This window comes from Tachypleus tridentatus, chromosome 9, assembly GCF_004210375.1.
Source record: "Tachypleus tridentatus isolate NWPU-2018 chromosome 9, ASM421037v1, whole genome shotgun sequence".
NCBI lineage: Eukaryota > Metazoa > Arthropoda > Merostomata > Xiphosura > Limulidae > Tachypleus > Tachypleus tridentatus.
The window spans coordinates 67466343-67591083 of record NC_134833.1 but is presented as its reverse complement, the minus strand read 5'-3'; the positions used below and the strand labels follow the sequence as shown (position 1 = coordinate 67591083).

General features: G+C 32.4%; 5 protein-coding genes across 14 annotated transcripts; 2 read left to right on the top strand and 3 right to left on the bottom strand.

Moving 5' to 3' along the window:
* Nucleotides 1-3785: 3785 nt before the first annotated feature.
* LOC143225392 (uncharacterized) lies at nt 3786-8627 on the top strand. The gene is made up of 3 exons (XM_076454706.1): nt 3786-3921; nt 6246-6418; nt 7174-8627. Exons 2-3 carry the CDS (start codon nt 6253-6255, stop codon nt 7311-7313), a joined length of 306 nt encoding a protein of 101 aa, XP_076310821.1. The 5' UTR covers nt 3786-3921; nt 6246-6252; the 3' UTR covers nt 7314-8627.
* A 138-nt stretch (nt 8628-8765) lies between these two features.
* Nucleotides 8766-19511, bottom strand: LOC143225391 (peflin-like). The gene is made up of 4 exons (XM_076454705.1): nt 19236-19511; nt 17067-17197; nt 13844-14031; nt 8766-12873 (listed from the first exon to the last, which is right to left on the bottom strand). The coding sequence occupies exons 1-4, from the start codon at nt 19270-19272 to the stop codon at nt 12663-12665; spliced, it is 567 nt and encodes a 188-aa protein (XP_076310820.1). The 5' UTR covers nt 19273-19511; the 3' UTR covers nt 8766-12662.
* Nucleotides 19512-24210: 4699 nt separating this feature from the next.
* LOC143225390 (uncharacterized) lies at nt 24211-34703 on the top strand. 6 transcript variants are annotated; one of them, XM_076454700.1, is made up of 7 exons: nt 24211-24568; nt 24835-24975; nt 28377-28469; nt 29517-29683; nt 31312-31357; nt 32188-32468; nt 34254-34703. In XM_076454700.1, the coding sequence occupies exons 1-7, from the start codon at nt 24437-24439 to the stop codon at nt 34432-34434; spliced, it is 1041 nt and encodes a 346-aa protein (XP_076310815.1). In that variant the 5' UTR covers nt 24211-24436; the 3' UTR covers nt 34435-34703. The 6 variants fall into 6 exon arrangements, with proteins under 6 accessions (XP_076310815.1, XP_076310816.1, XP_076310814.1 ...); XM_076454701.1 differs by having other exon boundaries at nt 28377-28478; nt 29517-29671; XM_076454699.1 differs by having other exon boundaries at nt 28377-28478.
* A 2114-nt stretch (nt 34704-36817) lies between these two features.
* Nucleotides 36818-70580, bottom strand: kin17 (kin17 DNA and RNA binding protein). 4 transcript variants are annotated; one of them, XM_076454695.1, is made up of 13 exons: nt 70399-70580; nt 67850-67903; nt 67395-67525; nt 66126-66220; nt 63907-63950; nt 54983-55148; nt 52419-52527; nt 48697-48778; nt 43162-43219; nt 42129-42306; nt 41257-41325; nt 37661-37861; nt 36818-36945 (listed from the first exon to the last, which is right to left on the bottom strand). In XM_076454695.1, exons 3-13 carry the CDS (start codon nt 67506-67508, stop codon nt 36874-36876), a joined length of 1188 nt encoding a protein of 395 aa, XP_076310810.1. In that variant the 5' UTR covers nt 67509-67525; nt 67850-67903; nt 70399-70580; the 3' UTR covers nt 36818-36873. The 4 variants fall into 4 exon arrangements, with proteins under 4 accessions (XP_076310810.1, XP_076310811.1, XP_076310809.1 ...); XM_076454696.1 differs by lacking the exon at nt 70399-70580 and adding an exon at nt 69607-69995; XM_076454694.1 differs by lacking the exon at nt 67850-67903.
* An 8072-nt stretch (nt 70581-78652) lies between these two features.
* Nucleotides 78653-124476, bottom strand: Drp1 (dynamin related protein 1). Of its 2 annotated transcripts, XM_076454692.1 has the most exons (17): nt 124225-124470; nt 122457-122601; nt 119692-119813; nt 114564-114650; nt 104528-104690; nt 103885-104033; nt 101592-101696; nt 97992-98105; nt 96401-96613; nt 95997-96149; nt 94719-94811; nt 87804-88010; nt 83355-83435; nt 82749-82955; nt 81230-81287; nt 80506-80717; nt 78653-79231 (listed from the first exon to the last, which is right to left on the bottom strand). In XM_076454692.1, exons 1-17 carry the CDS (start codon nt 124327-124329, stop codon nt 79175-79177), a joined length of 2271 nt encoding a protein of 756 aa, XP_076310807.1. In that variant the 5' UTR covers nt 124330-124470; the 3' UTR covers nt 78653-79174. The 2 variants fall into 2 exon arrangements, with proteins under 2 accessions (XP_076310807.1, XP_076310808.1); XM_076454693.1 differs by lacking the exon at nt 83355-83435 and having other exon boundaries at nt 124225-124476.
* Nucleotides 124477-124741: the final 265 nt, after the last annotated feature.

Here is a 124741-nt window from a genome sequence, read left to right as displayed (position 1 = left end):
TGTTGGTAACGAACAGATTAGTGTACATATATCTCTTTTGTCAATTGTCCTCTTACTATTATTGTTTGTAATGACCAGATGAGTGTAAAGATATCTCTTGTTTTATCGATTGTCCTCGGACTATTCTTATTGGTAACAACCAAATGAGTGTAAGGATATCTCTTCTATTATCGAGTCTCCTCTGTCTATTTTTGTTCGTAATGTCCAGATGAGTGTAGCAATATATATTGTTTTAACAGTTGTCTCTGACTGTTCTTGTTGGTAAACGCCAGATGAGTGTAAGGATATCTCTTGTTTCATCAACTGTCCTGTTTGTTCTTGTTGGGAACAACTAGATGGGTTTAAGGATATCTCTATTTTTATCGAGGGTCCTCAGATTATTCTTATGGGTAACGACCAGATGGCTGTAAGGATATCTCTTACACCAACCAAAAACTAAAACAGAAAGAGACTGTTTAGAAACTATAGAAATCATTAAAGCAAGTGGTCTCTCACTAAACTATTGTGATGGCACTAGCAATATCAGCTGTACTTGGAAAGGCCAGTCAACTCTTCATACACTTGACCTTTACTTACATCCTGTCACCTGTTGACACTATTTCCATCACTTTTAATCTGCTTGTCTTTTGTCTTTGTAATAATATATAAAGCTTGTATCGTTTAGTACTTGTCATACCCGAAGAACACAAACTAATATTGGGTTAAAACATGTAGTATGTTTTACCTTGAATAGAGCTTTTAAATCATTGTTTGACTAATTATTACTATATTAGCATACTGTGCTTCCATTTTCAAGTATAAAATTTAGTGTATGTTTGTGTGTGTGACGTAACTCTTCCTAAAACGCTGATCACACAGACTAGTAAATGGTATCAAACAAATCCTCTCGACCTTGAAGTTTATACAAAGGTGAAACGTTTCACCCAACCCCTTAAGGAACACGACTATTTTGTGAAAACACTTTTTTGAGGATTCCCCGAAAGTTTACCCCATATTTGACATTGATTTACTTTAGGGTACATAGATAGGTAGGACAACTAATTACAGTTCTTAAATTGGTTAAATACTATAGATTTACCTAAAAGGCAACTATCTTAAAACTGATAAGAACTGAATAGTAGTTAAAGTATTAAATGCACATTATAGGCATCGTAAATGTAGGCCTTAGGCCCACGGGTTCACCAGTATAAGAAATAAAGATGATACTTCAACTTTATACAAGTTACTTATTTTGGAAAAGCCAGCTTCTGTAACATTAACTAGAAGTTTCTTTGACCACGTACTAAACAAAGATTACGACCAATCAGTCACAGAAACTGTAGGCTCATCAGAACAGTTTCGGGTCAGAAATTATCTTTTCAATTTTACCTTTTGAGGAGAAGAAAATAGATCTGTAATACAACCATTAAACAGTTGATTAACTATGATCTGTAATACGAACATTAAACAACTGAACTACTGTGACTTCTAATACAACCATTAAACAGTTTATCTACTATGATCGCTAATACAATCGTTAAACAGTTTATCCGCTATGTAATATCGAATAATTAATAAAGCGTAATTTCATGATAGTATTCACACTTCTAAGTCAATTTAGCTTAATGTGTGGCGAATTAAAAGGTCTCAAAAACTTATCATAATAGACCTAACTGTATTCCTATGATTTGCTAACTCAAGCCTTGAATAGGTGAAATTGTAGGCTTCAGAAGACACAGCCAATAAAAAAAATGCATTAGGCTTATACGTTACATATGATAATTTCAATTTAACGTTTGATAAAAGGAAACGAAATTTGTAAGACACACACGTATTTATAAATAATTATTAAAGGAGGAGTCCCGACAAGATTGGGCTGGTATTAGTAACTGAAGTAATATTGGTTAGAATAGACAGAATTTATAAGAAAACGGTTGTTGTCACAACTTTTCAATTATCTGATCACTGCACTTGAACACAGAGAATGTAAATAAACGGTTCACTTATAGCAGGTGTCATTTACAAAGGCCTGGCATGGCCAAGCGCGTAAGGCGTGCGACTCGTAATCCGAGGGTCGAGGGTTCGCGCCCGCGTCGCTCTAAACATGCTCGCCCTCCCAGCCGTGAGGGTGTATAATGTGACGGTCAATCCCACTATTCGTTGGTAAAAGAGTAGCCCAAGAGTTGGCGGTGGGTGGTGATGACTAGCTGCCTTCCCTCTAGTCTTACACTGCTAAATTAGGGACGGCTAGCACAGATAGCCCTCGAGTAGATTTATGCGAAATTCCAAAAAACAAACAACAAACAAACGTCATTTACAAAAAAAAATAAATAAAATAGCTCAATTAAAAGGAAATTTGAGTTTATGTGATTTGGTCTGATAGAGGGTTTGGAAAAATTTAATCTGATTCACATCTCACGTGATCCTTGATGGCTATCCTCTTCAATGGTAGATCTATATGACGGGTATATAGGTTTAATTAGGTACGGCAGTGCGAGATTCTGTGGTAGAAGAACTGAACACAATTTCGAATACTTTTTACGTAATATACAGGTAGCCAATACATATAGTACAAACCATGTGATTTAGAACAGCTGGCGTTATTGTTTGTATTTTTTTGCTGCTGAATGTTCCTATAATGGTTTACTTGTGAATTAATGGAACTCCGTGTAAAACAAAATTTAAAGAAGTCAGAGTTAAAATAGTGTTACCACTAATGTATATACAATATACAGCCACGCTAACAACCTACTGTTGCATATGCTGTTCGTTTGTTCGTTGAATTTAACTCGACAGCTATCTGACAATCTAATTCTAGAAGAGATATGATTGAAAGATTGTCTGTTGGTTTATTGAAAAGCCTAAAGCTACACAATGAGTTACCTGTGCTGTACCTACCACAGGTATAAAACTTGGTTTTAACATTATAAGCTATTAGGCTAGTTGCTGTGCCACTCAATGGAAACTGCAAGGAAAGCAACTAGTGAACACCACGGACCACGAACGCTTGTGCTACACTTTACCAAAGAATAATGGGATTAACTGTCATATTATAACATCACCACGGCTGAAAGTACTAGTATGTTTAGTGACGAACTTCGAATCTGTGATTCACAGATTGCAAGTTACATATGCTGTGAATATTTACTTGAATATATGCTTGAAGATGCGTTAATTACACTCGACGTTATATAATGCATACAATACAAGAGTGAAACTGATAAATAATATCGCTTAAACAATTTTTAATTTTATCCTTGAATAAACAAATATAATTGACGTAGAAGCTCGTGTGCTTAACGTTTTGCAAAATTAAAATAAAATTTATTATACTTCGTTTCAAGTCATGGTTTGCTGCTTAAATCCGGAATAACAGCATTTAATTAGTACTAGGTTTCGTGAAATATTTCTCATTATCAGAATTACTGTTTTTAGTTAAAAGTGGAAATGTTTGAAAGTGTAAGACTAGTTCTTCCAGCCAGCCACTCAACCAGTTCATAATATAACAAGGAGTTGTCTTATCGTTGCAAACTCGATTTCTCGTTTCTCAAGGTCTCGCCTGGTGCTGGGTGTTAAGTAGGACAAATGTAAGGGATCCTACTAAAATATCAAGATCCATTTAATATACCTTTGTTTTAGAAGTGTTTCGTCACAGCGAAGATGTTTTTACAACAAGATGTAAATTCAGAGGTTCAACATCCGTATTTTCATGCAAAGAAATTTTCGTTATTAAAACTACGAAGATATAAAATAACACCTATATGTTTTAAGAAGGTCCCGGATGAAGTCGGAGCACTAAAGAAATGTTTGGAAGAATGATGAACAAGAAGAGCAAACTGGCCTTTGACATGGCCTTCTTTTCAATCCAGTCCTATATAAATATCTATGACCCGTGAAAATGTATAGTTATTTCGGAACTTCCCACAGGTAATCTAACAGGAGGTAAGTTATAACAGTCATATATATCTATGGTTCCGTTTGGTTCAGTAGCTAATACCTTTCTCTTTTCGAGATGCTAAAAATGTTCGAAAAACTGCCAGAGTATAAAACATTCAGGTACTTGCAAAACAAAACAGAAAATAATCCTAATTCGTGATGACGAGAAACTCACTTGAAGTAACAATGTAACTTTTATTAAAATAGAGTTTTAATACCCATACCAGCCGTCTTGAGATTCGCAATTATCGTAGCTAACCGCCACAGCGTAAAATATTCAGGCATTTGTAAAATGTAACAAAAAAAAAAGCAGCTTAGGTGATGCGGTGTTTTTCTTTGTGCAAAAATATGAAAAATCATGATAAAGTTTCAATACTAAAAGAAATAACAAAAAACTAAATCGTCACTCATTTATGTGGTTAAAAGTCTTTCAAATTTTATTATCTCTACACAAAATGATAGCTGTAATTTTTTTAAAAAGACTGTAACAAGCAGACGACATTAACAGCCTTTCGCAACAAATTCTAGTGATGTCTAGTGTCTTAACACATTTATTCAGTCTAATAATTAGACTCTATTTTCTCACAACCAACCCTAAAATAATAATAGCAGTAAATACAGTTCAACCAACATAGATTACCCGATAATTTAGGCCAAACAAACAACTAAGAATACCCACGAAAAACAACAACAAATTATTGCAGATAAACGTTGCTATTGAATTTCTTGTCGATCTGGTAACTGCCTATTTTGTATTCTAAGCTATTAAAATAAAAATATTTGAATGTAACTTACAAACTTTCTACAATTTGTACCAAAAGATATGCATCTGTACCGTTTAGAATAATACAACACACTGAGGTTAAAATACACAACTAATAAATAAATTTTACATCACTTTCTCAGGCACTAGGTTTAAAAAATCCATAGTTTAATTTATTATGTACACAATAAAGATACGTCTTACTTTGTGCTAACGTGCAATATTTGTCTTCAATTTGTTTTTTAAAAATTGTAATATCTCCAGTAGCTCTCCAATTTCTAACTTTTTTGTTCGACCAAAAAGTTTACAAAGTGGAATTATTATTAATCCTAAATATAAATGGCAGAATTTTTTTAATCGTTGGTTCTTTTAATAGACATATCGCTAACAACAAATTACAAACTGCTTTTTTGAGAATAAGCTCTTTTCTTTAAGGAAATAAGCAACTCAGGAAAGCCTATAAATTTGCACTTTTAATCCGCTAAAAATGGATATCAGAAGCATGGTTAAAGTAAACTTCAATAACTTCAGTTCTACTAAAAAACTAGAGGATGACGAACGTTTCCATCTTAATTACCTTCTTTAAAAACACTTCATGGTAGAGACATCACGACAAGCGCGATACAGTTTATATCCAAATTAGGTTATAAACTCAATTTATTCGTTTGTTCATGATTTGTTGTAAGAGTTCTTTGTTAACCCTTTATTTACAAAAATGTCGATTTTATATCAGTTGTGAGAGTTCTGTATTTCTTGCACATTGATTTTGTACCAGTTTCTTGGATTTCGTGGTATTCTTAAACAAACTGTTTGGATTTCTTTATGTAAAAACTACGAATTATATATTTTGTTAGTTTTTCCAATATTTTATGGACTGGGCACGACTTCGTGATTAGAAGGTCCGCGACATATGTTACAATAAACTACTTAACGTAGGAACGTTATTTCAGTGATGATGGATGACATGACAAGCTTAAATTAAGTGATAACTGATGTTGACTTCTCACTATGAATCAGTATCAGTTCTGACCGAACCTTGAAAGTTAAGAAAATACGAGGTGTTGCTTTATAAAAATATCGATTTTACATCAGTTGTAAAAGCACTGTATTTCTGACACATTGATTTTGTATCAGTTTCTTGGATTTCGTGGTATTTGGATTTCTTTATGTAAAAACTACGAATTATCTATTTTGTAAGGTTTTCAAATATTTTATGGACCAGGCATGACTTAGTGATTAGAAGGCCCGCGACGTGTATTACAATAAACTACTTAACGTGGTTCAGTCGTTAGTTTGAGAAACGTTATTTCAGTGATGATGGATGACGTAACAAGCTTAAATTAAGGTGATAACTGATGCTGACTTCTCACTATGAATCAGTATCAGTTCTGACCGAACCTTAAAAATTAAGATAATATGAAGTGTTGCTTATGCCGTAAATATTATCCGTAATGTTTTATACTAATTTTATACTTCGTAACATTTCCCTGACTGTTAGTCGAAACTTTACACATATTGTTTATTGGTAACCAAAGTTAACACAGAATGATTTTAACTGATATTACAGGTGTAAGATGACACGGCTTGGTTTCAGTGTTGCTCTCATTCTCTGTGTTAACTTCTCGATGCAGATAGAACCAAAACGACTGAGCTTCGAACTCCTGTCAAAGGTGTGTAACGAATGTCAACAACCAAGTGAGCTCTGCTGTAGCTTCGGCAATAAAAAATGTTGTTTTCCAGGTAATTGTTTTGTTGAAAGTGTTACTTAATAAAATATACTTGAGTTCGGTGTGGACAAGTTTTACTCCTCTGTAGATTAAACTCAACATTACTTAATACAGCAGAATATCAACGGTGTGCCGTTGATTTTTAACTACGTAATAGATTCTGGGGAAGCTGAAACTTGTCAGATTACAGATGTAAAAAACAAATTTAACATATTCATCACGTGAAAAACCAAGTAACTTTTACACTGTCTTGGGCCAATTAATTACACCAAACTTACTAATTTTCTGAATACTCAAGACAAAAATTTTCAAAGATATTAAAAGACAAAATTAATGAAAGGTTTGAATGTTTTCACATCTTGCAGTAATAAAGAATTATGTTTTGGTTCGTTCGATCGCAAGAATAATTTTACTTTTGAAAACTAAGTTCTGAAGTTTATTTTATAAATAGCCAACTTAAAAATACAAACAGCACGTGAGCATTTTCTTTATCATAAAATGTTACATAATAAGCTATTTATGCTCTTTCCATCGCATAAAACCGACTCATTTTATCGTACAAGTCCGTGAACCTTCCGCTGATCCACCAGGAAAGAAAGGAATATTGTCTTTAAAATATGATACTTTAGACGTGTGTGTGTGGGTTTAAGTATTTGATACTGCTGCACTGTAATTCATAAAATATACGAAAATATCTCCGGATATTTTGCTTAGAAAACAGATAAAAATTCAAATGTTTTTTATTTCATTCTTTTTTTTTTTTCACAGCTGTTAAACCCGGTTTCTGTAGACTGACTGGAACACCAGGTGGGAACTGTTTCGATACCTGCAAGACAGACCAAGATTGCGAAGGAAGAAAAAAGTGTTGCGGCGGTTGTGGCATGACGTGTATAGACCCAAGAGGCTGAACTTTCGAATCCAAGATATTTTTTTTAATATTTCATCTATTTTAAATTACTTTTAAAATGACCATTCTCTATACGGTATGCTGAAGTGGTAAATAAATTAATAACATATGTAAGCTACTCACTTTCACATTGTCATAAAGCTATAAATTAGGTTATATTTTCAGTTCGTTTTTAGGTAAGGATCGCTTCATCTTTTGTCAATCTTACGAAGAATCCGACAAAAGGACGACAGGTAAATGTTTCACAAATGAAAAATGAATCCTCATTGTGATTGAGTTTCAGGAATGAAAGAGGTTGGATAGAATGTGTAACAAGATGAATTTATCTTTATTCATGAAACATCACATTAAAAACGGATGTATTATTGCACTATGGACTGAAGATCTGAGGACAAATAATCATAGCATGAAACAATAATGCTATTACTTTCAGAATGCGTGCACTACTGATCATTCATATTTAAAAAAATAGGCGAAATCCTTAACACAATGTCAAACCCACCAGTAAAAAAGATTCCTGTTTGGTAATATATAGCATGTTCTACTTTACAGAAACCTCCTCCGTAAGAAGACGCACGTGACACCTTAAGTGTATAACGTAATACAATATATAACTGGAGCTAAAGGAACTTGTTACTCCTTGAACAATGTTTTATGCTAGATTTACGTATTCTATGTTAATTAAGAGGTTAGAAAAATGTCTATGAAGTACTACACCATTTCTTTCTCTTTCATCTTCGAGTCATTCTGACTTCTATTAACTTCACAAAAGATTACAAATCAGAAACTTAAAGTCAATTTTGAGGATAAAATACACAACTCTGACATCAAGTACATGATTAAAAAATAGGGTTACTCACAGTAAATTTTCAACAATTCCATTTGTCGTATGACATTTGTATTAGGCTTATTACATTTTCAAACTATATATTTTTTATCTAATTGTTTAGAAATGTTGAAGATTCAGAAGATTGTATAATAACAGTATTTCAGCCACATTATATTTGTCATATCCTTTGCTGACGACGCGTTTCACATAATTCAGAACTCTTAAGGACAATTTTGAACAACAAATACGGTGATGGTCGAAACACGATTTAAGTCATTTGATACAACAACAGTTATTACGGTGCGGATGCCTTTCACAGGCTGGTGACGAACGATTAGTTATATTTGTAATGAGATGTTAGTATTAGACCTATTACATTTTTGTCTTATTAATTTATAACAAATTGTAATTATTTTTTGCCAGCTTGATAAACGAATACGCACCCTAACATCTTTCAGATTTACCGCCATGTCACCAGTGGCCAAAATAAAAAGCGAAAACATACCAAAATCAAGACGCACAGATAAAACGTTTCACATAAATCCTGTTAAAGTGGAGTATAGTAAATACAAAAATATACTGGCCTTGAATTAAAAAACTTCAAATAGAACATTGACTCAAATATAAAAGTACAAAATAACGTTTAATAATGAATGCAAAACAAAAACATATTCCACAATAGAACATTAATATAAAAAACAAAACATATCAAATTACAAAATAAGACGTTACTCAAAGGACCAAATTACTATAACTTCTTTATGTACATAAAGTTACAAACTGAACAACATACAGTATTAAGAAATCGCCCTAACATTACAAATGTACGTATTTATATGCGTTTGGAACTCGTCGATATGAGTGAACGCACATAATAAACTCAATATTGTGACGAATTAAATATCATATCTACTTTAATATTGATTATTAGCTTAACTTTATATTTAGAAATGTATATAACTTATAGTGTTAAGTCTGTATTGCGAAATTCCCGCCTACTCATTAAAGTTGAATATTCTCGAGTGCAACAATTAAGTGTTATATGCGTGTATGTAAACACTAGCGTATCGCCAGTACGGTTAGACTGAAGTTTCGAGAAACTCGACTCACGCCTGTAAATGTACCCAACGCGATGCGTCAGGAGACACTAAATATTACTGATTTGCTACAGTTAATACACTACAAACCTTTAAGCAATAACTGTGATTAACATTTATTAATTGGGAACTTATGATATATTGACAAGAAATGTTTATAGATTTCGAACATTCCAAACCGTTTAACTTCAATGAATTTACATTGGACATTAGTATTTTTACGAAGACACTATACAACTTCATCGGTGAGAAACTTGGCTTGAAGATGGCTATTTAGCTGTTATATGAACTATACCTCTATCGACTTAGTATTAGTTCGCTCATCGTGAACCTTCGATAAGATATTCGTTCCAGACCAGATAGAAGGCTCAATAATGTAAGTTTATACAACTTTTGTATATAAATTATTTGTAATAATCGTATATTATAAAATTAATTATTCTTTGTATATTAAAATTTATATTAAGAAAGAAAACTGTATCAATCTTGTATGTAAATATCATAAATTTGATACATAAACATTTAATTAACTTCTAAATTTAAATTAACATTTAACCCAGTTTCAGTCCATTTTAAATTGTAATACGTAACAACGTACATAAAATCGTGTTTTAAAACAATGGCAATGTTTAATACATACTCGTGTATCAAATAATTGGGTGTTGAAAAAGAAAACCAGGCGGTTATCAAAATGAAAGGGGAAGTCGCGCATGGTTCACTCACGCACAAAACACATAATAACCATTATGATGAAGGTTAAGATATCTGCAAACATACCATGTACAAAATGAAGTTGCTGAAGATTAAATTTTTACAAAGAGGTAAACATTCATAAAATAAATGAAAAGTTAGCAGAGACCGACAAAAACACTTGCATCCATATTGTAAGAGTACTTCTTTAAATAAACGATATCCCGAATAATACAAAATAATTCTAATTACAGACATCCAAACCTGCAAGTACACTTGACTTACTCCTAAAAGTACTTAAGCCTTTATTAAGTACGGCCTATATTCGATAAAGAAAGGAGTTAACACCGTAGTTTGTGTACGCTTTTGGCTTTAGTTTAGTTGGGGCTAACTTTACCATATTTAATACTATCCATAAATAGACTTGTAATGTTATTCTACAACATAACGTTAGTATTCTTTATAAACGTTCACACGCTGTTAACATGTCGTACAAGATGTATATTAAAGTAGATTAACATTTGCCTTTTATTTACATCCGTTGAAACAAAGTATGCACACTCGTGCATTTAGAAAGTAGGGCAAAATAAATCATTGACTTCTTATTTGTGGCAGTTGCCTGCCATATGATTTCTTTGGTCAGACTCAAGTCAGTTTAATGTCGAAACAGTTGAGGTGATTATTTCACTTCAAAACCTGTCGTCTTCCCTGTAGTATAATACCCAAGTTACCTCTCTCCATTTGTTGGCTTGGACTTAGGTATCGCTTCAGAATCTCTATCTCCTGACGCATACAAGTTCCTAAGTTATGATATCAGTGAGTAATAATGGGATTTTAAAAAACTAGTTGTTACAGTAGAAGTAAGATAAGATAAGATAACTGCCACAGTCTTAGAAAATACTTTGTAGTTAAGTATCACAATTAATCTGTTCATGGAGCTAAAATGTTGACTGTAGTCAATTGTAGGCTAAACAGTGAAATGATCATACAGCTTGTTATCTATTCAGAACACCAAATGGTCATTTGAATAAGACAACACTTTGGTGTTAATGTAATGACAACATGCCTAATAAAACGTGACACAAAAGCTTCCACTCATAACACTTAATCAAGTGTTTATTTCACAGTAAGATATGCGACTTAGTGGTGAACTGTGGCAGGAATAGTTATTTCTCCTGGGTTTTTTTCTGCAATTCCAATTAGTTTATTGTATCTATTATTAAAGTCAGCAGAGCATTTACTTAGGTAAAATCTACTAGCCAAAATGTACACTCCAACACTGGAGTGGCCAATACTGCCTGCATACCAGCAGAGGTGACCAACACTAAATGCACTTCAGACCAATCTTCTGTCAAAAAATGTAGTATGTTCCATGAACAAAAAAACCACTTTATTATGCTGACAAATCAATGTTTACCATTTTATTGCAATATTAACACAATGTTGTTCTATAACTAAACAAAAAGTAATAGGATTGGCTATCACTTTATAAAGCCCCATGGATAAAAGGGTGAGCATGTTTGACACAAGATGAAATCACATGACTCATAGACTACAAACCAATGTTTGTATTAAATTATAATTATTTCCTTTACAGTGTATTATAGAAAATAATAGTTCTAACTGTCAACAATATAAATTTGAATTATAGAATTAAACAGACATGAAATACTTGCTTATAAAGTAATTTAACTGATTTTCAGGTTCTAAATTAATGTTCATTTGTAATCAAGCACAAAGTTACACAACGAGCTATTAAAACCAGTTTTTCAGTATACAAGTCCATAACCTTACCTTGAGCAAAGTCTAGAACCTGGGTCATTAAAACAAGTCAGTCAAATATATTAAAAAGACAGCAATTAAGTCTTGTTTCATTTACTTTCTTAACTAAAACACTCGTATAAGTATAAATGCACATTCATTTTAGCTTCTCCAAATGAAAACTTAACATAGAAAGGAAATCTTATGATACAGTACATGTACAAAAACAGTGGTTAAAAATGTATTTCAGATTTAAATTTCCTACACGAAATGTACCATGCACAAAAACTAAATAAAACAATGTTTTGTTACATGTATTTATTAAAATAATGTATCAAATACAGAAAAGTTATTTTTGAAAAGTCAAATAAGGAACAGCTATCAACTGAAATAACTGGTTTGTCAACAAGAGCTCTAATGGATTAAACACTCAAAACTCTACACTTTAAAATAACTTAGAGAGAGATTCATGTTTCCAGTTTGTTACAAGAACTTAATGATTCAGAGATCTGTACTCCAAGTACATTTAATAGAGGTTGATCAATTTTGTTGTATTAGTATGATTTAAACTATGGTAATTCATGGGTACTATAGTGAAGAAAACATTTCCTTAGAGTTAAAAGATTTTACAGTAAAAGTTAAACATAATAAAAATAAGACAATTACCTCAAAAAGTCTGTAGTTTTAATCACAATGCATAACCCATTGTCACAGTTTCATAATAATCTTTTTTCAGCATTCTTCACCATGCAACAAGTTTATACATTTCTTTGCTTTAAAAATACCATAATGCCTATTTTAAATAGTTAAGAAATTTCTCCAATAAAATGTTTCTTTCAATATTTAAGGTAGAACTGTGCCTAATTGTCATAAGTAAGCAAAATGTATGTTTTGAAGATGGCAAGTACTGTAGAAGTTTTTATATAATGGTGATAAAAATATACATATGTAAAAAATATGGAATGTAACAAGTTTATGACATAACTATGTTATCTATAACTATTTCTAAAAATTCCTCATACTGCAGGTGTATAATACCTGTCTGATCAGTGTCCTTCACACGAAATCTGTCAGTCAAAGATTTCAACATGACACATATTTGAATAAAGTCATCTAAATTGACAGCTTGGCAACTGGTACGGTCAAACTTTGTCATTATTAACTTACAAAAGTTCATGGAAATCCTGGAAAACAAACACCATTTTATTAATATAATTTCCTTCTGAATGCAAAACAAATGAAAAATTAGAATGTTCCTCAACTGAATACTGAAAGCAATTTCCTAGAATAAAAAGTTATATAGTTTAAAAACAAGTGTTTGAAACCAAAACTTGGAATTCAGAAGGAACACAAATGTAAACATAATTAGATAAATACATTATGATACTCTGTTACTTTTTTAATATACTTTTCTGAAGGATGTCATTAAACACTTACTATATGGTTTAAATTATCACACAAACGATTCACATACTAACTAGACTTATTTATACACTTATCATACTACTAGTTGTTTTAATTCCAAATATTAATGATATTAAATACCAAGATAAGAAAATTCACTAAGAAGTGTTTAGGAAGCAAAGAGCTTTTCTAATGAAAAATAAAGAATGGAAAACATCAAGTACTTGTCATATTGTCATAATGATATTGTCTTACTGAAATACCAAACATGTTAAAAGTTATACCAAAAAATACATTCACACTCTATCAATGTTTGAGAAAAATTAGGACAAATCTACGCTTGGGAATTATTTATGAAAAAACCTTTTTTAAAACAGATTGAAGATTTCAGCTATCTATGGAAAAGATAATGTGTAACTAAATAATGTGTACAAAAATTACATTTTAATAGAGAAACTGTTTTAAAAGGTTGCAGGAACTTGTAGTGATACAGGTATACATAATGATGGAAATTTTAATGTGGAATATCATTATACTGGGTGAAACACAAGTAGTAAGCCTCAACTATACGAGAACTATACTAAGCATATTAAACATTTGGATGAACCAGGGAAAGAATAACCTTTGTGAAAAACTTGTACACTCAACAATATTAACATGAAGAGAATAAGATATTACCAAAAGATGCACTAGTGTCCAAATGAAATCATATGTTTTTTAACAATTTAAGAGATTTTAAAGTGAGCTTGCCTGTAACCAAACATATGAAGTGCTTGATACAGTTCTTGTGCATCAATATTTCCCGACTGATCTCTGTCAAAACCGTCAAAACATTGTTTCCACTGCTCGATGTAGTTGCACAAGAATGTAAACTCGTGAATTTCTATTGTACCAGAATGATTTTGATCAAACATTCCCACCATTAAACGACATGTTTCCTAGAAATACATACACTTTCTCTAAAGATTAAAACTACACTTTTCATATCACTTATTTTTACATATACAGTCTTTTACTTTCATACACAAATGTTTTAAAAATATACACATTTTTCAGTTTTAGTGATAAAATCTATAACAACACCTACTATGACATTACACAAGTTTTGATCATTTAAGTAAACAACAAAAATATAAAATTTAAAAAGAAAGATTCAATCAAGAAAGTAGTAGTTACAAAAATAACAAACTTCCCTAGAAGACAATACATTTTTTGAAGAAACCCACAATTATGAATGGCCACAACATAATAAATGAGCCCCACATTCATTAATACTTTTGCCATAAAGAAACCTGTTTGCTGCGGAAATAACTTTCCATGATGTTAATGGGAACAAAATAAATAAAAGTAAATCATAAGGTGTGCTTCCCAGCTTTGGGAATGTAAAAAGATAGATACCTATTAGTAACAAGAGAAACTTGACATAATGAGGAATAACATATAAAACCTTGTTGTTATCACATAATACCACAATAAACCTCCTAGACCCCCCATCAATATAAGCTATTAAAGGCATAAGAAATCTCTTCAGATCTTGAAACTGTGCAACAACACTTCAAAATATGACAAGTATTAAATTAAATCATAATTACCAAATAAATACTTTAGTAGAAAGTAATCATAATTAGGTTATGACCCCATAAAACAGGACAAAAGTTATATCAGTTACCAAATGAATACTTTAGTAGAAAGTAATCACAATTAGGCTATGACCCCATAAAGCAGGACAAAAATTAAATCATAGTTACCAAACAAAGACTTTAGGAGAAAGTAATCACAATTAGGTCACAAGAACCTATACAAGAAAATGAATATTAAAGTCCCAAAAGTTTCTTATGATTCAAATGAATCAGAAACATTGTTTATTACTAACAGTAGCACTGGGATTAGTGAGAGAAATAAGTAACTTTTAATGATCTAAATATCAATATAAACCTTCAAAAGGTAAAATGTTTGAAATGTTGACTGAAAAATACTGAATGTAATGTTTAATTAAATTTAAAAACAGTCTACTGTAACCATCATGATATAGAATGTGGCCAGTATCCAAAGGTGGAAGAACAACAACAACAAAAAACAGAGTTGATGAAGTTTTCCTTACTCTCCAAGCACTCCATTGTACAACAGTTGGGTGACTGTGATAAAACAAACTATGAATTTCTTGTTGTTCCAGGTAACCATACTGAAAATACTTTTCACAGCTTTGGTGATGATTTAATTCAAGCAAAATTACATGAGCAACAGCCAATCATCTATGTAGAGAAAGATGCAAGAAAGATATATAATTACAATAGGTTATTAACATTCGTAGATTCATTTTGAGTTTATTTAATGGTTAATTAGATGTTACAGTAAGGAAGTAAGATTTGTGTTAGAACAGGTACGACAATTTGATCACTTGTGTACCTGAGAATGATCACACCAATGATCAAAATATTGTACCTCTTCTAAAAACTTACCTACTGTGAACTCTGTAACTTGTAATATAATATCTATTCTGGTAATCTGAACTGAAACTGAAACCTAGTAAAGCTATATTCAAAAAGCCAATGACACACTGGAAATCTCCTACAAGGAAAATGTCTTTGGGAAATAAATTTTGTTCTGACTACAGATGAACTCTTTGGCCTCTTGTCCAACCAGACAATTAACAGGGTAACCTCCAGGATAACTCATGGTTCTTCAGTACAGTAGGACATTTGAGAATCCTGCACTTGTGACGCAATATGAGACCCCTATTGACAAGATTCTAAGTACGAAATTTGTAGAAGTAGAAATGTTGAGCAGGATTATTAGTTAGGAGTCTCATGCAAAGACATTCAAATCTAATGGAGTGACTTGAGAAGTCCATTCCAGACAAGATATCCTTCGTGCCCCTTCAGGTAAGTCATTTAATTCTTAAAATACTAGAAGCAGAGTTATGTTTGTTTTTAATAGATCAACAACATTAACGTAAGATGAAACTCCATAAAAAATTAGCGTCACTCTCAGTTGAACCTTCACTGACCAATCAATTGCCAGAAACAGCTGAAAAGGAACTAGACATATTAGCTGTACAAAATTTCAAGAGCATAACCTGATGAGTCACCTTTGAAACCTTATGAATTTCTGTCAATGTCTGGGGTATTAAAAAAAATATATTGGTTTTTCTTCTTCAAAAAGATGGGTTTATGGAAAAACAAAGGAAAAGTAGCTGTGCTTCATTTTTCCTCTTAAAACCAACTGTGGGTGAATCACAAACAAGAGGACCTATGGACTGCCAATGTCAGAGGTTTCTATATTATTACTAGTACAAGAAAGTACCTGTATGAATGTACTAAAAACAACTAGGTCTAACTTGACCAAGAGAAACTTAGTGAACACAACAGAAAAGTTACTTTCCACCCCTGCAGTTTGAAAAAAAGATCTTGAATGAAACATATTCCCATAGGCCTAAACCATTATCTATATCTATTACAATCTAACAAAATGCAGCAGTGAAAATACGAGTCAAGAACAGTAAACCTGGAAAGTTGACACACGTTTGAATGGATATCGTGTAAAGTCCTCGTGGAAAGTTGACACACATTTGAATGGATACCGAGTCAAGAACAGTAAACCGAGAAGATGGAGATTATGAAGGAAACTTTCCAAAAGGCTCCATCTACTGTTATTCTTCTGAACTATTTACTCTCCCCATCATTAGTTGGTTTCTAACAGCTATTATACAATGATTATATTTACACCATTACCACATTGACCAACTTGTACAAAGGGATAACACAATAAACAATCTTGGTAAAACTACAACATTACAAATTATGGTTTATATGTTACTTTAAAATATGGGGCATTTAAACTGTACTGTCAGAATATATGTAATCATTGTTTTACATGTTACTACACATATCTTAATGTTTCATTTTCTGCTACGATTACAAAAACACCCAATTGTTTACTTTACGAACAATGTTTGAGCTACATTTCACAATACCTCATTAAAGGATGACCAGTTACCATTCATAAGTGCTTGCTGAAGTTCTGAAGCTGAAATGCTTCCATTGCCTTCTTGGTCAACAGCTTTAAACCACTCCCAAATATGAAGTGGAACATCAGATGGTGGTCCTAAAAATATACCTCCTCTTAGCTATGGAGCTAATTTTGAAAGAAAAGTTAGAAAAAAATCTGATTGATCTGTTTAAAAGTGAACTAATAGTGCTGAAGTATCAAAGTTTTTTACTTGATGGTGAGAATGGTAGAACAAGGAGACAAATATAAATTTGGGAAGGGTAGGAATCATTATCAGCTAAGATGGTTTAATTTTTTTTAATAAGGTGTTAGCCTCTGGAATGCACTGCCTTTGGCTGTAGTAAATGCAGTGCATTTAAAGGAAAGATAAATAAATATTTAAATAAGAACTGGCTTTGAAGAATCTTTTAAAGTTTTGTTTGTTTATTGAATGTGATTGCCTTGATGGAATAACAGATCACTTGTTCTTGAATGTTTAATTTTTATAATGCAATAATTAACTTAGAAAAGCTTTATTAACTTACTACTTATGTCCTCATTAACATATATAAGAATAAACTAAAGCACTGATACCCGAGCCACATAACTAGTAACTATGGTCCAGATTGACTGTTTTTCTCTCACCCAGCTATATTACAATTAAATTAGCTAGTCTCCCCCTCTCCATACCCCAATAATACAACTTTCTTACCTTATCTTCTATGATACCTTTCAAAAGTCTAAATACACATCTTCTCCATGATCCACATTCACATAATGGTTAAAAGTAAGATAAAAAAATATATATATCAACAGACCAATGAGCCAAGATTTCCCTAAAGTAAATCAATACTGAAACCACCTTTTTATTATTGCATTTCATTAAATACTTTCCAAATATTTTATTTTTAATTCATAAGACTACAATTTTTTCAACTATAGAAGAAAGACTTTCTGATATATAATTTCCATGACAATTCTTATGGCACCCTTTAAAATAGAAGTAAAATTAGCAACTCATGAACATGCAGTTGTCCACTACCCACTGGACCACTGTTCAATACTAAACATAAAAGAGAGAGAGGTCCACATATTTGATTTTTGACCTCTATTTCTAAACACCTCAAATATCTTATCACTGAGAGGCTAATGTCTACAAGACTCAGCTAAATTCCAATTCTTCCTAGGAATTGCTCAGAATCTGGAATATTGATGCTAAAAAGCCAGCTATTTCTCTTAAGCCTTTTTGATTTCCTAAATTCTTTTTACTGAAGAATTATCGTGGTCTTATTGAAATGCATAATGTTATATGGGGAATTAACATGATAAAAAAAAATCTGATTTCTTAATGATATATTCTAAACCTAAGAATGACAGAACACTTTCAAATTTGTAAAAAAAATTAAAGGGTCCAAATGTGTAACAAGCTGTGGAGTTACCACCATACAGAAACATCAGAGGATAAGTTCAAATTTTTACATTTTTATTTGTTGTATGTATGCTGTTTTAAACCTCTAGTTTAATAACCATTTTGTGCTTCTACTGCAATTAAAACTGAAATCAACAAGTTCAACAAAGTTAAATAACTGTATTTTATATTTTTACTGTTGAGGTTTGATTACTGGCAGTGACAGCATTTGAAACTAGCTGTATGAAATTATCGGTTTTAAATTAAGAAAATGTTTTATACATACATTATTGCTCAAAAAATACTTTGTTTGTTTGTTTTGGAATTTCGCACAAAGCTACTCGAGGGCTATCTGTGCTAGCCGTCCCTAATTTAGCAGTGTAAGACTAGAGGGAAGGCAGCTAGTCATCACCACCCACCGCCAACTCTTGGGCTACTCTTTTACCAACGAATAGTGGGATTGACCGTCACATTATACACCCCCACGGCTGGGAGGGCGAGCATGTTTAGCGCGACGCGGGCGCGAACCCGCGACCCTCGGATTACGAGTCGCACGCCTTACGCGCTCGGCCATGCCGGGCCCCAAAAAAATACTTAAATAATCTTTTTCACAAATCAAAGTTTTTACACATTTCGCTCGTATATCTTCCTCAGAATCAGATTACTGAAAACAATTCGAATATAATCAAATTAAAATACACACACGTAAATCTATATATATTAAATACTTATGAAATATAAACAAACCTTCTAATTGATACTGTTGTCCGTAACCCCACGACATATGGTAATTATTAAAACTTCTATAGCCTTCGTTCTAATTGACTCTTGTACTCAAACACGATAATTTACAAAATGGAGTTTAGAAAAAGACTCACAAGTACACGTGTGACGAAAAAGTATAATTTCGGACAATTGCTATGAGCAAATCTTACTGAATCTCATAACTAATTTGTAATTACCATGCATAATTTACGTCACTATTGATCACTTATTCCTGATCGCTACGCAAATTAATTGCAATGTTACAGATGGCGCTAAATCGCTCGACTTAAATGCTGAATTAAATTTATTGATAGAAGTAGTTATTGATTCTTGATACATTTTTGGTGACATAAGCTTGGCGGAATGTTGTACACTCGTAATAAAATTTCTTTTACAAGCTGTCTCCAAACTTTATAATGCTTTAGTTATGGGTTTGGTTTGTTTCGAATTTCGAGCAAAGCTACACGAGGCCTATCTGCACTAGTCGTCCCTAATTTAGTGGTGTAAGAAAATGAAGCTATTCATCATCATCCACCGCCGACTCTTGGCTACTCTTTTACTAACGAAGAGTGGGAATTCGAACCCGTCACCCTGAGATTACGAGTTGAGTGCCTTAACCACCTGGTCATGCCGGACCCAGAACTTTATGGAAAAAAATCCTTAACACTTTTATATTAATACTGAGATTAATATTTTTTTAATCTAAAGGCGAAACTCCTTTGTTCTTGAAAATACCATCATATAAGAACGATTCTTGTTTGTTTTGTAAGGAAATAAACACAACGCTACGCAACTAGCTATCTGTGCTCTTCCCACCACAGGTATCGAAACCCAGTTTCTAGCTTTATGAGTATCCAGACGTATCACTGTGCTACTGGGGGTCCAAATTTATTGTAATTTAAAGATCCACAGACAATTAATATATCCTTGATGTAACCGCAGATCATAAAAGTAATTCCTAATAGCATTTTAAGTTCCTTTTGCTAGATTATAATGAAAACTGTCACACAACAGTTCTTTTATTTTGTGGGGTCATTTTTAAAAATGAAACTACAGTATTAGGAAAGTAGCAGATACAAGATATACAAATATTACTGTCCCAAGGGCTCTGCTTAATGTATAAAGCTGATTTTTCAACTTAAGTTATCTTCCCTTTAGTATAATACAGTTCCTCCTATTACACTGTGGTGATTTTTTTGGTTTGGGAAATCATTTATAAAAACGGGATTGGCATTCAAATTACACAATGATTATATTCATCAGTGATGTCGAGAAAACCCACTTGTAGAGAAATATATATGAAAATACGACTCGTTTGGGTTGAGAAAAATTTTTTACGTAGAGGAGTGAACAACGTTTCGACCTTCTTCGGTCATCGTCAGGTTCACAAAGAAAGAGAGAGGTAACTGACCGGAAGCTGACCACATGTTTGAAAGGGGTTGTGTAATTGAGTGTAGGAATGTAGAGGGCGGGCTTAGATGTTTGAATATATAATTTTATATTATTTATTTTTTTATTATTATTTATTGTATTATATTTTAATATAGATATAAAGGTGTTCCTTTGTATTGGTTTATTTTGGGTATAAGTTGTTGTATAATAAGGCTTCTTTAATTTTGCGTTTGTTTATGTTTGTTTCTTTATTTAGTATTTGAGTGTTTTCTATGGTTATGTTGTGTTTATTTGACTTGCAGTGTTCGAAAACGTGTGAAGGTAACTTTTTATGTTTTTTAAATCTGGTTTCCATTTTTCTACTTGTTTCTCCAATATAGAAGTCGTAGCACTTATCACATTGTATTTTATAAATAATATTGGTGTGATGTTTGTCAGTGTAGTTTTTACATAGTATAGACCTCAGTTTTGTGCCTGAATTTTTAATAAATTTGGTATTAACTGGAATGTCATATTTTGTTACTAGATTTTGCCAAATGTTGGTTATGTCTGTTGATGTCGGGAATATATGGTATGCAGCAGTATATAGTTTCGTGATTTTTTGATTCGTGAGATATATTTACTTTTGTTAGTTGATTTTGCTTTATGTCTAGGTGTGTGCGTATAATCTTTTCTACGGTTTGTGGAGGAAACTTATTGATGTTGATGAAGTAGATGACCGAAGAAGGTCGAAACGTTGTTCACTCCTCTACGTAAAAAAATTTCTCAACCCAAACGAGCCGTTTTTACATATATATATTTCTCTACAAGTGGGTTTTCTCGACATCATTTAGAACTCTATATCCGAGACCCTAACCCATCTATAGACATTCCCAGCAACCAATTAGCAACCCTCATAGAAATCACCACGATGAACACAAACTTCATGTTCAACAACCACAACTATATACAAACAAATGGCCTAAGCATGGGCAACCCAGTATCACCAGTTCTAGCCAATATTTTTATGACACAAGTTGAAACACAAGCAATTAACACAGCATTACATCCACCACTATACTGGTACAGATATGTAGACGACAAGATTGCGGGATTCACATCTACAGAACACACACTTAATTTTTTCAATCACATTAACGCTATACATCCCAATATCAACTTTACATTTGAACAGGAAGGAAGCAATCAAATATCATTTCTTAACCTCAAAATTACAAGAACCGATACACAATTCAAAACAGAAATCCACCAAAAAATCACCCATACTGGACTATACATTCCTTGGGACTCAGCACATGAAACAAAACAAAAACTCAACATACTAAGAAACCCAATAAACACAGCCATAAAACTATGCTCACCAGATAAAATTAACGATGAATTACACAAAATAAAACAATACTTCGTCAACATCAATAAGTTTCCTCCACAAACCGTAGAAAACATTATACGCACACACCCAGACATAAAGCAAAATCAACCAACAAAAGTAAATATATCTCACGAATCAAAAAATCACGAAACCATATACTGCTGCATACCATATATTCCCGACATCAACAGACATAACCAACATTTGGCAACATCTAGTAACAATATATGACATTCCAGTTAATACCAAATTTATTCAAAAATCAGGCACAAAACTGAGGTCTATACTATGTAAAAACTACACTGACAAACATCACACCAACATTATTTATAAAATACAATGTGATAACTGCTACGACTTCTATATTGTAGAAACAAGTAGAAAAATGGAAACCAGATTTAAAGAACATAAAAAGTTACCTTCACACGTTTTCGAACACTGCAAATCAAATAAACACAACATAACCATAGAAAACACTCAAATACTAAATAAAGAAACAAACATAAACAAACGCAAAATTAAAGAAGCCTTATTATACAACAACTTATGCCCAAAATAAACCAATACAAAGGAACACCTTTGTATCTATATTAAAATATAATACAATAAATAATAATAAAAAATAAATAATATAAAATTATATATTCAAACATCTAAACTCGCCCTCTACATTCCGACACTCAGTTACACAACCCCTTTCAAACATGTGGTCAGCTTCCGGTCAATTACCTCTCTCTTTCTTTGTGAACCTGACGATGACCGAATAAGGTAGAAACGTTGTTCACTCCTCTACGTAAAAAAATTTTCTCAACCAAAATTAGCCGTTTTTACATATATAAATGATGATATTCATATATAATATATTAACCTCCCGATACTTCTTTCCCTACCCTATTAACTACCCAAAATAATGTATGTTCATTTTAGCAGAATGGGGCATTTTTTATTACTCTGCGATTTTTCTTTCATAGTAAGTCATTCTCATAATTTTCTCTGACGCAAAGCATTTATAATACATAGATAGCAATTCTACAAATTAGATGTTAGCCAGAATGTACAGGTAACCAAGCAGACACATGCGAATAATATGACTGAAAATATCGATAGAAATTACATGTACTAAGTACTCAGTATACTTGTTTCAACAGAAAATATTTTTATGGGAACAAAAAACACCAAACTTACCACCATTAACCTGTGGATTGTTAATGTTTATACGTATCCAGATGTAGATAACAAAAAGAACTGATGCTCAAACTAAATAACTTGTTTATAACCAAGGTACTTGTTATTTACCTCCAGAAAAAAAGAAAAACGTGAATGAAAAGATTAGTACACTATTATACTATCAGTATGTTTCGAGAGGAAGAAATTTAGTCTATCGTTTTATAATGTCGTATTTATAGTGACTATGAGAAGACCAGTAAGTTCAACTAACACTGTATCCGTCATAACAAGGCCGGCCTGATATGTTCTGTACTAGTCTAAATGCCATATCAACATTATATATAGCAGATACAGTGTTTGATATATCGTATACAGGCTTTACTTTTAATCACAAATCATTCAAAATTTACTTGACATAACCGAGTAACTGATTCAAAAACTACAAAGTGAAATGTATGATCCAATTAAACAAACTATTTTTCTATAATAATGTTAGATCTCAAGAGCTTCTCTTTTTAACTCTTCTCGTAAAATATTTTCCCATTTCATTGTTCTATTTTTAGCCCGGCATGGCCAAGCGTGTTAGGGACGTTCGACGTGAAATCCGAAGGTCGCGGGTTTGAATCCCGGTCGCACCAAACATGCTTGCCCTTTCGGCCGTGGGGGCATTATAATGTTACAGTCAATCCCACTATTCGTTAGTAAAAGAGTAGCCCAAGAGTTGGCGTTGGGTGGTGATAACTAGCTGCCTTCCCTCTAGTCTTACTCTGCTAAATTATGGACGGCTAGCGCAGATAGCCCTCAAGTAGTTTTGCGCGAAATTCAAAACAAACAGCTTCTCCTTTAAAATATGATTTAATTAATCACATGTATCAGATTATATTTGTCTAATTTGAATGCATAGTCTAGTAACTACTTTTGTATCGTAATTTGCTCTTTTAAGTTTTATTGAGTATTTTACAAATATTAGAATTATTTGATTATTCAAAATTGTGTACAGTTAATTTAATTAAAGAAATTTAGTGATCACGTGACAGGAAATAAAGAGTGAAAAAGGTTGTACGAGAGTTAGGTTTATTTTTGAAGTTACAGTTAATACGTGTTTTCTGGCCGAAATGTGATGATTTTGATAAAAGTCACAATTATGCTGAGTGTGAATTAGTGCCTTCTAATGTGACCGATGTTACTTTGTAAATATTTATCAAACACTAAGCGTGATTTGTATATAATATAGTAACTAATATAAATAGTCATGGCTACTAAAGAGGTGCTTCAAAACATATTTTATTTTACTAACAACGTCCTAAGAGCTGCATATTTTGATAGAGACTGGGACAAAAATTCTTTGCTGAAAGCGTTTCAGTGGGCAAAGTACTGTGAAAAGGTAACACCCAATTAAACAGTAAAATTATTATTAATAATATTAAGTACTTGAGAGTTAGACTAACTAAAGTATAAATATATATAATGGAATAATAATTAATCTGTAATTTTTGTGTAAAATATTTTATATAAATGAAAGCAAAACTGCGCACATTTTTATGAATTAACATTTATATTATTTGACACGCAAGTTTAGAAAAACTACATTAAATTTAGAACTTATTTTTACAGGAAATATGATTATTTGTGCTTTAATTGTTTTTATAGGTCGTCCATGAAGCAGTTGCAAAATCACTTTCAAGAGAATTGGAAAAATATCTTAAGGACTTAACTTTGAAGATTCCAAATTGTGTTGTACCTTGTCTAAATTTATGCTTCCTGAGAGATGCAACACATCAGTTAACACTGGTAGTTTTCCTTCACATGTACAAGTTTTGTTAGTGATTTTATAATTTGTTTTTGTTTGTTTTTTTTAATCAGCCCTCAAAAAACTAATTAGGATGAAATAAAATCTTTAGTTTTCTTCAACATTTATATATGATCCAAACAACTAATATTATTGTTATTTCAGGGATGTGATTCAGTGTATATGTTAAGTTACAATATATTGTATATGTTAAATTGGTGAAATAAAGTGGTAATGTAATGCTACCCATTCCAGTGAGGTCACCTGTAATTAATGTAAAAGTAAATCACAGATAAGTTGGTGTAAGTTACAAAAGTATATATTATTTGATTTGTAGACATCAAAGTGTCGTGGGTAAATGATGAATTGTGACAGTACGGTGACACTGTACGTGTAACGTGTTTTCTGGTGGATAGATGGTACTTTAGTGCTGTTACCATTAAATTAGCCTATGAAATGTGGTAACATGTTTAAAGAAGTCTCAAGGTAATGAGACATCAGTTTAGACATGATGTCTATAGGTATTAACAAATGAAGTGTCAGTTTCAGTGATACAAACTTAGAAGTTGATATAAAGTTACTATTATTTTTGAACAAGTGTTCCTACTGTATCACATGCACCTATTTTACTATCAGACAACCCATCTATATTATATTATTTGAAAGTCTAGATCTTTTGAAACTTGTTTGATGTAGCAGTTATTTATAAATCATCTAGAAATAACTAGATTTAGTTATGAAAATGATCACAAAAGTAAATGTTTCTTTTAGTTTATTTGTGTCCAAATTACTTTAACAGCTAGGCCCAATATGTTTTGTTGTTCATTTGTGATAAACCATTTTACCAAATGTAGAATTAAAACACTAGGTGGCTTATCATTATAAAAGATGTACATTTACTCTACTCTCATCAAACCCATATTTGTTATAAACAGTACAGTTTTTGTAATGTTAAATTTTTTCTCTGCCAAACCTTAATTTGAAATAATTCTTTTGATGTCAAAGAGCATTTAAAGATAATTGTTAATATATGTATAAGAGAACATTATTTTATTCAAGACTGGTTTTGTATATTTATATGTTGGTTAAGGGTTTGGCTATTTAAGTTTGTCAGTCTGTAACTTAATGTTCTTGATAAGGGACAACTAGGGCATACATAGATGTCTGTACACATTAATACATATCTGATAAATGAGTGTGTGTGTGTGTGTGTGTGTGTGTTTTCTTATAGCAAAGCCACATCAGGCTATCTGCTGAGTTTGATAAAGGACTATTTGGTCATTCAAAACTGTTTGTACAAATTAATGTTCCATAAAAGTCAATGTGGGTATTGAAGGATGTCTTTACTTGCACATTGTTTCATAAGGGACAGCCTGGATATTCAAGGCTGTGTTTGCACACACACTTTTGGGAATAGAAAAATATTAACTCGTATTTCTCAGGAACACGTTGATTTATCTCTAAAATTGCTATAATGTACTTGGTTCCAGTTCTACTTTGTGATAGCTCATTCTTTATGTCAGTTACGCTGATAGAAAAGTAAAACTGTTTTTGCTGGACCTGTCCCCTGCTGGTACAGCTGTAAGTCTACAGATTTACAACACTAAAATCAGGAGTTTGATTCCCCTCAGTGGACTCTGCAGATAGCCTGATGTGCCTTTGCTCTAAGAAAAAAACACACAGACACCTTAACTGGACTCTTGCTTGTCTTTGCCAAATCTTTAACTTGTGTCTTGTCATCCTCTAACTTCAGAATGTAGCACAAAAAAAATTAGAAGCTTTTATCCTATCTTTCCCCGATGTAATCTTAAACTCCTTTTCTCAAGGAAAAATATGATATTTTTTTTAAATTGTCCTAGTAGGATTGAAATTATACTGTTAGCTTTTCTTGGAACCCTTTCTAGTGTTTTAATGTCCCTTCTTAGGTAAGGAGACCAAAGCTATACAGTACTTTAAGCTAGGCCTAACTAGTGATTTTGGGTAGATAACGTGCATTTAAATTTCTGTATTTGGAGAAAATGATTTTTTTTGTTCTAAAACTTTGTGTAAATTTGTGTAAAATTACAAATAAAATTAAGACAAGAACGTTTTTTTAAAAAAATGCTTTAATTGAGGCTGGTCTACAGTCTCTGATCTTTTCTGGATGTTTAGATGCTTGTTTGTCATATTCAGAAGTATGAATCACAAGGTTATGTATAATTTTTATCCTGTGTTAAATCATGCAGTGTCTTATTTTACACATTTATTAATCCTTGTTTAATAAATTGTTAATAATTTCATCAAGTTACTATTTCTATAACTTATGAAATCATCTTGTGGTAATAGTAATTTAATGATAGTATGTAAAAACCCTAAACTTATATACTTGATTTATCTTTTTAAAGTTTTTAATATTTAAAGAAAAACTTTTATTGTATACATAAACCCACCAATAAAGTTAATGAATTATTGAATGGAACTAAGGTTAAAATGAATATAAGGAAAAAAAGATATTTATAAAATTTGTGAATATAGAAGCATCTATGTAGATCAAACAAAGAACCTTAATATGAAATGAAAGAGTTAAGACTAAGTTCACATATTTTACTATTAACTAAATATGTTAGTGTAAAACAATATATGAACCAATGGGAAAATTTTTTTTGCTCAACTTAAAAAGTGCTGGTACCAGAAATATTAGAGGATCATAGAAAACATTTAATTGTAAGAAAATTGACAGTATTTAAACAAGGATGAGTCAGTGGAGTGATGTTCTGTAATAAACATGAAATGTACCACTTTTAATTATAAATACATTTTTCTACTGCAACTACAGCTTCATAATAGACAAAATTAAATTATCTATCTATGCAGTATTTCAGTCTTGGAACACGGGTAAATAGTTAAGGAGTAAAGTTCCATAAGTGATACAAAATTATCATGGCATCTACTTCTCTTTCAGAAATATCTGCAGTCCTCTACCCCTTTGTGAATTAAAATAACAAGGCAGACATAACATAGTCATTGGTTGACTTAGCTCATCACTCAGTGTTTATTTCGAACATTTCGTATTGATGACAGAATATTTGGTTTCTTAGCTCATGAAATAAGATGTAGACAAGTACATAACTAAGAACCTTCAGGTTTGGCTGGAGTAGATAGAACCATAGTTGACTTACTTTTGTATTAAATGTTGTTGCATAAGGTTATGATTATCTGTTTGATACTTCATATTTCTAAGCCTACTACTTATCAACATAATCTTAACATGTTAATGTTACATACAGCTTATTTTTATAATTACATTAATTGCAAGTGGAACTTAGGACAATAAATATAAAATTTGAGCTAGTTTGTATTTAATAATTAAAGTTAATTACCAGTGACAAACATTTCTTTCAGGTCTAATTTTCTTCTTTTTCAGGCCTTTCTCCAGAATCCACTTCTTTGTGAAGATATGTTTGAATTGGTATTGGACATGGTTCTGACAAAGGGGAATTCAAAACAAACAACAAAGGTTTTACAAGTGTGCTGAAATACAGCAATATTCATTTAAAATGTGATATTACCTACCATTGGCATAAAATTGAAACTAATTATTCTTGGTTTTTGAATGTAATATTACTCGGTCAAAAAGGGTGACTCCTTGTATTGTTGAATATTTTATTTGTTTCAAATTATCTAACTTTGTAATAAAAAATGCTTTTTTGTATTTATCAGTAACCATTATTATTTAAATTTAACTCTTTATTATACTATTGATAATGGTTGTACATGAAGTAGTTTTTATATTGAATCTTTGTGACTTGGATATTTAATGTTTAGTAGCATATCATGACAATTGAATATTATATTTTAAAGTCGATCTTGGTTTGTAGCACAGTTTTTAAAGGATCTAATGATTATAAGATGGACACTCATATATACATTTGGTTGTCTTTTAAAAGCCTAATTTGTTTTCATAAACTGTACACCTAAAGATTAACTTTTAGAAAGTTGTTTAATGGAACAATATTAAGTTTTGATCAGAGCAAATTTCATTTCTTTGAAAAATGGAATTCTGCATTTAAATAATTATATCCAAATGAATGTACTGTTCTTATGTTGGAACAAATGTACTGTTCTTACGTTCCTATAAAAGTCTCGTATGATCATGATTTCTAATGGCAGGTTGATATAACCGTATTTTATTGTTGTACTACTTCTACTTTATTAATCAAGTCTAACAGAATTAATGACTATTTCTACTTCTGATAAATCAGACAATAAGATTGATTTTTGGGTCCTACTAAGTTCTGCAATTTTTCTTGGACAAATGTACAAACACAGAAATGATGAATATTATTTTCCCAAATTTTTAATATTTTTGTTACCAATATAAATATATTTCCCACTATTTTAAGGTGTATGGAGTCCATAAAGATATGCTCTCATACCTTATTGGTGTGTAGATGTCAACATGTTTTTTGTTTCTGTGAATGTTTAACATGCAGCATGCAAACCAGTTTTGTTAGTCATACATGCTCTCTCTGGTAATAGTTTCTTTTTGTTTTTGTTATCATAGAATTTGACTGACCTTGTTATTACACACTGTGGACTTTTAGCTCTGACTGAGAACGTGAAACCAGTTACAACCGATAGCCATTTACTTATGATAGAAATTCCCTTGTTCAAGAAATACCTTCATTACAAACTGAGTCATATGCCAAGTAGAAAAGAGTATGTATGTATGTATGTATACTTCAAAAATTAAAGACATATTTATTACTGTTTTGTATTCACATGACTTGCGCTCAATAAAATTAGAACATGATCATTCTTGAAAACAAGGCATTCAGATATGTACAGCATGGATAATTTCTTTTAAAGATCCAAACCCTGGAGTTTCTTGTTAACATTTCTTACAGAGGTGTATTTTTAAGTTTTAGAACCCTTTTCTTAACTTTGCTTAAACTTCATTCTTATGTGTAGACTTACTCCACAAATGCTGAAAGCCATTTGTACTATTGTTGTGAACAAAATGTGTAACTGAATACTGCAGAGCATTTGCCACTTACCCATAATTCTTCACTGTCACAGTGAAGTCTTGTATGCCCGTTATTTCTAATGTACCGTTCTTATGTTCTTAAAGTCTCGTATGGTCCCTGAATACTGCAGGGCATTTATTACTTACCCATAATTTTTCACTGTCACACCTTCCAGATGACTTATTGTGCAAACTTAGAGGTTACATAAGTTCTGCTTTCCAATCTGTACAAGGTGCAGTCACGATATATTCAGTTTTGTGAAGGCAGGGGGGAGGGAATTGAAATAAATTTTTATTCTCAATGTATTTTTCTTTTGTTTTGACTGATCCTGGTTCTTGCTTTTAGTGATTCAGATGTTTTCTCTGTTATTTAAATTTACACACCTTTCTTGAGGCAAGGCTAGACTTGATTTCACAGGCTTTCTGTACTAAAACTTCTCTTAAATTTTTGGTTACATTCACATATTTATCTTCGAGCTAGTATTTCACTGGTTATTTTAGTTCAGTCTTCAAATGCTTGATATAGTTGTAATGGCATTCATAATGTTCTAATGATTTACTAGTGTACAGTTGTGAGTCCAACATCTCCAAATAATGAATGCTTCAATCCCTTCTGGAGAGAAATTTTCTCTGTAACTATCCTTTTCTTCATCATCTTGCTCTTTTATTGGGTTTTAGTTAGTTCTAGTGCCCAGTTATTATTACCCCATGTTAACCTGTTTTAGCATGGTATCCACTTGTCTATCTTGGAGGAATCCTAATCAATTACTTTTGGTATGTGTTCCACAATGGCATTCATCACCTATGACTTCATGACCAGCTGACATACGACTCTTTGTTCAGAATGGCATTTTTCACCTACAGCTTCAGGGCTAGCTGTTGTGTGGGTTTTTGTTTTTAAAAACATGGCATCTTAAACGTAACAAATTATCTCAATCTTATGGACGTTCTTCCTTGTTGGTGTCAGTGGGAAGAGTTCAGTTCTTGTCTTTCTTCAAATCAATTGCAGCTTGTCTAATATTTTTCATGTACAGTTTCATTGTTGGAGTTCTCAAGTCTGGTTGTTGATTCTACTCCAACTTTGCTTGACTGTGAAATTATTAATTATCATCTTGTTTTATGTTACTGATGTCTTGCATGTTATTGATTCCAATGTGAATATTCTGGCTTTCAGTATTTTGTAGGTATGTCAACCGAATGTTAGTTTAACATTTGTTGTGTTATTTTATGTATTATATTATTTTAAGAGTTACTAAAGATTTAAAATATTTCTTATACTGATTCATTCTGAACTTTTTGTAAGATTAGATATTATATGAATTTTTTTATACAGATTGTTTGAGTGGCTTCATCAAGTGTGTAGTTCACAAGAAAATGCTGTAAGTCAACTTTAGTTTGGTAATATTCTTGTGCTTAATAAACTGCCAGTCTTTTTATGGTGATAACTGAAATACTTTTCAAATACTGTTGCAATTCAACAAGTGTTGCATATTCTACTTTTCAGATCAAAAAGTTTTCATGTTGTATTTTTATTTTTGACCCAGTAATGAGGGACAGACACACACACACACACACACACACACACACACACACACCTTCTTTTTTTTAATGATTATGTTAATCTTATAGTTCTTTATATAATTTGGTCCTCTTCTGATTTTAGGAGATCAGAGGTCCTATGTTACAATAAAAAATGAGCAAAAAATTCCTTTACATTTTATCAATCTAGATGAGACTTTGCATAGAAGTACCGTATAACAACACCTTGTGTTTACAGGGGATAATTTTTAAAAAATCTTAATTAGGGGTTCTTTGCCAGCTGTTTTTTTGTCCCCACCAAACTGGATGAGATACAACAAGCCCACAGATCAACAGACAGGTTTCAAATTTGTGCTTTTTTTTTTTTTAACTTCTCAAGGGAAAAATATAGTGTGTAAGAAGATACACTTCTGAACCTAGACATATATGTAAACATACAAGTTTGTGACTAACAGTGTCTTGATTCACACAGTGCATGAAGTTGCATATATTGTCCTGAAGAATAAGTCTTAAAAATAAATCTGTCTGAACAAAGTGGGCTGTCTGTATGTTAGCCAGCACATTTCCTATAGTTTTGAATTTTCTGTTTTTAACTTATTAGGTCTACAAGTTACCTATAGTTATTTTCTATTTCAACACATTAACTCTTATTTTTTCTGTTATTAACTAGATTTATGTACTGTTGGTGAGTGCTTTAGCACCAGAATCCATTTCTACCGACTTCCACAGACTCCAGCAAGAAGTCTTGATGTGGATTCTTCATCGAATAGATCCATCAAGTACAGGTTATGATGTTGATATTGCTACTTCTGTATGGAGCCTCCCTCCTACTGTGTTAAATTTGGCAGCTTCTAATCTTGCATTTTATAAGACATACATCAAGTTCATAATTAAATCTGGTGAACAGATGGAGCCACAATATGGAAGCAATGGTCATACTTGGATTTGGAGGTAAATACTTTCTAGTTTAGAGTCTGCTATATTCATTCACAAACTTTAATAAAATTATGAGAACAAGAAAAAAAAGTTGTGTATATATCGTGTTTGTTACTACAATAATTGAAAGTAAGATTTCTACTAACTTAACCCTTTCACAACTGGTCAGTGTCTGTTGTCTTGTATTCAAAATTTTATTGAATTATTATTTTATGAATTTGTCAATAAGTTTGAAATCAAATTGTAGATTATAATTCAAACTTTAATATTATGTTAATAAATCTCTTAAGTAATTATTAAAAGAACACATTTAAATATAGATTTTAGGGAGTCATGTGGTATGTTGAATGCAGCAGTTTAAAATTAGATGTTTGTGATGCCAAAATACAGTCTGTAGTTTTGTACAACTTAGTAAATCAAGCAAGAATATAAATTAAGAACCTTCTCTTTATTTTGCTGAGATATGGCTTATGTACTGAATCAAATATGGTTGCCCTGTTCAACTCCTTTCCATCATTTGAAACAGCCCTTCATATAATCTTACAGTCTGCTCAGTTTCATATTTTTTAAATTCTAAATAAATCTTAGTAAGCTTTATAAATTTGTAGTGGAATTTTATGGTTTCAGTGTAGCTATTTATGATTTTTTTGGTTATTCAACTGTATAAATAAAACCTAAAAATATATTTTTCACGTTTAAAATTTCAAAAATCATAGCAAGAAGAGATAATTATTTGCTTTACTTTTTTATTTATTGTTCTACATTTTAAGAAAAACAAGTTTTTGATTTATTTCTAAACAGTAATAATCTCTATACATGTGTAATTGAAATGTGACAGTATATTACAAAATATTAGTCCACTAAAACACAGGGAAGACTAAAGGTCAGTTTTATATTACTGGACACATGAGTGCACATGTACTGCATCAAAACAAATTATATAATATTAGCTGGGCATGACTTGAAGGTCAATATGATGATAAATATATAACAATGAGACTTAAACAACTTAGACTAAACAGTTTTATTTTCATGTTGTAATATGTAGTTAATTTAGCAAGAAAAAAGCATAATTTATATTTATTTCCTCTTTTTTTTTTATGGTGGTTGCAAGGTTTGTAAAATGGCAGACCCAACATAAGTATAGAAAATAACAAAATATAAAGTCTTGTTAAAATCAAACATTTGAAGTATATTTAGGTTTGAGATGATGCAAATAATGGGATTTTTTTTGTGACAAAAGTTTAACTATAGCATGTAAACACTTTTTCACAAACAAATCTTTAGTAAAAAATATTTCATTACAAAAATCTGATTTTTTGTTTACAAAATACTTGTAATATTTTCTGAAAGTTTACCTAATTTTGTGAAGATACATATGCTGTATCAAAAGTTTTATAGTGCAAATAGTTAACGTGTGCAAACGTGTAGATGAACGTGTGTGTATTATACTGAGCCAGTTGTGAAAGGGTTACCTGAAAACATTCAGCAGATGATTTTGTTCACAAGGGTACAAATGTTTAAGTGCAATATGTTGACTTGTCAATTACATGCATAAACAAGAATATTTTCTAAAAGCATTTTTATTAGTATAAATTTAAAGCACTTAAGATTCCATATCTTCTCGTACACTATACCTCCTAAATATTATAACTGCACCCACTTCTGATGTAATTTTTTTTTAAACAAATATAATAGACTTACACCCAAATTATGCCTTTGTATTAACATTCATGTATGTGCACAATACACAATGTCCATATGAAACCAAGTAATTGTGTTTCAATATTTTCTTTCCAGGAAAACCTCATCATTCTTGCCAAAAACAAGCTTTAAGAACCTTCTTCACCATCTGGACACTTTAGTGAAAAGTTCAAGTGTTTCTTTTGCAACCAAGATTATCCTGAAAAAACTGACTGCAGGGAGTGAAGGGTTGTTTTGGGAGAGTGTTCTTGGTTTAGTGTTACCTTTAACAGTATAGTATTTGTGTTGTTCTTAGGAGATGATCTTCTGGTTAGATAAAAGTGTGAATAAATACAAGATTTATGAGAAGTGTGGTTTTATCAGTATAAAGGCTTCAGTAATAAACTTGCTGGACTGTACAGCTGAAGGTCATGGGTGCTTTAAAAACTGACCAGAGCAGCCAGTGTTTGGCTTTCTGCTCTGTTACTTCAAAGTTACAGATGGCTTATTGGGTAGATGTATATGAAATCCAACAAATAAAATAGAAAAGTTTTGTGGAAAAAAAAATTTGATTTCTAGAAAGTAATTTAACATCAGTGACATTAATACTTGTTTCTATTTGTACTCTTATTTTTCAAAGGTGAATAACAGCTTTGAAAATGAGCATTTTTTTGTATCAATCTTTAATTCTACACTAAATTATTCACTTATCCCATTGTGATGCTAATTTATCCACAGTTATGAGGAGAGACTGTATTTCAATAACACAAAATTGTTCTTGAAACCAATAACAAGGTTTGTTTAAAGCATGGTTAAACCAAGAGCTGGTTTAACCAGCTCTTAATAAATAACAATATTTCAAACTAGATAGTATGAAATATTTGTTGTCTACTACAAAATTCATTTGAATTTACAATAACTATATCAGACTTTACTTCCTATATTTTAGCTATGATATCCATGTGGCTGTTACAAGATAGATATTGCGAATATTAAAAACATTTAGTAGTGTTTGTGTCCTGAGGTACTGCTGTCTTATTTGTTTAAGGTAGGAAGAAAAGCATCATATACATGTTACACAGGGCAAAGAGAGGATAATCACACTTAAATTCTAATGTGGTATCCCACAATTCTTAGATAACCTTTGTCAATGACTGTTCTGAATAAACATATACAAGGGAGAAACATCCAAACATCTAAATGTTTGACATATGGGAATGCAAGGATTTCATGAATATAAGTACGTCTAAATTTTGTGCTAGTTACAGAAGAGTGAAATTAAGTTATTTCAACTGTCACAGGCCTGGATCAAAACCTCCTCCTCCTTTCATGTGTTGAAGTTACACAGTGGTAGTCAATCTAAGCATTCATTAATAAAAAGCAGCCCAACATTTGGGGGTTGTTTTCTTGAATTCTGGTGTACAATTTTCATCATTAACCATATTCCAACTTGTGAACAACTTTCAACTGTATATCAAAATATTTTAACCATCTGCTCAAAAGTAATTTATAAATCATATTTTATTTAGTGAGAATAGAATTAAAATAAATGTCCAACCTTGCATTATTGTAGAGCTTTGGTAAGTCTCACCTGCAAATTACTCATCAGTTTTTTTCTGCCCATCCCATTTTGTATTTCACACAGTTTTCATTCTTTCTCTGATTTTACTACTACAGCCAGGTGGTACCACCCTATAATAAATACCATGTGGACAGAGAAACCATTAAAGTAGCTCAGCTACAGGCAAAGTCTATCTACCATGTGGCTAGAGCAGTTTCTCAATCACTTGCATCATTGTAGAGTGAATAGTTTTAGAGAAGTAATTAGATGTAGCTGCTGCACAAAAGAATGGAGGTTAGTGAGAAGTTTAGAAGAGCTAAGCTACTAACAATGGGAATTTCTTGTATTTCTTCACACAACCTTTTTCCTTCTTGAAATTTTTTGCACAATAAGATACCAAGTAAGCATAGTTGTGTTTAAACAGTACCCATAAGCAACACACTATTTTGGTGACTCAAATAGGGAGTGAATGTTATTGATAAGTAAATTTTAAAAAGAAACTGATATAAATTGATCTTGACCAATAATAGTGTTAGTAAAAATAATGTCAATTAACCTGACCTAAAACTTGTAAGGTCATGTTGTACATTGCCAATGAATCTTGCCAGTTTTTCACTTATAGCCCGATGTGGTAACAACATATTGAATAAAAGACACTGATCAAGTTGAAAGTAATTACACATATAAAATAGACTTTCTGATCAACAGGAAGTATTTCTAAAAAACAAGTGCTTTAACTACACAACAATCTGAATGACAGAAAACTAAGTGAAAAACCCTATAATATCTACAAAGCTAAAACTAGATACTATACTATTTAGAAAGTTTCTTACAGTTTGGTTCAAATACTTCTACTGTGAGGAGAATAAAATTCATAGGATGTCATTAACCAGAAAAAACTGGGTAAACATTTTTAATAATATTCAAATGATAAGCAGTAACTACCAGCTTGCTGTTTGGTTGGGACTTGTTATTTATGTCACAAGATAGGTGTCATCAGAAATTACACCATAAATGTCATTTGTGAATGTTCTGTTAAAGATAACATTTTCCCAATAAAAACGTTACTCTTATTTGTGATAAAAAGAAACATTTGTGAGAACACTTTATTAAACAGTGCTATGATGAAAACATGAAGATTTATTTACTCAATGTAGCCCTACATACAATATTACTTCAAGACATTTTGTGGATTTTTGAAACATCTTCGTACTTAACACCATCTACAATTCTTCCTCTTGTTGGACCCTAAAAAAGTATAAATTAACAAATTTAATGACAAAAATAATTATCTAATTTTTTACATAGACTACATCTAAGTTATAATGAAACTATGGATTATTAGTGACAGCTCGTAAGCACAATTTTATGATAAACTTCTGGTTTCAAAGCATTTGTTTACTACATACAAGTTACCAATGTTTAGTTGACTATTGATTCTCAGAAGTTTGTCACTGACCGCAACCTCACCCACTTATTTTGATTTGTGCAACACTCCTGCTGCCACCTACATTACGTGTTTGTGATGGTTTTTATGTTTTTAATTATTCTTAGGTGAAACCCCTAGCATCATCTTCCCACAACACAGTTTGGAACCCACTGGTTTAGAGGTAACTAGAATATGTATTTAGAAGTCACAAAATTCTTCTACTTATTAACTAGATGTATTATAAAAACAAAAAAATGGAACTTCCATGTTATCCTAGAAAATAAACTAGATTCCAATACTTTAAAATGAAAATGTTTTGGTCTCTAAGGGCCTAAGACTGTTTCAAGTGACAACAAAATTACATATTAAAAAAACATTTAACATATTTGATCTTTAAGAGAGCAACTACAGTGTATATATATACACATTTAAACACACACAATAAACAAATATTTAATTTAACCACGATTCCCCTTTACAAAATCAAGAAAAAAAAAGTACTATTTCCAAAACAGAAAAAATAATTTATTATACCGAATCAATTTTAACAGTGACACAAAATTTTTCTTGGTTTACGTCCATTAGAATGGCATCACATCCTCTGTAAGCTCCATTCAAAACTCGCACAGGTCGTCCTAGAGCTGGGATGACGGTTTCAAGGTGAGCTTGATCAAGCTTTAGTACATCACCTGAGTCGAGCATTTTCACAATACCAACATAGAGGTCTTTCATCTCCTAACAATTATTAATCAAAATTTAAGTACATATCACAAACACATGAAAGTTTTAACAAAAAGAGTTATATCACACACACACACAGAGATGAAAGTTTTAACAACAACAACAGTTATATTACACACAGATAAAAGTTTTCACAACAATAATGTTTATATTATGCACAGATGAAAATTTTAACAACAACAACAGTTATATCACACACAGATGAAAGTTTTTACAACACTAACAGTTATATCACACACAGATGAAAATTTTAACAACAGTTATATCACACACAGATGAAAGTTTTTACAACACTAACAGTTATATCACACACACATGAAAGTTTTTACAACACTAACAGTTATATTACACACACATGAAAGTTTTTACAACACTAACAGTTATATTACACACACATGAAAGTTTGAACAAATAACAGTTACATTACACACAGATGAAAGTTTTAACAACAACAACAGTTATATCACACACAGATGAAAGTTTTTACAACACTAACAGTTATATCACACACAGATGAAAATTTTAACAACAACAGTTATATCACACACAGATGAAAGTTTTTACAACACTAACAGTTATATCACACACACATGAAAGTTTTTACAACACTAACAGTTATATTACACACACATGAAAGTTTTTACAACACTAACAGTTATATTACACACACATGAAAGTTTACAACAACAACAGTTATATCACACACACATGAAAGTTTGAACAAATAACAGTTACATTACACACAGATGAAAGTTTTAACAACAACAACAGTTATATCACACACAGATGAAAGTTTTTACAACACTAACAGTTATATCACACACAGATGAAAGTTTTTACAAATAACAGTTACATTACATACAGATGAAAGTTTTAACAACAATAACATATATTACACACAGATGAAAGTTTTATCAATAATAGTAATATTACACTACAATGAAAGTTTTTACAAAAATAAGCAGTTACATTACACACAGATGAAAGTTTTAACAATAATAGTAATATTACACTAAGATGAAAATGTTATCAATAATAGTAATATTAAACTAAGATGAAAGTTTTTACAACAATAATGGTTATATTACACACAGATGAAAGTTTTAACAACAATAATAGTTATATCACACACAGATGAAAAATGATAAGTTACATTACACACAGATGAAAGTTTACAACAATAACAGTTATATTACACACAGATGAAAGCTACTATGTGCACTGTTTTGTTTGTTCTTTACTTCTGTAAAGAATTTAATTCTTTAGCAATTTAAGTAATTGCTTTTTAAGTTCTGAAATGCATATACAAAATTATTTATCTTATATATGTATATTAACTTTTTATGTGACTAACATAATTTTGCTTTCTTTGAAAATAAACTGTACTTGTAAATATGTTTATTTCTCACTTGACCATACTGAAAGTTTACCATGAAAACTTTTTGAGGGGTAACAACAGAAATGTAATGATGTCACACATTCAACTAAGAAATGTTTTATACATTCTTAGATCACTTGCAAACTATACATGAAATCTTAATATATCTAAGTATTTCATTACTGGTGAGTAATAATGTGAAAGAAATATTTTACTGATGTGTAGAGTTGTTTAATTACTTAATAAACAAATATATGCATTAAAACGTTCAATATCACAAGTTAGTAATATACGCTTATTTACCAAGTTTCAAATAAGTAGTTACGTACACAAACAGCTGAGAAATGTTCTCAGCCTACTTCCTTGTCAAATAACAAAATAGCAAGAGTACAGATATAAAGCTGTACTTCCTTACACTCTTCAGAAACCACTGTTTAAATTCCTCTTGATTATAAAGATGTTTCAAACAAGAAATATGGTGGCTGAATAGGAATTTAATGTCAAACTTCCTGGTCAACTTTTGTCAATGAAAATAAATTTAAATAAGCAACAGGAAAAGTGAAAAATACAAATGTGTTTAAAAGAAACTCAGTAAACATTTTAAATTATATGGACACACACATATGTAACTAAGGTATGTAATGTAGTTTCTACAAAATGTAAATTAGTTTTTATATATAATGAGAGAAATAGTTCAAAATTATTATATTATTAATTACATCAATTGTTAATGAGCCACAAAAAAATTAGCACTATAAAACAATAATAAACTTACTATAAGCATAAAAATATTTTATAGTGTCCATTGTAATTTCCATTTGTAACCTTAAAGTCATAACGAAAGTCATCTGTAGTGACAGCGCTCAAACATGTTGCAGATATCCCACTTATCAGACAGAATCCAAATACAGATGAATAACTAATCAGGAAACATGGAAAACAATTAACGGTGTTGAATTGAGTGATTGCATGCACAACATCTCAACTCCCACCACCATATACTGTCCACAGCCAGTTGTGGGAAGGCAGTTACCCTTAAAAGTTCTTTTAACATCAAACAAATAAAATCAGCCAAAAATATTTCTACTAAAAATTATTTTTCTCAGCCTCCAGCTAATAGTTCTTAAAGTAGAAAAAATAATAACATACCTACCCTATTCATTCTACTATAGGTTACTTCCAACTTCTGCTCTTTTTTAAAGCAATGACATTTTAAATAAAAGTTTAAAAGATTTTAAACTGAGGTATATATCACACCTCAACATTTTTGTAGTTCTTCTCTAGTAAAATTATTCAAGAATAACTTAGGAAAACTGAAACAGGCCCAACTACTTGAATTTTGTCTTTCCAGTCCTGACTGTAATGAAAAAATTTTAACTATTTAAAGGTAAACAACTGCCTCTAGTGACAAAAAAGTATTTTTATAAAAAATTTATTTTCTAAAATGTTTTCATATTTGCTATAATATTTATAACCATTATTTTCTGGTTTAGTTATGAATAATATGATGGAATATTCCCAATGCTTTTAGATGCTATTACCATTAACAGTTTCTGTTACGACTTTAAGCTCATGAAAAAAGAAATTACAATGGACTTCATAAACTATTTTTACAGTTTACTTTATAAAAGTTAACAATGCACATGAGGAAACCTTAAACAGCAAGGAACATGATAGTTAGGCCAAACACTGTTAATAAAAGAAATCTACACACTAGGTGGTTTAGTTTAGATGTTAGGTTTTGTGTTCAAGCATTTAAAAAAATTTTAAATTATATATCTACCTACCTAGATATAATCCACTCACCAATACAATGAAAGCAGTGACTTGCTTTTTTATAAAAGTACAATAACAGCCTATGGTGATGAATAAACCAGAAGCAAGACATCAACTAAATTCTTACAAATTTAACTGTTATAACACTAGAGCATTTTTGAGTTTCACTGAGAGAAGAAACTTACCTGTTATAACACTAGAGCATTTTTGAGTTTCACTGAGAGAAGAAACTTACCTGTACCACCCCCTTTTTCTTGTAGTATTTTTCACCTAGTTGCTTTGAAATAATTTTCACAACTAGTCCCTGTGGTAATAAAACAATTCATTAATACCATTTGATCAAAGTGTACATACAAACTTTTAAAAGCTAATCTTATACACAAGAAACACACACACATACTCTTTAGACAATGCAATAATTTCTAAACTTATTCATACCCCTGTGATGACCAAAGCCCTCAGATATTCCAAGTCTCATTGGTAACTGAATAATAACTGTTTCTTACGTGATCAAAAAAGACTAATTGTTAATTGATTTTTATTCTACACTTCAGATGCTAATCTGTCGTCACCTTTAAAGAAGTCAGTTATACATAAAGAGGTATGTGGCCTATTAAAATATCATTTTGTGGTATGTCCATTCTAACTAGGGCAATGTCAGTAAAACATGCAGGAGTATGTAGGCCTATCAAAATATCATATTGTAGTATGTCCATACTAAAGGACAATGTCAGTTATACATATAGGAGTATGTAGGCCTATCAAAATATCATGTTGTAGTATGCCCATTCTAACTAGGACAATGTCCATTATTCATACAGGAGTGTATAGGCTTGTGAAAATATCATATTATGGTAAGTCCATTCTAACAAGGACAAAGTCAGTTATATACAGGAGTTAGCTAATAATCTTTCTAATTCAAAAGTTATACCTACTGAAATTAGCCAATAATCTCTCCAATTCATCAGTTATATGCACCAAAGTTAGCCAATAATCTTTCATATTCATCAGTTATACATACCGGAGTTAGCCAATAATCTTTCATATTCATCAGTTATACATACCGGAGTTAGCCAATAATCTTTCAGATTCATCAGTTATACATACCGGTGTTAGCCAATAATCTTTCCGATTCAATCTTTCTTTAGCCTTTTCTTGCTCTTCCATTATTTCATCAAGAACACATTTTATTTTCTTCTGCCCTACTTCATTTTTTTGTATCTTCCTTTTTTCTCCACCAGGTGAAACAAGTATATTACTCAAAGGATTAGTGTTTGTTGTTAATCTGAAATATTAAGAAAGTTTAATGAAACAGAGTATTATAAAATAAAATTTATAAAGTCTACTATTTTCTCACAACATAGCAAACAGCAAGAGAGTTCCAACTTAAAGGTTATTTATTCAATTTAACTTTATATATAAAATGGATGTTTTTAAACTAGAGCTAGGTGAGAAACTGAATAAAAAATGAGTACATTTTTTTGTATAAAATAAGAAAATTACAATTAATTTCACAAAAACAATAAAATCACAGTGTTTGGCTATCACTGTTTTCAATTTCTCCAAATATACAAGTAACTGATGTATTATAATTTCTCATTATACTGTTTCTGAGTGATTCAGCTTTCTTCATCTACAAGTTGGCTTGTGCTAGTGAGGCGCCTCATGGTATTAGAAGCTTTGGTTCAATTCACATTGCTATCAAGCATGCTCATGGCATGGTGCAATCATAATTATTTTTGAGATTTTTCGTATTCTACATTCTTACAGCTGAATATTTCATTTCATTCCATAAAACAATGATTTATATCAATTTTTCTGCTTAATTTGACTTTTTTAACTTTTCTCAGTTTTTCATTATACCTGAAAGTATATTATATTATTATTATGTTATATTACATTACATTACATTATATTATATTACATTACATTACATTATACTATATATTTATAGTATTATATTAGTTGTGAGAACAAGGTACGTGATGTAGCATTAATTTATATTCTTGTATGTCTTTATAGAAAAATAAGTATTTATTTATGCTTGCCTCTCACTTGTAACTGGTACTGAACTCGTGTGTATAAAAAGTACAATATAAATTCAACAAAGACAGCATAACTAACATAAAAAATTACATACTTAGATGTTGTAGCCTTTACCTCCTGACCTTTAGCAGATCCAGACAATCTGAAAGTAACTGAAAAATACAAGTGTTTTACAAACATCTAGATCCAAATAAAATGTAACTTATGAAATATACAACATGAAGTTTTGTATACATTTTAAAATCCAAATAAGCTACAAATGACAATAAAGTACAAGTTATCATGTTGTTTAGATATTCTAATTCACATAAACTACAAGTAACAACAAGTTGTTACATTGTTTACAAATGTTCAGATCCAAATAAACTACAAGTAACAACAAACTACAAATTATCATGTTGTTAATAAATATTCTGATTCACATAAACTACAAGCAACAACAGTTGTCATGTTGTTTACAGATGTTCAGAACGAAATAAACTGCAAATAACTAACAAAAAAAATTTAAATTTTTACTATATTTGTGCTCCGCCCAGCATGTGCATCGAAATTCAATACTTAATATTATAAACCCTTTGACTCAGTGGGGTGGGAGAGTAATGAATTTGGGTAGTTACAAACTCTAAACACATCTGTATTAAATAATATGACCATGATCATTCTAATATATCCTGACTAATACAAAGTGACATTCCATTGAGACAAAGTTCTTAGAGTTGTACATATCATAAAAACAAATGTTGTAAAAGTATCTTTATTATGTTTAGACACTCAGCTACTGGATATAAGTTCTACAAATGTTTGTAATAATAAATCTAAACACATATAATTCCATAACAGGGAAACAATATTTTTAATGTTAAAGAACAAAAAGTTCAGTTGTATCTTCAAAAAAATAAACATATCAGAAGACTGTTTTTAAGTTCAATCTGATATCCATCATCAACATGCTACTGACTTTTAATGTACAATAACACCTATTAACTTTCATTTATCAGTATCTCAAACCCAACAAATGCATGGGTCACACCATCTTAATGGCTAGGATCAATCCCTAAGCACTCTCTCGCCCCTAATAAATTAAAGATCCCAGAACAGTTAACAACAGTTGTTTAGAGACCCCACAGAACTACTGACAATTGACATAAGAAATTTTTTACATCTAACTGAGGCAATGTCATTCTTTTAATTAACATTGGTTTTAGATTCAATTGTATCTTACAAATAGATCAGAATGTTTAGAATGTTCAAGATTCAAAACCTTTGAACGTAGAACTACTTCAAACCACCATCATATTTTCTTGGAGATCATCAACCCCAACAGTAAACACCTACTTTCTGTCAACTCTAGGACATCTCTTCCAAAACCAAATGATGTGTTGATGTACAGACTGTTAGGAACAAGACGTCCAATACTTTCTGTTGACTGTAGGGAGTAGTTTGAAAGAAAAACACTTATGGTGTATGATGACAGGTCTGAAGAAAGTGTTACTGAGAAGCAAGATCCCCTGGGAGGCTTGAAAACAAAAACAAATTCAAGAATAATTCCCTCATTTATCCAGAATATACTTACAAGTTTGAAAAATTACTTGAAGGTTTTTTTTTCCAAATCCATAACTGTAATATTGTATTTAGTATTATAAAGGCCCACTATCATGAATATAAATATGAATTACTTTCAGGTTAATGGTGGCAGTGTGACTTTTTCCAAAACATTTCTCACGTATCTTTCATACTACTTATTCTATTAAAAATGATATATTTTCACCAATTCTTTTCTAACCCACACCCATTTTTTTATAATGAGATTCTAACAAAGATTGTGTATGTTCATTCAAAGATATTAACACCACGAAGAGAAAAAAAATTCATCGTTTACAAAATTTTTATGACCAAATAATTTACCAAACATTTATACATATTAAAATGTCTTGTTGGTGAGATACTTCCAAGGGACAAATGGATTGAAATATGTTAGTGTGTAGGGGACAAACAGACTGAGAGATATTAGTTTGTAGAGGATATGTGGACTGAGATATGTTAGTGTGTAGAGGACAAAAGAATTGAGATATGTTAGTGTGAAGAGGACAACTGGACTGAGATATGTTAGTGTGTTTTTTTTAAAAACAAAAGAGCCAGAAGGGATATAATTGACATGTTAAAAATTATTAAGGAAAATAATATTTGGTACAGAAGGTTATTTTTCTTTGTTGAATTCCAAAATCAGTTGGTTAAAAGGTCAGGTATTTAGAACAACTATGGGTCAAATTACTCTAAGTTTTATTTCTCCTGTAAGGAGTAGTCAAGATATACTTGATGGATAAAAAAGGTCTTTTGATGTCCCCTAATTTTTAATATAAACTATATTTAACCACAGAATGGCAAAAAATAATTCTTTTTAACAAAACAAGTAAATTGTAAACAAGTGATATAAATGTATATTATATAAGAAATTAAGTATTAATTTATATAAAATGAAAATTTTTAGTAAGAGTCAACAGAAATCCACAAAACACAGACAGCTTTAAACCCATAAATAATCTCTAAACTTTCTGATTTAACTACGCTGCATCCAGCCCCTAACCACGAGGATGGTGTTCCTCCCATAACCACAAAAGCAGTAACCTTCCCATAATGAAGGTAGTAATTCTCCCATTACCATGACGGTAGTAACCTTCTGTAACCATGAGGGTGGTAATCCTTCCATAACTATGAAAACAGTAATCTTCCCATAACCATGAAGGAAGTAATCCTCCTGTAACCATGATATTAGTGATACTATATCTTTTAATACTGTAAGTATACCTTCCCAATCTTCTGCTTGCTGTCACTAAATAATAGTTTTGTACACAAAATTTCATTTTTTAATCAACCCTTTTGGCAGGGCAGACATGATTACTAATCGACTAGAGACGAACATTTATGCAACATCAATTCAATAACTCTGAGCATTCCCCACAAAAACTAGAAGATTTTGTTAAAGTTTATTATAAGATGGTTGCTTGTTTGGCATTTTTCGGTGCACAATTACTAGGCTATCTGCTCCAATCAACCAGTAAAAATGTAAACTGCAAAAAACTATAAAATGTAAAATAATATTAAGTTAAAAATAAACAGACTAAAAATCAGGTAAAAAAGAAACTTGAAGAGAATTAAAAAGGCCTATGGCTCATAAAAAACTAAAAACATTATTAAGTTATACAGCATTGCCATAACCAAATGACACTGTCCAATATCAGGGTCAAATCCACAGAAAAGACATGGTGGTCACAATGACAGTAAAATATGAGCTATTATGACTTGAGCATGACAAAAGCTACACTATAGTAGGTTAATACCAGATAAAAGAAAATAATGAGTTAAAAAACTGTGACTAGTGTGTAGTGTAGACAAAACTTTTTCCTTCTGATCTTTATGGAAACTATTAGGCCAGAGAACAAGAACAGGTATAATCAGGAAGAGTTTGTTATGACATTGTTCACTCAAAAGGAACTGTCAGCTGACACAAAACCAAGCCTTGACAGAGGCCTGAAGTCATTATATAGGACAGGAAGAGTTTTGATTGCACCAGAGCAGAAAGACTTACTTGTGGTATCAGTGTGGCCAGGTATCCAGAACTGCACGGAAACAGAAGGTAGGCAAAATTGGGCCATTCATTGCTGAATATTAATGAGAACTAACGTGAAGTAATATCATGTCCATCAGAGAGCTAAAAGAGTCAGTGTAAACAGTATGATTGGTGTAGTGCATGTGGTCCAAGGCAAAATAAATGGAATACAACAAAGCAATAAATACATAAACTGTAGAGGGGATTCTGTGAGCAGCCACTGTGCCACAAAAGACCGTCATGAAGCCCACAGAGTCACTTGATTTTGAAATCATCTTTATAAACAGGAACAGAAGAATGGTCAAAAGATGTTTGGAAAATACAGTATTTTTAATTGGAAGTATCTGTGTTCCCCAGATGACTGAAAGAAATGTTACAGATGGGGAGAGTAATAAGCCACAGTGGGATAACCTGATCAGTGGAGACAGCAACATCATCCAAGGAAAGACCCAAATAAACCAGCTGCACCTGGATACAACAGCTAAAGGGAAGAATGGCAGACTATATATTACAGAAGAGCACAAACCACTAAGGAAAGAAGACCCATCTCCAGATGTGATGTTGTGGTAAGGATTGAAGATTGGTAGCATGCTGCAGAGAAAGATAAAAATGGATGAGATAATCAAGAAGTTCCTGGGACTCAGTGTACAAACTCCAGACTGAAGAAGTGCAGAGCTGATGCTTCAGACGATGAATGTGGTCCAACATCTTCATGACAGAGGCCCTGGTAGAACCACAAACCAGAGCCCCATACTCTGGTTTGGATTGAATAAGGGTACAATAAATCCTGAGTACACAACATTGATTTGCTCTTCAAGAGGTGGAAAAGAGGACATGGAGGATGTTTACACCCTGGAACACTTGACCATTGGACAAAAAACATCAATGAGACAGAGGTTTGGAATAGGATGCAGACTCACTGGTGTTAAAAGTGCATACAAATAGTTTTAATAAAGGAAAAGGTAAAGCCATTTGCTGTGGTCAACTTCAATATGCAATTGAGGGCAGACTGAAATTGTCATTTCATAAACCTCAATGACCAACATTAGATGTGAAATTTGTCAACACAGAGGCCATCTGCAACTGTAGAAAGAAGCTGTGTATTAATAGCATTGTTCTCGATACTGAAAAGTGTGACACTCAAGACACAGCCATGTTCCTGTGTAAAAGATGAAGGATCACACTATGAATCACCTGTCATGTTCTACACAAAGAATTAGATTATCTCAGTTACATCTTTCAAATCACGGTGTTATTTACTTATTGCATTTATTTGCACTCAAACTGTAAATAGTTTAAGTGCAAGGTGATTTTCATTTTAAGCATAAAATATATTTCTTCATCTCATAGTTTTCATATTTCACTTGCATATTCTCTAAAATTTCACAAATAAATATCAAAAGTTTTTATGGTAAATGTTTTTTTAACATGTTACAATGTATCTTGCAAAGATCACAGCCATTTAGCAAACTTTCATGCACTGTATAATATCATAAACCTTGAGAATAAACACAAAGTTTGATGCATATTTAAAAATGTTTAAGCATTTCTATTATGCATTTTAAAAGATATCTAATATATATTTAACTACAATTTAAACTGTATCTCTACCTACAACATATTTAGCTAAAAAAAAACAACCATAAGTGCAAAAGTCAATCATACAGTCAACAATACTAACGTCCGTTGCGTGTACTCTGTGACAACAATTGTGTGTCAATATTAATATAAACGTTATTATACTATGGTGTAAAATATGCTCTTTCTAATGACTATGTACATGCATATATAACTTCTATATGTAGGTTTAAAACTCAAATCTGTTTCATTCGTATTTATCAAGAAATTTTCAAATACGTGTCAATTGGTTAAGTACACATCCTCACAACTGCCATTGTGTTACTGAAGATTCAAAGTGCCAAAGTACAGAATATTCACAGCTTGTGATGACATGCCCTCTGACCCCTACCAATACCTCTAATCTATGTCAGTGAATTCATAGAAATATTAATTTACATTTACCTTTCTCCTCCTCACTTTCTTTACGTAGTTCAGTATACACAGTTTCCCTTGCACAATTCTCTTGAGTTTTTCCTGATTCTATCTGGATAAGAAAGTTTTATTAGTTTTATTTATTGATTTCTTTTAACAGTAAACACATTTGTAATGTTTATTTGAAGAATATAGCTCTATTTCTTTTAGCAGTGAAACATTTATAACATCTATTTTTATCAAGACTAAAGCTTTTTTTTTAACAGCAAAACCATTTATAACTTTTGTTTTTATTACACTAATGCTTGATTTATTTTAACTACAAACATATTTGTAACTTTTGTTTTTATTGCACTAAAGCTTGATTTGTTTTAACTACAAACATATTTGTAACTTTTGTTTTTATTAGACTAAACCTTGATTTGTTTTAACTACAAACATATTTGTAACTTCTGTTTTTATCAGACTAAAGCTTGATTTGTTTTAACTACAAACATATTTGTATCTTCTGTTTTTATTAGACTGAAGCTTGATTTGTTTTAACTGCAAACATATTTGTAACTTCTGTTTTTATTAGACTAAAGCTTGATTTGTTTTAACTACAAACATATTTGTATCTTCTGTTTTTATTAGACTGAAGCTTGATTTGTTTTAACTGCAAACATATTTGTAACTTTTGTTTTTATTACACTAAAGCTTGATTTGTTTTAACAACAAACATATTTGTAACTTTTGTTTTTATTAGACTAAACCTTGATTTGTTTTAACTACAAACATATTTGTAACTTCTGTTTTTATTAGATTAAAGCTCAATTTGTTTTAACTACAAACATATTTGTAACTTCTGTTTTTATCAGACTAAAGCTCGATTTGTTTTAACTACAAACATATTTGTATCTTCTGTTTTTATTAGACTGAAGCTTGATTTGTTTTAACTGCAAACATATTTGTAACTTCTGTTTTTATTAGACTAAAGCTTGATTTGTTTTAACTACAAACATATTTGTATCTTCTGTTTTTATTAGACTGAAGCTTGATTTGTTTTAACTGCAAACATATTTGTAACTTCTGTTTTTATTAGACTAAAGCTCGATTTGTTTTAACTACAAACATAGTTGTAACTTCTGTTTTTATTAGACTAAAGCTTGATTTGTTTTAACTACAAACATATTTGTATCTTCTGTTTTTATTAGACTGAAGCTTGATTTGTTTTAACTCCAAACATATTTGTAACTTCTGTTTTTATTAGACTAAAGCTTGATTTGTTTTAACTACATTATTTCTTAAGCATCCCAAATAAATATAAAAAGTTTTTCAGTACAACTTTATACTTTAACTACTTCTTACTCTACACAGTTTATGTGAATTCAGTAAATCTGACTGACACTGTAACCACCACAATAAAATAATCAAATTACTTTTTCCTTTCTACAACAACTGCATTGTAACATGAAGACACAAATATTTGTCATAAGTAATTTAAAGCTAATAATTCCACAAGTTGTAATTCCCTCAGTGAATGTATAGTTAACATTACTGTATCAAATCAACAACTATTTAAAAAACATATATTATGAAGGTTCTTTTTTAATCTAATCTAACCTCACTAGTTCCTAATTCTTATCCTTCATTTACTTTTATAATAACAAAGAATGTGTGTGAAAAGCCAGCTGACAACCATCAGTAAAACTTAAGCCTACTTTCTTTTATAATAATGATACTACTATACAAAATAATTTTTCATTTAATTAAATAAAGCACTTAAGAACACAAAATAATAACATATAAAAAGTAAACAAAGTCCTACAACTGTTTCTGGCTTTTTATGCAATAATAGCCTTTAAAAATTCAGTTAAGCCAGATAATATGATTTCTGTGATAATAGATTGGTAACTGAACCAGAAAACAATGTAATATAATATGTCATTTGACAGTTTAAAACATGAGAGAACTCATGGTAATTTGTGATAGACAGGATGTGACAAGTGGGTGTGGCAAGTGGAGCTGATATTCAAAAGTTCATGGCTTGATAAACAAATTAAATTGAAGGCGATAAAATTATGCTTTGCTTGGGTAATAACAATATAATGAGTAATTTATGTTAAATTCCATCCTTCTTGGAGAGATGTTAAATGAATTACAAAAATGGGAAGACCTAGAGAGCAAATGTCATACTTTTCAACTTGGGGGAGATTAATGATTTTTAAAAACATTTCCTTATAAAATGAACAATTTAACACTTATATAATATTGAAATTTGATTCATACAATGATAACATAGTGATTTAATTAAATTCTGAATGTAACGGTTTTGAGGTGTGCACACTTTGTGAGAAGGTTAAGAAAAGTTTGTATCTTGTGGTTTTTCCTCAAGGTTACATTCAATAACTTTTAAAGCATTTTCTAACTTTACTGCTATAAATGGACTTAACAATTAAATGAAAACCTTTGCATTTCAATGTGGTGTTAAGCCAATATTTTTCTGGTATGATTATATGTACCCATGTTTAAACAACGTTTAAAATAACAATTGTTGAAGATAATTTCATTTGTTGTCATGGGTGTTATCATGTGTAACAATCATCGCAAGATAGGAATCAGTTGTATCAGAATTTTATATCAGACAGAATACACTAATGACAAAAAATGACCTGTACTTACAGTCTTGGTTACTCATTGTGTGCAGGAGGTCAACTCTGCACTATTTTGCAATGTAGGTCAAAATATCCCTAAAATACTGCCAGGTTAAAATCAATCAACACGTAACTAACAGTAACATCAGGAATAACATGATGAGTCATTTTCAATGGTAAGTATATTTTACTATTTCCTGCAGGATAATTAATAAGTGCACTTAGTTTACTTGTGTTTCCTGCTTGTTTACATAGTTACTGATTTGTGTTGTCAAGTCAATGTTGTCCCATTTTATGACTCAATTTCTGTAGAGACTGTATTTTGTGGAACCAAAACAAACACCATTATGCAGTGAGTCATTAATATATTCAGAGCTTAACTTTCAAGAATGTATGTCAGGACGGCTGGTATGGGTATTAACACTTTTACTAATAGAGCAGAGAGAAATGTTTTAACCTTTGAAGATGGCCTAAGAAGGTTGAAACATTATTCTCTGCTTTATTAATAAAAGTGTTAATACCCATACCAACCATCCTGAGATAGATTTTTACTTCAAATGGGTTTCTCATTATCACAAATGAACTTTCAAGAATTTATACTTAACACTGATGGTAAAAAGCACACTAAGCAATTTGTTTTCAAGCACTCATCTATAACAGATTGCCCATTATGGTTTTCAGATCTATCTTGTGTACCTCACAAGAGTTTGCCAAAGAAGCCTACCTCTGAATAACATGACTCATCAGGTAAGTTGGACTGTTATAAGTGGTACTGACACATAGAGTATAAAAACTTCAAAATGTTGATGTTGAAAGTTAGTAAAAAAATGAAAACTGACAGCTGTCTTTATTTTATGTTTTCAAGCAATTGTAACACTAAAGAAAATATTTTCATTATTTCCAAGAAAAAAATTGGTACGTAAATTAACTTTTTCAAATATTGTGGATAAAATGTTTAAGAAATAATAGAAAACAAACTAACTTTATCAAGCTATGGCAATGAAAGCCATGTTCATTTTTATATCTCAAACAAATATAGTTATAACAAGAAATGTGGATCATAAACAGATTCCTAGATGTTTATAAAACTTCGATTAATAATAGAAAGATTATTTATACCTGTTTCTGTAAAAATTTAGCCATCCTTTCTTCATCGTCCATGTCCAATTTCTCTTTTTTGGCCACAGCTTCTTGTCTGCGAATGGTTTCTGGATCTCTGTCTATATATCTAGTATAAACAAATCTGATATAAAATATATACTTCTTGTAACATGTTTTTGGAAACACTAAAGGCATTGCATTCCACAGTTCAGATCATTCATGATAAACAGGTTGGGGAAGCATAAACATTAAGCAGTACGAAACAAACCAAACTATAAAAATAACATCAATGCTGAATCACAATACATTTTGTACGAATATATAGCAGTAAGTTAAAATTTTTTGACACCTTATATCTAAGATTATTAACAATAATTAATACATAATAATAAACTCAAGTACAGTGATGCTAGACTTGGTTTATCTCACACAAAATCTCTTGAAGTTCAGGTGTGACAAACAACCACAGAATACTGTTAAACCACTTTCTAACAGTTAACTTCAAAAAATATTTTATCAATTCTATTATACATGAATTTAAAGTTCAGAAATTTTCAAAATCTTTATAAAGTTTATTGTAGGTTAACTACTGTATGCTATATGAACTACTTCCATGTCAGGTTTTTAATCATATATCACCTACATCCACGTCACATTTTTAATCATATATCACCTATTTCCACGTCACATTTTTAATCATATATCACCTACTTCCACGTCACATTTTTAATCATATATCACCTACTTCCACATCAGATTCTTCATTATATATCAGTTACTTCCATGTCAGATTTTTAATTATATATCACCTACTTCCATGGCAGATTCTTCATTATATATCACCTATTTCCGTGTCAGATTTTTAATTATATATCACTTACTTCTGTGTCAGATTTTTAATTATATATCACCTACTTCTGTGTCAGATTTTTAATTACATATGAACTATTTCCATGTCAGATATTTCATTGTATAGAAGCTAAAAAAAGCAGATATTTAACTTTTTGGTAGCATATTGTAATATATGATAATATATGAATAAATTTTGGTAAGTATTTAAAAATACTTGGGAGAATGGTTTACATAATTCAACAGAAAGGGTTAAAATGAATCCATGGCCTCATCACATCTTTACAGTTCATGTTGCTAAATATGCTCATGCTCTAACTAACAACAATACATCTTTACTGTAATAATGTTGCACTAATTTCTACTGCAAAAACATCAGTCATAAAAGGCTACCATTTCAAATTCACACTACTCCTCCCTGCTGCTTTCCATAATCCACTTGTAATAAAACGACAGTGGTTTTAAAGTGCTCATTTCAACAGTCTGATCATAGGGAAATCTACAGGTGCTACATTCTGTGATTTGACCAGTATGTTTTCATACAGATTATTATAAATATTTATTTCATTTTATAGCTGCTTGAGATATGCAAAGGTTGAACAGATGTGTCATTGAAACAGCTTTTTCTGATGGAGATCCTTCTTGATTATGTTGAATACTGTTGCCTAGGACAATTTTACCACTGGTATTCATGTTCATGGATTCTAACCTGTTACGAGATGCCACACCTTGTTTAGAAAGGCTCAGATACAACTTGTAGATCTTTTATCTGGATGGGCCTACTTTCACAACTTCATCCACGTTTCTTTGTTTTCCACTGTGTTTAAGTACAAGGGATTTCCTAATTTTGTAAATTCTAAATGTATTATCTGAACATACATTTATAATCTGGGTGTAAGCAAATCTTCTATTGTTTTATAATATCTATAAAATGCTACAAATTTCAAAATGTAGTTCTGATACATTCCATTCCTATACAGCTTTATATTGTTGTAGTTATCGCATAACTTGCTGATTTGCATATAGCTTTAACATCAAAGTACTCAGCCTCTGTATTCTGTAAACATCCTTAAGGTACTTCCCTGAATGACATGTAATTCTAACATGTACGTTAAAAATGGTATAATCACTTATGTAGGTTGGATAATTTGTGCAAAACACAAAACATATCAAAATATAGGTTTAAATATGTATATTTCTATTGTTATTTTAGTACAAAGCTACACAACGAACTATCTGAACCGTGTTCACCTCAGTGAACTGTCCTGCTGATCCACTAGAAGGCATAATTATATACACAAAAAAATGTAAGCACTGTCAATCAACATATTACCTGTAATGATTCAAACATACAGCTAGGACTATTTATGTTTACATATTAGACTGTCTTCACTAACATCACAAATATTAGAAATCACTTAACCATACTTTAACATTACATTTTCTTTCAGTATAAGATAAACTGTGCACAATAAGTACTATTACATTTGATCTATCTTAACTAAAATATATTTTTGTACAACTGCCATTTACTATTGAATAGTAAAACATATAGGTCTATCTCATTAAATTTTTATATCTATTTCTATAGGTCAGCAAAGCTTTACTATATATCTACATTACCACCCTATAAGAACACACAACAAAAGCCTATTTTCTGAATCTTCAAATTCAATATCAACATTTATCAGTTGTGCTCACTGAAAGACAACATTCACAATAAAGACATTTACGTGATAAACCAGCCTTTTTCTGTCTCGTCAACGGTACAGTACCCTTCTCGACCAAGCCATTTCACAAAATCGGTCAAAGTTTCCCACTGAGTTGCATTCATGTGAAGATGATCCCGGTCAGAGATGTATTCTTGATACACCTGGTTGGCATGGATACGCTTAGTCCCTGAAAAATACAGAGGTATAATTAATATTTTACAAACCTCCTCAGTTACTAACACAACAAACTTGAAAAGACAAATATGTTCAGAAACATTTTAATTCTCATCCACATCCACAATGATGAATGTAAGAGCTTTCTTTAAGAATAGAAAAAAAAAAACTCTTTCTGGATAAAATGTATTCCATTAAACATTATAATGATACATTAGTGATTATGTGTATACATATATGGTGTTACAGGTGACATTAGTAATTGTACGTATACATATATGGTGTTATAGGTGACATTAGTAATTATATATATCCATATACGGTGTCACATGTAACATTAGTAATTATATGTATACGTACACGGTTTCACAGGGTACATTAATAATTATATATATATATATATATACATACAGGGTGTCACAGGTGACATTAGTAATTATATGTATACATACAGGGTGTCGCAATTGGTTTATTTGGTATTTTATGGCAGAAAGCAGCTAGGCCATCTGCACCAAACATCTGGTAAAAAGTTAATATTAAAGTAAATTTAGTAAACTTCATAAAAGGCAATTATGGTAAAAAAAAACAAAGTTTTAAAAAAAAAACATAACATAAAACCAATGTTTACATCTAGCCCACAACATTAAGAGAAAAACTAAAGTTGTACAAGATGTAAAGGACTTTCTGTAGCATAATTATAATTATCATAACTCCCCAGGAAGACCAGGAAGTTGGCCTTTCCACTCCTGGTTCCGAGTTATTTGATGTTACGGCCATTTTCAAAAAGTAAAGTAATAAAAGTTTTAAAAGACTTGCAATAAAATTTTAATAATAACTCACCAGGATGACTAACAGGTAATTCATACAACAGCGTTAGCCACCTGAAGTTGGTCTTTCCAGTCCTGGTTTCAAGTTATTTGACATTATGGCCATTTTCTAATTTCAAATCAAACTAGATGAACTGTGATTCTTAAAATGGAATCACATTAAAAAAAAGGTCTAATGTATAAATTAAAAAAAATTTAACTGGCATTAAAAAGATTAACAGTCTTTAAAAAACTAAAAACATTTCCAAAGTGGACAGTGCCACCATCACCAATAACACTGTCTAACATTATGGACAAACCTTGGGACAGAACATATTTAAAATTGTGCCATCATTGAGAGTTATAATGACGACAAGAAAGTAATATGTGGCTTATTGTGACCTGAGTGTTACACAAACTACACATTGGTGCATTAGTTCCAGACAAGTAGATGTTAAAGAGAAATGGGCCAGTCAGTTTTGAATACCGGGGAAACCAGAGTGTTAAACAACATGAAGTGATTCCAGGGCCAGTAGAGAACTAAGCAAGTCAGTATAAATAGTGCAGTTTGAGTACTGCTTAGCTTCTATGTGATCCAGGGCAAGAGAAATGGCGTACAGTTCTGTATAAATAGGAGGATGGTTTGAAAGATGTTCAGCAAATAGCAGACAGTATTTCCAATCAGGAGTGTCTACTTTTCTCAGATGACTTAAAGATACATCACAATTGGGGACTGTAAGAAGCCATGGTGGGATGGGCTGACCAGTAGATACAGCAATGTTATCCAAGGACAGACCCAATTTATCCAACAGCACCTGGATACAAAGGCCAAAAGGAGCAGTGGCAGATTGTGTGTTCTAAAAAAGTATGGTCCACCGAGGAAGAAAAACACAACCTCAGGTGGGATGCTTTGGTAAGGAACAAAGTTTTGAAGCATATACTAAAGACAGTTGCAAATGGCAGAGGTGCAAAGGAGGTTCATGAGACTCTATAAATAAGCTCTGAAATGGGGAAGTACAAAAAGCCCCGGTGTAGAGCTGAAGTCCTTGATGATGAATGGGGTCCAGCATCTTTAAGACCAAGGTTCTGGCAGAGCCAAAGACCAGTGACACATAGTCAAGTTTTGATCGAATAAAAGCACAATATATGTTTAGTATAGAACATCAATCCGCTCCCCAAGTGGTGGAAGAGAGAACATGGAGAATGTTCAGGGCTCTTGTACATTCGACCCGTAGCTGCTCGATGTGTGATATAAAGGTCAGCTTACGGTCAAAGATAAGCTCCAAGAACTTTGTCTCAGGGACCACAGGCAGCACAACTTCACCGATACAGAGTTCAGGATAAGGATTAATACCCAGTTGGTGGTAAAAGTGCATGCAAACAGTTTTAGAGAGAGAGGAGTTAAAGCCTTTTGCTGTGGATTACTTCAGTAAATGACTGAGAGCAGTCTGTAGGCTCCACTAATATACCTCATGTTCAACGACTGACACGAGATGTGAATGTCATCAACATATAGCCCATTTGCAACAGTGACAGGGAGTTGTTCAGTGATGGCATTAATCTTTATACTGAAAAGTGTGACACTCAAAACACAGCCCTGAAGGACTTTAGTTTCCTGTAGAAAAGAACGGGAAAGTGTCGAACCCACATAAACTTGGAATCTCCTGTCCATTAAAAATTTTTAAATGAAAATGGGCAAATGGCCACGTAACCCATATATATATTGTATCATAAGCCTTCTCAATGTTAAAGAATACTGACACAAGATGATGTCATTTGAGAAAGGCTTCTTTGATTGATGTTTCAAGTCGATTCAGGTGGTCTACAGTGGAGTGCTGTCTTCAGAACCCACACTGGGTGAGCGAGAGGAGGTTGTTTGATTCGAGAAACCAAACAAGACGAGCATTAACCATCCTCTCCAAGGTCTTACAGAGACAGCTCGTCAAAGAAATTAGATGGTAGTTTGAAGGAATCTTGGGGTCTTTCTCAGGATCATAAAAATGTAGGACAATAGCCTGGTGCCAAGCATCAGGAAAAACATTCTTCTGCCAGATCCAGTTAAAAGCAGTCAGAAGAATAGCAAGAGAAGCAGGAGACAGATGATGTAGCATTTAATAGCATACATCATCTGGTCCAACCGATGAGCTGCCAGACCAATGAAGGGCTAGTTTGAGTTCCAACAGTGTGAAGGGAAGATTACAGTCATAGAGACAATCAGCTCGAAAGGAAAGGGGTGATCACTCTGCCCAAGTCTTGATGGCTAGAAAAGGTGGAGGAAGAAGTAGAAGTGCTAGAGACCCAGCAAAAGCTTTCATCTAGAGTATAAACAATGCTCCAGGTATCAAATACTTCCTGGCCATCAGAGAGCAAGATCGAGAGGGGGACAGAATTATACTGCCCGCTGACCTTTCGAATATTGTCCCATATGACTTTGGAACTAGTGGTAAAATATATGCTGGTTGCAAACTTAATCCAAGATTCCTTCTGACTTTGACGTCTTACCCACCGAGCATTGCATGGGCCTACTGGAAAGCGATGCAGTTCGAGAGTGTGGGATACCTAAGAAAAGTATCCCAGTCCCATTTTTGAACTTTCTTTACCATGTGACAGGCATGATTCCACCACAGACAAAGATATCATGAGAAACGTGTAGAGGTTTTAGGAATACATTAAGCAGCTGCTTGTATAATACAGTCAGTTACTGCTGCCACACAGTAGTATACTGATTGCTTACATACAATGGCAGGATCAAGTTCTGTGAGAGCAGTAAAAGAGAGAGAGTTTGCATGATCCAGCTTCCATCAGGGCATGCAGGTTGGGTGGCATCGACCACAGCCGATCTCTCTCAAAATTATAGGAAAACAACCACTGCCACGTGGAGTATTTTTAACCCTCCATGAAAAATGGGAGAATAGTGAAGGGGAGCATATTGAGAGATCTACAGCAGCAAAGGACTGACTAGGTGCATGAAACTAAGTAGAACAACCAGTATTTAAAAGAGAAAGGTTGTGATCAGTGAGCATACACTTTACAAAGCGACCCCTCCTATCAATATCAGTACTTCCTCAGAGAGGATGATGCCCATTAAAGTCCCCCAGGACTAAAAAGGGAGACAGCAACTGTTCAATGAGAACATCAAGGTCTGATTGATCATAGGTCTCTCCAGGCAACAGAAAGAAAGAACAAATGGTGATGGTACAACCCAAGGAAAAACAGATGGCTATGGCCTCCAAAGGTGTGTCAAGTGGTAAAGGCAGGGTGGGCACATGCTGATCAACCAACAGTGCCACCCCTCCATCACACAGCCTGTCTTTTCTGTACAAAGAAAACATTGGAAAGGTAACTGTATCAGCAGGTTTCAGAAATGTTTCCTGTAAGGAAAGACATACAGGATGGTAGGAAGCAATCAGTGTTTTGATGTCATCCAGAGTAGAGCATAAACCTCAACATTTCCATTGTATCAAGGTGGCCACTTTTATTTATGTGTTGGCGAATTGGGTGGAGAACCTTTCTGTTTATGACCACATCTTTTTTCTTCACTGTCTTTATTCGAGGGAGGTCTATCAACCTCTACAGCTCCTGCCCTGGGTCGATTGGGCAGGTATTTGCTGATGGAAAGGGATTCCAGTGATTGAGGACATGAACAAATGATAATTTTGCATCTTGGGGTGGGAAAAGAAGATGTACCTGAGGAAATGCCTGTACCTGCAACCAAAGGAAGTGGATATTGGGACTTGTTGGAATGTATGTAAGGGACAGAGATGGGTGTTGAAGTTGATTCATCAACGTTTTTAACCATGGAGGTCATGGTGGACAGCAACTTTCAAGCTTCATGATAAGTAATGTTATGAATTGTTTTCAAACACTGTACCTCTCTTTCTTCTAACCATTTAGGGCAAGAATGAAAGTAGGATGGGTGGCAGCTGTTGCAATTGACACAATGAGGGTCCATTTCATACTCATAGGCATCATGGTCCTCGCCACCACAACGAGCACACATCAAGAAACCATGACATAACGTCTTCAAGTGATCAAACCACTGATACTGGAAACATCAGAGAGGGTTTGGAATGTATGGCTGTACCCTGAATTAAGATAACCTGCCGTGATGGTGGCAGGTGGATGTGGTAATGTAAATGTCAGAATGAGAACACTGGTTGGCATCATAATTCCATCTTTGCGAGTGGAGACATGCCTCACTGCAGAAACTCTTTGAATGAAGAAACCAGCAAGAATCTCTGACTCGGGAATGTTCTTGAAATCCCCCTCAACAATAACTCCTCATGATGAATTCTAAGTAACATGAGGCATAACCTCAATAGGTATATCCCCAATCACCTTTGAATGCAAGAAGAGTTCATTGTGTTAAGATGTCGATGTTTCCACCAATACATCACCAGATCAAAGCTTCTTTACTGAAGAGAGCCAGCAAGTCCCTCTAGACCCTTCTGAATGAAAAAGGAAACATTTGCTCTAAAGGTTTGTCTGAAAGTGAATGCAATATAAGAAAATGAGATACAACAGGTGGTACAGATGGTGAGGATTGCTGCTCAGAATCTTCAAAACATGGTCATTTACCTATAAACTGTTTTTTCACTATTTTATCAAGAATTTTAATTGGAGTATCCATAATAAAAAAAGGGAAATTTTGGTTCCCACTGACCCCAACCACTATAGATCCCTATGAGGGGATGCACTACAATGTCAAATAAGGACACTGCAGCAACGCCAGGATTTCATGAGCATTGCACTCAAACACCAGCATCAGATACAATGTCCACAACACCTGTTGAGAACATCCAACACTGGTACTTGGCTGACTCTAGCCTAAGTGGACCAAGTGATTCACCCAAGGTGGCCACCCCAAGGCCACCCGTCTACAGGAATTCAAAGTCAAAGTGATGTGTTAGGGATGAACTCTCAACCACCAGGATCCTCTCCTCCCCTTCATGGGTCACCACACAAGGCAAACATGTGGGTGTATGTTTGGATCCCAGAGTAGGTAAACCAAAAGAACAGAACCTTCCCTGGGAGGTCCCTTTACCATGTACAGGAATCTACAATGAGAGGGAAGGCTAAGGGAGACATCAGTTATTATATGTATACATATATGGTATTATGGGTTATACATGCAGAGTGTCACTAGTAATCATATGTATACATACAGGGTATCAGAGGTGACATTAGTAATTATATGTATACATACAGGGTGTCAAAGTTTTCATTAGTAATTATATATAAACATATATGGTATTATGGGTGGCAGAAGTTTGGACCTATGGAGAAAAATATTTCATGTTCAAATAGCATGCCTTTAACAGCATTACACATATCATCTCTTGGTTTACCTTTTCTATTATTTGTTTAACATCAAGAATCAACTGTCTATTTTCCATATGGGTTCAGCTTTCTGAGGCAGGTGATGGAAACACATAACAATAACATTATTGGTCAACATAAAATATTAGCAAAAAAGGACAAAAGGTAAGGTGATAAAAACAGTCTTTGTTGAAATTATATACTTTGAGAGTTATTGCAGAAGAAGTGATGTACTTGTGTCTAAGAATATTTGAACATCTTACAAATGCACATGTGGTACTTTGTGAACTGTTTGTTGGACTACATGGTAGTTTGAGGCTTGAAGATCAAGAGTTATGTTGTTCATTTATCTTCTATAGTGCTAATGCTACTGTTTTAAGTCTATACTAGTTAGTAGTTTTCATATTTGTCTATAAGGGCATAGGTCAGAGAGGTAACAACTAATAAAACTTTCTGAAAATTCAAATTAAAGATATACTATGTAACACATACATACACTTACATGATTAGAACTAAGTCAATTAGAATGGAACAGTGTCATAACAATCAAAGCTCTTAAACAAAGATTAGCAAAAGAACATACATTCAAAACAGAGGCCTGTACCATTCATCTGGTCCATATGGAATGTTACATTAACACTGAACAGTACAATACATACAACATTAGTTAATACGGAGTGTTACATTAACACTGAACAGTACAGTATGTACAACATTAGTTAATATGGAATGTTACATTAACACTGAACAGTACAATACATACAAAATTAGTCAAAATAGAATGTTAAGTTAACTCAATATAGACTCGATCAATTTGACCAACCACAACTTCTTTTTACTTGTTTAAAGTCTTTATATATTTAATACTTATAACTTTCAATACAGTGTGTATATCTTCACAATATTTGACAGTCTTTCAGACATTACATCTCTCACATACAAATAATCAAATTTTTAAGTGAAATATTTTTAATAAAATAAAATTAAAATTTGTCCATGAATGGACTGAGTATTTGTTTGGAATAGCTCATGTGCAAAGTAATTTTCATGTTAAAAATACTTTTCCTCACCTCAAAAATCTCACATTTCTTTTGTGTAATTCCTAAAACAAATACATTTCACACATTTTTCTAGTTAAACTTTACATTTTAATGGTCAATTCGACCAATCTCATAACCACAAAAACAAATCTAAATTATCCATTTTTTCTTTCTAGAATGACTTCAAATTGTAACATGAAACCACATTCATTTATCCCAAGTAGCTCTAAGTTCATAGCAGTATACACTTATTTGTAAATCAATTTTATTGCTTTATTGCCTCTTGAGTTGTATATTACTCAGGACATGTGTAGCTATCAAATTACATTACCCATGAGCTATAACAAGGTAATTGTTATAAAAGTAACTAAAATTTAACAATAAATAAGGAACATACATGAAAAACAAGAAATAAAATACTTGACCAATCTTCTTTTTTCTTGCTCTTCATAGATGAAGAGAGTTAACCTTAATTTTTTACACTGATGATAATTAATGCACTTAATAATTTTTATTTAATTAAATAATGCACCAAACAATACAGACTAATAACATGAAAAAAGTAGACAAATTCACTTCTCAACATTTTTCTGGCTTTCTAACTGTGTGACATGAATTGTTACAAATTAATCCAAGCTAGTTGTTAAATTTTTCGTGGGAATGATGTTTGTACTCTGAGTGAAACTGATATTTAACTGCTCAGAATATAACATTCTATAACACTTCAATGGATAGATAAAAATCATGACTTTTTATTGGTTCTAGGCAATATATATTAAAACATAAGAGAGAACTTTTAACAAATTTTGAAAGGGAGAATGTGAGAGGTGGTAGATGTGGCAGAAGGAGTCTCATATTCTATCCAACAGCTCTGTAACCACACAAAGTTGAAGACTGTAATGAATGTGATTTACCTGAACAATGACAAATTTATAGAGTAATTTACATTTAGTTTCATATTTTCTCAAGAGGTGGCAGATAAAATATGGAAGACTACATGCTAAGAAAAAAAAATGTCACACTAGGGCAAATTCAGGTTTTTTTTTAAATATTGCCTTGAAGAATTAAGAACTTCAAACTTACACAGTATTAAAATATGAATTATTAACTAATATTTTATGCTATATTAATTGAAATAACATAAGCAAAAATTAGTTAAATACAATTTTGAATGTAAAACATTAAAACCTTGTATCATGTACAGTAAAGGATACCCTTGGCAACAGGGTTAAAAGAAAAATAAATGAAGTTTTGTTCAACCTCTACTAATATCTCACATTTTTACAAAACAAGGAAAATATAATCACTACAAAGAACACAGAAAAACAATAATGTAAACATAATTTAGAGGACACCTACATTAGCAGTATCTAAAAAGACAGTAGCATGTACAAGACTTTCATTAAAGTAATTTTATGAGCAACTGTTTGTAAATGTGTAGAATTTCATTAGTTAGAAATATCATGTGCCTTTCTATTTGTATTTTTCTCACCAAAATGCAAATTTTAATAAAATCATAAAGACCTAATTATATTCACTGATTTGCTAGTCCCACTTGAACTAAAAAAGTAAAGAACTGAACCATATTTAAATGTTAAGTTCTTACCAAATCTTCTCTTCAAAAGCTCCATAAAAGTGTTTAAGAATTCTCTAAAAATAAAATATTTTTTTTAAATACAAAGTAAAAGCCAACAGCACTATTACTACAACACACATTCACTCTAAAATACAAAGTAAAAGCCAACAGCACTATTACTACAACACACATTCACTCTAAAATACAAAGTAAATGCCACAATACAAAACATTATAGACTAAAACAAAAAACATTTAAATAAAGTAAAATAACTTGTGAAAATCAAGCCACAATATATTTCACATCTTTTATACTGGTATTATAGTATAGGGGTTATATAACTCCTAACATTTCCTTTCACACGTGTCTAATTATAGTGTAGGGATTATATAACTCCTAATATTTCTTTTCACACATGTCTAATTATAGTGTTGAGGTCATATAACTCCTAACATTTCCTTTCACACATCTAATTACAATGTTGAGATTATACATCTCCTTTCACACATCTAATTACAGTGTAGAGGTTATATAGTGTTGAGGTTATGTAACTTCTACAATTTCTTTTCTATGATTGTAATTATCATTTATTTTCTTCCAATGTTTTTCTATTCTATGATTGTAATTATTCTTTATATTCATCTAATGTTTTTCTATTCTATGATTGTAATTATTCTTTATATTCATCTAATGTTTTTCTATTCTATGATTGTAATGATTCTTTATTTCCATCTAATGTTTTTCTATTCTATGATTGTACTTATTCTTTATTTCCATCTAATGTTTTTCTATTCTATGATTGTGATTATTCTTTATTTCCATCTAATGTTTTTCTATTCTGTGATTGTTATGATTCTTTATTTCCATCTAATGTTTTTCTATTCTATGATTATACTTATTCTTTATTTCCATCTAATGTTTTACTATTCCATGATTGTAATTATTCTTTATTTCCATCTAATGATTTTCTATTCTATGATTGTGATTATTCTTTATTTCCATCTAATGATTTTCTATTCCATGATTGTAATTATTCTTTATTTTCATCAAATGTTTTTCTGTTCTGTGACTGTAATTATTCTTTATTTCAATCTAATGTTTTTTTCTATTCTATGATTGTGATTATTCTTTATTTCCATCTTATGATTTTCTATTCAATTATTGTAATTACTCTTTCATTTCACCCACATTTTTCTGTTCTATGATTGTAATTATTCTTTCTTTTGTTGCAGTGTTTTATATGCTTTGACTGTAATTAATTCAAATGTTTAAAAATCTGGAAATATAAAATAAGTTAACATTACTCAAAAGTTACAATTTACATGTTTAAACATTATGTACATTTATATACTATCTATTATACTGTCATAGTGGCTTCAAGTAACATTTAATTATCTAATTATATACATCTATATCCTGTCATAGTGGCTTCAAATAACAGTTAATTATGTACACATAGTGGCTTCAAGTAACATTTAATTATCTACATGTATATACTGTCTGTTATACTGTCATAGTGGCTTCAAGTAACAGTTAACTATGTGTGTGTGTGTGTATATATTTATATATACACTGTTATAGAGGCTTCAAGTAACATTTAATTATCTACATCTATATACTATCTATTACATTGTCATATTGGCTTCAAGTAGCCTTTAACTATGTACATATATATACTGTCTATTACACTTAACTATGTACATATAGATACTGTCTGTTACAATGTCGTTGTGGCTTCAAGTAGCATTTAATTATCTACATCTATATACTGTCTATTTTACTGTCATAGTAGCTTCAGGTAACATTTAACTATGTACGTATATATACTGTCTATTACACTGTCGTAGTGGCTTCAAGCAACATTTAATTGTGTGCATATATATACTGTCTGTTCATTTTCAAATTTTCCTATTACATTCTTGTTTGCCTCAAGCTAATTTTCATAACAACAACATATTTCACCCAACAAACATTTTATTGTTCCTAAACAATGCTGAATTTGCTTCACTTTCATGTAGACAATAATATTTTAATAAAAGGTTCACATATACAGCTTTTACACATTACTGAAACAGTTACTAGAAACAGAATATAAAATTTCTGTTCCATTTTACTAAATTTATATCATGTAACATGAAGACGAAAACAAGTTAATTAAAATAATTACTGCTGCACAAATTACTCAAAAAACAAGTTTACAGCATACATGTTTCAATGAGAAACAGCAGAGAGTACAATGGATAACTTACTCTGAAAAGCTGTCTATATATTTATCTGGGTTTTCAGCAAACAGCAACAACTGTCGTTGATGAGATTCGGACATTGTATGACACTTGAATCCATTCTAGTTTAAAAATGTTAGATTTTAAAATTAAAAAAAAACACTGTCCCAAGTGATGTACAGTCTGATATTAAAGAGAAAACACTGTATCAGGTAATGTACAGTCAGATATTAGAGTTAAAGAATAAACACTGTACCAGGTCATATATGAGGTTGAAATAACACTAAAAGTGTCAATAAGACAAACATGACACAATTATGTACATAAAAATAATTCATATGAAGTACCTCTAAATCATAACTACAGTAGATACAGAAATATGTACAAGAGAAAACAGTGCACCCTAGCTTCAGCTTGTGGTACCCTTTAGAATGTTAAAAGTTCATACTTAATTAGTAATTATGTGTTTTCATACAAGTATGTAGGTAAAGCTGAACTGTATTCATTTTATTGTTTTGTTTTGCACAGATTAGTGTTGCAACAAAACCATCACCAGTAGAGAAAAGCGACATCAATGAGTTACTATCATAAATCACAGTAATGTTCCTGTACTCCTTTTACTGGTGTACTGACATGCATGTAACTAAGTAGTAAAATTTATCAAAAAATTGAATTCTGAATTTATTAATTTAACTATAAATGTAAACTATTAAGTTTTATAGCCCTAACAATGAACTACTCCTAGAGCTGTCATAACAGTTTCATTTCATCTGGTGAAATTATAATCATAAAAAGAAACATACAGACCATCAACACATCACATTCTGATGAATGTATCACACTATATTTACACAACATATAAAATAACAGTGAATAACCATCACCAACAGATATATACTGTTTAGATGTTTAGAAAAACTCAAATTATTAACATTCAAATCTCGCAATATATTTGATATCACAGTAACTTCAAAATAACTCACTGTATGCCAATTTGAGAATGTTCTGGACTATAATTAGAATTAAAATCTTTAAAACTTAATATAAAAATACATCAAGTAAAGTTTTTATACAGAAATATTATTCCTTCATTCAAAAACAATAGGTTGCAGATGTTTACCCACACTGAAATTACTAACATATCAACAAAACTTACCTCAACTCAACACTGTTTCTCACACATCAACAGAACTTAACACAATCAACACTGTATAACTTCATCTTGACACAGTTTATGAGACATTAACAGAACTTACCTCAACTCAACACTGTTTCTAACACATCAGTATAATTTACCTCATCTCGGCACTGCTTTTGACACATCTGACAATACCACCGCAATTTCTGCAGTCCTTTAGCTTTGATTCTGTTGGCTATGGCTTTAGGTGTTAAGAAGTCATGCTTTGGCATTTTGTTCTTAGTTTAACCTAGATAAAACATGGAAAGCAATAAGATGAGTGCATGTAGTATTTACTAAAACAAAGAAATTTAGAATTTTCACATGTACAGTAAGGTATCAATAGTATCACATAGAAGAAATTAAAACAGCCATAACTAAAGTCATGATAAAACTATTTAACATTTGTGAAATATTAAACGGTTAAAGCAGATATGTTAGAATACACAGATTTAATATCTGCTATAAGGACAGCGAAATACAAAATTAACCCATGTTTAATCTATAAACAAGCTTAAGTGACAACACAACAGATAGCTAGGCCAATATTTATTAAATGGATAAGAGTTTCTACCTGTAAGAGTACACCAAGATACAATAAGCTGTTCACAAAACTGTGGCATTAACCCTGAAATATAAACATCTGGTTGGTTATAACAAATCTCTTTGTACATAGACCACATACAGAACCAATAAAGCTCACAGACAGAGAAGCAGCAGCCATATATTAAATATGGCTCTTGAAAAGCAAAGTATAATGCACCATTATCCTATGGTGTAAAACAAAATATGATAACAACAGTAGAGCCACAGCAACATCCATAAATATTTTTAACAAACATTTTAGAATTACTTACGTTCAGCCTTCAGCAAATCTATAATAATAATGGTAACAATTTCTAGCATAATTACTAATATAAAAATATAATAAACAGTGTAAGAAAATTATAAAACATTCAATTTCTGAAATAGTGGAAAAGAGAATTGAATAAAGCAAGAGAGAAACTTATTTAAATTCCTGTTGACTTGGATTTACATTCATAATACATACTTTCTTTTATAAACAATTTGTTGTTTTTACATCCAGAAGTTACAACTGAAAATTTTTCTAAGGAAATGTGATGTGATGACATTTTGTTCTGATAATTTATAGAAGAGTTAGATGGAGTTAAGTCTAAAATCACTGTTAGTCTTAACAGTTATTTGCAGGACCTAATCGATCTGCTCTAACTTCATCTCTATCCATAATGAAATATCTTTCCTTCTGAACATCTTTAAAAAAAAAAAAAGATTGTCCTTCATCCTTACTAGAAAACTTAACACATAACTTTCTTCCTAAGAAAATAATTCCACTGAATAATATCCAATCATATTCCAAATTCACTCTAACACTTGTTATTTCTTACCTTAGAAAACAAAGTTTTGTTGATAAAACCTAACTCACCAAGCTACTCAGAACCTTTCACCCTGACTTTAAACTCTGTACTGTCTTCAATTTGTTACTTCATATTAACAGATTATTTTAGAACTAAAAATATTTTACCCTCACTCTTATGTTCAAGAACAGGTACGTGGTTCACAGACTGCAAAACCAGTTAACCTTTAATGAAATTAATTCCAGTCTCTTAATTTCTCATGAAAGAGCTATAAACACATATATGTAACTACATTCATAGTCATAACAAGATAAAATAAATGATCAAAAGGAGAAACAGGAATGTAAACAAATTACTGTTGGAGTTACTTATTAATGAATAAATTTATCGTACACATTGTATAACACAAGATTATTACATCTATCAAGGCAATATAAAAATTGAAACATTTTACTTTAAGGGAGTTACAGAATATAGTTTAACCAGTAGTACCACAAATGTACTAATGTAATTCTGTAACACAGTACAACTGTACATTTCACACTATTCTGTACAATATTCCACAAGATTATTAAAACTAGTGAATTCCTGCTAATAAATAAAAACCAATTTGAGTACTGCTTAAATCTATCTTCAATAATACAAACTGAAGATCACATAGTAAGCTATCTGTAACCATCAGAAATTTCTTCACAAGTTTTGAGTCTGTCCTGGTATGCTGCTTCTCCTTAATATTAGTCTAGAGTTTTCTTTTTGTTTATGATAGTACAATAAACAACAATAGATTTGTGGATAGTTCTTTTTTATTAGTACAGGGAACAGCTGGAATAACTGAATGACCTATGACATGACATTCAGTTTTAATCTATTTTGTCTATGAAAATACATGCAAGTTCGAAAGTTTTTGTTTTTTTTTTCATTACAGAAAATTATAACAGATTTGGAAATAAATTACCCTGATTATTATACGAAAGAAATAGCACATTTGAATGATATATGCATCAATCAACAGTAGTTTACCATCCCCTCAGGAGAAGTATATGATGGTACAGATAGTTTATTGGTACTACACAAGGCCTTTAATAATCATTTCTTCTAAACTAATGTACAGGAGACACAAAGTAACTGGAAAACATATGACATCGGACATTTAGTGCTATCTAGTGCCTCATCCAGGCAATTTCATGAACGTTCACCCCCACAGTAAACGATATTCACATGACGGTAGATAATTCATTTAAACTGTGGGAGTAATTCTCTGCCAGTGACTTTTAGTTTATCCATAAATAATTATTACAACTTGCAAGTCAAAAACATAAACTAAAAGTCACTGTCTTTGGTAACAGATTCCCAATTTGAACATAATGTTTTGGTTTCCAGCTGGAATATAATAAATACACATGCCGACCTGATATTATAATCATCAGTCTTTGTGGATAACGACTGTTTAAAGTTAATGTAATGAGATGAAGTTGATTAAGTAATGTTGTAATTATTATGAATTTTATTTAATATTTCAGGAACAAGATTAAAGAGTCTACCAGCGACTCTCATTTAATTTAACTTTAATTAAAAGACGGTTGTTTTTTAAACACTAAGCCTATAATTAGTAGTATAAGCTATAACTTTTACGCAAGTTTTTTTTTTATTAGCAATCATGATTTATTTGTATTTCATATTCTACGAGTGCTACTAAAATTCTGGGTGAGCACTGTAAGTATCTATTTACACGTAGAAAGAAGCCTACCTGAAAATTGTTTTACCAAAATTTCCGTTTTACTTTTCTTTATTTATCTGCGTGTCTTTAAGTTTAAAACTAACAATTTATATAAAATGCCATTACAATATGAGAATCATTCACTCCTTGAATAACTCATATTACGAAGTCAACCAAGCATTTTCCGCTTTGTACCGGAAGTAAAGGAAGGTGACAAACTGCATGATATTTCCAAAATGTAACTTTACGGAAAGAAGAAATAAAATTTAGTGATAAATATTTTTTGGCAGAAAGGTGTTTGGTAAAATGGAAATAATAACATTTACAGAATACATGTCTAGCCATCATATATTAGAGCTATTTTTTGGTTGCTTAAATTTTAAAATTACTTTCAGAGATAGAAACTGCTATAAGTGTATTTAACTGTTTGTTCTAATTACACTACGTAACAAAATTTTTACTTTTTCTTGTTCAGGTCACAAAGTGTTATTTCCCAGTTGCTTATGCCTAAAATAAATGGAAAAGACCTATTTTTATCTTCAAACTTTGCTTTTGTCACAATTTTGATGAACTGCGTCAGTGATATTGTTGTTCTGGCGCGAATTTTGTGTGCGACAAGGAACTTGGTTTCATGTTTTACTTCGATTGATTGATTAGAATTAAGCACAAAGCACCTCGTCACTGGGGACGCCTCGGTTGAGTATCGAATTTCTGGAGTGATTGTAGAGTAAACACCACTTAGGAACATAGAGAAGAGATTGTTGGATCTTCGGAAGTTAGAGCATGTACAGGGTGATCAGAGTTTCAGTGGCTACAAAAATAGTTGAAGTCTGTGGTTAATAGCTGCAAGAAAATACCGCCTCCATGTGAGATCCTGATTTTAGTTAGATTGATTGATGTTCCGAGTTTAAGTTTATCGATGAAGGCGATAATTTGTCGCGTATAACAGTCGGTGGATAAACTGTCAAGGATTATCGGAGAGACCGTAAAGAAGGCCATTGGAGACTTAACTTATTTTATGGACGTAGCGAGCGATAGGTCTATCTTGCTTGGTTGTTAACACAGCAATGTTCAAGTTAATCTAGTCCAAGCCGTCTGTCTTCTGCCACTATAGTGACAAACTTGGTCACAGTCCGAGAAATAGTTTTTCTAGTTTGAGCCTTTGCATCAACAAAATGGCTGCAATAGCTGATCCGTATTTGTACCACACTTTAGGTCTTGTAACCACCATTCAGTAATGTTAGTTTATTGAAAAAAAAATGTCAGTGTTGTCGTGTCCAAGCTTCAAGGTTTCCTGAAATAAAATATTGTGATTAGTTATGTGTATCACAGAGTATAGACATTTAAACACATGATACAAAATAGACACATAATTTTGGAACACCTTATATGTATCGATCATATTGTTTTCTTTGCATTATGTCCTGATACACACTGAGAAGTTAGATATGTATCTAACGTATCGTTGGACCACAAATAAAGAAGATCCTGGAGTGCACAGAATTCCCAAAGAAGCTCAGTAGGAAGGGAAAACAAACCTTGGGGCAGCTTTGTCGCAGTGGTTTGGGGCTTCTTGGGCAATCACAAAGCCAAAAATTATATGGAACTGGTTGAGGCTCTGGTGAAGAACTACGGCAACATTTTGCAGCTGGATACTGGACATACAAGCAAATTTTTCATGAAAAAAACACTTCACTAAACATCTGCCGGCTTGTTTCATGCATTTTACAGTAAGCATCCTTCGCATCTTTCAGATATACTGATTTTGTTGTTCCTTTGAACATAGGCAACTGAAACTCGAGCCGTTGTGCAGAGATTTCTGGATAGAAGTTTATAACCGAGTTGTCAATCTTGTCAGATGTGATCATGTTCTTAAATGCCAGATATTGCCTCAAGTCATTGTTGTCTGCATTGAATCTAGTGGTCAGATGTTCTATGACTGTGTTCACAAATTCAAAATATTGGCTTCTGTAGTAATGTCTAGCTGTTGCAGAATGGTGTTCTGAGCCATCACTTGTGACCCTTCTGGGGGTCTGCGAATGCGTGATAGTTCAATAGGCACCAGATCTACGGAAGTTACCTTTTTTCAACTTCATCAAATATCTTGTTGTAATTTTCCTCTGTTCGCAATACCCTCAATTGCTCAACTGTCATTGCAGATGCTTCAATCATGCCAGATACTGTCGCTGATTTTGCTTGAAATGCACGATTGAGTTTCTCTAATGCAGCTAATGGATGCTGAGCCATCAACAATCCTAAAACTGTCTTTCCTTTGTCAAATCTATCCAGCAGACCTTGTGCTTTCCCTGCTGATTTTTTATTTGCTAATTCAAACAAAGAATCAACAATGTCACTGTAGTTATCATGAGCACATGTAATTGCAGATAGGCGGCACAACCAGCGTGTTGGACACAGTGGGCGGATGTATCTAACTGGACCATTGTGACTGTCTGACGATACAATATTTTCAAAGATTGTCTTGTATTTGCCTGATCTCTGAAGCAAGACACCAAGTTCATGTACCCACTGGATAGAATCTCGAACACATTCACAAGCTTCAACTGCATGTTGCATAATTAAATTAGCCTTGTGCACTCTGCAGTGAAAAAACAAAGCTGACGGTTGTTTCTCTTTTATTTTTGTCTGGCATCCACTGTACGCACCACGCATGTTAGCGGCTCCATCATATGTTTGTGCTCTTAATCCTGGCAGTGGTAAATTGAGTCTAGTCAGTACATCAAGTATAGTCAAGGATATTGTTTCACCAGTTGTATTGGAAACACTGTACAAACCAAGAAATGTCTCATGGACGTCAAGATTCTCATCTACGTATCGTAGACATATTGCTTCCTGTTTGGCACCTGTAACATCTTGAGTGCTATCAACCATTAATGCAAAGATTTTACTTTGCTGCACTTTGTGTGCTATGTTTCTCAGTATTTGATGGCTGAACCTCGCCATTATTTCATTCTGAGTCTGGGGTGATCTGAATGTGGTTTTCTTTGACAAGTAGGCTGTCAACTTAGGATCTTTCTCTTCCAGGAGCTTCATTAACTGCAGGAAGTTCCCTCCGTATCAGTATGTCCACATAATGCTGAACCTTGACGCAGTAAGAAACGTAAACTTCTGAATATTTTGACTAGACTTCTTTTGCATTTTTCCTACTGCTTCTTTTTTCCATCACGTAGCTGGACAGTCACTGGAGTTACATCAAGTAAACCTTCTGGAGATACAGCGAATCTGTACTGAGAGGAGGATTAGTGTTCGTTGAATTTCTGTTTTGCCTTTTTCCATTTGCAAAAACTAGTGGATATGAAGGTATACTCCACTGTCCTCTCTAATTTGCCTATAAAAAGGCCTCCATTTTCCGCCTTGGCACGATGAAAGCATATGACTTTTTGAGTCTGATTGTCGAAGTGCAGCCATGGGAACTCATCAAACAACTTGCCCTGGTAGTTGATATTTTGAGATTTTGCTTTCTGTCGTGGTATTAGTTGTGCGTCTGGATGATATGGCTTTCCACACTGTATCTGTAAAGTGTCAGATTTTTCATTACTGCACAAACTTGTTTCACAACTATCTGGTGGTTCATGATGTGCAATAGTTGCACAAGCATTTTCAGACTCGTCCTCTGATGAACATGGTATTTTCTCTGTATGGCAAGTTTCTATTTCTTTGCTTGAAGTTGTTGGATTATCTGCACGTGCATTGTCACTTATAGTACTGGTAACTGGCTTGCAGAACTGTCTAATATCGGAAAGTTTCAGAGACTTGCTTGTCATAATTGGAATCTGTTTCCCAGATGACTCAACAGGCAAAAATACAGTCTTTATTGAAAACTCTAACGTACAACGAACGAAAATAGAACAGAATGGAAATAGGACTGAACTGTACAATGTATTTAAGTCGAACAGGCGAACCTTACAGTGACTACCGAGCCGACTGACCGCCTGGGCATCGCTGGGACAATAATCTTTGCCAGTTACAACACAAGTAATTGCAAGTTACTCGAAAGATACTTAAACAATCAAAAATATATTATATTCTTGTTAAAGCTCATCAAAAGTCAAACACGTTGTGATATGTCTATAAGCACGTATATTAAATAAAAACACCTAAACAAAAACTAGCAATACAATTCGAGTAGAGGCTTCAGGCCGTTTAAATCGCTCCTTTTGTGTTCCAATTATACAATAAAATACAATATTTTACTATCTATGATAAGAGAATACATATCGTTGAGCCCTGTTTACCATAAAGCACCAGAAATTTATTAGAGGACGGTGATAATCTGAAATTTCATGGATTAATGAGGGCTACAAACACAGGTCTTATGAGCCCTGTTGTAAAATCGAGGCTCAGACTAAAGGGAACAAAAGTGGTGATGTAGGGGCGCTTCGAGGGGCAAGGGCGCCACTGAATCCGAGCGACCCGAACCTGTCGTTAAATGTATACTAAACGTACACTATGATCAGCGGCTTCGGCAGCTGAGGAGAGTAAGGCGTTCGACAATAAAACCGGCTAGACATGCATAAGAACAAATGGCGTATGAAAACCGCACAATATACACATAAGGTTGATGAAGCTACAAGCTACAAATGGCTTGCCAGATCTAGATCACAGGAGTTTACACTTGGGAGTAATATTTTCGAATTTCATGCTCTGTTCAATCTGTTGTGATGAAAATTTTACTTAATCTGTAGATTCTGTGATAGTGCTTGCAAGCCTTGCATGTATACTTAGGCCTACTGACAGATACAAACTATCGCTTAAATCGAAAAGCTTAGAAGCACGCCTATATTGAAGACGTACATTTCGGCTACTGAAAAAGCTTACATCTAGGCCTAATTATGTAATTCGATTGGTAAGAACACGAGAATCGCAAGAACAAACACACAATTTGTAGGCCTGTGATGCAATAAAACAATTCAACAGACCAAACTGTAGGGGGATTATTGCATGCACCATATACCCCACCTAAAATGAAGGGGGGGATGTATACCCCATCTCCCCAGGATCTACGCCCCTGTCCTTCACTATAAACTTTAAAAGCCAATATGCAAGTTGCAGCAATGTACAGTAATGTCACTATGTTGTTAACAGTTGATATTCATAGTTGGATTGCATTTTTAACAACTTTTGTGATTTAACTTGTTTTACGCAAAATTAAAAAACAAGCCTTAATACTTTTAACAAGTTGCACAAAGCCCATACATTTTTTAAAAAATAATAAAACAATTCAGGTAGAACGACTTGACCGGTACGTCTTCGTATGAAGTAATACAGACAACCATTTCATTCTCCAACTGCCCAAAGTAGGCGACAGTTGAATATTTTTGTGCAAACAGCTTGTGTCTCATTTTCCAGCACAACGAATCTTCATGGTGACGTTACCTGGAGGTCGTAAACGACTTTTATCTGTCACATCTGTGTTGGTGGAATCTCACTTGTGACACTTTGTTACTATCGTTAATGGTTGTTGTAAGTACTCTTTCTGTACGAGTCTGCTCCCCAAATCCCCAAACTTAACACATCTTCATTATCTCAGTGTATGGATACCATACGTCAGAAGCAGATGTTAAGTCAGTGAGATTTCAGTGTCACCACACTTTATAGCACATCAAACTTCGTTCTGATACATTCAGTTCTAATGTAATTTGCAACAGCTGTTTGTCACGTAACTTCCCGATTTTACACATTTAATATTATTTTAACACAACCTGTGTTATATTTGATTTTCATTAAATACGGACTATAATAAATCTAATACTGTTAACAATTTGAACAGAGATTGATTAGAGGGAAGGCAGCTAGTCGACGCTGCCCATTGCAAACACTTGGACCAACGAAATTTGGGATTGAAAGTTATATTATAACACCACCACCAGGACTGAAAGGTCGAGTATGTTCAGCGACAAGATTGGATCCTGTGATTCGCATGTCCTATCCATGTTGGAAGTGACTTTAATTTTATATTTTGACGTTCTGGAATACGCTCATTAAACGAAATAAAATAGTAGACGCAAATATTTCTAAATTTATAAAGTCCTGACATTTTACATATAATTTAAAATGCAAACGAAAATAACGAAATAAATTAAAAAAAATTGAATAGATGTAAAACAAAACGTGTAATTTTTTAAATCTAAAACAGTATTACTATTTACACATGAAAGTTTACGTGTAGTAGATCAAAGTTCATTCTACTGTGTACGTGAAATGCGAAGTATGGAAAGATCGACAGTTGTTTCCAGGTAACAGGTATACAGGATTTGAAACATTTTGTATACATTGATTTAAATAACGTTTATATTAAACTTGTATTATATGTCCACAAAATATAGCTTCTCTGGAAGTTCAATTTTGTTACAAATAAGTCTGGATGAGATGCAAGAGATAGTCAATAGTTATTAGAATATTCTTTGAGGCAGTTATTTCAGTATGAAAACAGAGACAGTGAGAACAAATGCTATGTGCTCTAATAAAAAAGACTTGAATGTAAGGTTATGTTTAAGAGTTCCGAATTAAACCTCATCTAATTTCTTTTTATCATAAACTAATGATGTAACTTACTTACTTAGTCTGTTGATTTGTATCTCAGGAAATTAATTTACAATTTATTACAGTTTCACATGTAAAATTGTTATGATGCTTAAAATTTACTTGAAAGAATAAAAATGTATCACAAACATTTCTTCTTTATAAAATTTTGGATCTAACGTTTAGGCCCACTTATTACGACTTCTTGGAGATGGAATAAATATATATATTCTGAAACGTTCAAATGTTAGATGTCTGTTGTCATTCCAGATGTATTAAACGTTTGTTGTCACACTTTCATTCGTCATTACGGATCAACTCCCCATGTAATAAATCCATTGTAAGTTTTATAAAATGATAACGTGAGTATCATAGTCTGCTGTTATTTCAGCCTTTTTTAAGAGTTAATTCTAATTAGCTATTTTAATTTGTACTTAAGGTGAGGAAGGCCATGAAACATGCTTCATCCAAACATCTTTAAAGATAGGTATTTCAATTTGTTAGCAAAACATTAAAAGTTGTATATTTTGCATTTTTATTTATGAAAAATATTTCACATAATCTGTCATCAACCTTAAAGAATAAGATAAGTACAAAACGATAAAATTATATCAACTGACTGAGGTTATTAAAATTTGCAAAAATTACCACAATAAGCAATAAGGTTCGTGTATGTGTAGATTCGGTAGGTATGCATGTTTTTAAATTTCAAGGAAAGCTGCACGAGGGCTATCTGCACTAACCATCCCTAATTTAACAGTGCAAGACTAGAGGGAAGGCAGCTAGTCATCACCACCCACCACCAACTCTTGAGCTACTCTTTTGCCAAGGTATATTGGGATTGACTGTTACATTATATTACCCCCATGCTTGAAAAGGCAAACATGTTTGATGGGATGGGGATTCAAACCTGTGACCCTCAGATTGCAGGTCAGAGCTGTTTAATCACTTGGCCATGCAAGGGATGTAGGTTCAACAGCTTTAAATATTAACATTATGAAACCTTTGATCAAAGTTTTAAATAAATATCTGTTATGATTTACTTCGAAATGAACAAAACATTGAGCTTGTATACTTTTGTTTCAAAAACAAGATAAACTGTTGTATTTTTACATCGTGACAAATACAAAAACACACTAAATAAACTCCTTGAATATGTGAATGCTTTAATCAAAATGTTCTGGTGTCTTCAAAATATATATCTATATCCTTTCACATGAAGCCTCAAGCTCTCTTACTGGTATTTATAAAACCACTAGATAAAAGGTTATCTAATGCAAAAACAGTCCAGTACCTGAAAATATAGAATTTTGGCAGTCATGTATGATGTGTGTGAAAGACTGCCAATATAAACCACACAGTGAGGAAAAAAAAACATAACAGAAAAAAAAAAGAGTATTTAAAAGAAACCCAAACTTAAACATAAACTATACAAGACACTGTTGTTAATAAAACTGGCTTCATCTGTCTAGAATTAATTATTGAAAAAAAAAAAGTAAATCATCATTTAAATGTTGACTAATATTATCTAGTGGATAATGTTATATTTAGTAATGACTGATATTTATTAATGACTGCAATATTTATTAATGACTGACATTTATTAACAACTGATATCAATGACTGATATTTATTAATAAACTGTTTTTTAGGACCTATTTACAAGTGATACGTCACTTGATAATAAACTCTATACTTGTTGTACAAGATTAAGCATAAACTAAAAGAAAACAACTAATAAAACTGACAGGTAAAATGTATTTTATTTCAATGAATATTATTTAAAAAAAATGGCAAAAGTTTCCAAATTACATTTAACAGATTCAAAATAGTTCATGGAGTCCATAACTTATTTTTTCAAATGAAGTTCAAAATTTTAGAAAAATTGATTTGGGGATATTTATTTATAAATAACTTTTAGACTTCCTCCAGAAAATATCTGCACAAGTAGTTCAAAATTTCATTCTAATATAATTTATTTATACTAAATTTCTTCTGATAAAGTCGACAGTCCATCTTCTTTCTAACACATGAACACTTACAGAAGATGAGAACTGAAGATGAACATTACACTGACTTACATGGTTTCACATGCTACAAACAAAAATACTGGCTGTTGGTTTAACTAATCTATGCTGAGTTTACTATGTTACTTTGTGCAAATAACAAAGAAAACAGGTTGTATTTTTTACATTTTTATGGGGAATGTACCTTCTCTGCTACAGACTTTCTACAACCACTGACTACACTATCATTACTAACAGATTCACCACATGTGTGTTTCTCGAATTTCACCAATGATGTGACTGGCTTTCTGAAGAGCCTGTAAAAAAAAGTGAAAGTGACTTATAAAAATTACAAAATATTGCTGGTCTTCAAAAATAATCATGTGAGTTGGTTATCTGTTTGTTAAATATTAAACTTTGTACGTGCATGCGTGATTTCTCTTCATAAAATCATGTGCTTACGTCCCAGTCTTCTGAATGTCCTCTTACATTTAACTGTTTGTCTGGATGTTTTCTCTTACATTCTGTTCTTGTCTGAATGTGTTGGACCTATGTCTGAAAGTGAAACACGTCTTACCTTCATCAATTATTTAAAGTATACCATAAGTTACCATCTCTGTGAGGGATACATGTCTTATCTTCAAAATTTATTTAAAATATATCATAAGCTACTGTCTCGGGAAGTGATACAGGTCTTACCTTCACCATTTATTTAAAACAAACCATAAGCTACTCTCTTCATAAGAGAGACATGTATTATCTTTAACATTTGTTTAAAACATACTACAAGCTGCTACTCTCCATGAGATGTCTTACCTTCAACATTTAAAACACACCATAAGCTACTGTCTCTGTAACTAATACACGTCTTTTCTTCAACATTTATTTAAAACATACCATAAGCTACTGTCTCTGTAAGTGATACTTGTTTTACCTTCACCATTTACTTAAAACATACCATAAGCTACTGTCTCTATAAGTGAGACATGTTTTACCTTCAATATTTATTTAAAACATATCATAAGCTATTGTCTCTATAAGTGAGACATGTCTTATCTTCAACATTTATTTAAAACATACCATAAGCTACTGTCTCTGTAAGTGATATACGTCTTACCTTCACCATTTATTTAAAACATATCACAAGCTACTGTCTCTGTAAGTGATATTTGTTTTACCTTCACCATTTACTTAAAACATACCATAAGCTACTGTCTCTAAGACATGTCTTACCTTCAACATTTAAAGCATACAATAAAATACTGTCTCTGTAAGACATGTCTTACCTTCAACATTTATTTAAAACATATCATAAGCTACTGTCTCTGTAACTGATATATGTCTTACCTTCACCATTTATTTAAAACATATCATAAGCTACTGTCTCTGTAACTGAGATATGTCTTACCTTCACCATTTATTTAAAACATATCATAAGCTACTGTCTCTGTAACTGAGATATGTCTTACCTTCACCATTTATTTAAAACATATCATAAGCTACTGTCTCTGTAACTGAGATATGTCTTACCTTCACCATTTATTTAAAACATAGCATAAGCTATTGTCTCTGTAAGTGAGACATGTTTTACCTTTAGCATCTCAGCTGCCTCTCTTCTCCTAACAGCTATGTGTTCAGACTCCTGTAGAAGATCTTTGAAGTGGTCATGTTTGTACAGATGAGTGACCAGTTCACTCTGAAGGTTATCCTTCACATGGTTTACTAAAAAGTGCATGATAGCTTTCGGCACAGAGTCCTGAATGTTTTTTCTTACAATTAGAAAATACGACTTGATCAAACGTTCTGGATGAAGAAATATAAATATGAAACAAGAAAACACAGGTGGTTAATGAATAATGTTACTTCAAGTTTATAATACATTATAATTATAATCACTCCTCTGGCTTTTTAAACACATTTTTAACACGTTGGCTGATACTTTCCAGAGTCTCACTAATCATTTTATAATTATTTTTTTAGGAAGAGTGTATATGTATCAGTTGTGTCCCAGTCCTTTAAAAACGAAATATAGCACGACTCACTTGTGAGCCATGTGGGTCTTTTTGGAAGACTATCACAACCAACCAGTGGAAGCCAACGTGTTAATAGCTATTCATTCTCCAAACCATTTGTGAATCTACAAATTTGTTATAGCAAGGAGTTTCCTATGTGTTATACAAATTGGTCTGGGTCATCTTAAATCAGAAAATTGGATATGTTAAACAGTAAAATAAGTTGACAATTAAAACACAATTTTCGATAAATGTGAACTTTTTAAAATCTAGTAACTATTACTGAATGTTATTCATTCATACCAATAACTTCACAATCCCTTTGTTCTTTTGGAGACAATCTTCTTGATGTTGTTGTTGGCTGAAATGTGAAAATAAAGCTAAATAGTCACAGCAAATGCAAAGAGTGTTTAATTACATAAAAACAACTATTCTTTCATTAATCAAAATAATTACATGAACTACCCTTAATTCAAATAATTTCTAAAAAAACAACCAATGTGCCATTAACCCTAATAATTACATAAATTACCATTCTACCATTAATCCAAATACATACATAAGAACATCCACTCTACCATTAATTCAGATGATTACATAAACTATCATTCTACAATTAATCCAAATAATTACATAAACTACCACTCTATCATTAATTCATGTAATTACATAAACTACCATTTTATCATTAATCCAAATAATTACATAAAAACAACTATTCTACCATTAATCCAAATAATTATATAAACTACCATTCTACCATTAATCCAAATAGTTATATAAACTACCATTTTACCATTAATCCAAATAATTACATAAACTACCATACAACAATTAATCCACTTAAATACAAAAACTATCATTCAACTTTAATCTACAGAACTAATGTTTGCTATCTGAAATAATGTTTAAAATCATATTCTCCAAGTATTCAAAAGAAAGAAAACTGCCTTGAGTATCTCATGTTCTCTGTTTTAACATTCATTTCAATAGACAAAAAATGCACCGATAAAGCATAAATCTGTATTTTTTTCCACACAATCAAAGTGATTCATGTAAAAACATAAAACCTCAAATGGCTACATAAATACCTCTTCTTATATACATCACTATTAATAGATTATATCACATGTGTAAACTACCAAAGTAAGGTAATTAAAGAAATGCAACCATAATGTTCCATATTTTTCTTAGACAATTCCTCTTTTGATCAGATATCAGACAAAATGCAGATAAAGTAAAAAAAGAACCAGTACTACACAGGTAAAAATACTTTTAGAAATTAATAGTTTTAAAACATTTATTAACAGCTGTGAAGTTAACTTTCATTATTTATTTTTTTACATCAAAAGATCCCTCACTGCAACAACTTCCAACTTCTACTGAGACACAGATTCTGAAGGTTTTGGTTTGGTTTGTTTGGAATTTTGCACAAAGCTACAAGAGGACTATCTACACTAGATCCAAAACATAATGACCAAACACAGAAGAAAGTATAGCAAGTTCATATGGTTTCATTTGCATTATAAGGTTGCATTGCAACATAAGGCACTTCAGAACAACTATTGTGTTAAAAGAAAGGTATGTGTGTGTGATAGGAGCTATTGAATGTACACAAAAATATGTACAGCTTGTGCTAAAAGTTTATTACCTTCATAAAACTACTATCATGTTAGAGGAAGGTCATATGTGTGTGTGTGTGTGTGTGTGTGTGTGTTTGATAGGAAATATTAAATGTACACAGCATAAAAAAACTTCCACTGTGTTAGAATAGAGACTGTTGTTTTATAAAATGCTTCCTATAATATGCTAAGAGACATACCACCTCTGGCAGAAGGTTCACTGGCTTCACAGGACTAGTAACTTTTCCATGCAGAGGGGTAGAGGGCTGCTGAGTGGGTGTCGGTTCTGGACTCTCTGTCCTGCTACTGTTGTCTGTCTTGGAGCTACCCATCAAATTTGCTATCCAGCCTGATGCCAGGTTACTTTCACTTCCACTAAGCCCACTGAACCGTTGAAGACCAGAAGGCTAAAAACAAAAATAAACTATTCTGACCTACCTATTTTTATATCTGTTCTGGTTTAAAAAAAACATTTTTAATAATAATTTAAATTAAAAGATACTAATGTGATACAAAGATGGAGAAAACCCAACAACAAGACATGCTATCAAACTCCCAGTACTGTGAGATGTATGTTCCTGCCACAACAAAGTAGAGATTTAAGTGTTTATTTTTTGTCTCCTATAAATCATATTCTCAAACATATATTCTTGCCACATGATATACTACAGATGTGAAATTGTACATGCTCTGTCTCTCTTATAATAAGATCTTCTGCAAGTCACAATCAGTTGGTCTAGAGAAACAACAACATATAGATGGATACAATGCAGGAACCCCAAACCAAACTTTGACAAAGCCAATACCTTACAGCATGATGTCTTGACCTTGGCTTGCATCGAATACAAGATTTTGTCAGCCTTGTTCTTCATTGATACAAATTTCCACTTGAATAACAGGAAACAAAGAAGTGATTCATTAAGTAACAATGATTACAGACTATATAGTTGTGGGGGTGTTCAACACGTCATTCATTTAGCAAAAATGGGTACAGATTATCTAGTTGTAAAGGTGTTTAAATAGTGATTCATTTAGTAACAATGATTACAGACAATTTAGTAGTAGAGGTGTTCAAAAAGTGATTTATGTAGTAACAATGATTACAGACTATAAAGTTGTGGAGGTGTTCAAAAGTGATTCATTTAGTAATAATGATTACGGACTATCTAGTAGTAGAGGTGTTCAAAAAGTGATTCATTTAGTAACAATGATTACAGACTATAAAGTTGTAAAGGTGTTCAAAAAGTGATTCATTTAGTAATAATGATTACGGACTATCTAGTAGTAGAGATGTTCAAAAAGTGATTCATTTAGTTACAATGATTACAGACTATATAGTTGTTGGGGTGTTGAAAAAGTGATTCACTTAACAAAAATGGGTACAGATTATCTAGTTGTAAAGGTGTTCAAAAAGTGATTTATGTAGTAACAATGATTACAGACTATAAAGTTGTGGAGGTGTTCAAAAAGTGATTTATGTAGTAACAATGATTACAGACTATAAAGTTGTGGAGGTGTTCAAAAGTGATTCATTTAGTAATAATGATTACGGACTATCTAGTAGTAGAGGTGTTCAAAAAGTGATTCATTAAGTAACAATGATTACAGACTATATAGTTGTGGGGGTGTTCAACACGTGATTCATTTAGCAAAAATGGGTACAGATTATCTAGTTGTAAAGGTGTTTAAATAGTGATTCATTTAGTAACAATGATTACAGACAATTTAGTAGTAGAGGTGTTCAAAAAGTGATTTATGTAGTAACAATGATTACAGACTATAAAGTTGTGGAGGTGTTCAAAAGTGATTCATTTAGTAATAATGATTACGGACTATCTAGTAGTAGAGGTGTTCAAAAGTGATTCATTTAGTAATAATGATTACGGACTATCTAGTAGTAGAGGTGTTCTATATAGTTGTTGGGGTGTTGAAAAGTGATTCACTTAAAAAAGTGATTCATTTAGTAACAATGATTACAGACTATAAAGTTGTAAAGGTGTTCAAAAAGTGATTCATTTAGTAATAATGATTACGGACTATCTAGTAGTAGAGGTGTTCAAAAAGTGATTCATTTAGTAACAATGATTACAGACTATATAGTGATTCATTTAGTAACAATGATTACAGACTATATAGTTGTGGGGGTGTTGCAAAAGTGATTCACTTAACAAAAATGGGTACAGATTATCTAGTTGTAAAGGTGTTCAAAAAGTGATTTATGTAGTAACAATGATTACAGACTATAAAGTTGTGGAGGTGTTCAAAAAGTGATTTATGTAGTAACAATGATTACAGACTATAAAGTTGTGGAGGTGTTCAAAAAGTGATTTATGTAGTAACAATGATTACAGACTATAAAGTTGTGGAGGTGTTCAAAAAGTGATTATTTTAATAACAATGATCATAGACTATATAGTTGTGGAGGTGTTAACAAGTGATTCATTTATAACAATGTTCCACTAAGTCACCACACTCTTGTAACATGATCAATGTTCTGCAAATTCACTATAGCCTTGTAAAATAATCAATATTCCACAAAGTCACTACTCTATTATAAAATAATCAATGCTCTACAATGACACCACAGCCTTATAATGTATTCAATATTCCACAAAGTCAACACAGCCTTATAACAATCAATGCTCCACTAAGTTAACACAGCCTTACATCAATCAATGTTCCAATAAGTCAATACAGCCTTATAACAATCAATGTTCCACTCAGTCACCACAGCCTTATAACAATCAATACTCCACTTAGTCACAACAGCCTTAAACAATCAATGTTCCACTCAGTCACAACAGCCTTATAACAATCAATATTCCACTAAGTCACCATAGCCTTATAACAATCAATATTCCACTAAGTCACCATAGCCTTATAACAATCAATGCTCCACTTAATCACAACAGCCTTAAACAATCAATGTTCCACTCAGTCACAACAGCCTTATAACAATCAATGTTCCACTCAGTCACCACAGCCTTATAACAATCAATGTTCCACTCAGTCACCACAGCCTTATAACAATCAATGTTTCACTCAGTCACCACAGCCATATAATAATCGATGTTCCACTCAGTCACCACAGCCATATAATAATCGATGTTCCACTCAGTCACCACAGCCTTATAACAATCAATGTTCCACTCAGTCACCACAGCCTTATAACAATCAATGTTCCACTCAGTCACCACAGCCTATATATATACAACTTGCTTCTGATTTTAATCCCTGGCTCACACTAGTCTTTGAACTATCATTACAAAAACTGTACATAGATACAATCCATGTTGAACATGTGAGACTGTTTCCAGTCTCAGATTTTTTTTCTTTTATCCTGTGAAGTAACACTTATTTATTTTTTTTAAACTGGAAAGAGTGTCATTATTAAAATTGTGGGCAATAATTCATCATTTATTAAAATGTGAGTTTTTAACATTAAACATTTATAGTAACATAACCCTACTCCATAAAAAGCCTTAGCATGAGTTAACACAAAGTCCAGTACATCAGACAAATACAACCTTGGAACTTCAAGCTACCTAAACACATCATGTCAAAACATCCTACCCTCAAGCTGACAATGCCACATCCAATACTGAGTGAAAGAGGTAGCAGAGAATGCTTGATTTTCCACTAAACCAATTCAGGGGATCTGAGAAGTAAGAGCTTTCAAGATGTATCAAAATATTAGGTACATCATATGAAGACTTTCCACTCTAACATTGAGAATGTATGTTGGATTCATTGTGAACTCAAGGTTGTCAAGCTAAAATGTTATTCTAATACAATGACATTTTACTGTATTTTGAAGGCCTGAAGAAAGTTCTTCTGAGACAGAGTGATAAACTATCAATATCAGTCATGAGGCCTGATAATTCTTCACATTTTTATCTGTTACAGTAATACTTTCTCATGGTTCTTCAATTTATATTAAGTCAGTTATTAAACATTAATCCAGACCATAGTATTTTGAATTGTAAGCAAGATATGCCTGGGGTAATTGGGTGACATTTAAATACAATGTGTTGTCAAACTGAATGATAATGTGAACATCACTGCAAACACCTTACAATATGAACACAGCTTGAACCCATCAGTGTTTGAACACCAATACTCTTGCAACTGAGCTAAGTTATACACAGTTTTAAATTGATAACAGAAAAAACTTTTAAGAGGAAAAGAAAACTTAAAATATTACACTCATTCACCTTCAATTTTCTAAATATTTCCAACATGAAAAATTAAAAACTCAACTATCTTCACACATGCTTTGTCTACAAATACACATCATTCAGAATCTGCTGTACATTTTTAAAAAATGAATTTAAAAAACAAAATGCTGAATCTGTCAATCAGCTATTGAAAATCCTACAAAAATATATGTTGTTTAACCTCCTCTGGTTTTATAAAACAAAGTATATTTATTACTTGTATTATAATAAGACTAATTTGTCTTAAAATGAACATTATAAAACTATTAATTAACAGTTTTCTTCCATCAAATTATTAGTGGCTAATATTTCACATAAAATATACCATCTATAAATGCAGAAACACAGTAGTTTATTATCTTTGAATGATTTAGTGTTACAAAAAAATATAGCACACCAATATTAACCAAATTTATATCATACAACTGTAACAGTTGTTACTTCTTGACAACTGACATATCCTGAACATGTAGTATACATGTAAAAGTTGACAACTACTGTCAGTTAACACATTCTGGATATGTACTATACATGTAAAAGTTGACAACTAATGTCAGTTAACATGTTCTGAATATGTAGTACAAAGTTGACAAACAGTTGGAATACTGTCAGTTAACACATTCTGGATATGCAGTACACAAGTAAAAATTGAGAACTAATGTCAATTAGCATATTCTGAATATGCATTTTGTAAACTTATTGAATTACTTGCTTAAAAATTTGAATGTCATACTTAACATCTGGCCATAATAAAATGACATAAGAAATAATAAATTATTTCACTTTAATGTAAATACCAATGTGTCTACCATGATCTTGTAAAGTCTTCCAATGACTTCATAGCAGAATTTAAAAAGTATAATAACTCAATTAATAAAACATATCTTACTTCCAGGAAGATCATTTACATAAAAAAAAATTCAACCCTGTAAGAAATAACATATAATCTATGTTTATCTATCCTGTGAAAGTACAACCACCATGGTGAAACATATTCATGGTACATTGCTTTAAAAAATGAAGTAACCTTGATCTTACTTTGTTAATAACTTTTTCATTATTAACTTCAGGTATATTCAGGTTTGAAGGAGCACTTGGAAGGTTAGTGTTATTTTCAACACGTTTGATGGGCTTTTTGTTCTCAGTTTCCGTATTTTTAACAAGAGTATTAACCAGAACAGCATCGTGGAAGTCGGGATGTTTGGTATTGATGTATGCTAGCTCCACTGCAACCAAGTTTTCAACCTTTAAACACAAAGTTTAACATAATAGTTATATAATTTCCAATATATATATTCTTTACCATCTTTCTGTGTTGTAAAATTGTTAAAACAGTTTTTTGAGACAAAGGTCTAAAAAACAATAAAAATACTTCATTTTGTTTCTAAACTTCCCACTGCATTTTATCCTTTTCTGCTTAAAGAAGGTGTTGTCATGTTTCCATGAATTATTTCTCACATCATTTCAATAATTCTACAGTGGTAGAAAGGGTTGATCTTCTGTTTTGTCCAATTTTATTTAAACTCTGCCCTTTTTGAAACTGAGCTACATTAGTAGTGGTTCTCATCACATGTTGTTAACTCATAAAAAGCATCAGAATGATGGGCCATACAAAAAAAAAAAAAAAACAACAAAAAAACCCATAGAAAGAGCAGGAAAATCACACAAGAAACAAAATCTTAAGTTAGAATTCAGTCAGAATACATCATGACCATGGTTTCCCTGGTATCACTGTAGTGACCAAATGACATATTTGTGTAATGTACATTTGTTTAGTTTTCCTCAATGATGTATAGAAATATAAGTAACATTTGCTTTCAGTTTTCTTTGTAAATGACACTAAATATATGCTATAAAATGACAAAATTAAGGTTTTGAAATATTCTTAAAATAACATTAAAATTATTTTTGGTATTTGAAATGCAATCATGCACTTGACACCTGAAGGGGGAGGCACATCAGATCAGAAATTGTTAATAACCCAAAAAAATTAAATTTAAAATTTAGGAATAAAAGTCATTAAAGGGGCAACTCAGGTACTTCTACATACTCAGTTACAATATATTAATAAATGATGTTAACAAAACGTCATCCCAAACATCTACTACGAAAACTCACTCAATTTACACCAATAAATATACTACTCCGCTGTTGTTAATACTAGCATGTTCCATCTCTATTCACAGAGTTCAGTTCTTTTATCTTTGCTCTTTAAGAAAGTGTAACATTTTAAATTATATAAATTATGTGATTGTACAATAATAGCATATTTATAATAGTTTGTAATTTTGTCTAAAGTTTGATTACTAGGTCCATTATGTAACTGTTTCATTAATAATTTTGTACTAATTCAGTTTGGACATTGGTTGTATTCTGTAATTTGAAGTTTAATAACCCACTAAGTTATGTAATACTTAGTGTGATTTAGCTGTATTTAAATTTAAATAATTATAAATATTGACTCTTCTTTTGTATGTTATAAAACAGTAAAGATATCATGTAATAATACACAGAATGCACTTCTGTGAGCTGACATAGGTAATTTAAATTGTGTGTCTATCAGCATGAATATGATTTTTTAATGAAAATCATCTATTCTACAATTATCACCAGCTGTCATTAAATTAGTTTCTTTGTTTGTTGAATTTTGCCCAAAGCTACATGAGAGATATCTGAGCTGGCTGTCCCTAATTCTGAAGTCACAAACTAGAAAAAACAATGGAATTGACAGTCACATTATATTAATATTAATTGTACTTAAATTAATACTTATTATGTAAATTATGTTAGTATTAATTGTTCTTATTATGTAAATTATTGCATTAGTATTAACTGTATTTATTTTGTAAATTTTTGCATGACTGAAAAATACTATTTGTATTTTAAGCTACATGTAACATACATTAGAAAAATATAGGTTGGTTAGCTGCCATTAAGTGTGCAAAGTAACAGGACTATCTGCACCAAATAACTGGTTAGAATTTCAAAAGTAAAATGAAAACAAGTTAAAAACTAAACAAAGTTTGAAAATCAGGCAAAATATTTGAATAGAATTAAAAAGATTTAAAACATGTTTTAAGTTGAACAGTGTCATCATCATCAATAGCACTATCCAATGTCAGGGTTAAACTCATAGAAAGTACATGTCAAAAATGGTGTCACCACCTTAATGATGACACAGCACTAAAATGTGGGCTATTGTAACTTGAATTTCAAAAGCTACACAATGGTGAAGCAGTATCAGATAAAAGAAAATGACAAGTTAAAAACTGTGACCAATGTGTAGCATAGCCAAGAGAACTTCCTCCTTCTGATTCTTATGGAGACAAGATGACTAAAGAGCAACAACTGGTTTAATCTGGAAAAGAACTTGTTATGACATCATTTACTCCAAACCAACTGCTAACTGGCTTGAGGCTGAGCCTTGAATACAAAATTGTAGTCCATATATGGGACAGCACCATAACAGACAGATTTAGCTGTAGTGTTGGCAAGCTGGTTCCCACAAATATTAACATGGCTGAGTATTCAGTAAATTTGGATGCAAACAGAAGACAGAGAAAGTGGGCCACCTGCTATTGAATATTAATGTTAATACGGTGAGAACTAGAGTTAAATGATTCCTTGTCCAGAACAGAGCTAAGAGAGTCACAGTCTAAATAGTAAAATTAATGTACTACATAACTTCTACATTACCTAGAACAAAAGAAATACATACAACTAGACAGTCAACACAGAAACTGTAGAGAGGATTCTGTTAGCAACCACTGAGCCACACAAAACCACAGAAAAACCAAAAGATCCTTTGATTTTGAAATAGAAACAAAAGAATGATTCAAAAGATGTTCTGCAAAAAGAATACAGTACTTCCAGTCAGAAGTGTCTGCCTTCCTCACGACTCAAGGTAAGGTCATAGGTGGGAATGTTCCAGTCAGGAGTGTCCACCTTCACAACTCAAGAAAAGGTCGCAGATAGGGTTCCAGTCAGGAGTGTCCGCCTTCCTCACACAACTCAAGGAAAGGTCATAGGGGAGGATGGAAATAAGCTATGATGGGATAGGATGATAATATTAGGCAGCAATGTCATTCAATAACTGACCCAATTTAGCCAGCTGTGTCAGTACGCAAAGGAAGAAAGCAGATCATCTTCTGAAAGAACACAACTCATTGAAGAAAGAAGACAACTCTATGTGGAATGATTTCGTAGCATACTTCAGAGAAAGTTGCAAACAGCAGAGGTCAAGAGAAGGTTCATAGGACTCAATGTACAAACTGTGGTCTGGAGAAGTATGGAAAATTCCTATTCAGAGCTGAAGACCCAGATGGTAAATGGGGTCTAACATTTTCAAGGCAGACACCCATAGTCTGGTTTGGGCTGAATGAGGGCATGATAGATCTTAAGCATAGAACATTGATCCATTTCCCAAGAGAGAGAAGAGAGAATGTTCAGTGTCCTATACCTGATATGTAGCTGCCTGATCTAAGAACTAAAAGTGAGCTTACAGTTAAATAAAGGCCCCAAGAACTTTGCTTCAGAGACCACAGGAAATACAATATCACCAAGACAGAGTTCAGGATTGCAGTGTAAAACCTGTTGGTGGCAGAGATACATGTAAGCAGTTTTGAAGAAAGAAAGAGTAAACCATTTACTACTGTCTACTTGAATAAGTTATTGATGATGGTTTGAAGCTGTCACTCAATAAATCTCATTTTCGAAGACCAACCAGAAATGTGAAAGTTATTGGCATCAAGGCCTTTACATCAGTAGGAAAAAGTTGACCAATAATAGCATTGATATTGATACTGAAGTGTGGCACTCAAGATACAACCATGAGGGACTCCATGTTACTGTGTGAAAAAAGGAAAACAGTTGAACCCACATAGATTTGGAATCACCTATCCAGTAAAAAACATCATGAATATAAATAGGCAAATGGCAACAAAATCCATATGAATGGATGTTCCACAAAATTTTGTACCTCCATATAATGTCACAAGCCTCCACAAGATAGAAGAAATAAACTAGATGTCCTCTCTTAAAGAAGGCTAACCTGATCAATGTTAAATCAGATGGTCCACGGTAGAGCACCATTGACTGAACCCAGACTGGGTGAGCGAGAGGAGATTGTTTGAATCGAGGAACCAAACAAGATAAGCATTAACCTCCCTCTCTAAGAACTTACAGAGACAACCAGTCAAAGCAACTGGACAATAACTAAAAGGAATCTTGGGATCTTTCCCAGGCTAAGAAAAAGGGAGAACAATAGATTTGTGCCAAGCATCAGGAAAAACAATTTTGTGATATATTTGGTTAAAGATAACCAAAAGAGGAGTAACAAAAGCAGGAAAGAAAAGGTGCAGGATTTCATAGTGAACATCATCAGGTCAGACAAATGAAGGGCAAGCTCGAGTTCTACCAGTGTAAAGGGGTGATTATAGTCATAGAAACGACTGGGACAAAAAAAAAAGAAAAGAAGCAGTCAATTTGCCTAAACTTGATGGCAAAGAAGGTAGGGGAAGAGACAGAAGTGCTGAAAAGGTAAACAAACCTTGACAAAAAGTATTGACAATAGTCTCTATAAGAAGATCTACTATAGCGGGTCCACAATACTTTGTATGATAAAATGTAACTAAAATCATGAAAAATTCAGGTGTTTATGATAGTTTGGTTGGTTGTTTAACATTTATTGACACAAAGCAACTAGGCTAATACCTATGCCAAACAACCAATAAAAAATAAAAGTAAAATTATTAAAATACGTAAAAAGAAATCATGCTAAAATGACACATAGTCCAATTTTCAAGTTAAAATCTTAAATCGAGTTAAAACAACTGAGGTGGACAATGCCACCATCATCAATGATACTGTCCAACATTAAGGGTGAATCCATGGTAAAAATATGCTTAAAATGATGTCATTGCTCATGGCCATAATGATGGTACAACTGTAAAATGTGAACTATTGTGACTTTAGTGTCACACAGACCACACTGGTGTTTCAATCCCAGATAAAAGAAAACAATGAGTTAAAAAACTGTGACCAGTGTGTAGTCTAGCTAGGACAACTTCCTCCTTCTGCTCCTCAGGCAAGCAAAACAGCCAAAGAGCAACAGAAGGCTTTATCTGGAAAAACTTATCATATTGCTCACTCCAAATCGACTGTCAAGTGGTTTGGAGCCGAGCCTTGAATAAAGGGCCATAGTTCTTGTATGGGACAGGCATGGCAGTAATAGTACCAGAGTAGAGAGACTTAGCAGCAATGTCAGCAAGCTCATTCCCGTGAATACCAACATGTTCTGGTATCCAGAAAAATCAGATAGAAGTAGATGATGAAGAAAAATGAGTCAGTTGGTTTTGAACATCGATGAGAACAGGGTGAGAACTAACATGAAGTGATTCCAGGGCCAGTAGAGAACTAGGTAAGTTAGTATAAAGAGTACAGTTTATGTACTGGATAACTCATATATGATCCAAGGCAAGAGATATGGAGGTTCACATGGTTTGAGAACAATTCTATTGCAGGCACAGAGAGATACATCTGCATTTCCACTGTAGCAGTAAAATGAAGTGCAGCAGCATACGTCCAATATGGAGTGGTGGACAGAAACCTTCAAGCTTCAGGATAAGAAATGTTGTGAATGATTTTCAAATGCTGTTCCTCTTTGTCTTCCACCCACCTAAAGCACGAACTAAAGTAAGATGGGTGAGAGTCACTACAATTAATGCAATGAGGGTCTATTTCACACTCATTGGCATTGTGGTCCAAGCCATTGCAACAAGCACATGACAAAGAACCACGACATGATGTCTTTAAGTGAGTAAACCACTGATATTGGAAACATCTGAGAGGATTTGGAATATATGGCCATACCTTGCAATTAAGATAAACTGCCTTGATGATGGAAGGTGAGCATGGTGAAGTAAAGATCAAAATTAGGACACTGGTCAACATCATAATTACATCTTTGCAAGTGGAGATACCCATCACTGCAGAAACTCCTTGGGTGGAGAAATCAGTGAGGATCTCGAACTCGGGAATGTTCTTCAAATCCCTCTCAACAATAATTCCTCATGACTAATTTAAAGTAACATGGAAAGTAACCTCAATGGGTATGTTCCCACTGGCCTTCAGATGCAAGAGAAGTTCACTGTGTTTAGGAGTGGATATTTTAATCAATGTGTCACCAGAACGAAGCTTTATGACTGACTTAGAAGAGCCAGCAAGTCCCTCTGTTCCCTTGTGAATAAAAAGGGGAGACATTTTATATGAAGATGCGTCTGATAAAGAATGTAATATCAGAAAATGAAGTATAGATGTTGAAGATTGTTGTTTTTCACTATTTTTTAAAATGTGGTTAGGGAAAATCCACAATAAAAAAAGACTGTTTCAGTGCCCATTGACCCCACCCACCATGGAGCCCTAGGAGTGGATGCAGTAATGCCAGGGTTTCGTAAGCACTATACCCAAACACCAGTATCAGACACAATATCAGCAACATCCATTGAGAACAATTAACACTGGTACTTGGTTGATCCTAGCTCAAGTTGACCAGTCAACTGACCCTGGGGACCACCCCAAGACTGCCCAACTACAGGAGTTCAAGGCCAAAGTGGGTGTGTTGGACCCCTCAACCACCAGGATCCTCTTCTCCACTTCATGGGTCGCCACATGCAACAAACACATGGGTGGATGTTTAAATCCCAGAGGACGTAAACTGAGAGTTTAGAGCCTTCTCTGGGAGGTCCCCTCACCATGTACTATAATCCACCTCAAAACAGCAGAACTACTGAGAGTTTGTGACAGGTGCCAACACAAAGTTTGAAAAAACTGTTTACAACAGACATGAATACAGCTGAGCCATTGAGTTAGTTAGTGACAGGTGCCAACATAACAGATAGGTAACTACATGAGGTTTTAAAAAATTGTTTACAACAGATGTCATTGCAGCATTACCATTGAGTTAGTTGGTGGCAGGCGTCGACGTAACAGGTGGGTAACTACATCCACAATTTTCTCATGAAGTTTTGGAAAACGTAAAAGTTCTTGCTGAAAAAAACAAACAAAATCAAATTAATACATTCACTGACACACATCAAAATGTTTTCTATATTTTAACAAAAAACTGTTTTCTCAGCCATAACTACACTCAATATTCTGTGTTCTAACAAGTCTGAACACTTATACATTGGAGCTTTTGTCTAAAAACTTACTCTAAGTAACTATTTTTGACAGCTACCAACAATTACAGGTCATATAATATGCACTCAAGATATTTTTTCAAGCAAATAGAAAAACTACTATAATTTGATAGCTGAAGATTAAAAACATAAAGCACTCTGGAATATCATCTTTTACTGAGATCATTTTATATTCAAGATCTTTCTAAAAATATCAAGAGCTAAGAGCCAAATTTTAAGACTACAGATTTGCTGATATAAAATCCAAAACTAATACTAGAGAGGCTGATTCCAAACAATACATATAATACAGCTCAAAAGATGATGCTCAGTTAATACATGTACATATCTCACCATTTGTTGCTATTATTTCTATAAAGAAGAAAGGATAATTCAGATTTATTTCATATTTATATGGTGGTTACAAAGTCAGTCAAATTGACAAAGTCCAGATAGTTTTAAAGAAAATAACAGATAGATATAAAGTTTAACAGAAAAAAAAAACATTTGATATTTAATTAGGAAATTTCAGAGTTTTTACAAAACAAATTTTAAAATTCCCCAAAAAAAGTATTTTTAATCTTAACGAAAACGACTTTGCCCTCAAAAGAGTCAACGCTAACTTGATATATTCACAAAAAAAGTAATTAGGAAAAACTTAATTAAAAGATCTTACTTTTTGTATGAAAAATGTTTAATGTTTACTGAAATTTTACCACATAAAAGTTATAGTATGAAAAGTCTAATGGTTACTTTAAGGTTTCAAGATTTGTCAAATCAACTGAATCCTTTTAGAAAGAGTTAATATTTTTAAAGCCAGTATTCCTGAATTTGTATGTAATATAAAACTACCTTTAGAGCTGCAATAGATTCTAATTACTCAAAATCTAATACAGCACCTGTTACAGATGTAATTCTGATGTATTTTATCACCTGTTACAGATGTAATTCTGATATACTATATCACCTGTTACAGATGTAATTCTGATATACTACATCATCTACTACAGATGTAATTCCACATAAAATCCTAAAACATTTCACATTCACTCACCTGAACTTCTGTGCCACAGTGCTGAATTATTCTTTGCATCTCCTCATGAACTAATTCAATACATCTTAGACTAGGCTCTTCAAGTCTCCTGATTTGTCGCTTTACAAGCAGCTCAAATGAAACTTCAGGTACAAAGAGTGCAGGTCGAGGACCCTAAAGAAAATTAAAATCAAAGATTTAAACATTCTCCATGTGATCTCGTTTTAAGGAAAACCTCATATTAAAAAAACTTGCAGAATATGAATTTGAATAATGTTTTATTCAACAACCCAACCTTGATCAAATTGTCATTAATCATTTTTGTTTGTTTTATAGTTTTTCAATCTAGTCATTAATATATACGTTATTCCAAAAATTAATTTAAAGACGTTTTTAACACAACCTAAATTACAAAATAAACCCACTGTTGCATTCCTGATAGCTGTAAGAATATCGAGGGTAGTAAGGCCTCCAAGGGGATCTATAGAATCTAATGTGCGTCCAAATGTCTCATGAAAAATGTAGCAGATTCTAGCACCTCCACAAAGTTCTGTGGTTTCGATATTTTTTGCTGTACCTTCAATTGTTGAACAATATGCTGATGCAAACTTGGTGATGATTTGTAGAAGCGTTTGGCCCTGTAACATCCAAAAGTACAAATAAAAACATTCATGACCAAATGCTTATGAAACATTCAGAACTACTACAACTACAACTAAAAGGGAAGAATATATATATTATTTTACAATTAAAAGCACCTTTCAGCAACAGCTTGGCACACCACAACTTAAAAACTTCATTAATATTAAAAACTATGTTGAACTATTTAGTATAAAATACCAATAAGTATGCAAAGCTGGAATTACAAATATTTTACTTTTTTCAATTTATAAAACACACACACATTTTTTTCCTTCATACTTTTCTGTTTATATACCTTAAATAGTTGTAAACAATTCAGTGCCATCAGTACATCTAACTACATGTTCCAAATTATATTTCTCATAAGACATTAATTTTAAGCTTATTACATTTTTAAACACTACGTTCTTTATTCCTTAAGGAATTTCCAAGAATTAGAAGAATATATAACAATAACACTTTAACCACTTTATATTCACCACATCCATTGCCAATAACACATTTCCCATGTACGTATATATATATGTATGTATATATATATATATATATACACACACACACACACACACTTGTCTTAAAAGGATCAACTAATTAACTATTAACAATAATAACAATAAAATACTGAAGTACCTGTGTGTGTATATTTGAAAATATGGGTTAGTTAATGTGTCACTATGAACTTAAGTGATATGAAATTATACACATTAAGTATTAAAAATATTCAATCATTTGAATTATTAATTTGAAGAACAACATAATGATATCTGAACACTATGTAGGAATTCTTAAGCTCTATTAAGTACTACATAACTGGTGTGTCAAAATCCCTGTTGGTGAAAAATGAGGACCCTTTAAGAAAGAGCGCAAGTGGTCTTGTAAGTAACCAATAATGATACACCATACTAGGCAACTGGACAAATTAGATGAACTTTGGTCTCATAACACCAGCGCTACTTTCACAAACAAGTGTTGAAAAAATGTACTCACAATATTGTATATCCTCAGGAGTGTTGGAGTTATAAGAATCAATACAATGAACTTAATTCTTATTTTAAAATAATACCTAAAAATCAAAGTTAATAACATTGACACGTCAGTTGTTGTTTTTTTTTATTAGAATTATCAATGGTACACAGAAACAATTTTTGTAGCTTCCATACAGATGATTTCAGTTATTGTGAAAGTAGCTATGTGTGAATACCTTCTTTTAAAGATTCTAACAGGATACTGGAATCTTCGCTTCCACATTTAACTGTGTTTCAAATGATCACCAACTAACATGAAAGACTATGGTATTTAACAGGAAACTTAAACATTGTCTCTATCATATCTAACATTTGAAAACAAACAGCGAATATAAAGTTGACTGTGTACCTGATCATCAACAGCTTCTCCATAAGATGTAAGAAGTGACTGAAATTGAGATATCATCACATTGACTCGTGTTTTCAATTCAGGCAAACAATCTCGAATATGATGCATCAACAGCTGAGAAAAAAACAAAACAAAAACATTCTTTTCATTAAGATCTGTTCAATGTCCTATTTTATAAGTCGATGTGCTAGCATCTTCAGTTATATACAGTGTTCATAAAGTCTGAATACAAGAGCTATACCATTAGTGGAATTTGCTAATTAGTGAATTGCCACATCATTAACACATTGTATTCATTAGAGTGATTATTGTCATGATTATTCTTTCCATTTGCAGCTTGTTTCAGGTTTTCTGAAGACATTTTTCAGCAATCCTTCAATTAGCAAGATGACAGACATACAGGTACAACTTTAATCCAATTTACCTAATCATAAACTGTAGTACATGAAAATGTATTGTACATGTAAAGGGATACAAACCATGTAACAAGCTACAAATAAAATTAATGGTGTTCCATGAGCTTCTCCATTCAAATTTAACCCATACCTCTCTAAAAAAAAACAAAATTTTTGCTCATGAAAAATAAACATTATTTTGTGACACATTCAAATAATATTTTATAAAAAGTTAATAATAAACTATTTCCCTACAATAAGCTTTCTAAACATCTAAAAACCACAACTAGTTCTAACTTCAGGCTTATACCAAATGTCAGTTTTTCGAGTATCTCTCTTACTATTGAAAATAATTTTTAAAGACCCTTGCAATGATACGTGATTGAACCAATAAAACTGATGCACATAAACAAAATATCAAATCTCCTCAAGTGGAATATGGACACTCTTTTCTTAAAGATAAAAATACACAAGTTAATTACCAGATAGGTTCTGATTAATGATACACAATTTACTGATGCTATTCTTATTTATCAGGAATCCGTAAGTATATTTACATTTGTAACTTACCACCTCTGCTCAGGCATCATGTACTGTACACATCCTTAGGTTTCAGTGACTTTTATTCAATATGTTATCAAACTACTTTCTGCTTATATTATACCAATTACTATAGCATAAAATCACTGATAATATTATATATATATATATTTTAATGATATATAAACATTAAGTTCTTAGTTTTACAAGGCAATATATAAAAAAATATTGACTTTCCCTTTGTGTTAGAAATGTAACATTTTCTCTGCACATTCCTCTTTTCTATTTTATTCACCACCCCTCCAATAAGTACAAAATTAAATGTAAATTACTCAGGCAAACTATAATTTTATAGCATTTAATTTTGCTTAGTTACAGAGCTATCAAACAAAAAAGTAGACTCCTGTTACCACACCCATCTGTCACAGCCTCTATTTAAAAATTTGTTAATAATTCTATTATGTTTAATTCTATATTATCTGTAACTAATAGAGAGACAAGATTTTCAATTATTAAAATGTATTATATTATGTTGTTTTCTGAATGGAGAATTGTCAACTTCTCTGTTAGTACAAGTTTCATTCCCACAGGAAAGACAATGATTAGTTTGGATGACTCTGTAACTGCTCTTTTTGCATAGTTAGAAAGCCAAAAAAATACTGATTTTTAGGTGAAGTTTTCTGTTTTTTTGCATGTTATTATTATTATCATTCTATGTTTAATGATGCATTATTTAGTGGATTACTACCATTAGTATAAAGAAAAGTAGGGTTAACTGTCATTGTTAGATGATAAAAAAAAAAAAAAGAGAGGACAAACTGGGTAAGTATTTTTTCATGTTTTTATTTATTACTATAAAAAAAATTAAAATGTAGAAATAGAGATATCTTTAGGACAGGTTAGATTACGTAAAATATGTAATAATAATGTAAATATTTCACGAAAACAGCTCCTGGTTAACATAATTCAAGAGTGTACATGAATGTATAACCTAAGTGACTTACAACTTACAATGGCAAGAATAGTAGTTAGAAATGGTTGAAAGAGTAATAAGACTATAAAATTTATGTATAAATAGATGCATACTGTTACGAGTTTAAATGCTACTCAGAATAAACAATTACCATTCCACTTTACAATAAGAAGTGATTCTGGAAAAAAAAAATAAGTGCTTTAGATTTATTTTAATTTTTGTTTGGTGGTTACAAGTTTGAACAAATTGACAAACCTTATAAAGAGTTAGAGTATAGAAAATAACAGATAAAATATGAAGTTATACTGAAAACAAATATTTGAAATGCATGTAAGAGGTTTTAGAGATCTGAAATTTTTTGAAATGAAGAAAATTATTTTTAATGTTAACATGAAAATCACTCTGCACCTGAATGGCAAAACAAAAATACTGTATATACTGACAGACAAATCTTTTTTTTTAGTTTAATAAAACACTTTACTGTAAATTAAGTATGATTTTTGTATGTAAAAGACTAATGACAGCATGCCAAACTCTTTGAAGATACACATACTGTATTAAAAGATAGTAGTGTCAAAACTATAAAGACAGAACTAAATGGATTCTGAATACTGCTTCATCAGTTGAGTCGTGGATTAGAAGAGTGCAGGTGACTGTCACATTTACCTTCAGAATATGATTTCAAGAAAGTTACAGAGTGTGGTGTTACAAACATAACACATGAAAGTAAAGGGTGTGGTGTTGCAAACATGGCACATAAACAATGTAATGAGTATGGTGTTACAACAATAACACATACCCAAGTATATGTAGTATTACAAACATGGCACATAAACAATGTAACAAGTGTGGTGTTACAAAGATAATGCATCACAACATAAAGAATGTGGTTTTACAAACATAACATACACAAGTAAGGGTGTTCTGTTACAAACACAACACATATACAAACAAGTAAGGGATGTGGATTTACAAACATAACATAAGCATAAGTGGTGTGGTGTTACAAAACATAACATACATACACAAGGAAGGGATGTGGTTATAAATACACACAATGTAAAGGATGTGGTGCTACAAACAAAACAAGTGCACAAGTAAGGGGTGTGGTGATACAAACAAAAATAAAAAAAGGGTTGGCAGGACAACTGTGTTTGATTCACAAAATAGGCCATATCTAAGCAAAATAAAAAGATACAATGTGTTATTTAATATTCTAACTTGTCAGTATCCATAATTTCAGTTTTTAATTCGTAAACATTATAGATTTTGTGTTTAGACATCACAAATGTATAAGTTGAATTTATGCTACATTTAACATACCAAGACATATAAAAATTAATATTTAGGATTTTGTTTTTAATATTTACTCTTCAATTCAGAAAATAACTAATGTATCATATTAAAATTTAAATTACAAACTACAATTTGATATCAAACTTGCTGACATACATTCATGTAACAGTTCATTAGCATTTTGAAATTAAGACTTTTACCCAAAATCATAGGAAGACCCATCTTGGTAGAGTTAACTCATTATTTTATAGTGGGTTTAATTAAATGTACATAAAAGTTGGAACAACACAAGTCACTTTAACCTAGCATTGAAGAATACATCATTTCTCTAAGCAGTATAATGGTAACAGCTATTTTAATCTTAGTTTATAATGAATTTAGTACACATATACATACCCGATTTAATGTTTTTGCTAAATAAGATGTGCCATTTCTTGTAGCCAAGGCAGGGTACTTTCGTTGGAGAAACAAAGTCTCATCTCTTAAAGCATCTTCTATAGACTGAAAAAAAAAATTAAAGAAATTGTTGTGTTTAAGTTAGGCCTGCAAAAAAATAGATGGAAAACTGAAACTAAATGAAAGTTTGAATGTCTTAATTACTATTTTTACCAAAATATCCACAAAATGGTAACAATCTAATAAGACTGTTATTTTTACCAAAATATCCACAAAATGGTTACAATATAATAAGACTTATTTTTACCAAAATATCCACAAAATGGTTACAATATAATAAGACTGTTATCTTTACCAAAATATCCACAAAATGGTAACAATCTAATAAGACTGTTATTTTACCAAAATATCCACAAAATGGTAACAATCTAATAAGACTTATTTTTACCATAATATCCACAAAAGTTTAACAATCTAGTAAGACTGTTATTTTACCAAAATATCCACAAAATGGTAACAATCTAATAAGACTGCTTATTGTCTTTGTTACCAAAATTAGTTCTCTTTAAACTACACAAAAGAGTCCCTGCACAAAATTTTGTTTTAAATTTCATTTAGCAAGTCACTTATGACTTAATAATTTTAGTAATATTATTGTTAATATTATGATTTTGTGTATACAACTTTGGCATAAGTCATAACTGATAATCAATTCCCATAACTTCAAATTACATTTCCAAATAAATTTATATTTTCACACTAATATCAGACTGAAGATTTTTTTGTTTTAACCTGTGTACAAAGAACCCTCTGAAATACACCTTAACCCTGTGACAACTACAATAATGTACTTAGTACACCACATTTAACTTGCATCTTAACCTTACATTGATACACCAAATAATTTACATTCTCCACAAGTCATTTAACCACAGTGATACACATACAGTGTAACTTGTTACACATTTAACTCACAACTAATCCTATACTGACATATTAAGTAACATTTTTACACAAGTGATTTAACCATAGTGACACACATACAGTATGTTACTTGTTACACATTTAACCACTGTGATGCATGTAGTGTGTTATTTGAGGGAAGATGAAGAAGCACTCTATTCCTTTAATTTAAAAAGTTTTTATTCATTCCATAGTTAACAGAGGAAAACTAAAACTGATTGTTAAATGCCTGCTTTTGAGAACATTCAACTGAGAACAGATTTCAATTGTTAATCTAAACTCCAAATGGTAAAGGATAAATGAACTATAAACATTTTGCACACAAAAGATCATCCACTTAACGATAGAGTACATGAATACTTGAGAAGCTAGCTACGATTGTTAAAGTTGTTTACTGACTTTTCTGTCCATGGTTATTTTTGTTAACTTAAAAATACTAATACATTACCTAACTCCCTTGTGTTCATACATAGGTGTGTTTGATAATTTACAGGGGGAACCCAATTTTTATAGTTGTTACAAATTGTGTAGATTATATGTTTAAGACACATAACAATGACACATCTCCAGCAAGTTAACATTCTTTCAAGAAAGGTTTGGGATAAAGCCAGGGTTTTCATGTGTACAAGGCAAGCACAGCAGAAATATCAATGTTGTGGGACAGCATGTATCAGAACATTTTCATACTATTCCACATTTCAGTGGTAGTGAGTCACCAAAAACTGATTAATTATGGTAAAAATATGTAACAGCCCTTTTTAACACAAAATATTCATATGCTCAGATTACACAATGTGTTAAAACCATAGATTTAGATCTTCCAAGCCAGGGATATACCTTGTACTTAACATCATTATGAAAGAAAGAAAAAATTGATTTTCTAAAAATGCTGTCATTTTTTAGATCAGTAAGTGAATACACTTAATTTATATATCTACTCTAGGTTAAAGCTATACAGTACAGATCTTTAGATTATTGACTTAATCTGTTTCAATTTCTCTCCATGTATCTTTGTTTTTAACTAATGTTTTTGAAACCTGGATATTTTATATTCACTTATCAATATAATAAAACCAACTTCATATATATGAAAAACAAACAATTCTCTTTTTATTTGTACATAGTCTAACAACCCAATAATGCATCTTGGTATTAAAAAGGCATTAACCCTCATAATGTCAGATCTAGCCAAGTACTACAATGCCACAGGCTTCTTTGAAAATATTAAACATGTATAACACACAAAAATAATTAACACATATCGTGTTATTCCTTCTGTTGATAAAATTATTTTAATTATTATTTTTTATACTTTATGTGCTCAACTCACCTTTTTGTTTAGGATATCTTGTTGAGACCTATTGACTACACCAACTATCCCCAATTTAACTGGAATTACTCGACCACATAAAACGTCAATGGCATCAGTGCCAGCATCCATCAAATCTAGCTTTGTAATGACTGCTAAAGTACGTCGTCCTAATTCAAAACAGAATTTGTTTAATACTTCTTTAAAGATTCAAAATTACAAAACTTCATCGCATGGAAACTACTTACATTCATACAAACACTGACTACATGAGATATTAGTGGTTGCACATATTAGTCATCTGTCTGTATCAAACAACATCTTGTATTGAAATTGAATGATTTGTTTTTTAAGTATATTTATTGCACCATACATAGAGAAACTAGGACACATTTTCTCATGATCTTCTAATGAATTAAAATTCAGTTACAAATTTTCTTAAAGCAAGCTACAATTAAATTTACATTTAACTCTGGCATTCAGAGCAAGTAAATCATAATAATAAAAAAATGCAATGTTGTATCTAGAAGTTGGAAAGTTATCACAAGAAATGCATCAAATGATTAGAATAATTAAGACAGTTTAGACACACTCGTGTATCTCCTTATGTGGCAGATTACTATCTGTTTATGTGTATAAACAGGCAAACATTTTACAAACATACCATCAGGGTCCACTTCTCGAGCCAGTTTCACAGCCTCAGATGTAGCAAAGTCAGTGTTAGCAGCAGACACGGCCAGAATGATAGAGTTGGGGTTACTGATGTGCTTGAGGACAAGTTCTCTGATTTGTATTTCTATGTCTTCTGGTTGATCACCCACGGGTACCTATTAAAGTATGTCCTTCAATGAATGATTTTAAACATACACCATATAAGTATAAAGTTATTGCACTAATAGACACCCAACAAACCACATAAATTACCCCTTACAATGTTGGCATTTATGCACTAGTAATGTACACACCCACGGTGTTCTACACTGATAACTACATTACGTCTAGCATAACATTCATGTGCTGGTGATGTACACACCCACGGTGTTCTACAAGATAACAACTACATCATATCTAGCACAACATTCATGTGCTAGAAATGTACACATCCATGGTGTTCTACACTGATAACTACATTACATCTATCATAACATCCATGTGCTACTAATGTACTCACCCACAGTGTTATACACTGATAGCAACTATATTACATCTATCATAACATTCATGTGCTGGTGATGTACTAACCCATTGTGTTCTACACTGATAATAACTACATAACATCTATCAAATGTGTTAAATCCACACAAATTACTTAAGTTTTATTTTGTACACTAATGAGGAGTTGTAGGACCACAAAAACAACTTATTTAATGTAGCAATAAATAGAAACACATAATGCTATTACACAAACTAACGAAAACACTTACTAAAACTTGTCAATATGAAATGACTCAAGGATGTCCCTCAGAACTTTCCTTATGTCCCCTTAATTTTGACATGAGGACATGGATCTTTCAACTCTTTTACAAATGACTCAGTATAAAATAAAGTCTATACACACAGTTGCACTTGTAAAGTATTTATACTATAACCTGTAATACAGTATGTGTGTCTTCATAAAATATGGCAATGTTCAGTGAACATTACAAATGATTCATCTGCAAAAAATCAGTTTTTTTAATGAAGAATTTTTATTAAACATTTATTTGTGAATATACATCAAGTCTATTTCATTAGTAATAAGCACAAAGTAACCACAAAAAACTTCAAAACAAGTCTAAATTACCTCTTTTTTTCTACAACAACTTCTAATTGTTAAATAAAACTATATTTACTTATCCTAAGTAGCTTTAAACTTGGAACAATATTCAACTATTTATACTTAAATTTTATTGTTTCATTGTCCTTTGAACTGTGTTTAACAATTGTTCTTACCATTATAAGCTGTAAATCACTTTGGGAAGGTGGGACTCATTTAACCCTATTTTTTTTTTATACTGATGTTAGTAGTTCCCTAAATAATCTTAATTCAATTAAATAATGCACCAAAGAACACAGATTATTAACATGCAAAAAGCATACAATTTCTTCTAACTATCATGATTTTTCTGGCTTTCTAAATATGCAAAAATAGTCATAAATTCATCCAAGCTAGTCAATGTTTCCCATAAGAATGAAGCTCATACTAAAAAAAAGTTTGACAATTCTCTGTACACAAAACAACACAATATGTCATTTCATAAAGGAAAACCTTAGCTTTCTGTTGGTAATAAATAATAAAATATTATAGGTAAGAGAGAACTATTAACAAATCCTGAAAGAGAGGATACAACAGGTGGGTGTGGCAAGAAGGGTCCAATTTTCTATTTGATGGTTCTATGCCTGAACAAGACTGAAGGTTATAAAAATTATGGTTTGTCTGCACAACGATGATATAATAGTAATTATAGTAATTTACATTAAATTTCATACTAATTGGAGGGGTGGTGAATAAATTATAGAATATGGGATACCTAGAGAAAAACCTTTACTCACACTAGGAAAAGTTCAGGTTGTTTTTTATTACCTAATCAAATCCAGAACTTAAAACTTGTATACTATCAAAACATGGATTATTATAAACAATTTTATGCTATAATAATTGGTATAACACAAATAAAAGTAGTTTGATAACATACTGAATGTGAGTCACTAAAAAGCCTGTTTAATATATACAGTAAATGATGCCTGTACAGAGAGAGTTAACACTCTTATTAAGGACTTAGGTGAGTCACCTAAGTTTGTGATGCCAAACTGACCTCTATAGTTTCCATACTCTAACTTCTAATATCATCTGTGTATGTTCACAAAAATTTCTAAGCTTTTGGTAAACATTAACTGTTTTTGTTGATGAAAAAGAAGAAACTAATGAATTATTTTCAGAACAAACTTCTCTATGAATATATAGAGTCAAAATATTGACTGATCCAAGTGATAAATGGTTTTCTCATTAACATTAAAAATACTTTTCTTTACATGAAAAATCTCAAATTTCATTAGCATAATCCCTAAAATAACCAGAAATAAAGTTCATAAAACTATATTTCATTTCTAATCTTCTCTACTCTGCCTCTGTACAAGATCAGTCAATTTGACTGACTTTGTAATTACCATAAAAAATATGAAATAAATCTCAATTTCTTCTTTGTTTTCCTTCTAGGATGACTTCAAATTGTAAAATTGAAATATTTTTATTTTTCCTAAGTAACTCTAAAGTCGTAACACAATACCAATAGATCTGTTTATGCATAAACTTTGTTTTATTGCCCTTTGAACCACATCTAACTAATATTCCCACCTCAGAAGTTGTAAATGACTGTGAGACACAAGCTACTTGTGAGCTTACCACATGAAATAATTTCATTATTATTTACTTTACTTTACCTAATCTAACCTTAACTAGCATGAAGAGATTCCTGTTTTTATATTTTATTTACTTTTATAATACAAAATAAAGAATACATATGAAAAGCAAGTACTTACCTGGGCCTTTTCTTTGCTGTTGACTATCATTGAAACTTAACCAAACTTAACTGAAATAATATTACCACACTTAATTTTTTATTTTAATTCAATATTACACTTTAGAACACAGAAATAACAACATTCCAAAAACAGACATTGTTCAATAAGTATCACAGTTTTTCTGCCTTTCTATGTGACAATGACCATTGAAATTTCAGCTAAGCTTGTTGATGTGTTTGTCACAGGAATACAGGTTAAACTGAAAGAAAAACAGTAAATTTTTTGTGCAAAAAACAATGTAATATAATACATTGATTGACTGATTTAGTGTTTTATGGCACAAAGCAGCTAGGCTATCTGCGCCAAACATCCAGTAAAAAGGTAAAAATAAATTAAATGTAGTAAAATACATAAAAGGAAACAAAGGTAAAAACAAAACAGCAATTAAAAACAGAAAATGGCATAAAACCAATGTTGACAACCAGTCTACAAAGTTGTAAAGGACTTTCTGTAGTAGAATGGTAATGATCATAACCTGCCAGGAAGACTAAGAGGTAAGTACAAGAACCACCGTCAGTCACCTGAAGTTGGTCTTTCCAGTCCTGGTTCTGGATTATGTGTCATTATGACCAGTACCAAAAGGTAAAGTAATAAAAGTGTTAAAAGACATGCAGCAAAACTGTAATAACAACTCGCCAGGACGACTAACGGGTAGTTCAAACGGATAGTTCATACAGCAGCATTAGTCACCTGTAGTTGGCTTTTCCAGTCCTGATGTCGAGTTATTTAATGTTCTGGCCATTTTCCAATGTCAATTTGAACTAGAGAGATTGAGACTCTGAAAAGGGAACCACAATTAAAAAGGTGTAATGAATAAATATCCAACATTTAAATGAGGTTAAAAAGATTAATGGCCATTAAAAAACTAAAAACATTATCAAGGTGGACAGTGTCACCATCACCAATAATACTGACCAATGTTACAGACAAACCCTGGGACAAAACGTTTAAAATTGTGCCGTTGTTGAGAGTCGTAACAATGACAAGAAAGTAAAATGTGGCTTACAGTGATTTGAGTGTTACACAAACTACACACTGGTGCATCAGTTCCAAATAAAAGAAAACGGTGAGTTAAAAAACTGTGACCAATGCATATTGTAGTTAGAACAAGTTACGGAAGCTAGACGGCCAAAACCCAATATGGGGTTTTATTTGAAAAAGCTTGTTGTCACATTGCTCACTCCAAGTGGACCGCCAGCTGGCACAGTGTCGAGCCTTGAATACAATACCATAGTTCATGTACGGAATAGGCACAGTGGTGACAGTGCCAGAGCAAATAGATTTAGCTGCCATGTCTGCAAGCGCATTCCCGCAAATACCAAAGTGGCCTGGTATCCAGAAAAACTGGATAGAAATAGATGTTAATGAGAAATGGGCCAGTCAGTTTTGAATATCAGCAAAAACAGTGTGTAAGCTAATGTGAAGTGATTCCAAGGCCAGCAGAGAACTAAAGGAGTCAGTATAAATAGTGCAGTCAGAGTACTGCTCAGCTTCAATAAGATCCAGGGCAAGAGATATGGCATACAGTTCAGCAGTGAACACAGAAGCTGTAGAGAAGATTCTGCTCGCAACCACCGAACCGTAACACACCATGTCAGGGCCTACATAATTACCTGATTTGGAAGCATCCGTATAAATTGGAATGGAATGATTGTTCGAAAGATGTTCAGTAAATAAAAGATGGTTATTCCAATCGGGAGTATCTGCCTTTTTCAGATGACTTAAAGAAAGGTCACATTTGGGGGTTGTAATAAGCTATGGGGGGATGGGCTGACCAGTGGATAATGCAATGTTATCCAAGGACAGACCAAATTCATCCAATTGCACCTGGATGCAAAGGCCAAAAAGAGCAATGGCAGGCCATCTGTTTTGAAAAAGTAAGGCCCACTGAGGAAGGAAAACACATCCCCAAGTTTCAAAGAATACAGTAAAGACAGTTGCAAACAGCAAAGGTGCAGAGAAGGTTCGTGAAATTCCACGTATAAGATCTGAACTGGGAAGGTGCGGAAAGCCCCAGTGCAGAGCCAAAGTCCTTAATGATGAATGGGGTCCAGCATCTTTAAGGCCGAAGGTCTGCCAGAGCCATAGACCATTGATCCATAGTCGAGTTTTGAACGAATAAGAGCACAATATATCTTTAACATAGAACATCAATCCGCTCCCCAACTAGTAGATGAGAGGACACAGAGGATGTTCAGTGCTCTTGTGCATTTGACCCATAGCTGTTTTAAGTTTTGTACAAATGTCAGCTTACAGTCAAAGATAAGCCCCAAGAACTTGGTCTCAGGGACCACTGGCAGCGAAACTTCACCGATACGGAGTTCATGATCAGGGTGGATACCCCATTGGCGGCAAAAGTACATGCAAACGGTTTTAGAGAGAGAAAAATTAAAGCTGTTCCCCGTAGTCAACTTCAGTACACGATTGAGGGCAGTTTGTAGTTGCAGCTCAATATATCTCATGTTCGACAACTGACACGAGATGTGAAAGTTGTTGACATAGAGCCTGTTTGCAACAGTGAGAGGGAGTTGTTCAGTGATGGCATTTATCTTTATACTGAAAAGTGTGACACTCAAAACACAGCCCTGAGGGACTCCAAGTTCCTGTACAAAAGAACGGGAAAGTGTTGAACCCACACAAACTTGGAATCTCCTGTCTATTAAAAATTTTTTAATAAACATGGGTAAATGGCCACGTCACCCATATGTATGGAGGTCTCACAAAACGCCATACCTCCATGTTGTGTCATAAGCCTTCTCAATGTCAAAGAATATTGATACAAGATGTTGGCATTTGAGAAAGGCTTCTCTGATTGATGTTTCAAGACGAATTAGGTGGTCTGTAGTGGAGTGCTGTCGTTGGAACCCACACTGGGTGGGCGAGAGGAGGTTGTTTGATTCGACGAACCAAACAAGACGAGCATTAACCATCCTTTCTAAAGTCTTACAGAGACAGCTCGTCAAAGCAACTGGACGGTAGTTTGAAGGAATCTTGGGATCTTTCCCTGGCTTAGAGAAAGGTAAAATAATTAACCATCCTTTCTAAAGTCTTACAGAGACAGCTCGTCAAAGCAACTGGACGGTAGTTTGAAGGAATCTTGGGATCTTTCCCTGGCTTAGAGAAAGGTAAAATAATAGCCTGGCACCAGGCATCAGGAAAAACATTCTCCTGCCAGATCCGGTTAAAGACAATCAGAAGGACATCAAGAGAAGCCGGAGATAGATGGTGCAGCATGTCAGAGTGTACATCATCAGGTCCAACAGATGTACTGGCAGACCGATGAAGGGCCATTTTCAGTTCCACCAGTGTAAAGGGACAATTATAGTCAAAGAAACAGTCAGTTCGAAAGGAAAGAAATGAACGCTCTGCCCGAGTCTTGATGGCCAAGAAGGTGGAGGAACAAGCAGAAGTGCTAGATACCCAGCAAAAGTTTTCACCTAGAGTATCAGCGATGCTCCGGACATCAGCCACCTCCTGACCATCAGAGAGTAAGATCGAGAGGGGGACAGAATTGTAGTGCCCATTAACCTTTCGAATCCTGTCCCATATGATCTTGGAACTGGTGGTAGAAGATATGCTATTTGCAAAGTTAATCCAAGATTCCTTCTGACTTTGACGTCATACCCACCGAGCATTGCATGGGCCTACTGGAAAGCGATGCAGTTCGAGAGTGTGGGATACCTAAGAAAAGTATCCCAGTCCCGTTTTTGAACTTTCTTTACCATGTGACAGGCAGGATTCCACCACGGACAAAGATATCATGGGAAACGTGTAGAGGTTTTAGGAATACATTAAGCAGCTGCTTGTATAATACAGTCAGTTACTGCTGCCACACAGTAGTATACTGATTGCTTACATACAATGGCAGGATCAAGTTCTGTGAGAGCAGTGAAAGAGAGAGAGTTTGTATGATCCAGCTTCCACCGGGGCACACGGCCCGTCTCTCTCAAAAGGATAGGAAAATGATCACTGCCTAGTGGATTACTGTCAACCCTCCATGAAAAATGGAAGAATAATGAAGGGGAGCAAACCGAGAGATCAATAGTGGTAAAGGACTGACTAGGTGCATGAAAATAAGTGGAAGAACCAGTAATGAAAAGAGAAAGATTGTGATTAGAGAGCATACGCTCTACAGATCGACCCCTCCCATCCATAACAGCACTTCCCCAGAGTGGATAATGTCCATTAAAATCCCCCAGGATTAGAAAAGGAGACGGCAACTGTTCAATGAGAGCATCAAGGTCTGATTGCTCATATGTCTCTCCAGGGGAAAGGTAGAGAGAACAAACAGTGATGGTATGACCCAAGGAAACACGAATGGCTACGGCCTCCAAGGGTGTGTTGAGTGACAAAGACAGGGTGGGCCCATTCTGATTTACCAATAGTGCCACCCCTCCATGTACTCGTCCATCACACAGCCTGTCATTTCTGTACAGATAAAACTGCTGAATGGAGACTGTATCAGCACGTTTGAGAAAAGTTTCTTGTAAGGAAAGACAAACAGGATGGTAGGAAGCAATCAGTGTTTTGATATCATCCAGATTAGAACGTAAACCTCGACAGTTCCATTGTATCAAGGTGGCCATTTTTAAGAACGGGTAGGTGAAGTGGCTGGAGAACCCTTCGGTTTACGACCACATCTTTTTTCCTTACTGTCCTTAGTCGGAGGAGGTCTATCAACCTCCATGGATCCTGCCCTGGGTCGAGTGGGCAGATCTTTGTCATTGGAAGGGGATTCCAGTGATTGAGGACGTGAACGAATGATTGTTTTGCTACTTGGGATGGGAGAAAAAGATGTATCAGAAGAAATGCCTGTATTTGAAACTGAAGGACGTGGACCTTGAGGTTTGTTGGAACGTATGGGAGGAACAGAGATGGGTGTGGAAGTCGATTCATCAACCTTTTTAACCACGGAGGTCAAAAGGCTTTTCAGTTATTTTGAAAACGATTCTCTTGGAGGCACAGAGAGATCTGTCTGCACTCCCACTGTAGTTGTGGAATGAAGTGCAGCAGCATATGTCCGAGATGGAGTGGTGGGCAGCAATTTCCGAGCCTCAGGATAACTAATGTTATGTATCGTTTTCAAACGCTGCACCTCTTTTTCCTCCAACCATTTTGGGCAAGAATGAAAGTAAGAAGGGTGAGAACCACTGCAGTTGATGCAATGTGGGTCCATGTCACATTCATATGCATCGTGGTCCTTGCCCCCACAACGAGCACATGTCAGGGAACCACGACATGATGTCTTTGAGTGGCCGAATCTCTGACATTGGAAACATCGGAGAGGGTTTGGAATGTATGGCCGAACCCTGCAAATGAGATAACCTGCCTTGATGGTGGCAGGTGCACATGATGAAGTAAATGTCAAAACGAGGGTATTTGTTGGTAGTGTAACTCCATCTTTGGGAGTGGAGATGCGCCTCACTGCAGAAACTCCTTGAGTGGAGAGACCAGCGAGAATCTCTGACTCGGGGACGTACTTCAAATCCCTCTCAACAATAACTCCTCGTGATGAATTCAAAGTAGCATGAGGTGTAACCACAATAGGTATATCTCCAATTGCCTTTGAATTCAAGAGGAGTTCACTGTGTTGGGATGTGGATGTTTCAACCAATATGTCTCCAGATCGAAGTTTCTTTACTGACTTTGGAGAGCCAGCTAGTTCCTCTAGTCCCTTCTGAATAAAAAAGGGGAACAATTGCCCTAAAGGTTTTTCCGAAAGAGAATGTAATATAAGAAAATGAGGTACGTGTGTTACAGATGTTGAAGATTGCTGTTCAGTCTTCAAGATGTGGTCGCTTACCCAGTGACTGTTTATTCACAATTTTATTTAAATTTTTGAAGGAGGATCCATTGGAAAAAAAAAAAAAATTTTGGTACCCACTGACCCCACCCACCATGGAGCCCTACAAGGGGATGCACTACAATGTCATGCAAGGAAAATGCAGCAATGGCAGGGTTTCGTGAGCACTATACCCAAACACCAGCATCAGGCACAATGTCCACAACACCCGTTGAGAACTTCCAACACTGGTACTTGGTTGACTCTAGCCCAAGTGGACCAGCTGACTGATCCAAGGGGGCCACCCAAAGGCTGCCCGTCTACAGAAATTCAAGGCCAAAGTGGTGTGTTAGGGTTGGACCCCTCAACCACCAGGATCCTCTCCTCCCCTTCATGGGTCTCCACGCACGGCAAACACGTGGGTTTAGATGTTTAGATCCCAGATGAGGTAAACTGAAAGAACAGAACCTTCCCTGGGAGATCCCGTCACCACATTCAGGAATCCACACCAAGGGGAATATAATACATCATTTGGTAAAATATAACCTTGGCTTTCTATTAGTTATTAAGTAGCAAATTGTGAAAGAGAGGGTGTAACAAGAGATACTGATTTTCTAGTTTACAGCTTTCTAGCCAAATAAGATTGAAGGCTAATGAAACTATGCTTTGCTTGAGTAATTTATGATAAATTTTATACTTCTTGAAAGAGTGGTAAATACATTAGAGAAAAGGGAAGATCTGAAACGCAGGTGTCACATTTCTCATGTTAGGGAAGTTTTTTTTACATATTGTCTCATAAAATTAAGAACGTAAAACTTATTAATATTAAATTACAAATTATTAGATATGTTTTGATGTTAAGTTTATTTTAATGTATCATAAAAAAGCAGTTTAATGAAATTTTCAATGTAACTCAGACCTCACGGCATGTGCAGAAAATGACCCACATGTGGAAAAACTAAAGCTGCAGATGTTTGCTTGTTTTTAAATTTCGCACAAAGCAACACGACAGCTACCTGTGCTAGCCGTCCCCAATTTAGCAGTGTAAGAATAGAGGGAAGACAGCTAGTCATCACCACCCACTGCCAACTTTTGGGCTACTCTTTTACCAACTAATAGTGGGATTGACTGTCACATTATAACACCCCCATGGCTGAAAAGGTAAGCATGTTTGGTGTGATGGGGATTTGAACCCACAACCCTCAGATTATGAGTCGAGTTCCTTAACCACCTGGCCATGCCAGGCCCTAAAACTGTAGAACCTAGGAACATTACTATAATTTGTGTGAAGTTTTTATTAGTATGTAGTTAAACACTGTATGCTAGTAGTATGTAAATAGCCTTCCACACTCTTTACCTTGGTCAGTCCTGGTAAATCAACCAGTGTTAAGTTCACCACCTTGGGGGAAAAAATCTTCAAGTTGATGGGATCTGGACAAATGCCCTGAAAAAAATAATTAAAAGTTGTACATATATGTGAATAATAAAACTACCTATGCTGTCTTCTACAAATAAAATTAGCTTTTTACCAACAGTTCACCTTATATGATTATCAAAACTTGTAATACTATAACTATGACATTATAAACATTTCTGACTAAATAATTCAAATTACCTTCACCATCTAATGACCAGTTACAATTTGAAATACAAATTCAGCCTAATCATTACATGTCTTATTTGTCACCATCAAGTAAGCCACAGAGTCTAAAGTACAAATTTCCTAAACTGTGGCTAAACTTCAAATAAAATATTCATTTGTTTTATTCCAGTGCAAAGAAAAAGAAAGGAACAACTCAATCATAACAGACTGTTATATATTCAGTCCCAGTTGCTCAAAGTGTCATTGTCAGATTGTACACTGTGTCTAAATGACTGATATGGTTGTTTGAATATTTGAATGAAGCAAGTTATCATATGTAAGACAAGATTCTGGTTTACAATGATGAGGGATACATAATTTGAGACTTAGTTCACAGCAAGTAGACATTGTGTCAGTATGCAGACTTCATAAGATCAGCATACATGCTACAGACCCAGTAAGATCATGTAATGTGACCAAGACATATTTTATCTTTACACATTACAATATTTTCACACAGGAACTTGATACATATGATGGTGGTACAGGTATTATACTAACATAATAAAGGCCACATCTACAACTTGTCTTCAAGTGCCCAGAAAACAGCTCTTTGGAGAAGCCATTAGGGATAACTTAGGACCTTATCAGTACTGAATTGAAGTATGCAACAACAATACACAGTTGCCCTTTCTGTTCATGGTGGCCATATTCCATACATGTTCATTTACAAACATTCACTGAACAATAAATCTTTAAGCACATCAGATCACACATGGCAGTTTGTGATCATCACAGTCACAGAAGAGTTCCTGTGTGGTATCTCACAATCCAAGTTTACCTATAACTTTGTCTAACCTAGATTATCAGTGAAAATTTATAACATATCCATCACTTAACAACAATGGTACCAATTACATTTGTATATAGAAATTTAGAAAAACTTACAAACCTACATAATGAAGACCATCCTAGTTAGAGAAAAGTGAAATTATGAGTTATTTCAACTGTGACATCAAATAAGCATTAACAAATAGCCCTTCAGTAACTCTACACCTGCAAAATTAACTCCAAGAAAATGATCAATCAGAAATGTTACATCACTGTAACCTTTCTTAACCTGAAGATGATCTAGAAAAGTCAAAACATTGTTCTCTCCTTATCAATAAAAGTGTTAATACCCATACCAGCCATTCTAAGATACATCACTGTAGAGTTTGAAAATAATTCCAGATATACTGGCAATCCATCTACCCCATACACAATAGTTCAAAAACATAAGATATTCTTATGAATTTGGTTAAACATCTATAAAAGAAGTCACATTTTGTTCTGACTGTTATATATAATTAAATTCCAATGTAGTTGTCCTCCATACCAACAGTAGCAATTTGACTTTTCTTCAGAAAGTAACCACCCTTTGGTTAGAGGTGGTGGGTCTTCCAATACTTTCTAAGCTGCCATCTACGTTTGACCAATAATAATGTAAAACATCATCAGAAATAACTTTCTGTGATAATGTTTTTGAGTTTGTTCAAGAATTATGTGTGGTCTTTTGGAGTCTGGTGTTGTTAACAAAGAACTTCTATAAAACTGTCAGTTGAAACTGCAGAAAAAATATGAAGATTTGTCATTCTGTACTCATCATGTACTATAGAATCAGAATCTACAGCTCATTCAATTCTCACCAACTCATCATGTACTACAAAACCAGAATAGCTCATTCAATACTCAACAACTCATCATGTACTACAGAACCAGAATCTAGAGCTCATTCAATACTCAACAACTCATCATGTACTACAGAACCAGAATCTAGAGCTCATCAATACTCAACAACTCATCATGTACAACAGAACCAGAATCTACAGCTCATCAATACTCAACAACTCATCATGTACTACAGAACCAGAATCTACAGCTCATTCAATACTCAACAACTCATCATGTACTACAGAACCAGAATCTACAGCTCATTCAATACTCAACAACTCATCATGTACTACAGAACCAGAATCTACAGCTCATTCAATTCTCACCAACTCATCATGTACTACAGAACCAGAATCTACAGCTCATCAATACTCAACAACTCATCATGTACTACAGAACCAGAATCTACAGCTCATTCAATACTCAACAACTCATCATGTACTACAGAACCAGAATCTACAGCTCATTCAATACTCAACAACTCATCATGTACTATAGAACCAGAATCTAGAGCTCATTCAATACTCAACAACTCATCATGTACTATAGAACCAGAATCTAGAGCTCATTCAATACTCACAACTCACCATGTACTATTGAACCAGAACCTACAACTCATTCAGCAAAGCAGAACCACAATCAACACTTTCACTGCTGACATCTTTTTCATAGCATGGCACAAGGTTTTGATGAGTTAAATTCAAAATTCAATTAAACTAATTTATTATTGCATGTGAATAAATCTGCCATTCAAATGTAGCTAGTAATCTGAATTTTAATATTGTACAATTCTTAGGTTCTTATTTTTAAGAAAAGTCATAACTTTATCTGATATGAGAAATGTAATATTTGTTCTCTGGGTCTTTTGTCTTCTATAATTTATTTTCCACCATTCTAAAAGATATAAAATTCAATGCAAGTTACTCACTATAATATTGTTGCTACTCAGGCAAAACGTAATCTTTATAGCTTTCAATTTTATTTGGCTACAGAGTCATAAACTAGAACGTCAGACCCTTCTTGCTACACCCATCTGTCTCACCCTCATTTCCACAAATTTCCATAAGTTCTCTCCAACATTTAATACTAGATTGTTTATAACAAATGGAAAGCCAAGGATGTATTCTATAAAATGATATAGATTATAATACTCTGTTTTATGTATAGAGAACTGTCTGTTTTACATTCAGTTCAAAGTTTATTTCCACAAGAAACACATCCCTTGTGACATAGTAGAAAACCAGAAAAATTTGTGATAATATGGAACATTGTTTCCTTTTTGCATATTATTGTTCTATGTTTTTGATGCATTACTCAACTGAATAAAAAATTATTTATTCAGTAGTACTATAAGTATAAAAGCGAAGGGTTAAGTGTCATCACCAGTCAACAGTAAAAAAGACCAAGGTGAGTACTTTATTTTTTTATTTTTCATGCATAAACTTTATTTATTATGAGAAAAATGACTAAAATGTAAAACGTATACACTTTTTATATTATATAAAGTGAAATTAAGTATAATAAATAACACTAAGTAACATTTTTTGGTAATAGTCTATGTTGTATAAATTGATCAGGTGATGTCAGCTAAATGTTCAAGTGGCTTACAACTTCTGTGGTGGAAATATTAGTCAAACACAGTTGAAAGAGCATTAAAAAAACAGGAGTTAAGTATAATTAGATATATGTTATCATGAGTTTAAAACATTTTAGGAAAACAAATGAAGTTTTGTGTTATAATTTGAAGTCATTCTAGAAAGGCAAAAAGGAGAATTCTATTTTTCTGGTATTTATGAAGTCAGTAAAATTTACTAATCTAAAAAAGAGTGAGGGTAGAGAAAGTAACAGATAGCAAGTAAAGTTTTACTGGAAAAAAACACCTTGAAAATTTGTTTAGGTAATTTTAAATGAAATATGAGATTTTTCACAAGAAAAATATTTTTAATCTCAACCTCAAAATCAATTTGCACTGGGAGTAGTAAACACTTTGATTTTATATATATTCCTGAAAAATATTTGAAATATTTCATTAAAACTTCTAATTTTTTGTCTACAAATGACTCTTACAAATTATTGAAACTTCTGAAATTTCATGAAGAAACATATTAAGAGTTATAGTATGAAAACATTAATGTCAAATTGGGGTCATGAACTTCGTTAAGCCCATAGCAATAGAGACAACAGCTTATGACATGGAAACACATTCAACAGTTCAGGACACACAGGAAATCAGAATCACATTCAACAGCTTGCAAATGTATGAATATTCTGTTCAGAGAATGCACATGAAACTACAATCACAACAGAAGGTTTCCTAGAAGTGAACACCTGTTAAGCTTAATGGTAAAGTTGTGTTTATTAGAAAAAAAAGTCTTGTATAGAGAAATACAGTTTTTTATTTAACAACCCTTGCTTTGTTATTTCATTAAGCAACACTACTGGAAAACCCATGCAACTCTTTCTTAGTACAAGACCAAGGAACAATGAGCTTTTAAACTGATGACAAACACTTGTGGTAAAAGTGAGACACAACCAAACTTTATCTTCTGTTCAACCTGTGTGTTTTAAAGGTTTCAACCTAACTGAACTTTAATATAAACCACACAGGTAACAACATCAATTTAAAAATCCTACAAATAAGGATATTGATCAAAGTACACATCACAACATTTTACAGTGCCAGTCAGCATGATATCAAATATTTGTTGCTATACACTATTTTAATGTACAATCCTGATTTAAGGATAGTTTATGTTAGAGGAGAGAAAATATCACATACAGTATACAGGGATACCGAGAAAAACTGTAGATGTGCACTTCAGAGGTTCTGGATGTTATATGCATACTGTACAATGAACAAAGGAATTTATTCTACATGTAAACAACACCTTGCAGTCCAACTATTCAAAGTCTGAATCAGTCTAACTTTGTAAATTCATAGTTATATCTTTTGTATACAACAGACTAGTTTTATTTACTTAAAAGCTTAACACATTTCATGAAGCTACACTTCATCAGTTTGAAATTATTTCTTCAGTATGTGGTTGGTCCAGTAGACACTTCATTAATAAACTACATTCAAAATCTCTAACAAAAAACCTGTTTATGTGTACAATAAATTCAATCCAGACTACAGCACATTATTTAAAACAATCAACATATCTAATAAAATACAATTATGTATACTAACCTTATTGGAACCACTCATCCGGTCAGTTTCCGCTTCTATTTCATTTCTGACTTCATTAAAATCAGAATAAATCTTGTTTTTTGTATGTAAAAATTTACCCCATTCTTCTAGGTCAAGAGTACCTACAAGATTAAATGCATGTTGTATAAACAGATAAACTTACTGACATAAAGAGAAACAGGAGAAACCATTTTAAAAGCCTGTATTGTAAATTATTTAATTATGTTGAAACAATATACAAGGCTTTTCTATTTTGGATTCTCATTATGAAATGAAAACAATTTTACACTATTTAAACATTATTAATTATTATTGATAAACATTATTTATCAAGTTACATTACCATATGCTAGGGTTTAATAACACATACATTATAATGGAGCAGTGAATTAAGGAACAAAGATAACTTTAAAATCATGTATTCTTTCTTCTTACCATCAATTTGTGGACCAAGGCATTAAATGACCTGAAATATTTCTGAATGTATCAGGACTGTCTTAATTGGCAAAAAGCAAAAATCATAAAAATTGAAGCTTGATTAACAAAAGATGAAACAAAGATTTTAAAAAATATGAATATTGGCAGCAGTGTTGCAAGCACACAACAGCTGTGTTTCACAGGTAGTGTTGTATACACAACAGCTGGTATTTCACCAAATTACACACTATTCATGTGATAGGTAAAAGAAATACTGCCTTGCATACAGCACCATGCCATGTAATACATGTAAATTTCTTTCTTTCTCTTTTTCACTCTTATAGAACCCATAAAGAAGTAATACTGTATGAATATTGTTTTGTATACTTCAAAATCTATGAATGGTATGAATGAAATGTTTTTAATGTATTACTTTCTCACCATTACCTTTAATTTTTGTGAAATATTGAATACTTTTATCTGCAGAACAAATAAAACTATATTAAAATAAAAGTAATTAAGGTTTATTTATTAAAAAAGATAGAGTTCTTTCATTGTACTTCGTTCACTTGATGCCAACTGGAACCCTGTTTACTGTTATTTCATAACAACAAGGTCGTAACTAATAAATAATTCACTCTGCACTTTAATACTCTTCATTAGTTATTACTGTACATGGTATAACATCCCTGGCTTCAAGTTCTTTTAATTTATTAACAGCTTTACTTTAGTGTAAAGGATGGGACAGCAAAGATTGACCAATACATCCCATATTGTCCTAACACATTATATTGTGTTATTTCAAGATAAGTATAAACTACATATTAAACTCAACATTTTGTCTTGAACAATCACTATGTACCAAACTTCAATCCAATTTGATATGGCATCTTATTTTTCCAATTTAAAGCACAGGATCCAGGAAACAGCTAGCCTCCAAATTCATGGCAAAGTTAAACAATCAAAATGTGTTTCCCCATAGAACACCACCAAATGCATTATTCTCACAACAGCCATTGGTCCTACCTATGAGCATGTCAAAAAACAAGTTTGTGTTTATGGTAGAGTCAGGTTTGTTAGTTATGAATGGCAAAAACCATTAAATTTTGTAAACTTCATCACAGACTACTCAACCACCTGCCATAAGATATCAATGACAACACCTGGTTTAACCCTCTAGTGGTGTTAGTGATCTGATTTGAAATACAAAACGTTCTTAATATTAATTAATTAATAAAAAAATAATAAAATATCTTTCATATATAGCATTAACTATTATCAACTGAAGAACACACAATTCTACTGTTTTTTGGTGCATTTAAACCTCATGCATTTTTAAATAGAACATCAATACAATGCTAAAACTATATGTATTTCTATCACTTATCACAAATCAATGTAATCAGCAATGATTCGGTTTAGGTTTTTACTCAATTTCAAAGAATGTGGAAGAAACTGCTCTAAGTTCTAATTAAGTGAACTACACTGATAATCATTATGTTAAATTTTGTTTTGTATTGTGAACTTTGACCTTTTAATCACTCTTCATCAACACTGAATATAGAAATTCACCATTTTCTGTTCTTTATTGCTAGTTTTCACCTCCTTTCACTGAAGCCTCATTTTACTTCACTTACTAATAACAGCTCTGACAAAAGTTTCAATTGCCAACAAAACTTAATGCCACAAATATTCATGGATGTAGTTTATCAAAATAAATATGTATATGAAACTTAAACACATTGAAATTTCATAGTTTTAGGGACTTAAAACTTGTGTAGTATATCAAAATTGATACTACTTGTCTCTCCTTTTTGTAGAATTCCACCTGTTGCTAAAGAACTATTCAGAAGATAAAAAACTATGTAATCCTTAATGTACATCACATTACTATCAGAGCTTACACAATAATCCATTTGCAAGTCTTGCTTTATTGTCAAAGAATTATGAGAACAAGGTTCAATCTTTGTGAACCTCAATTAACAACTGGCAAGAGAAAATGTCTTTTTTTTCTGGGTTCTCATCCAGCCTTGGAGCAGCTCTGGGAGAAACCCATGTTTGCTCTTTCATCCAAGACTTCAGGTTACTTTCAGTACAAAATATATCTAAACCTTCTGAGATAAAATAAAACCTGATTAGTTTACAACTCTTACGTTTGTACCAATAAGCACAATTGATTAGTACACCATTTACTGTGGGAGAGAATGGTGGAAGAAGTGAGATGTGTTATTGAAATTATAGTGTATTTCTATAAAATACCGATTTGCTACAATATCCTGACAAACTTCAAAACATGGGTGGCACATGATTTTCAGGATACTGTAAAATAAACACAAGGATTTATTTACCTTCTTCTGCACATCTGAATGCTGTGTCATTCTGGGGAACGTGAACAAGCTGTAGAATGAGTGGCCGTCTTGTCACTATCCCAGCTCCTCTAGGAAGAAAATCCCGGCCAACAAGACTTTCCAAAACAGAACTCTTACCAGAGCTCTACAAGAAACATCGGCAAGATTAAAGTACAACTGTCTGGTATAGAGTATACCCATACACATATGTACAATTGTATATATGTGTGGTACCTAATTGTAAAACAACTATAACTAAGAAAGATAAAATGTTAAATTTACCAAAATTTTAACATTTTTCTTATACATTTGTTTTTATAAATATGTCCTGCACAGTAATGACATTATTTCATATACTACATGCACACTATCATGGTATGTATCCACTTTACTATTTTTAGATATTTCTTTCGGATATTGTTCATTATTTATTTTGAGTGAGCTGAAAAAAACATGATATTACTGTGTGTATGTGCACACGTCATTCTCTCTCTCATTTCTTTAAACTAAAATAACAAATTCTGAAATTATCATTATGTATGGGGAGGAATAGCTCAACAGAATAAATAATTTTTCCTTCCATTATCACCTAAATAAGGTTGGTTTAGGAAACTACAAACAAAAGTTTTTACCCATGACTGAGATAAGATAATTTAAATTGTAAATCCACCAAGTACTTACTATAAAAGAGATTTCATGTTTTAGATCAACTAAATATGAATAATGATAACAGAATTAAAATAGGATAATAGCTCTATCTAAGCCTAGTTGTTATACTAAAATATTGTTTAATGACATGGGAATCATCTAGAGACCAAATACGATGGAAATATTTCAGGGCTGTCAAAATGTTGGCAACAAAAAGCTCTGGTGCAAATACAAAGAGGCTCTAATGCATTTCTAAAAAACTTGGTTTTGGATGCTAGTACTTTTAAAGTGACCAAGAAATGTCTTTTCTCTAAACATTTTCAAATTAATGGCCCAAAAACAATACACCCTAAAAGACATATACAAGTACTCAATGTGTGACCATTTTGGAAAACTAAACAATTTTTTTTTGCTTCATCAAAATTTTGTTTTTAAAAGGTAAGTTTTAGGCTAACCTATTTGCACCTAACTGTTATTTATGAAGTTGAATGTCAACAAGAAACTATCCTAACAGTAATAGGTAACCAACTTCAGATCTGTAATATAAGTTAACTTAATACACATAAGTGACAATAACTCACATTATCACCATCAAGAGCATGATAAAAACTACTGCATAAAAAATTAGTTGACATCTCTCCAACTTTTCATGCCTGTCCAGAAAGGTTTTTAAATCATAAATGTATTGTGTTAGTTGAATTTTTTTATTTTCTTTTAGCTCTATGTTATAAGATCACAAACCCAAGTTCAGCATTAAGCTACTATAACCTTTGACAACTACACTACAGTCAAATGAATAACATCTTCTGATGCTTTCATGTAATCATTAAAGATTTTATGTTTCAAGCTCTGTATTTCATTTGCATAGTCTTCCCATATTTTATCTGCATCAGTTACCACAAAAAATTATAATAATTTTCCGGCTTTCCCTTACCAATTCCTTTCATTTCCCCAATTAATATACATTTTTCTGGTGGTTCATGTTTGTGAACCCTATATTTACAAACGTAAAGATTACATGTTAATACATAAAATTACTAAAATTAAGTTCAAATACTGTATAAGAAATAAAAAAAGCCAAAATGTCGAAAATAATAACTGCTACAAAGAGTAGCCTTACCTGTGTACCGACAACAACAATTTGAGGTAATTGTATGGCATCAGCTCCTATGGTATTAAATACATCTTGAAGCTTATTAATAACTGGAATAAGAGCTTCCATCATTGAGTTATATTAACATAAAACTAGTATAGTAATAGCGTATATAAATAACAACCACAACCAGTATTAATTTATCTCTCCCAAGAAAATTTTCATTTCATGATCTCCTTCACCTGAACGTTAGGTGAATTCAACGCCCTCTGTGACTTCAAATCGAGCTTTTTTGAGCACTTAAATTTTTTGTTTGTTTATCTTATTAAATTGTTAAGCGTAACTTATTGTTATCTTCATTGAACTAGTATTTATAATTAATAATCTATTGATAAATTTTAAATGTAATAGTACATTATTCATCAATATATTAAATACTCGTGCTGATATTAATAAGTTTTTAGTCCGTCTGCCCTGACTGGTGTAATTAATCTAACAAGCAATTTCTCACTAGATGCTCTAACTGATCATACATTCAACCAGC

Excerpts from the sequence above, each read along its gene's own strand:
- Drp1 (XM_076454692.1), bottom strand. The coding sequence starts at position 124,329 with ATGATGGAAGCTCTTATTCCAGTTATTAATAAGCTTCAAGATGTATTT. Across the intron at positions 101,697-103,884 it reads AAGATATCCTAAACAAAAAG|TCTATAGAAGATGCTTTAAG; the intron begins GTGAGTTGAGCA and ends TTTTTTTTTCAG. Across the intron at positions 94,812-95,996 it reads ACTGTGGCACAGAAGTTCAG|CAAGAACTTTTACGTTTTCC; the intron begins GTGAGTGAATGT and ends TGTTTTTTTCAG.
- LOC143225392 (XM_076454706.1), top strand. The coding sequence starts at position 6,253 with ATGACACGGCTTGGTTTCAGTGTTGCTCTCATTCTCTGTGTTAACTTC. Across the intron at positions 6,419-7,173 it reads TAAAAAATGTTGTTTTCCAG|CTGTTAAACCCGGTTTCTGT; the intron begins GTAATTGTTTTG and ends TTTTTTTCACAG.
- LOC143225391 (XM_076454705.1), bottom strand. The coding sequence starts at position 19,272 with ATGTCGTGGGGTTACGGACAACAGTATCAATTAGAAG. Across the intron at positions 17,198-19,235 it reads ACAACAGTATCAATTAGAAG|GACCACCATCTGATGTTCCA; the intron begins GTTTGTTTATAT and ends GTATATTTTTAG. Across the intron at positions 14,032-17,066 it reads ACTGGTCATCCTTTAATGAG|GAAACATGTCGTTTAATGGT; the intron begins GTATTGTGAAAT and ends ATGTATTTCTAG.
- LOC143225390 (XM_076454699.1), top strand. The coding sequence starts at position 24,437 with ATGGCTACTAAAGAGGTGCTTCAAAACATATTTTATTTTACTAACAAC. Across the intron at positions 24,569-24,834 it reads GGGCAAAGTACTGTGAAAAG|GTCGTCCATGAAGCAGTTGC; the intron begins GTAACACCCAAT and ends TTGTTTTTATAG. Across the intron at positions 28,479-29,516 it reads AAACAACAAAGGTTTTACAA|AATTTGACTGACCTTGTTAT; the intron begins GTGTGCTGAAAT and ends TTGTTATCATAG.
- kin17 (XM_076454695.1), bottom strand. The coding sequence starts at position 67,508 with ATGCCAAAGCATGACTTCTTAACACCTAAAGCCATAGCCAACAGAATC. Across the intron at positions 66,221-67,394 it reads AAAAGCAGTGCCGAGATGAG|AATGGATTCAAGTGTCATAC; the intron begins GTAAATTATACT and ends TTTTTAAACTAG. Across the intron at positions 41,326-42,128 it reads AAGATTATTGGCTAACACCG|GGACTAGTTGTGAAAATTAT; the intron begins GTATGTATAACT and ends TTATTACCACAG.